Raw genomic sequence first — 138,509 nt, 5'->3', positions numbered from 1 at the left:
TGCGTTCCTTTCTTTGTGATCTCCACCAAACATGGGCCACCTGGGGACCCAGCAAGCTGCTGTTTTGCCGGCTGCCCCTGGACAAGCTCCAGATGGAACACCCCTTTTCTGTGGATGTTCACAACTCCACTGCTTAACCTCTACCTTTTACCAGAAGACAAGAGGGGAGCCCTAGGGCCTGCCCTGGACTGGAGGATGTGTTCTGTTTGCTTCCTGTTCCCTGGAGGGGTGCTTGGGCGTTCATCCAGTTTGGCCTTAGGAAGGAGCTGGCCAGGGCCTTGTCCCTCCTACCAGGCTGCCGCCTCTGGAAGCCATTTCTGACATGTCTGGGATTGTCCTGTGCCGTAGTGTGCTTTCCCCCTCACAAGGGCTGCTTCGTCAGGGCCCATTCTCCAGAGGCGAGAGGTGGCCCTGCTGATGCGTTCCAGCACCTTGCAGTCCGCGAAGTGAAGGGTCATACTTTTGGGACCTTCTCATGCAGCACTGTTCATCCGTTCCCTGGAGCCCGGTGGCCTGGCCAGCTGCCTCTCTAGAGGACAAAACCTTGAGGATCTGGGGGTGGCTCCTGGAGCCTGTACATTCCTGGTTCCCTCAGCAGGACACGCAGCGTTCGCTGCCCTGGTTCCTGGCCCCAGGGTTGTGCTGGCCAAGCTAATGACTCAGCCAGGCCGGTGGCCATTTCCCCTCCTGTATCGGGCAGGCCTGGGCCAGGCAGCTCTCCTCCTGGCTGAGGTGATGCTGGACTCTTTTGTCAGGCCTTGTCTTTGCTGATGAATATTAATGATGGGGCCCCACCATGGTGGCTCTTGAAAGGAGGGTCCTTTTTGTTTTGCAGATATCACTGGGGTCCCCTGCACTGATTGGATTCAAAAGGCTGGCCTGGAGGCTGGAGCCTGGGCTGCAGCCTTTGACCCTCAGTGGAGAGGGTGGCCCTTTGTGTTGGGATTTAGAGAAAGGGAGAGTTGGTCAGTCTCTTGGGCCAACACTTTTCCACCTGCTCTGGCCTGAGGTGAAGTGAAAGTCACCCTCACTGTCAAGGGACTAGGCTTTCGCCTCTTTCCTTTCCCCACCTTCCCTGTGCACATAACTTCTGGCCAAGTGACAGTTTCTAGGTACTTAGAGGCAGGATGCTTGGTGGTTTGGGGCATTTGCTTCTAAGTCCTGGCTGGGCCTGCGTCCTGGCTGGGTCACTTACTCTGTGGTCTTGGACCATGCCTCCCTGGGCTTCGGTTTCCCTATCCATTAAGAGCAATTATAAAGATTTGTAAAGACCAGACAATGATGCATTGTGCAGGCAGCTCAAGACTGAGTTCTTCCTGCCCCTCTTTTTTGGGAGAGGCAGCTGGGCCCCACAAGTCATCTCAGGAGTCTCAGCTGGCCCAAACACGAGCAATGTGACCCACAGCCAGCTGGGCCAGTTGGTTGGTGATGGATGCCAGCAGGTGCTGTGACAAAACTCACGGAATGCATTAGACAGCCAGTGAGGCCACTAGGCTGGCGGGGTGGACTTTCCTCCCGTCTGCACATTTGGGCCTATGCTGGCCACCCAAACTGGTCTGCTCAAAGGTAGAGGTCTTTGGTTAGGTCATGTCCTTGTTGGGGACATGAGGTACATCTGGTTGGGGCCTTGTGTTGGGTCCTCATCTGTCTGAAGCTTAGGCCATCACTGTCCTTGCTGCTTTAGGGGTACAAGGTGGGGATGTTGTGGGGCTCTGGGGTCCAGCATACAAGCCAGGTGCTGCTGGCTGCAGTGCCCTGTGAGGGGAGTCACTTTTCTGCCAAGTTTGGTGGCACCCAGTACTGTTTCAGACCAGGGGGGACAGAAGGTCTTTCCAGGTGCTGTAGCTTCTAGTAACTCTTCAGGCAGTAGTTTTAATAAGTGACCACTCAGCCACAGGCTCCACACCCCGCCAATCTGCGTGGGATGGCACTGACCCTGGGGCAGTTCTTATCGAGAAGTGTTTTTCAGAAAAGCAAACAAGGCAGCGTAGGGAGAACTGGTTTGGAGATGTGGCTTCCTGTTGTACCCGTGACGTTTTCTCAGATGGACTTCAGGGCCCTGTCCTGCTGCTACCTGTCTATATGTGTCCATAGCTCTTGGGATTCATTGATCCTTGAGCTGGAATTTGAGCTGTTTTTCTAGTCAGGGTTTGTTACAGTTGAGCATTTGGGATTTTTATTTTTTTTATTATTTTTTTTTTTCATTTTTCTTTTATTATTCATATGTGCATACAAGGCTTGGTTCATTTCTCCCCCTTGCCCCCACCCCCTCCCTTACCACCCACTCCACCCCCTCCCGCTCCCCCCCTCAATACCCCGCAGAAACTATTTTGCCCTTATCTCTAATTTTGTTGTAGAGAGAGTATAAGCAATAATAGGAAGGAACAAGGGGTTTTGCTGGTTGAGATAAGGATAGCTATACAGGGCATTGACTCACATTGATTTCCTGTGCATGTGTGTTACCTTCTAGGTTAATTCTTTTTGATCTAACCTTTTCTCTAGTTCCTGGTCCCCTTTTCCTATTGGCCTCAGTTGCTTTAAGGTATCTGCTTTAGTTTCTCTGCATTAAGGGCAACAAATGCTAGCTAGTTTTTTAGGTGTCTTACCTATCCTCACCCCTCCCTTGTGTGCTCTCGCTTTTATCATGTGCTCATAGTCCAATCCCCTTGTTGTGTTTGCCCTTAATCTAATGTCCACATATGAGGGAGAACATACGATTTTTGGTCTTTTGAGCCAGGCTAACCTCACTCAGAATGATGTTCTCCAATTCCATCCATTTACCAGCGAATGATAACATTTCGTTCTTCTTCATGGCTGCATAAAATTCCATTGTGTATAGATACCACATTTTCTTAATCCATTCGTCAGTGCTGGGGCATCTTGGCTGTTTCCATAACTTGGCTATTGTGAATAGTGCCGCAATAAACATGGATGTGCAGGTGCCTCTGGAGTAACAGTCTTTTGGGTATATCCCCAAGAGTGGTATTGCTGGATCAAATGGTAGATCGATGTCCAGCTTTTTAAGTAGCCTCCAAATTTTTTTCCAGAGTGGTTGTACTAGTCTACATTCCCACCAACAGTGTAAGAGGGTTCCTTTTTCCCCGCATCCTCGCCAACACCTGTTGTTGGTGGTGTTGCTGATGATGGCGCATTTGGGATTTTTAGAGTGAGTCTGTTTTAGAAGCATCTGTTTCAGTGCAGATGCTTCTGGCTGCCCGGTTCGAGAAACCACTGAGTGTGGCATGAGTGACGTCTCCTCTACTGTGGGCTCACACACGGGGTGGCCTTGCTGCCCACAGTCATGGCATGGGAGTAGCAGGAACTTGGCCTGTTGTGGGTGAGCCTGCTTCTGGTCCTCGGCTCAGGACTTTTTGTTTTGAGAAGTCTTCAAACATTGGGTGAAATTTTGAGACCCAAGTGGCAAACCCTTCTTTGTGCATCAGGACCAACCCCTGCCCATGCCTCTCTAGCTTCCTCTTTCCATGAGAGTGTTCTTGTAATTCCGAGATGGCCAGTGTAGAGCATGTCCCCTCAGCCCTTCGATGTGACCATGGTGCAGTGACCAACTTGGGAAGCAGCCCCACCGCCATAGCCCTGCCCACAGCAGTTCTTGTCTGCCCAGCCCTACCCTGTGCACCCCTCCCCCCATGTCTCCTGAGCCCTTCTTGGCTGGGCAGCCCTTCAGGTGGCTGTCCTGTGGGTCTAGCCTCTGACCTGGGCATTTTGGGGACTGTGAGTGGCATTTCTGGGCGGTATTTTGGGCAGCACTTGGCAGTCACAGCGTGCTGTGCTCTTGGAGCTTTTCCCCTTGGAGGTTAATAAGTAATCTATGGGGAGACTTTCAACCCTGCTGGCACCCTGTGCCGTGAACCCTCTGGTGGGTGCAAGGCCTCACGGTCCTGCCTGACCCAGTCACATTGACCCTGAGGTTAGAGCACACTCTTCCATTCCTGCAACCTTCCTGCTGACAGATGACGAGGGACCATGCCTTCTGGTCACTGCTATCATTTTGATGCTCATAGTCCTCCTCTGGCCCCCTCTGGTATTGTTCCCTGTCACATCCGTTTAGAGAAAAGCAAAACTTTTCTCAAAGTCCCCAGACATGCCCTGTGTCTGACTGCACTGTGTGGCTCACTCACTCCTCACTCGATGTCAGGGTGGTTCAGGCTCCCTGAGATTCGTCCCCAGATGTGGACACTGTCTCCTCCCTATGGAGAAGGGCTACCATATGTACTGTCTGGTCCAGGCAGTCAAGGGGACCTGCCATTGCATGGCTGGTAAAGCCCAGTTTATCTGACATATTCACAAGTTTCCCTTACCAAGTTGGGTTTGACTTTCTAGCAAAGTGAGCGGCAGTGTGAACCAGTGGCTCTCACCTATAATCCTAGCTGCTTGAGAGGCAGAGATCAGGAAGGTCATGGTTCAAAGACAGGCCAGGCAAATAGTTCTTGTTATCCTATCTGGAAGATAGATACCCAGTGCAAAAAAGGTCTGGTGGAGTGAGTGACTCAGGTGGCAGAGCATCTGCCTAGCAAGAGTGAGGCCCTGAGTTCAAGCGCCAGTACAAAACAAAACAAAACAGAACAGAACAAAATACCCAAATCCACATAGCTTCCTCCTTTCCCTATACTCCGTGCCTGCTCCTTGGCTCTGAGCAGCGCTGATAATGCTTGCTTCTCTGGCTTGGTCCCTGCTGTTCCTACGGTTGTTCCCATTGACATTTCACTCTCCCTGGGGGTGGCTGTGCCCGTGTGCTCAGTGGTGTGTGAGGATGCACACTCCTTTTTGCCCCCTTCCAGGGGCTGTGTTGGGGCTTTCATGCAGGTTTGTGTGGCTAGATCTGGGTGAGTGGATCCAGGAAGGAAAAAGAGCCCAAGGTGGAGCCTCCTTTAGATGCTGAGGATTTGAAAACTGTCCTTTTGTCTCTAGTTTTAAAACAAACTTCATTCCACTTGTAAGATTCTAGAAGTACTGTAAGATTAAAAAAAAAAAAAAAAAAGGTCAGTTTATCCTCAGCTACTCCAAGGAGGGTGGGAAAGTTGTGAGTGGAGTGGCTGTTGTCGTGAGATGAGGGCTTCTTGTCATAGCATGGCCTGACTGGGTCCTTGGGGCCCTGCAGGATGGTCTGGATTCCTGAGCAGGTGCCCTGTAGCCCTGGCAGCTGGGAAGCACCCCGTCTCTTGGTCCCATTGTGCACCACCTGTAGGTTTCTAAGGTGTTAGGGTTTTTTCGGCTTGCTGGGGGTTTTCATCTCTTTGAGGTCCTGAATGCTAAGTAATACCACAGCAATAAATAAACACAGATAGCCAGTGACTAGTACTTAAAGAGTAGACAGAATGGATCAGCCACCTCACGTGGCCAGCTTGTGACCAAGCCATGCTGACACCTACCTTGGGAGGCCACGGACACAGATGGCAGTGAGGACGCCTGCAGAGGCTTCACTGAGGGTTCAATGCTGATGGTCCGTGTACACCTTGTACTAAAGCACGCTCTCCAGAGCCCTTCCTGCTGCAGGAGAAGGTTCCATGTTGTAGACATCTTTCAGGAGGACGGGCCTCAGGCAGCATACCTGGCACCTTCCTGTGTGGGCGGCTCGCTCAGCTCTGGGGACTGCTTTGGTGGAGGAACCATCTAGGTGTGGGCAGCCATCTTGGTGTGGCTATGGCCTTATGCTTGTAGCAAGAGACCTTTGTGTGTGTGTGTATTTGTGTGTGCGAGCGCGCGCGTGTGCGTGCACACCACACACTGGAAGACGTGCGGCAGAGTCATGCTGAGGACGTGCTGTTGACACCTCCTGTGATGCGTGACTGTGGCCCTCTGCTTACGCACCTGTGGGTTCTGGAGTCAGGGTGGCTCTGGGTCTCTGAGGATGAAGACAAAACCAGGGTGGTACCTCCGTCCAAGCGTGTGGTTGCTGTGACAGATACTAAGAAAACTGTCCTAAGGAGGAAGGGATTCTTGGCTCAGGGTTTCAGTTCACGGATAGCTTGTGTAAAAGCAGAGACATCCTGACGTGTGCTGTGTTACAGCTCGAATCTGAGATGTCCTCTGAAGACTTCCTGTGAAAGGCTTAGTCTCTATCGGATGGGCTTTTGGAAGGTGTTTGATTGGATCATGAAGGCTCCAAACTCATCCTAGGCTTATCCTCATCATTGACCAGTGGATTAATCCATTGATGGAGTCATAGATTGATAACTTCATTGGGAGATAGTGTAAACTAGACTGGGAGGTGGGACGTGGTTGGAGGAAGGTCATTGGGTTGGGGTCTTGAAGGGATCCTTCCCCGCTCTGCTTCCCGGCTGCCGTGAGGTGAGCAGCTTTCCTCTTTCATGTCCTTCTGCCATGATTTTTTTTTTTTTTTTTTTTTTTGGTGGCTCTGGGGTTTGAACTTAGGGCCTCATGCTTGCTAGGCAGGCACTCTTCTACTTGCGCCACTTTGCCAGCCCTTTTTTTCGTGGGTTTTTTTGAGATAGGGTCTCACAAACTATTTGCTGGGGCTACTTCAAACCATGATCCACCTGAGTAGCTAGGATTACAGGCATGAGCCACCAGCGCCCAGCCCACCATGATGTTTCTGCCTTGTCATAGGCCTACAAGCAATGAGGAGCCAACCATGGACTGAAACCTGCGGCTGTGAGCAGAATAAACGTTTTTGTCCTTAAGTTGTTCTTCCTGGGTATTTTGTCACAGTGCTGCAAAGCTGACTGATGCACTGGATACGGTGGCTTTGTGTGATGGCAGCTTGGTGCTCAGTAGCTGTGTGGTACCCGGCATGGCCTGGCCCTGTGCCCTGCACGCCCAATTTGCCAGCACCTGGCACTTCCTTTTGTTGTTTTTCATGCCACCAGTTAGGTTTATCTTTTATCATTAGTTAAGGGATCTGTGACATGGCCTAGAGTCAAGTGTCAAAAGTCAGGTGATGACAGTATACGTCCCCATGCTGTCTACTCCCACTTGGCCACAGGAGCTACTTTCCATTTGTGCTGTGTGTTCTGAGTGAGGAGCACTGTTGCTTGACACCAGGCCCAGCTGTTCCAACCTCCAGCCGTGTGTTCTCATCACCTGCCGTACTCGTGCTGATCCACTGAGCTTCAGGCTTTCACAGACACGTGGTTGTTATGACCTGGTGGCGCCTTCTGACAATTCACTCACTTCCTATTGGTGTCACTGTGTGTCCTGATCTTATTTCTTCTCTGGGACGCTATATTTTGACCTCACTTCCTATCTGGACCACTCTGTTCTGATTTTACTTTCTGTCTGGAAAACTGTATTCTGAGCTCATTTCCTGTCTGGGATACAATGTCCTAATGTCATTTCCTATCTTGAATGCTCTGTTCTGATGTCATTTCTTATGTGGAAAACGGTCCTGACCTCACTTCATATCTGGAATATGTTTTGTCCTGGCCCCACTTCCTGTGTGGATCTCTCTGTGCCCTGGCCACACTTGTCTGGACCACTTTGCATGCTGACCTCATTTTCTGTCTGGATCACTTTCTGCCCTGAAATCGCATGTCTAACCTCATTTCCTTCACTTAGTGTGTTTCTGGAATCAGTCATGACTCCTTTTTCTGTTCACACCTGGTTTTCTCAGGCTCTCAGGCTATTCCATCCCTGCTCTAGTACTTCCTGCCTCTGGGTACAATTCTCTGTGTGTCTAGATGGCCTGCCGGCCCCCTCCATCTGCCCTCCTGCCAGTTGCTGTTCCTGGGTCTTTCTTCATCCTGGGTGACTCTGTGCCTCTTCCTGGCAAGTGGTCCTGGGATGCCCATCTGGGTATATTTTCTCCAATCTGTGACCATAGAGCATGCTACCTGAATGGAGCCTGGGAGGACAGTGCTCTTATTTCCCAGCCTGTGTTGGTGGGACTGGGCAAAGAGGGCTTTCCTGACTCTTCCCGGCCCTGTGCCTCCAGCGTCCCTGTGGAGAAAAGTCCGGTGCTACATGATCTGGGCTCTTCATGGGACCTCCTCTGCCCTGCAGGAGCTTTCTGGGCTTTCTCTTGAACTGGCTCGACATGGGTTGAGGAAAGTGTTTTGTCCTGTTGTAAAGGTTTAGGTGCCCTCCTTATCAGGAGGCTGGCACCCTGGTGTTAGAGCTTGCACTGTGGTGTTTCTATGCTGTCTCTCCCTTGCCTTTCCTGGTTGAGCATTGGTCCTCCTTCATGGCTGGTACTTTCTCTGTCTCTTACCGGTTCATGGAGATTTTCTCAGCCTTATCATCTAGCACTGTGTTTTTTCTTTATTCTTTTTGAAGGTACTAGGGTTTGAATTCAGGACCTCACACTTGCTAGGTAGGCACTCTACCTCTTGAGCCACTCTGCAAGCCCTATTTTGTGTTGGATTTTTTTTGAGCTAGGGTCTCAAGAACTACTGGTCTGGGCTGGCTTCCAGCTTCGATCCTCCTGATCTCTGCCTCCTGAGTAGCTAGGATTACAGGTGTGAGCCAGCACTTTCTTTTTAGCTGACTGGTTTCTGTGATTTCATTCCCATCTCTAAGATGTGTTTTGTTCTGTATTTCTTTGTAAGAGCTGTCACCTGTTTTGTTTCTGGATGCTGAATCTTGTCTTCTGTGACCATGGAGATTAGTGATGATTTTTTGTTGTTTGTTTTGAGTTTCTTTTGCAGCTTCCTCTGGATTTCTTTGTTCCATTTCGGACCTCAACTTTAAATGGGCAGCTCTCCCCATATTGGCAATTCTTGACCAGTTAGTCACATCAAGGCTGAAGTGCAGGGGACGGTGCCTGGGCACATAGCCCACTGTCCCTTCCTGCACCTTGTCACATGCTCTGTGTCGTCCTATGTGCCTCCAAGGCAGCTCTTCCTGCACTGGGATGCACAGCTGCTGGGGATATTTTGCTTATTTTTGTTTTTTTAGATAGGGTCTTGCTGTATATCTCAGGCTGGCCTTCAGCTTTCCATCCTCCTAAGTGCTGGGATTATAGGTGTTTACTACCATGCTTGGTGATTGTGGTAATTTTTGAGAGGAGAACGTAGTTGAAGCATTTTTGTTTTTCCTTCTTTTTTGGAAGAGGGGGTGGTACTGGGATTTGAACTCAGGGCAGGTGCTCTATCACTGTAGCCACACACCCAGCCCTTTTTTTGTTTCTCCATTTTGAAGCTGGGTTTTTTTTTTCTCTGTGATCCTCTTGAATTATTGTGTCTTTCAGACACGTTTCTTTGAATTTGCGAAAGTTCTTAGGTAAATATTGCCATTTTAAACATCTAGGCCGAACTGACTTCTTTTGCTAAGTGTATTTTTGAGATATTCCATGTCATGGCATGTGTGAGTAGTTTATTCTTGTTATTGCTGGATGCTGTCTGGTTGTACAGCTATGTCACAAGTAGTTTTTTAAGCTCCATTCACCTGTTGGGACATTGATTGTTTTCAGTGCTCCCCTCCTCTCCCATTCTTCAAGTCCCCTGTTCTTCCCTCTCCCTCTCTTCACGTTCTCCTCTCTTTCCAGGGTCTTGCTGTGTAGTGCAGGGATTCCAGCATGCACATCACACCTGGCTATTTAGTTTTGTAGGAACAGACACATTTTACTCCCATGGTGATAGATACCCAGATGTGGAATAGCTGGATCCTGTATTTGTGTCAACGTGTAACTTCTTGGAAACGTCTCAGCTCTCTTCCAGAGTGGTCATTTGGGTTCATATTCCTGCCACAGCGTAGCACAGTCCAGCTCTAACTGCAGTCATTCTGCAGGTGTGCATCTCATGTCCGCTGTTCAGCACCACTGGTTGTGGTGATCCTGCTCCCCTGGACTGTCTCTGTGCCTTTATCCAGACTCTGGTGTCTGCGTGTGTCCATTTCTGCTTGTCAACACCACGCTGTCTGGTTGTATAGCTTTTTAGTACTTCTTGAAACTAGGTGGCCTTGGCCACCTTGACCCCTCTCAGCTGTCTGGTGTCTCCTTAGGAAGGTGAGTATCAGTGGCCAGTTTCTGTGAAAGCGACCGTGCTCAGGTGTGGCTGGGGCCGGTCAGAGCACAACTCTCATTTCTTTGCATTAGGCTTCATTTCTCTCACCAGTGTTGTGTAGTTTTCTGTGCACAGGTGTTTTGTACCTTTCGTTGGATTTGTTTCCATTTTTTATTGTTTTGTAAATAGTATTGTTTTTAAAAATTCCATCCCTGTCTGTGAATTGCTAGTACAATAAATTTTTGTGTGTTTATCTTGTAGTCTGCAGCCTTTTTCACTCTGTTGTTCTAGTAGACTTTTATAGATTTTGTTGGGTATTCTGTACAGAGGACCAGGTCACCTGCATGGAGGCTGTGTGACTTCTTTCTTTCCAGTCTGGATGCCTCTGTTTGCCTTGCTTTATGGCACTACCTAAAGCCTGCAGTGCAGCGTGAGTAGCCTTTTGACGTTCAGTGGATGACAGTCATTGGGTTTTTGCTGATGCCCTTATTAAGCCAAGGAAGTGGCTGAAATCCTATTCCTAGTTTACCTTTTCTTGGGGGGGTACAGGGTACTCACTTGTAGCCCATGCTCAAGCTGTATAGTCCGTGTCTCAGCCTTGAGAATCCTGGGATTACAGGCTGAGGGTCACCACACCCACCTCCTGGTTTCCTTTTTACTGGGAGTGCTTTTTCTGTGTGGATTACGGAGATGATTCTGCAGTGAACCTTTCTGTTTTGGTTTTCTTAATGTGGTGAGTGAGTTGTCCTGACTGATTTTGAAGCTTCATACTCCAGGGGTGACCTGTCCCACCCCACGTAGTCTTGATATACTGCTCCTCTAGAAAGTTGTCACATTGGATTGGCTGAAATTTTGTTTAGGATTCAGAATTTATGTTCAGGAAGTGTGCTGGTCTGTAGTTGTCTTGTCTTGTAATGGCTTTGGTTTTGGTGACAGCAACGCTGGCCTCAGAGAGGGATTTGGGAAGTGTTCCCTCCTCCTAAGTGTCAAGAAATAATTGTTATTTTTTTTCTGAATGTTTGGCAGAATTAGCACGGAGCTGAGTTGGCCTGGAGTCTTGTGGGCAGGTTTTCAGCTGCTCAGGCTTGCGGGTTATCTGGTGCTGCTCAGTTTGTGTTACAGGCCGATTTGCTTGGGCAGCTGAGGATTGCTGGGCTTAGTGGCCTGCAGTGTCGTCTGTCTCCTGTCACCGTCGGTACCAGCGTGGAGCCCGGGCGCCCTCCCTCCGTCAGGACTGTCTGGAGGCCTCTTCATCTCCTCCAAGGACTGGCTTTTGATTTCATTGAACATTTTTCTCTCTTTGACTGATTCGTGTTCTCTTCTTTATGCTTCCGTTTCTTTGACTGACTTGTATTGAATTTACCTGGTTCTGGCTTCTGAGGTGCTTTTTTTGAGCAGCGTTAGTGCTCAGTCTTGTTGAGTTCCCCCCACCCCCGGGTCTCGACGTTTGCACTCACTTTGAAATGTTTTCTGATTACTTTGTGCGCTCATCTTTTCTGCACGGATTTCTTAGGAGTGTGCCGTTTAGTCTCCAGATATGTCTATACTGGTTTCTAATTAGTTGTGGCCAGATAACATAGGTTACGTGATGTTAGTGGTTTTGATTCTAGACGTTTTATGATTTAGAGTCTAGTGAGCTCAGCAGGTATTGCGTGTGCATGTGAGAATAATGAGCATTCTCTGCAAATGTTCATAGTGTTTTAAAATCGACTGTCTGCCGGTTTTCTGACAGAAGCGTGTTGAAATCTTTGATTATACTTGTAGACTTGTGTCCTTGCTGTTCGGTCAGTTGTGTTTTGTAGCCTTGTTGTTAGGTAAGGCAGTGTTCAGGACTGCTTGTTTTTGATGTCTCATCCTTTTATCATTCTGAGATGTTCCTTATTGTCCCTGGCTAAGGCTCTCTGCTCTGCCCCTACTTTGACGTTATCATGGCCATTCCAGCTTTCTTTGTAACACGCTGTCTGTCTCTCGCTGTCATTTTACTTTACCTGCATCTTTCAGGTGAGTTTCTGTAGGCCATGGAGGACTTTTTAAAATGTAGTCTAGCAGTCTTCTGTGATGGTTGATGAGAGTGGAGCCGAGTCTCCCCTCGGTACTTGTTCTGTCTGCTTCCTTTTTCTCTGGACTAATCAAGCACTTCATGGTCCCATCATACCTCCCTGTTGGCCTTGCTGACTCCATCATCCTCATGGTTCCTAAGGTTCACGTCTGTCACCATCCCCTTCCCGTGCTCTGCTTCCAGACATGTGTCACTTGGAGGTGGGGATTTGAGAGGACTGGTGTTTCCTCTCCTGGCTTCTTGGTTTTTGTACAGTTTACATTTACATATGTTATAAGCCTGTAATACAGTGTTACTGTGTATGAATAAACAACTGCAGTTTGAATTCGGGGCCCTGTGCTTGCTAGGCAGGCTCTCTACCACTTGAGCCTCTCTGCCAGCCTTGTTTTGGATGGGGTATTTAAGACTCTTCCGCCTTTGGCTCTGAGCATCCTTTTCTGCAGGTAGTGTGTGTTTGGGAGCTTTTTAGGTTTGTAGTTTGGTTAAGTTTGGAAAAGTTTTGGGCACTATTTCTAAAAGTGTTTTCTCTGCCCCTCCCCCTATGTCCTTTGGGTACCTCAGTTATCTATGTATTTAGCTGTTTTGAAAACAGGGATTTTTTATTCTTCTGGACTCTTTGTTCTGTTGGATGGTCTCCATTCAGCATCCCCCTGCTGCTAATCCCACTTCCAGAAGATTGATTCAGGACCTGTCATCTCTTAGGTGTCTGACTTCTGACCGGGAGGGATTTGGCTGTAAGAGTGATCTCAGAATCCTCATGTGTGTCTGTGCTGAGTTTGTTCTGGTCTGTTTCAGCTGACAGATGATTCTCCTGCTCTTTGGATGCATGATGATTTGAGGCCAGCATCTGCGGCTCACACCTATAATCCTAGCTACTCAGGAGGCAGAGACCAGGAAAACCGTAATTTGAAGCCAGCCCTGGGGAAATAGTTGATGAGACCCTATGTTGGAAAACCCAACACAAAACAGGGCTGACAGAGTGGCTCAAGTAGTAGCGTGCCTGCCTAGCAAGCATGAGACCCTGAGTTCAAACCCCAGTGTCACCCCAAAAAAGTTTTGATATTGACTTGTTTGGGTGCTGGTACTGAAAGCTTTTCATTCCTGTAAAGCTTGAGCTTTGCCTTGGGATGCCTTGGGATGCCTTGGGATGCCTTGGGATGCCTTGGGATGCCTTTAAGTTACTTGGAGTTAGTTTGATCCTTTGAGGACTTTGCTGTTCTGACTAGGTGCATCCACAGCAGGTTAGTTTGATCCTTTGAGGACTTTGCTGTTCTGACTAGGTGCATCCACAGCAGGTCTCAATCTATGGCTAGTTATTCCCCATTACTCTGGCAAACCCTTCCAGAGAAGCCAGTGCCTGTGGTTTTGGGGATTTTCCTGTTTCCTGGGTGGCCATGGCCTCTCCCAGCATGCATTAAGCCCCAGGCCTCTTCCCTCCCACGCTCTGGAGGTTCTTCCTAGCAGCATGGAGTTTCTGTACATATGCTGGTCTGTCCTGGCCTCTGCCTCATTTTCCAGGGTCCTGCAGACTCGGGGCCCCTCTGTGCCACACTCTTATCTCTGTCACTGTCCTGTGAACCCCAGCCCCATGTAGACTGGAGCAGTGGGAGGGCTCAGCCTGTTCTACCTCTCAGCACCCTCTGTGTCTCGTCTAGGGTTTGTTGTCTAGGTCAGAGATGACAACCCTGCAGTTCCACCCTGGCTGCAGGTGCTGTTGCCACAGCCTTTAGTGATGTCCAGCTAGGCAGCGTTAGAACAAGGTAAGAAATGAAGACATTGGCTGTTGTCTCACCCGGCTGGACATCTGCACCAGAGAGCCTTCCCTTTCAGCCCAGGCTTTTGCTGTGGGAGAAACTTGCCCAGTTGCTCTAGGACTGAAGGCTGCAAAAAGCAGAAGTAGCCTGAGATTTTGAAGTAAAGTCCTTGGGTGTCTCCACTTCATGGAGAAGGTGAGCAAGCCATGCTCTGCAGTAGCAGGTTCTTAGAAAATTTGCTGAATTGTGCTGACTGGCACATCCATTGTGAGTGATATGTTTTCCTTTTGCAGTGATTTTGGCTACATTAAATTCGTTTTGTTAACATCTTCATTACCGCCTTTTCAGTTTTAGTCGAGATTGATTATGAACAAAGTGCCATGATTTTGACTATTCAGACTAGCAACTGCATTGAGCCAGCGCTTTGCTGGTTTTATGACAAGCACGGGGTCCACATAGCTCTTAACAACATCTGCAGGAGCAGGCGATGCTCGCGGCAGAGGAGCCAGTGACCAGGAAAGGGGATCACCAAGTGCCACTCAAAATTCAGCTTGATTTTTTAGTTTGCTTGCAAAAATTTTCAGGGAGCCCAGTCCCTTTCAGGGTGAGGAAGGGGTCAGTCTCCAGCATGCCCAGAGTGGTGCAGCATGGTGGAAATGACCCGGTCCTGTTGTCTGAGATGGACCTTCACATTCAGATATCCCACTTATTTGGGAGTGAAAGGCAGGGCAGGTAGCTTTAGGAGCTGGCCAGGCCTAAGGGTGGTGCCTTACTCTCATGAGACCACACGGCCAGTTCTGTGCTCTTCTCTTGTGGGCATCTGGGCAGAGCTCGGAGCACCCAGAGAGCTTTGTTCTGAGGAAGGGTACCTAGCAATCTCAGACCTGCTTCCTGGGCCACAGCTGGCCTTGGGACTTCAGGGAACATCATGGCCCTAGTGTCCAGAGGTGTAGGGTTGACTCATGGGCTTTCTCTTTCCAGACTGTCCCAGGCACGGGCCATGGTGATGCTGTTTTTGAGTAGATTCTTGGAATGAGTATTGCCTATCCAGCAATACCTGCCAGAAGTCGCACCTTGATTTAATTTCACAGTTGAACCTTAGGCCACTCCATGGGAGTGCTAAAGCCATTGTGGTGGCCATTGCTGCTTGGGTCCTTGGCCCTCCCACTGCAGCCTGTGGCTGTCACTCACGTGAGAAGCTCTTGCCCATGGCCTGGGCTCAGGACCCTTCTGACATGTGCCCATGTCTTGGGGTGTGAATTGCTCACGAATTGAGCCAAGGTGCCTTCTGGGTGTGTGTTGTGTGGCAGGGCCCTAGTTCTGGGAAGTGGGTTGTCTGTCCTATCCTTGTGGCTGTATGCTGCAGTCTTGAGTGTCCAGCCCTCAGATTCCTCCTTGGAGTTCTCTGGATGGCCTCGAGCTGGGTGTTGAACGAAGGCTTGGGACTTCGCCAAACACACCTGAGCCTGGACTACAGTGCTGAATGTGTGATAGTCAACGCGGTGCTATGGTGGACAGGTCACTTCTGGAGCTGAAGTGTTCTTTGTCCTGCTGAGGCTCTGTTGTGCTTGTAGCCAGAGGCTTTGGGACGTGAGCCAAGGCCCTTCGGACGCCTTGGCTGCCTGGAAGGTGTCCTAATGCACAGGGTCTCCCTGGTTCCCTTGGGTTTCCTGAGGGCTGCAGAGGGAGAAGCCAGGGGTAGTGGTGCAGATGAGGGAGAGAGAGAGACCACACAGTTGGAGGAGTGGGATCCAGCTGCTGGTTTTTTTCTCTGCAGCCAGCCCTGGGAGGGCTGGAGGAGCCCAAAGAGTGAATGCCTGTTAGGGACAAGGACAATGGTTTTGCAGCAGTGTGTGCATGACTTTGATGGGGTGGCATGGGAAGGCTTCCATGGTGCTGACCAGGAATTTAGGCACACCTGTGGGGTGCACCTGCCCTCCAAGGTGGCTGTCCCCACCTGCCTATGGCATTTCTCTAAGTGAAGCTATGTCATGGTTTGAGGCTGTCACTCTGAGGGAAGGTTGTTCTTGGGTGTGACAATGAGCGTTGTTGCCTCAGAGAGTGGCCCTGGGTGGGTGGGTGGGTGGGGGAGGGGGCTCTGCTGATGGAGCACAAGCTCTGGGGCTCCCTGGAGGGTCTGTGACATCTCCCTCTCCCATTGTCTGTTGTGACTGAATTGGCCTTGGGCACTGGAGACGACTGTGACATGGCCATGCACTGAGCTTTGGTTGGTGGTCCCTGGGGTGCTGTATTCCCTGGCACAGACTTGCCTATGTCTCTGGATATCCCTCATAGGGGTGGCTGTGCCCTGGTCATCATTTTCTCTGTGGCCCGACAGTGAGGTCCAGTCAGCTGCTCACTGCTCGAGATGGGCAGAGAGGTTTCCCTGTGCAGGCAAGCTGGCTGGCCATACCAAAATCTGGGTTCAGCCATCTGTGGGCTGCCCAGGACTCCTCAGCTCCCTGTGAGTCTCCTGTGGGGGCCTGGGAGGTGCTGATTACACCCTCCTGATGCTAAGGGCTAGGACAGCCCTGGGCCACGCCATCTCCAACCAGCCCTAGTGACCTGGAGCATCTTCTGGTCCCTGGAGGGCTTGGGGGTGTGGCTGCAGTCCTAGGCTTTGTCCTATTTATGAGAGGTCAGGCGGCCACTTGGGGGATGGAGGCCTGTGGCCCCTTGGCTGCCATCTGGCCATTGTAAAAGGGCAATCCACATTTTTGGAGGGGGTGGTGGGGAACAAACTGCAGACAGTTGGGAGGGTCTCCCCCGCCCTCCACCTTCTGCCCTCCGCCTCCCAGGCAGACACCTCTGTGGCCTTTCTCTGGAAGTCTGTGCAGAAGGTGAAAAGTTCAGACTGTCCGTTTTCTAGAGGGGGCTGGAGGTGGAGTGGGCTGGAGAAGGAATCTGGCTTTGCCACTCCCCACACTTCTTCCTCCTGGTCCCCTGGACCAAGAAGGATGAGGCCGGTCCGATTGTTGTGAGCCACAGCTGGCACTTTGTGGGACCTTCCAACTGGGCCAACATAGGACATGCTTACAGCAGTGCTCCCTCCCAAAATGCTGCAGGGGTTCAACCTGTGAGTTTGTGGCTGTTGTTTGTTCATGCTTTTTTAGGAGAATTTGCTTATGCCATACATTGTGGTACAGCCTGTAATCCCAGCACTTGAGAGACTGATGCAGGACGATCCTGAGTTCCAGACGAGCTGGGCTGCACGGACTCTGCTCAGTTGAAAAGAGGATCTGTTTAAGGTCCTATTCAAACAGTTTCCAGTTTTAGGATGAAAGTAGCAGAGTAATGGCTCGCTGGAGTGTGTACTATGAGGCTTTGTGTTGGCTGCTTTGCCCCTCCCTGACCCCATACTTGCTTTCATGCCAAACTGTTCTCTCTCCATGAAAACCTTTGTCCTTTTGAGCCCACCAGCACCCAGGGCCCCTTGCCTGTCCCTACAGGTCCACTCCAGGATGAGATCACAGCACTTGGGCTTTGGGGGGCCCTTGGGGACCCCAGTTGCCTCTTTTTCCATGTCTAGGCCAGTTGCTGAGGGGTCAGGAGATTTCTGATAACATTTGTGCTGATGGCTCTAGAGGTCGGCACCCCAGGGAGGACCAGCTGGTGATCTTTCCAGACAGATGTTTTTTAAGAGGCACCTAGGCCCCCCCAAACAACAGGCAGTGTCCCTAGGACTGGGAGCGTTTGGAGGACATTATCTGTGGGGAGGAGGACTCACCCTGTGGGTAGGAAACAGGGGCATCTGAGCTATGGGGTTGGGGAGGAGGCTGAGACGTCCTCCTGTCCCAGCCAGCACTCTCCAGGCCTGCGCCCCACAAAGATGCTGGTTCAAGAGGTCACTGCCCTGGTTTTTATTGCTGCCAACTCGTTCTCACGACCCTTTGCCCTCTGCACAGACGGGTGGGCCTGCAGCTTTGACGGGGCCCAGCCTTGAGGGGATTAAAAACCTTCTGAAAGGTCTGAATCCCCATCCACCAAGGTGAAATGTTGATTCGGTAGCTTAAAAATGATGTGAAAAATCAGGCAAAAAATAAGTGCTTGCTTAACAAGTTCCCCACAAACAGAACCAGAGCCCCTCAAGGCTGTGCCACTTCCTAAAGCAGGAGGGGAAGTAGGAAGACAGGGAAGCAAGCCTGTCCCACTCACTCAGCTTTGGCTCCCTGAGGTGGTGGGTAGATGTAATTGTCCTGTGGCCTTTTAGTATCCATCCCCACTTGGCCTCACAAGGCCCTCTTTTCACTTGCGCATGGGGGACCCTTTGTGGCTTCTGTTTTAAGCAGCGAAGAGTGAGTTGTTTCAATTTTACCCCCCCCAAAAAACCCTTAAATAAATACAACGTCTTGCAACTACTGCCCTTGACAGAAATACTTATTTTATCATGACTACAGCTTTCCTGTCACCATTCCAGCCTCTTGTTAGAAGTGACGCTTGTGGAACCTCTTGCCCCGAGGCTCCCTGGTGCCTGTTGAATAGGGTGGGAGTGTGCAGTTTTCCCAAGTCTTAAATCAAGGAAAGTGTCCTGGCACTAGTAAAAATAAGCCGAGACAGCACCTGGAAACACAGGCTGTTTGCCTGCTCTGTAAAGACATTTGTTACGTTGCCATCAATTCAAAGTGCAGATGTCACAGTGCGCTTTCTTCCTGAGGTGACCCCTGAAGCCATTTGGCCCTTTATCTTGGAGAGTTGAAGAAGAGCTCTTCCGGCCACACCTGGGTGTCTGGCTTGGCCTCTGTCCGGTTGTGGAGTGGCTGGTGGGATCCTGACCTGTCCACCCTCAGTCTCCAGTGGGCGGAACCTTGGCAGAAGGCGGGGCCTTGCCGGGACTGGCCTGGGAGCCACCCTGCTGGGCTTGACAGAGAAGGTGGGAAGTAGCCCTTGATTCCTCTGCTCATTCTGCTGAGTGCACCAGAAATGCAGAGCCCGGCGCTGTCTCCTTCAGTGGACACATGCCGTTGGACATTTGTGGCTGATGGGCCTCCTCAGCCCTGTGACCTGGGATGAGAGAACTGGGTCCCCAAGCTGAATGACTGGTGGCTTGGCAGTAAGAATATCCAAAAGTGACAAGTCCCTGATAAGAGCCAGATCCCGTCAAGGACACTAGGCCCTTTCCTGGCTTTCTGCTAGAATGGGCTCTGAGTTCTGGGTCTGTTGGCTGGCGGGTGGGTCAGGCCTCTGGTGTGCCCAGTTATGTAGGGTCTTCGGGGTGTCATACAGACATCATGCCACTGCCTGACCCCTCTCGCCACACAGCCCTGGGAGGAGACTTGCCAGCCTCGTGGGGACCTGGCCCTGGCCCTGCTCAACCATGTCAGGTGCTACAGCAAGCACTTCTGCCCATTTGAAGGTCCAATTAGCTGCCTCCTGACCCAGCCTTGGGGCCAATGGAGCGCGTACAGGTGGACAGGCAGGGTGACTTTGAAAGGATGCCCCAGGCTGATAGATTAAAGAAGATAGCGCTCTCTTTCTGTCTCTATTTGGTGCTGAGGAGCGAACCCAGGACCTTGTACATGCTAAGCCTGCACTCAGCCTCTGAGCTGTACCCCAGCAGCAAGATAGTGCTCTCTAAGTCTTACTTTCCTTGTGTGGAACCTGGGCTTTTGTGCTTTGAGGAACTCTGTTCTCGTTCTTTGCTCCTTTTTCCCATTGCAGGTATTTGTTGACTCAACAGACTTTTTCAGTCTTTGTGCATTCTCAGCTCTTTCAGATCTTGGAGGTGCTCTTGGCACTCTATGGTTCCTGCCTTTGTATTGAAGCCAAGATCCTCCCCTCCCTGGGTGGTAGATCTTGGGGGGAACATGACAGCTGTGGGTGCTCAGATACAGGTCTTCCCCATTGGGCAGTGAGACATACCTCACTGTGCCCTCAGTGTGTCCGTCACCTGCCCTTTTCTTAGGCTTGATTCACTGAAGGAGAAGGCCAACCAGAAGTGAGGAAGGGGCTGGGCCAGACCCTGGTGTGCACTCTGGCAGCCCACCCTGGGTTCTCTATAGGCTCTGTGTCTCCTTTGGTCTCCAGCCCTGGTGCTTGCAGTGAGCGTCCAAGGGTGCAGCCTGCATCGGCGCAGGCTGAGCAGATGCCTTGACTCCATCTGCCACAGGGAGAGGCTGGTGGGCAGATTGAGCCCACGGGCGGGTGACGCCTGTGCTTGGCCCCACGGTGGCCTGAGGTTCCGTGTCAAAGTCGAGGCTATGCTGCTGTAGTGTGGTGACTAGTCCTCCCCAGGTCGTGTTTGTTCCTGTTCCACAGTGGGCAGGCCTTTTGAGATTCCAGGTTAGGCCCTGAGGGTGATGGTCATTGCCAGCCAGCCCCATGGTGCTCAGTTGTGGCACTTGAAGGAGACTCTGACAGCATGACTGCGTTGCCGGGCCCCGGAGGACAGGGCATGAGAGCGTGGGGCCAGGCAGCACTCTCAGAAATGGGGGCGGGAGGGGGGCTGCCTGTCCTTTGTGGGGCCGGCACAGGAACTTCAGTTGTTGGATGTCTTGGCTGTTCTTTGCTCTCTGTGATGGTCTTCTAGGTATCCTCTGGACTGTGTGTGTCACCCCACTAGGGTGGGGGCACCAAGGGTTTCTCCAGCTGAACAGTCTCGCTTGGGTGCCCCCTCCCTCACCCCAGCAGGACTGCTGCCCTATGAGAAGGGCCTTGAGAGATGGGTCCAGCCTGAGCTACAGAAGTTTCCTGGGGCTGAGGGCCATCTGCCCCAGCTCACTACTTTGAATATTCAGTAACCTGAAGTCCCTTTCAGGACAAACCAGGGACCAGGACATGGTCCCTACTCTGTGTCTTCTGCAGGCTCCTGTTAGTCACAGCTGTGTTCAGCACTGTAACTGGAGGTGGTCATAGCTCTGCCCTTTGACTCAGACCCTGAGTGCGGGAGAGTTGGGTTTATCCATAAGTGCTCCACTGGGTCTTTAAATGTCACAAGCCCTCGGCTCATGGGAGGGTCCTCCACAGGCTGCCCCCCCCCCCCCCCCACACACACCCCCAGAGCACCCTGGCTCTCAGCCATGCCCTTGCCTGTGCAGGAATTTTTACAAGCCTCAGTGCCTGGGGGGACTTGGGGCTGGGCCTAGGGGGAGGCAGGCCCTCCTCGCTTCTGTTGTTTTTTCAGGGCTGTTAAGAATTAAGCTTTGCTCTTTCAAGTTGCTCTTTTTGGTTCTTCCCTGAGCAGGGGGAGGTTGCTGGGCTGTGGAGAAGCCTCAGCCCCCCTCTTCAGGAGCTGGTGTGTGCTAATTTAGCTTACTCTGAGCTTCTCCCAGTTCTCTGCACACACTCTGGCAAGGCTCAGAGCCTGGTTCACCAAAGAAGGAAGTAGTCTTGCCCCTGCTCCACCTATACACCTGGCAGGTTAGCCATCCCCAGAAACACCCCATTCCACCCAGCTCTTCCATAGGTTCAGCAATCAAAGGTCATTTCCTTGGTGTAAGATATTTATCTCCAAAGAAGGGGCTGGGACCAGGTGATGAAGAAAGGAGAGCTGCCCTGGGCAGCCTGGACCCCCAAGATAGATCTGGGAGCCAGAATATTTGTCTTCTAATCTTCCTGGGGCCCTGTACCCTTGGGTGGGGCTGCCCTGTGCCCCAAGGGTCCCTCTGAACCTCCTCCCCAGAGTGTTCTCACACCTTACAAACACCCCTGTGAGAAGCCTGGAGCCTAACGTTTGTAAGTAGAAGCCAGGTCTTCTCTTGTGTGGGGAATTTTTGCCCTGAGCTGGGGTGACCTTGGACCTGCATGGATGCACTGTTACGGGGGACTGCTAGAGCACCTGAGGGTGGCTGCCTCTGCAGACTTGCTTTTCTTTTTTAAAGAATTCCAGATGAGCTGGGGGTGTGGCTCAGTGGCAGAGCTCTTGTCTAGTATGCACTCTGGGGTTCCATCCCCAGCACTACAAACAAAAACTCCTGTTGACACACTGGTCTCACCTGCAGGAGATCAGAAGCCTCTCTCCACAGCTTGTGTCTTAACACACTTGAATCTGTCCCCAGAGCATTTTCATTTTGGCTCTTGGGTCCCAGGGGTGCCTGAGCCCAGGAGCCTTAGCCTGGGGCTGCCTCCCTGCCAGATCTGGCTGCTGGGAGATTCCTAGCCCACAGGGCTCAGAGGCCTCATCTGCCTGTGCCGACAGATGCTTAGTTTTAAAAGGACTGTTTTAAATCTTCTAAACTTGAACTGGTTGGGACTTGTGGCCTCCTTTTGCTCCATGTCCACTCTCAAGATGTCCTGTGCTGTCAGTAGTCCAGCCTCCAGGACGATCTCCAGGAAAGGTGGTTGCAACCATGCACATGTGGTCACTTCTGTGAGCTGGGCACTTATTTCTCCCTTGGTAGTGAAGTCTGGAGGGAGACACTGGGGGGCTGACAGCAGTCCCGTCATCAGGGGCCCAGGTGTCTCCTGTCTCCTTGTATGACTTGCTCCCTGCCTCATGGCCCACAGTAGCTGCTCAAACTGAGTCTTCATGTCCTTGCACCAGTTGAGGCTGTGACCTGCCCTCCCCAACGAGGGGCAACTGCTTTGCCTGCTGTATGTCAGGCCCCGGGCTCTATCCCTAATCAAAGAGGAGGATACAACCAAGAGGAAGAAGGGGCTTTGTTTTCTGGGTAGGGCCAGGAAGGGGCCATGGCTATCTGTGACCTTCTTGCTGTTTATTGGTTCTTAAGTGTGTTACCTTCTTTCCCCAGATCACAAGCTCCATGAGGGCAGGATGTGGCTGGCTTGTTTGTTGCTGCTTGGGACTGAGTAGCCAGTGACCGGAGAGTCGCCCAGTGTGTGCCCACCTGGTTCCTCTATGTCCTGGAGAGGCCTTGACTGGCTGGGCTGCAGTGATCCCCCTGAAATCTTGTTGGGCTTTGTCTCTCCCCCACCCCACCCAAGCTGTCATGATGATATTCTTTGGAGACCCACAACCACCAGGCCTTGGAAGTGGAATCTGTCCTGCCTGCAGGGACCCTGGCCTGTGCTTTTCTCAGTTCCTTTGTACTCTTGCTGGGGTTGGCAGCCTTATGGGTACCTCGAGGGAGAGAAACCAAGGTGGCTAATGCCCTGGGAGGCAGCTTAGGCTGTGCCCACCAGAGATCACCTTCCATCTGTGACAGTGTCTCCTGTTGTCCTCTCTTCCTGACCCTTTTCCTTGCTGGCCCGGTTCTGTAGCCCCATGCATACAGGAGCTGCCTGGCTGCCTGCCTCCCTGCTCCCGCTGGTCCCTCTTTGGTTCTTGCCTTCCTTGTCTCTGGGCTTGCCAAGAATGTGGGGGAGTTAGGGGGAGGGGACACAGGAAATGCCTCCTTCCTCTGACACAGCTCCAGCTGTGGGGGAGGGGCAGGCGAGGGGGGTGGGAGATGGGGTGGCAGTCTCCCCAACTCCAGGCCCAGAGCACAGCTCAGCCCCACTGACAAAGGAGTCTTTCTCCCTAACTTTGGACCATGTGGATGACCTATAGGAAGGAACTGGGGACCTGTGACATTCTTTGACAAGCGGGACTGTGTAGCAAATCTTCTGGGAGGTTTACCGGTTTGTTAAAAGCAGAATAAATTGCCCCACCTCAGCTGTCAATCTTCCCAGCCATTTAGGAGAAACATTAACTCCCCAAACCAACTTTCCACCCCAAAATAGTGGCTTCTGGGAAAGACGACTCTCTCTTGCAGGCACTTACTCTCTACATCAAGGTTGGCTGTTGTGACCTTGGGAAAGGTGACTTGTATCCCAAACTGTCTCCCTGACACTAGCCCAGTGGCATTGACAAATCCATCTATAATCTGAGCCACCTCTGTCCTCGTGGGGAGAGGCCTGGGGCCCTAGTCAGGGTTCTGAGAAGCCACCTAGCCAGAGCGTCTGGTGCTGAGCTCCTGATCACTGGCTTTGGAGGCAGCAGGCAGAAGTGTCCCTGCTGGAATCCTTCACCCATCCCACAAACAACTGCTGGCTGCTCCTGGATCTCCCCAGCTCAGGCTTGCCCCTACCCCTCATCCCTCAGCCCACCCCATAGGGGCAGTGACTTGGAACCTCAAATGGGAGTGCTGGGTATCTGTGGACAGCAGTGGGTTTGTCAGTTTACTTGGGAGGATCTGTTGCTAGTCTTGCCTGGGACCTTGCCTTTGTGGGCATGCCAGAGCTGCCCCTCAAGGGTTTGTGGCTGCTTCCTTGATGCTGCAAGGTGGGCCAGGGGCTTCTCCTCTTGGGGTCTGCATTTTCAGGATACACTCCTGCTTTCATGTGCCTGGAAGTTTTGTGGCTCAGAACTGCACCAGTTCTGAGCTGCCCTGCAGGCCGGAAGGGCCATCCACAGGGTGTTGTGTCGGTTTCTATGGAGAGAAAACATGTGCGGGCAGGCAGCAGACAGGGAGGGAGGAGGGAACAGGCGGAGGAGTCTGAGGAAGCAGAGCCGACTGCTGGCTGGCCAGGAGTGGGTCTGGCTGTCCCTCCCCTTCCTGGTGTATCCCGTGAAGCTTCTCCAGAGCTGCCATCAACAAGGCCTGTTGCCCAGGTGAGGTCAGAGGCCATATGGACAGATGCTGTACCTTCACCACTTCCCCCAGCCTTGTCTCCTCAACCTTGTGTTCTGACGTCCCCTGTCACTGGAAAGACAGGCTTGGGTCTGTCCCCTTTCCACTTGCATGTCCTGGGGTCCAGATCCATAACTCCTGTTCCATCCCATCACCACTCCAGAGTGGATCTGACCGGGGGCTTTTGGAGTTAGGGGGAGCCTAAGTGTGAGGCTGTGGGGGCTTCAGAAGGTTTCTCTAGTGCCATGCTGCCCTACTCTTGGGACCTTGGTGGTCTGTGATATGTGACACGCTCATGGAAGCCATTTCACACCACTTAGTGCAGGGTGCCGGCCTCACACTGATCTCGTGTATGCCCTTCAGAAACCTGAGGCCTGGGACTGGTGGAGTAGCTCAAGTAGTAGACTGCCTGCCCAGCAAGCATGAGGGCCCTGAGTTCAAACTCCAGGGGTGCCAAAAAAAAGACAAACCCCCGCAGCCTGCCTGCGTTAACGCTTCTCCATGTAGGTTAGAGGCTCACAGGCTTGAGACTACCATCTGAGTGAGGCAGAGGTGGGAGGTGCTGGGGTGCTGGGACCCCTTGCCTTAGGCTTGGATGTTGGAGGACAGGCAGCCATCTACCTGGAGGACTCTGTTAAGACCTGGAAGAAGTGGGTGGGTGGCGCAGCTCTCTGTTCAGTGCTGGCCCTGAGGTCTGCTGCATGTCCTCAGCCTGCGAAACGGGGCGTTGGAACTGGTCCTTGGGTGGATAGGGCCGCAGGCAGAGAAGGGGCAGAGAGCAGAGAGAGGCACTTGGCCTTGCAGGTGGACTGGGCGGAGGCCCTGGTTGTGGGCCTGTGGAGGATAAACCAGACTGCCATTCTGTAATTTAGATTGGCAGAAGAGAAAGCCTTTTTGCTCCTTCTGAAACAAAGTTGCCACTTGGTGTTCAGGCCTCCTGGGTGTTCTCAGGCCAGGTAGTCAGTGGGACATTGGGGGCAGTTTGTACCGAAACCATCTTCCCAGTGTGACTGAGTGGCTGTGTCCCTCCCTGTCTGCCCAGTAAATTCCCATCTTCCCTGGCAACAGCTGGTCTTTGACATGCCTGTGGTAGGTGTTAACTAAAGCCTTAAGACATTTGCTTTGGAACTGCTTTGTTTTAAACAGACTAGAAAATTGTTCCAAAGTTCCTATAGCCAGTGTGAGTGACAGTGAATTCTGGTCCTCAGGCTGAGGCTTTGCATAGCCATGTCTCCTAGGAGCCCAGGGTGGTGGTCACCTGTGTGTTTGAAAAAGTTCTGAACCTGTGTTCTAGAGGGGCCCCTCTCATTAAGCTCTCGGCCTGAGTAACTGCAGGACGTGCGTTCTGGGGACTCAGGCAACTGTGACCCAGTGTCAGGACTTGGAGCTGCAGGACTAGGAGGGTCCATTGCTGAGGGCGCCCAGTCCCTGAACTGTGCAGATGCCTCCCTAGGACTGTGTGCTTGCTGGGAGGCAGGGCCATTTGTGTGACTGGAGGGCCCTCATCCAAATAGCAGAGAGGAGTGTAGCTCCTCCTCCTCCTCTGAGGCACTGGGTTTGAACTTAGCCATGTCCTAGCCACACACACATCCATCCTTCTGTTGTTGCAGTGCGGTCTTAAAGGCCGTGTAAGAGCACTCAGATCGTTGTGGAATCAGCAGGGTGACACAGTTTGTATTTTGTACCTCAGATATGCGTCTGTATTTTGTCCTTTCCACAGCAGTGGAAATGCTGCACAAAACAAGCTCAGCTGTTTTATTCCACTCGATGCCCACACTTGCTATACTCTCTTCCTCCGCTCACTGAGCGGTGAGGGGATGGTTGGGGTGCCATCCCCTCTCCTTCCCAGGCACCTTGCTCTCATTGCCTCCTGAGCTGTGGGGCTGTGAGCTCCTCCTGCTGGACTCAGCCCATCCTGCTCTGGGCCTCACTGGGCTCTGCATTGTGGACACTTGGCACACAAGTAGCCTGGGATGGTGGTCAGTATGCACACCGTGCATGCCGGCTGCTCCAAGAGGACAGCAGCAGAGGTTGAGCCAGTGGTGTGGTGCCTGCCACACAGCCAGCTCCCGGGTGTCTTGTCTTTGGTCTTGAAAAGTAAGTGCACAGAGGAGCTGTTTCCTTCTTAGACTCAGCAACCCAGCGTCTGAGACCCTGGGACGGGTCTCATATAGCCAGCTCTAGAGCAGGTGGCAGGATGGCCCCCTGTCCTGCTGTCCTGCTCTTGTGTCCCTGGAGATGCTTTGGGCACTGTGCACGGCTGTGTACTCAGAAGGCTCCAGCTGCTCCCCCCACGAAGAGCAGAGCCTCTTCCAGGCTGGAAGAGGCCTCTTCCAGGTAGAGGATGCTTGGGATGTTTTTATTCAGGTTTTGAAGATGGGCCGTATTGGCCCTGTCCAAGGAAATCTGGTCATGTATTCTCCCTGGGCTGGAAAGTCTGCAATTCGTAGAGAAGTGGAAACTTTCAAATGGATCTTCCATTCCAGGATGGAGCAGCAGTGTCAGCAGGAGGGCCTCTGCACAGGGCAGTGCCGGCACTGGGCTCCACCAGGAGGGGCTGTTGCCAGGGGTCTGCTCCGGTGTGGAGGGTCTGCCCCGGTGTGGAGGGTCTGCCCTGAGTGAGGGTCCGTCTGGCACGTGAACTCCAGGTGATCTTCCCTATACCACAGGGGTGTGTGTGCTTCCATCAGAGTGGGTTGGGCCCACCATGAACACACCGCCGTCCTAAGGCTGGCCTGCAAGGGTTTGGTTGCCAGCAGTCCGCTTCACTGCCCCCCCCAACCTTTGGTAACTTCTCAGGTGTCTTCCTCTTAACTGGAGAGCTGCCCTCACCTGAGGATAGGCCCACACCACCTTCTTGGGGGTCTTTGGCTGTTTTCCATCTTCCTAACAGCTGTCCCTCACTGAGCACAGGGAGCACTGTTCTCTGACCCTTGTTTTTTCCTTTAGCATACATTGGTAGTCCAAGGGGGTTCCTTGTGACAATTCCATATATGCATACAGTGGACTTGGAACAGGTTCACCCCTTCTGTTACATTTCTTTAGCCTCCCTCCTCCTACTCCTCTTTTTCAAACGGTGTTTGGTGGGTTCATTGTGCTTTCTCTCTCTCTCTCTCTCTCTCTGTGTGTGTGTGTGTGTGTTTGTTTTGCAGTACTGGGGTTAGATGATAGGATTCTTTCAAGATAGGGTCTTGAGAACTGTTTGCCCCCGGGCTGACTTTGAGCCATGATCCTCCTGATTTCTGCCTCCTGAGTAGCTGGAATTACAGGCGTGAGCCACCAGCGCCTGGCTTATATGTATGTATTTTTAATAAATATGTATATATATGTTGTGTACTTTGATCCTCTTCACCCCCAGCTGATGTCCACCCGAGACAGTCCCCCTCCACACTCATGGCCTGTGAGTAGCAGTATTGCCGCTATCATAATTTGCACGAGTGAGAACATACTTTCATTCTTTTCTTTTTCAGTACTGGGGTTGTAATCCCAGCTTCATTCTTGCCCTTTTTGAGTTGGTTATTTTTGAGATAGGGCCTTACTTCATTGTGCCTAGACCAGCTTGCACCGTGATACTATGGTTCGTGCTTCCTCATGTAGCTGGGATGGCAGGTATGGACTTTGTACCCAACCATTGGTTGAGATGCGGTCTCAAGAACTTTTTACCTGGGCTGGCCTCAAACCGCGATCTTCCCAATCTCTGCCTCCTAAGTAGCTGGGATTGTAGATGTGAGCTACCACACCTGGCCCAGAGCATTGCTGATAGTTGCTTTCTCCTGTGGGGCTAGCTGGCAGCTGCCCTGAACTTGGTCTTCGGTGTTCTTGTGCATGCCACACATTGATTTGTGCACGTGTGTGAGTGCGCACATGCGTGCTTGTCTCAGGTAAGGTGTGTGGAGTGACTTTGGACAGCATGGGGTGGCAGTAGCTCTTTTGCATCTTGTGGGTGTGTGAGCTAAACCTGGAGGTGGGACTTGCTGAGCCTGCAGTGAGGCTGTGACTGGTCTGGTCCTTCAGGGCTCAGGTGACTGCAGGGTGGTGGGGGGCCTTCTTCAGGCACCAAATCTTTCTCTTCTGACCCCTGACCAAAAAATTAAGGCAGGCAGCCACGCATGTGTGTGCACATGTTGCCCACGAGGTAGGTAGGTGGGGCCACTGGGAGGGCAGGGCCCCATCCATCCCCATCGCCTCCCTCCCATCCAACACCCACCCCCACCCCTGCCGCCAGGTGATAGAGCATGGATCCAGGCCATAGTCACCATTTGCCTCCTGTGGGCCCTGAGGTGTCGCTTGCCACCTCCTACAGGTCTCTGCAGCACATGTTGTTATCACTGAGCTGTGACCTAATTCCTCATGCGGTTGACCCAAGCCCTCGCGAGTGTGAAGACAGGAGAGTTGAGCAGACAGGCTGTTATACAAGGAAACTGGTGGGCTCAGGCTGCTCCTCCCTGGAGGAGTGAGAGTGCCCAGGGAGGGTAAAGCCCGGGTTGGGCGGCGTCCTGGGCAAACAGTGAGCAGGGAGGAATCCTTGATTGTGCTCTTCATTGGGACTCAGCCCAAGACCTTCCTGCACCATCAGATGCCGTGGTCCTCGACACACGCACTCGTCCTGGAAGATGGTGGGAGAGCCACAGAGGCCTGTGATGTGACTCCCAGAGCTCCACCTTCAGCACAGCCATGACCCCTGCAGCTGGGATCAGCTCCGTAGTGGCAGGGAAGTGGGTGTTGTCTTCTCCCTCCCCCCAGGAGCCAGCTGCTGTCCTCTCTGGCAGCTTCCTGGCCGGCTGCCCTCTGCAGAAGGGAGGCCTTGCTGGGCCTGGGAGCTGGGGCAGAGCTCATTGCTCCACAAGGCTCATAGCAGGAGGGAGACCTTCAAATCCAGCTGCATCCCCCACACCCCATCAGTGATTATCCTGGATGCCTTAGCCTTGTGGCAGATCGGATTGTGCTCCAACTGGAGGTTCCACCTGTCCCTGTCCTTGTCAGTCAACAGTGATGAGCTCATAAGAGGTAGACCCTGTGATTTTACAGAGAGTAGGTGAGGGTAGCCCAGGGCCACTGGCAGGCAACCGGGCCCCATGCCAGTCAGGGCAGTGGCTCCTGGAAGGAGGGTGGTTCTTAAGACCCCAGGGTCTGAGCTGGGACTAGCCGAATGAGTAGGGCTTGGAGGGTATGGTGGCATGGGGACACAGAATTGGTGGAGAGGGTAGCTGGTTTGGAGGTGAGGTCAGTATGACCCCCGACAACACATAGGATGTGAGTGGGTCTGGGCCCTATTGGGGAAGCAGGCCAGGGTGGAGCAGGAGCAGGAGCAGGAGTCGGGTCTCCTGCACATAGAGGCTATTGAGCTGGACTCAAGTGTACACCTGGGGGTCGGGAGAGCATGGGTTGCCCTGCTGCCCTTCCTCAGGTCAGAGCACCTCATGGTCGTGCATGTTTCTGGCTCCTGTGAGATGAGTAAGAACCAAAGACTGCAGTGTGTAGACACTAGAGAGGAAGGCTTCTTATCAGAAATGCCCTTGCCCTTGGCCTGTGTGAAGAGGGGCTATTTGGGGTGGGTTTGGGGCCAGGCCTGGGGCCTGTTCATCTCACTCTGGTATTGAGGGCTTGTCTTGGGATTGGGGAGTGCCTTCCTGAAAACCCACCTCTCTGCTCCTCATTCACAGCACTTGCTAAGTCCTATTCTTGGTGAATGAGCCTTCCAGGAACAGCAACCACAGAGCCTTGCGCCCTGCGCCCTGCGTCCCCTGCTCGCTGCAGCATTTCCTCCAGCCCTGGACTGGAGGGCCTGTTTGTCTTTATCCATCTCTGGTGAGGGGTGGCAGACAGCCAGGCGTCCATTACAGGCTGCCCCGCCTGCCAGCGAGTCATGGCGATGGAATGTCTGCTGGGAGCAGCCGAGGGGCTGGAAAGAGAAGGTCCCCTTGCCCAGACCCCTACCCAAGCCCAAGTGCCCAGGCTGTGGGTGCATGAGCTGCCTTGCTGTCCTTGGGACTCTGGCTGCTCTTTGTGTTTTCAGTCTTTTAACTGTTACTTTCCAAGGACTATAAGCAGAACACCTCCTGTTGTCCATCTAGGCACTTCCTGCTTTCTCGCTGTGTCTGAAAATGTTATTTGTGGAGCCTCTGTTCACCAGGGCAGTGCAAGGGTGAGCACCCGCTTGCCTTGTGTGGGTCATGTGGGTCTGGACACATGTCCAGTGTCCTCATGGAGCCCAGGCATTGACCGCGCCGTGGGGCACAGGACACCAGCCCAGTCTCCGCCGTACCTCCCTCCCAAAGGTGGACGTCCTGTGTTCTGACAGACCTAGCTCCACGCGCTGGAGCACAGCATGGTTCCCAATGCCTGGTGAGCTGAGTCCCTCACGTGGGGGAAAGAGCGCCAAGTAAGTCCTCCCAGAAGGGCAAGGGCAGGTTCTCGGTGACTCAGTTTCCTTGGAGAAGACTGTACAACAGCGTGGAAGTAACCACAGAGACGACCTACTTAAGTTGAAGCAAAATCAAAGTCAGCCTTCGAAACTGGCGTTTCTACCTCATTTGGGGGTTGGGACTGTCTTGCAAATTCAATCTGCTTCCTCTATAGCACAATAGTCAGAAAATAGGTTAACTCGGGCCTGATACGCAGCGTGAATTATCATGTGTAAAATATTAATGGTACTCACAAAAATAGCTTTGCACCTCCTAGAACTGTGGAGTCTTCAGAAAGAGCCTGTAGCTCAAAATGAGCCAATTCCTGAGTGAGAGGAATGTAGGGATTGCCTGAAGAAGACAGTGCAACAGGCCCTGTCCACAAAATACCTGATCCCTAAAAAGTACCCCCTCCAATACAAAGAAAAAATAAAAAAGAAGTAAAAACAAAACAACAAAAAGAGTGGCAGCCATCTCTGCTGGCCTTAGAGGTTGTGGAATAGCCCTGTGGGAAGGCACTTCCTCACCCAGGTATGCTGGTGGGGCTTGCCTGGGTCTTGGCGTGGTGGCTTTGCCCATGGCTGTGCTGTAAGGTGCATGGCTGCAGTGCTCTGCCCACCAGGCATTTCCTAGGGGCTTTCTGCAGCGGGCCACAGTCTGCTCAGTATTGACTGTGGTAGACACTGGCGACACCCTACTCCGGGAGCTGCTCCTGCCTTCCCTGGGTGGCAATTCTGGCACTGGAGTGGTAGCCAGTTGGGGGTGGTTTCTGGATGGAGATGCCTGGGACAGTCTGCAGAGGGTGCTTTGCAGATACTGGAGCCCATCTTGGCCAGTCCTGGAGCACCTGGGTGTGATCCACACCAGAGGAACAAAGAGGACCTTGGAGAAGGAGAGCTTCCCACAGGTGGAAAGGCCAGTTGCTGGGCACAGGCCCAGTGGTCTTCCAGCACCCTTTGGACATGCAGGAAGGGGTGGGCTGTGCACATCCTCCTTGGGAGACACTGAGTGACTCATTGTCTCCTGCCCCCACCCACTTACCGGGACTGTTGATCCTGTTTGGAGGCAGACAGCAGGAGCCTGGGGGCCTCGAAGCCTCCCTCACACCTCTGGTAGCAGTGACTGGAGCGTGAAGTTAGGGGCTCCACTCCTGTCGTGGAGCCAGGCGGGTTCTGGACTGGAGAGCAGATGTTGACGGGGCTGGCAAGGTGCTGTGGTAAAGCTGAATCTGGGGGCAAGTGTCAAGGCTCAGCAGAGTCAGTGTGTGCATCCACCAAGTGGAAGAAAGGCGCTGAACCCACAGTGCTTTTGCTTCCGTGCCTCACACAGATGAGAACCCACCTCAGGAGGCAGTGCTAGAGCTTTGTAGCAGGACCTGCCAGTAGTGGCCGCTGGCCATACCCCTACAAGCACTCAGGTGGTGAGGAGGCCGGTGATCTTGGCCAGCAGGGTCCCTGGAGGTCAGGATCTACTGTTCTAGTCAGGTGCCATGTGCAGGCCTGGGAGACTGCACTGCTGGAATCCTCCTGGAATTCTTTCCACATGGCCATCTCTCTCTGTCACTTGCGACCATTTCTGCTGGGTTCTCATCCCGTTTTCCTCTGTGTTGTGTTTGGATAATTTGCTGGAGGACTGTCCTGTTCTGCTCAACTGTCTCCCTTTGCCTGGTCTTGCTAGATGTCTCTTGCTCCTCCTCCTCCTCCTCCTCCTTCTCCTTGTCTCATCTCTCTCCTCTGTTTACTTATTTCAACCCTCCCAAGGACCTGACAGCCTGTGGAATTTGGCTATTGGGACAGTCTGTCTGCAGTCGATGTCTGTAAGGAGGGACTGTTTTGCAGATCTGATAACCTTCGATGTTAAGGCAACATCTGTGAAAGTTCTTATATGCTTGGCCCCTGAATACCCAGAAGTCACAAAGTTGACACTGTTAGTCTGGCTTTGTGAGCAGACTTCTATTGAGCCCCAGCAGGTGACAGAGGGTGAGGCCTGGCCCTTCTGTGTCACCTTGGTCTGTGGTCATTACACACACCTGGAAGTCATGTACTCATGTCCAGCTCTGAGCCTTAGTCCTCAGGGGCATGGAATCTCCGGATGGTGTGTCAAAAACTTTTCGAGTATATTTTTATTCTTCACCCAGAATTTTTATTATTCTGTCACCCAGGGTGATGTAAACATGGATCATATCCTAGTTCTAAACCTGTACCTACTTTCTAACTCAGAAACATTACTTAGTTGAATTCCGTGATAAATTGTGACTACTGCATAAAAAGGAAATATTTTTTAATTTAGCCCCTAAATTAGGAATAGATGTGTTTATTAAGATTCCTAAATGTGCCGGGTTCCTGTGGCTCACACTTGTAATCCTGGCTACTCAGGAGGCAGTCGAGGTTCGAAGCCAGCCTGGGCAAATAGTTCATGAGACCCTATCTCTAAAAAACCTATCACAAAAAAAAGGGCTGGTGGAGTGGCTCAAGGTGAAGGTCCTGAGTTCAAGACCCAGTACCTCCCCCCCCCCCCCCGACACACATAAAGATTCTTAAATGTTTGGGTACCTGTGGCTTACACCTATAATCCTAGCTACTTGGGAGGCTGAGATTGGGAGGATCAAGGTTCAAGGCCAGCCTGGACAAATAGTTGGATTCCATCTCCAAAATAACCAGAGCAAAATGGACTGGAGGTGTGGCTCACATTGTAGAGCACCTGTTTTGCAAGCACGACATCCTGAGTTCAAATCCGAGTGTCTCTCTCTTTCTCTCTCTCTCTGACACACACACACACACAATTCCTAGATATGTCAGGCGTGAAGGCAGACACCTGTAATTCTAGCATGAAGGAGGATCCTGAGTTTCATGCCTTCCTGGGCTACATGGTGAAACCCTGTCTCCAAAACAAAGAAAAGGGGTTGGTGGGGTGGCTCAAGTGGTAGAGCACCTGCCTAGCAAGTGTAAGAGGCCTTGAGTTCAAACCCCAGAGCTGCCAGGAAGAAGAAAAAAGAAATCCTAGATGTTTTCATACTGCATTTGTGTGTGCCTGCGTGTGTGCGTGTGGGTGGATGTTTTACTGGGGTTTGAACTCAGGGTCTTGTGCTGGCTAGGCAGGCTCTGCCACTTGAGTCATATCCCCAGCCCTTTTTCCTTTTGTTATTTTTCAAGTAGGGTCTTGCATTTTTTTTTTAACCCTATCCAGCCTGGACCACGATCCTATTTACGTTTCCCATGTAGGTGGGACCACAGGTAGGAACCACCACACCCAACTTACTTGTCGAGATGGGGTTTCAGCTAACTTTCTGCTTAGCACAGCGTTGAACTGCAATCCTCCCGATCTCTACCTCCTGCATTTGTGTGATTACAGATGTGAGCCACCATACCCAGCCATGTTTATAGTTCTTTTTGTACTTAGGCCTGTTTTCGCCGATGTGAGAACATAACCCCCAGCCTTTCATGGCCTTTCCAAGCCCCCCCACCCCCCCAGCCTGGCCCCAAGGCCTGGGTCTTGTTCTTGTGTTCATGAGGTGGTGCTGGGTGCAGTGGTGCTGGCATAGGCTCAGAGGCAGGTGGTGACCCTTGAGCTGCCAGCCTGCGTTTCTGGGTGGGGACAGCGTGGAGGGGGTGACGGGAAAGAGCTGATGGAGGAGGGCTAGAACGAACATACAGATGTGGTGGGGGGGTCACAGGTCACATGAAGGATTCTGGGGCACGGGTCTCTCGTGGGCTTAGGTGGTCTCTGGTGGCAGATTTTCTCCCAACCTGTGATAGTGGGGAGTGGGAAGAGTGAGCCTGGTTGGGGCTCCCCAAAGTGCCTGCCACCTGGAATGTGGGAGCAGGTGCCAAGGGCCTGTGGGAGCTGGGGGGGCCTCAGCTCCCACTACAGGACACCCCTACAGGAGGGTCCCTCCTCTGTAAGCCCCCAGTAGGTCTAATGAGTTGAGTGCCACCCCACCTTCTCCATCACACCATGGCCAGGGCTGGGCCACCTTGTTGCATGGTCTGGCTGTCGGGTAGAACTGGACAGAGGCAGGGACCCTTGGTGTCACCCAGGAGACGTGGAAGATGGTGATTGTCCCCTGCCTGGCACAGCCTCTAGGGTCCTGTTCCCCAGCATGCTTTTGTCTATGCCAGATGGGTGCCCCTACACCTCCTCAGTGTCAAAGGGAGTCCTGCCTGCCATTCACTTCACAGCTGACGCCAGAATGTTCCCATCCCGTGGGTTCCCGTGTTGAGAAGAGTTGCCCTGGTGGTGTGTGGTCCAGTGCCCTGAGCTGGAAGTCAGGTCACTTGCTCTGAAGGGCCTTCTCTTCCTAATAGTTTGTTTTTGTGCAAACCTTACTTTACAGAGGCCGGAGCCTGTTGTTAGCTTGATGTCGTGTTAAGAATCCTGTGTGGACAGCTCACATCTTTTTCCCAGCTACTTGGGACACAGAGATACAAAGACAACAGTCCTGTTGTAAAAAACTAACTAAAAAGCAAAAAGGGCAGAGCATAGCTCAAGTGGTAGAGATCTTCCCAGCCATCAGGAGGCCAAGTTCAAAGCCCAGCATGCCCCTCCCCCCACCCCAAAAAGAAACAGTCATGTAATGTGGACTTTGTAGGTGGGCACTTCCCCACTTGGCGCCTGGGATGTCCCTGGAGTCTTGCCGATGGCAGGTGTCACTCAGCTGACCATTGTGGCCACAGCACCTGCCTCCTGGATGCTCCCTCGGCTCCCGAGGCACGTCATGTTGTCCTATGCTGGGCTCTGGAGGGCTTAGAGTTTGTGAAAACCTCAGCCTTGGTGTTTGGTTTTCAACCAGGAACGTTTTTTGTTTTTTTAATAGTTTTAAAAAAATTGTTATTACCTCCCTTTAGAGTTGTGGTTTTCACTATATGTAACCATTGTCTAATTTGGGAACATTTTTATCACCCCAAGAAGAACTTGGTATCACTAGCTGTCAATCCCCACACGCCCACCCTGGCCCCCACTGGTGAGTGTCCTGTCTCCGTGGGGTTTCCTGTTGCAGGCATTTCATATAAATAACCACAGCATGTGTGACTTTCTGTGACTGGCTTTTGTCATTTAGCAGGATGCTTTCAGGGGCTCCACATTATAGCTGTGTCTGCTCCCTTCCTTATGGGGCCGAGTGACAAGTCACGATGTCTGCGTGCCACCCACCTGGACTTGCTTTCCATGGTGTTGACTGCATGCCTGTATGGTGTTGCTGGGTCACAGTGACTCTAGGCTTAACTTTTTGTTGGTGGTGGTTCTGGGGTTTGGACGCAGGGCTGAGCAGGTGCTCTGCCACTTGAGGCGCACCCCTAGTCCTTTTTTGCTGTAGCTGTTTTCACATACAGTCTTGTGTTTTGCCCAGGACTGGCCTCAAACTACCATCTTCCTGCACATGCCTTCTACATAGCTGGGACCACAGACACAGGCACATCACCACCTCACCAGGCTTATTTGTTAAGATGAGGTCTCAGTAACTTTGCCCAGGCTGGCCTTGAACTGTGATCCCCTGATCGGCCAGGATTATAAGCATGAGTCACCGTACCCAGCACCATGTTTAACTTACTGTACTCCACAGTATTTTACATCCCCACCAGCAGCACGAGTCCTTCAGTCATTGCTAACACCTGCACTTAGCATGCTCGCTGAATTTAAAACCGTGCCAGTGGGAGTCAGCACCTCCTTGTGGGTTTCCATCACAGTTTTTATCAAGGGTAACAGTGGACACAGGCAGGTGTAGAGTACTTGTGGTGCAGAGAGTCCCTGTATTTGCCTGGACTCCCCGTGGCAACGCCTTGCAGAATCATAGCACAATATTCACGTGGTTGGTTGTGAGACTTCTGGGTTTTCATCAGTGTGATTGCTGCATCATTTGGCAATTGGATTTTTGTTTTGTTTTGTTTTGTTTTATTTTTTTGATGCTGGGAATCAAACCCAGGGCTTTGCCACAAACTCCCACCAAGCCCCAGCAGCTGTTTAACTGTGCTCCCTGGCCACACCGTTCTGCATCCTGGCCAGCACCTGCTGCAGGACACCTGTTGTGGCTGTGCTCTGCATTTCCTACCAGGGATACTGGGCTCTGTTCGCGTGCTTCTTGGACACTGGTCCATGTTCTGTAGGGAACTGTTTATCAAGACCGCTATCCTTTCCCAGGCTGGCCTGGAACTCAAGATCCTTCTGCCTCAGCCTCCCAAGTGCACCACCATACCTGGCACGAAAGTTTTGAAGTAAAAGTTTTTTACTTTGAAGTCCCACTTTTCTATTTCTTTTGTTCCTTGTGCTTTGCTGTCATTTAAAGAGTTTGGGGGCCCAGGCCGTTTGGCCGGGTTCTTGCGCTGAAATCCATCATGCATGTTCGCAGCCTTGGATCTGCCATGTTTCGGCCTCTGTGGTCTCTGGGCAGTAGTTGAGGACTCTGTTGGTCCTGGAGACACTTCAGAGTGGCCAGGGTTTGGGGGGTGTACCTCACATCACTAGGTGGGCCATGGTCTCTGGCACAGATTAGGATGGCAAGGATCCCTGTAGAATCTTGGTATAGAGATAGGCCACCCCACTGGGAGATCCCACAGGTGCTGGGTCGCAGGCTCTGAGCAGCTGCAGTGACCATGGCCACGTGGAGGAGCACTGCTACTATGCTCCTCAGTGCCAGTGGATTGTCCACAGATGATGGCTCCTTGGAGGACAGCACGCACCACTGTTGTCCAAGCCTGACACACTCTGCTGCGTGAACGTTGGGTCCCTGGGCTGAGGTTGAGACTGATCCCATCCTTCCAAGTACACAGGCTGTAATGTCGCAAGAAAAGCACTTTTCTCCAGTTTGCTAAGTTCTTGGTTGGAGGAAGTATGGGGATGTCAGTTTGGGGGCTACTGCATCTCTCCTGTAAAAATAGCTCTGCCCTTGTCTCCTGGACTGGCCCTTCATTCACAGGGATGGGGCAGGCTATGGTTGTGTCCTATCCCCTGGCCAGGCAGCTCCTGAGGCTCACTGGCGCGGTCCTTTGATTCTCATGCCAGGTCCCTGTTAACAACCAGAGGGAAAGGCCCACTTATGGGAGGCCTCAACCTCGAAGCCAGGCCTGGGGACTTTCAGCACTTCAGGTGAGGTGCAGGCACTGGCTACTGCCCGCCACACGAGGCCCTTTCCGGCAAAGTCAGAAGCTGTAGCTGATGCCCCTGGTGTGTCAGCCGATGCCATCTTCCAGCCCTGTGGCGGTCTCCAGAAGCATCCAGTGCCTGGTGTGGGTGCTGCTCCCTGCTCCAGGAGCTGCCTTCTAATGCTGTCACCTGAGTGCTTCCTGCTGCTGGGTCCATGTTAGGCCTCCAGAGAGCTTCCCTCACCAAACCACTCCCAGGTGGAACTTCGATGCTCTGTCCTAGAGGCCCCGCTCCCAGCCCCTGCTCATCCTCCAGGCCCAGGAGACAGCACTGTCCACGCGACAGTGCTGGGGCAACCTCCCTTCTTCCTCTCTCGCCTGCATTTCCCTAAGGTCCTCCATGACAGATGGGGCCAGAGGATGAGGCCATGGGAACCCTGGGTGGGTCACATCAGTTCGCATCAGGCACATACGTGGCCATGTTTTGTTTTGATTTGGGTACAAGGACTACCTTGAACCCAGGCTCCGGAAGGTTCTCAGCACTGCTCTCAGGTCCAGATTCAACCCTTAGTAAGTGGCAACACCAAGTTAGACGAGGACACTGCTAGAGTACCAGTCATTGTGACCGTCCCTGCCTCAGGACCAAATAGTGAACAGAATGATGGGCTCGGCAGTGTCTTCCTGGGATATCAGCAGGCCTATGAAAGGAGCGAAGCCCTGCTCTGCCAATCTGGGGGTCACGGCCACTGAGAGGTCACTGATCTGGCCTCGGAGGGTCTTGGTGTCCCCACAGCAGTAGGCAAGCATGTTTGGGGGTTCACTCCCATACCTGTGGGTAGGCAGCCAGGCGCTGGCATTTTCAGGCACAGGCCACCTGTAACCTGCCAGGAGTTCTGGGGTTCAGTGACTCCTTAGATTTGGCTCTTAGGGGCTGAGAAGAAGCAACCAGGGCCTGACCCACTGTGAGCCAGGGGTCTTAGGAAGAAGGCCGCAGTTCTGTGACTTTGAATTCCCTTTCCTGGACCCTGAGGAACTGAGAGTTCAGCATTCAGCCTCTGACCATTTGCTTGTGTCAGGCAGAAAAGGGCCTTTGGGGTCTTCCTGATGGGTTTTTTCTGACCCTGGCATCTTGTAGGCCTGTGACTCCCAGCATGTCCCTCTGCTCCCCTGGGATGCTAGCCCTGTTGAGACCTGTCCTCCTCTATACTCCTGCATTCTCGGACTGTGGGTGGCTCCTCCTGGGGAGGAGTTCCCACTCCTCCACCTCAGCTGCCAGGCTGCACTGACCCTCACCTAGCTGTAAGCTCCTTACTTGGTCTCAAGGTGGTTGGATTCCTGTCCTTTACAGCTGGGGGCCTGGCTTTGGGCCCAGCCATCAGGGACTGTGTTTCCTTCATGTGGACAAATCAAGTCTGTGGCCAGGGTTGACAGGCTCGGGCAGGTGGGTGCCTGGGCACTTGGGCCGTAGCTGGCTACTATGTGCGGAAGCTGATCTGTGCTCCTCAGCCTGCACCCAGGGCATTGCCAGAGGAGTTCCAGCCTGGTTTCAACCATGTGATGCCCATGGTTGGGCCAGACGGTACCAGGTGACTGTCCACATTGATGTCAGCTCCACTCAGCAGTGCCCAGAGCAGTGTGTGTCTATGGGCCTTTAGTGTGGGTGACACCTAGTGTGACTAGGAAACTAAAAAGACAGTTGTTATCTGCTCCGGGGTCACCACCAGCTTTGTTGACAAGCTCTGAGCACCTACCCAGCTCCAGGGTCCACCTCACTTTGATCCAAGGCTTCTTGGATTCTCCTAGAAGCCTGGTCTGGCTGAGGCTCCTGCTAGCTCTGTGCACCTGGCTGGATGCTCAGACAGAGGTAGAGCAGCCTACACCCTGAACTGAGCAGTGAGAGCCACACCTCTGGGTGAAGGGGCCGTAAAGGGTCCTTGCCGGGGCTGCTGCTACACAGTGGGTCACTTCTGTTGGCCACACATTCTCCAGCGAGGATGGGATGAGCTTGAGTGTGGAAAACGGCTTTGTTCCCACAGACCTAGCAGAGCACTCCGCTCTTCAGGGGCATCTCGGCCTGCTCATGCCGTCCTCTGGGTAGTGCAGGGAGCAGTGCCCAGCTTCCCTTTTTGATGGTGGTGACCTGAGTGCTGCTATTCCTTTGTAAACTGGCCTGTCACATTTTGTGCATTTACACCAGTCCTAAGTCTGACAAGGGGCCCTTGGTGCTAGTAGTCAAGAGCGCACTGGAGCCAGGCCAGCCTCACCTTCTGAAATTCCTTCCTTTTGCCTTTCCTTCCTCTGTCCCTTAGAAATGTAGCTCTTGGCCGTGCCAGGCCCCTTCTGCTCTCCCCATGTGCTTCTTGGTGGTCACTTAAGGATGGCCAGTGTTTCATATTGACCAGAGCACCATGGGAACTTAGGCAGCACCCTGGTTCCTACTGTGATGACCTCAGCCAACATCTGGAGTGTTTCTTTTCTCTCCTCTCCTGCTCCATGTGCGCTAAGGTCAGGGCACTAGGTGTGGCTGGGAAGGATGGCCAGACAGGCTCTGGAGATGGGTCCAGGGCCACACTGAGTGAAGAAGTTTGCAAGACATTTTGGGGCAGCCCTGGGAAGCCAAACAGCAGTGAGTTTATTCCCCCCAAGTAATATGGGGTGGGGACAGCCAGGGCTGTCAGCAGCCCATGGGAGGGGCAGGCACCATCTGGTGTGGGTGTCCTCTGGAGGTTCTGCCCACTCGTCTCTGCCCTGGGCTGGAGAGTAGAGCTTGGCCACAGCAGCCTCTTACCCCATTTGCGCCCCACCCCTTGAATGCCAGGCTCTGCCTGCATCCCATGAGCCCTGTGTTGCTGCCTCTGGCTCTGCCCTTGGGCCACGCTCCCTGAGGCTGTACGTCAGGCCCTAGGTAAATGCACGCCTGCAGTCTGCACGGTGTCCACGGGCTTCGATTGGGGGCTGCCCCCACTGATGAGGACGCACACAGTCTTGCATCTGGTCGTCTTGCACCTGGGCACAAGTTCACAGTCGCTCGTGGTGGCGCCTGCTCTCGTGGTGGCGCCTGCTCTCGTGGTGGCGCCTGTTCTCGTGGTGGCGCCTGTTCTCGTGGTGGTGCCTGTTCTCGGGGTGGTGCCTGTTCTCGGGGTGGGTCTTTGTCCTCAGAGTGTGGGGAGGACAAGTGTCCACTGTCTGCAGCACCAGAGGGGAAGTGGCCATGGACAGCGCTGAGGCCGGCCTAGTCAGCCCTCCCCACTGTGCGGCTGGCAGTGGCCTCTTGGCAGGCTCTGGGGGGCAGGACTGCCCCTGTCACATGGGCAGAACCAGAGCCCAGAGCCCTTCTGCTGTGGTCTGTAGGCTTTGAACTGACTCTGAGGCCCTGAGAAGGGTCGGAAACCAGAGGTGACTAGTCTTAACTGGCCCTTGTAGAAGGGGGACACAGTGGTCACACTGAGTCTGCCAACTCTGGGGCTCCAGTAACCCCAGTGTGGTTGATGACATCCTAGGGCAGATGAAGGAAGTCCTTTTTTTGTGGCCTTGACATGTCTCCTTTCTTGCTTTGTGCTCACTTTTAACTTGGTGTTAAAGGGCAAGTCCTTGTCATTGCCTGGTTTTGAGGATGAGTCCTGCTCTGCTAAGTAAGAGGTACAGTTTGCCATTGGGCTTTCTCTCTAGAGAATCTCAGGGGAGTTATCCCAGCTATTTGAAGGTGCCTCCACTAACCCCAGGGGACCCCTATCCCAGGAATGAAACAGCGGGGGCGTCCCAGGAGGTTTTGGCCCCAGCAGACCAGTGTAGCCTCCCTTCCTTGCACATGGCTGCTGTGAGCAGGAAGTCGCCCTGCCTGTGGGTGCCTCTTCCACCACCCCCACCAGGCTCACTCCTGCAGCCACTTCCACAGGGTGGCTGTTTGGTATCCACTGGGCAGAGCCGTGTCTGCCGCAGCCTGGCTTGTAGGGGCAGCCTGGGTGGGTGCACCCCATAGTCCAAGCAACTCAGCAGAGGTGTCTGGCACTTGCCCCAGGTCTCTGAGGTTTCTCGGCAGCTTCAGATGGCGCCGAGTCTTGTGGCTTTTCTTTGGGCAAGACGGAGCCCACTTGCCACACCTGCTCCTGTGTCTGCTCAGACAGGAAGCCCCACCCTGGGAGGGGTCTGTGCAGTTCCGGAAGGGGGCTCTACTGCCCCAGCCAGTGTCCCACCTGTTCCCACAGGGCACATGTGGCTTCTGCGGACAGGACCTCTGCCAGATGACGCTGGCCTAGTTTCCCCTAGAAAGCGGCAACCAGCAGGGGATTTTTAGTGTCTTTCCTGCATGGTTACTTTTTGTATGTTTGAGGAGCCGGCTCCCTGTCTCGAGCTAGTATGCATACTGACACATGCATATGGGTGGTCCTGCCCCTGGGTGGCTGCTGTGGGCACACACAGGCCAGGGCAGAGCTGTTGGTAGTCCTTTCCTTTCTTCCTGGCCCAGGTGGTTAGAGATGCTGGCTGTGGCCCTACTCTGCTTGTTCCTGGAAGGGGCTGAAGGGACTGAAGGCCTCGGGTCGGGGTAGTAGGGAAACCAGCAAGCACACCTCCCACACCACTTGCACCTGTGCACCTGTGTTCCTGTGGAGCCCACGGGCCCTCAGTCAGTATTGCCCTCTCCATAGGACTCCACGTGTCCCTTGTGTCTGAGTTTCAGGGTGACAACCCTATCATGGGGACACCTGACTGACTCTCCCCCTCCCTGACTCCTCCTCTCCACAGAAACAGGTTTGCTGTCCTACTCACATAGGGCAGTTCTGTGAAGGGGCACTTCCCCGCGTGCTCCTGGGAGGCGGGAGGAGACCCTTCTGCTCGCTGTCTGGCTGCCCCTCCTGCTCTCTGGGCCCTTCACCCCAAAGGGTTCTACATGTACGTGGTGTAAGCATGGCTGCCCAGGGGCTCTCGCCAGGGGCCTTGGGGTCCAAGCCCTTCATTTTCTGCTTAGGCCCCAGGCTGGGGGACTGATGGCCTGTTCTCCAAAACCGTTCTGCCTTTTTTTGTGCTCTGGGAGACACCCCACATCATAATTGTCTTGCAAATGGAATATCCCTGTGTGGGGTGACATTTGGGTGGAGGATCACTGGGCCACAGAGTTTGTGCTGCCTAATGCTGGGTGGTGGTGGGGTTTGAACTCAGGGCCTGAGCTTTCTAGGCAGGTGCTCTACCACTTGAGCCACACCCTAGCCCATGCTGCTTGGTTCTGAGGGGACATGTCAGGCACCTGGGTGGCCCAGAACCAGTGCCTGGGATGAGTTTGGGGTCAGGGATGGCTTCTCCACGTGGGGATGTCTCGTAAAGCCGGGAGCATGTGGGATGACGGGGTCCTTAGTGTCGAGAATGTTTCCTTCCTCAGGGGAGAGGCCCCTAAAATGCCTCCGTCCACAGCAGCGATAAGACCCAGGGCCGCCCACCAGCAGTGCTGTATTGGGCTCACACTTGGCCTGGAGCCTGCCACCCTGCTGCCCCCTCCCAGATCCCTTCCGAGCCTGAACACAAACTTGCTTGGTGTCTCACAAGCTGGGCCCTGGCCCCTGCCAGCTGGTTCAAGCCCATTCCTGATGTTCCTCAGGACCCCTCAGGGAAGAGGTGCATACTTCTGAGGGCAGGTTTTTAAGGTTCAGCAGAGCCTCTGTGGAGGCCAGAGTGGATCTTTGCTTCATCCAGAACCTGCACAGCTGTGGGGTGAGGTCACCTTGTGGCAGGCAGCCCCACAACGCCTGCTCTGTTCTCAGGGAACCTGCTCCTCAGTGCAGCAGGTCTACCTTTTTGCATGTGGCCCAGCAGCTGGCTTGGCCTCAGTGCAAAACAAGCTGACCTTGTGGTAGGTGCATCTTTTGCCTCCCAGGACTCTCTTGTGGCTGTGGAGCTCTGATGTCCCAGTGGGGGGTTTACTCAAGTTGGGGTGGTAGAGAGACCCCATCCCTGGGCCAGTGGTACGAGCTGGACCTTTTGTGTTGATCGCAGGTCTCCTCCGAGCCCTCGGCCTCCATAAGACCCAAAACTGACGACTCTTCCCAGTCTCCTGCATCTTCTGAGAAGGACAAGCAGTCCAGTTGGCTGCGGACTTTGGCCGGTTCCTCCAATAAGGTGCTACACAGGAACCTGTTTGGGGTCCTCTGGGAGGTGGGTCACCTGCTCTGCCCATGGTCCAGGGCTTGGCACTTAACACCGATGACTCTCTTGACAGAGTCTTGGCTGTGCTCACCCTCGCCAGCGCCTTTCTGCTTTTCGACCCTGGTCCCCTGCAGTTTCAGCAAGTGAGAAAGAGATATCCCCCCACCTCCCAGCCCTGGTTCGTGACAGGTGAGTGCACTCAGGAGCCCTTCCCCACCGTGCTGGCAGTCGCAGTGCTCAGCCATCTAGAACTTGAGTCTGTCTGTTCAGTGTGGCCTCCCTGTGGACATGGCAGTTGGTCCATCTGTGCCGCTCATGACCCTGGCTGTGGGAAAACATTTGCAGGTCTCAGTCTTGGAAGCCTGCTGTTAACAGTTAGAGGAGGAGAAAGTATTACCTTCTGCCATGGCCAGGGGAGTGACTCCTACCAGGTGCCTTTGTAGGGCTGGTGCTGCGTGGTGGACAGGCCACAGGTGGAGGCTTTTGCAAGGCTCAACACCTGTGCATTTCCTGCAGCTTTTACTCCTACAAGAGCTTCGAGACAGCCGTGGCCCCCAATGTGGCCCTCGCACCACCAGCCCAGCAAAAGGTTGTGAATAGTCCGCCATGTGCCACTGTCGTCTCCCGGGCCCCCGAGCCTCTTACCACTTGTATCCAGCCACGGAAGCGGAAGCTGACTGTGGACACCCCAGGAGCCCCAGAGGCCTTGGCACCTGCAGCTGCCCCAGAGGAGGACAAGGACTCAGAGGCCGAGGTTGAGGTTGAGAGCAGAGAGGAATGTAAGTGAATCTCCCGTGGGTTCAGGCAGGGGGCGAGCTGTGTGGCGGGGCCTGGTGCACCCACCCCCCCACCAGGCCCTTCCTCCAGATTGCCTGCTGACTTTGGCGTGTCTGTCTATCCTCAGTCACCTCCTCCCTGTCCTCGCTGTCCTCTCCATCCTTCACCTCGTCCAGCTCTGCCAAGGACCTGAGCTCCCCAGGCGTACATGCCCCACCCACGGCTGCCCCGGACGCCGTAGCCCATGCCGACACTCCAAGTGGACTGGAGGCCGAGCTGGAGCACCTGCGGCAGGCCCTGGAGAGTGGCCTGGACACTAAGGAAGCCAAAGAGAAGTTCCTGCATGAAGTGGTCAAGATGCGTGTGAAGCAAGAGGAGAAGCTGAACGCTGCCCTGCAGGCTAAGCGCAGCCTGCACCAGGTGAGGCCACGGGGTGAGGCTGGGCACTTGCAGGCTGCCCAGCACTCCCTTAGGTGCCTTAGCAGGCCCAGGGCCTCGGGTAGTTCTCATAAGGGCCCAGCTGCAGGTGGTGTGATCATCTTGTGCTGAGGTGGAGCCCAGGGTCTCAATAGCTAATAGATAGGCCCTATGTCACCAAGCTACACACCCAGCCCTTTTTTACATCTTTATTTTGAGATAGGATCTCACTGAGTTGCACAGACTGTCCTCAAACTCTCAATCCTGCCTCACCTCCCAAGGAACTGAGATTATAGATGTGGTCTCCATGCGTGGTCAGATGCGACCACTGTGCCCATCTGGTTGTGACCATCTTGATGTCCAGAAATTCCTCTGTGCTTGCAGGAAGGTCCCCACGGTGGGCTTTGCTGCACCACTCTCCTCAGGACCCACACGAGCCACACACCTGCGAGGTGGCCCCAGTCACAAAACTGACTTGTTCTTTGGCATTGTGAAGGTGGGCTGCTTTTAGTGGCGAGTGAGGAGCAGCTGTGCTGAGACAGTCCCTTGCTCTGTGCCAGGGTGGGTGCTCTCACTCCCCGAGCAAGGCTGTGATCTGCAGGCCTCTGGCGCAGAGCAGAAGGGCTCTGGGAGTGATGCTCCTGGAGACACGTCCACACCCCGCGTGCTCATTGCCTGCCTGGTCCATCTTGCTGTTCCCTACGCCACAGCTGCATCTCCTGTGCCTCCTTTTCACATCGTCTTGTTTTCTCTCGTACGATGGAGGGAGGCCCAGTTTGCACACAGCTGCCTGGGGAGAGCGGGGAGTGCAGGCTACCTGGTCTTCACTGGGTCTTAGCGCTGGCTCCATGGTGCCCAGCTGCACCGCAGGCCCAGCGGGCTGAATTCGCACCTCTCAGCCTTCGTCTGGCAGCTTCCAGGCTGCCTCACATGCGTGGGCTTTAGCACAGTACAACCCTGTCAGTCCTCAGGGCTGCGGGATTTCAGATGCTCTCCGTGTGTCTTAGTCACTCACCCCAGCCACCATTGTCCTGGTTCTGGGTGGGGGTGTGATTCCCACACGTGTATTCAGAGGAGTAGGGAGAGCGAGGGCGTGAGTCGTGGTGTTCTAACAAGTTGCAGAGGTGGGCAGATGGCTCCATCTGGCTAAGGGGCAATCTGCCCTGCAGTGGCCGTCCCCCAGGGCAACTGCCAAAGCCCTGCTGCAGCCTTGATGTGGCTGACGCAGCCGCCTGCTGGTGACAAGCACTCTGTTGGTGACAAGTGCTCTGTGATGCAGGCTGTGGGAGGGGAGGCCCTGGGGTACCCATCAGGAGAGGAGGAAGGAGGCTGTGGCAGGTGGGAGCAGGAAGGAAACCAGATGCAGGGTTGACAGAGTGGGCTGACAGTGACCTTGAGCCTACGTGCTACCTCCCTCCTAGGAGCTGGAGTTCCTGCGTGTGGCCAAAAAGGAGAAGCTGCGGGAAGCCACGGAGGCCAAGCGAAGCCTGAGGAAGGAGATCGAGCGCCTCCGAGCCGAGAATGAGAAGAAGATGAAAGAGGCCAATGAGTCGCGAGTGCGCCTGAAACGGGAGCTGGAGCAGGCGCGGCAGGTCCGAGTGTGTGACAAGGGCTGCGAGGCTGGCCGCCTGCGCGCCAAGTACTCAGCCCAGGTACTGGGGTGGGCAGGGCGCAGTGTTGGGCTGGAAGACTGAGAAGCACAGGGCACAGCGGCTGCTGCAGAGCCCAGGCCAGGCTGGATCCCTCACCATGGTGGTGGTGGTGGTGGTGGTGGTTGGCTGAGCTACTGTGCCACACCTGGAAGGCCATGTATGGAGTGGGTCCAGCAGATCTGGACCCAAGTATGCTGGGGATCATCCTCCAGAGGCCATAGGTGGTAGCCCAGGCACCCTTCCACCCCACCAGGATCACTGTGGCCCCAGGATTCCCCTCCCAGCTATAACCTTCCCCCTGCTTATCTAGAAAGCCTGAGCCAGGCCAGGGATGCAGGGGAACCCCAGAAAAGGCTGGGGTTTGCCCAACCAGGGTCGGAGAGATGGGCAGTGGTGGCTGTAGCACTGGGTACACAAGTGTGCATGCTGGTGGACCCAGGCCCCTGTCCTGGTGCCACCTATGAGGCTCTGCCATGCCCTAGCTATTGTACCCTTCCTCCCTCATGAGCCCAAAGATGGAGGGAGACAAGTGTGTGACACCAGGGCAAAGGAGGAGCTAGTGCAGAAAGATGGGGTCTCCAGCAGGAGGTGCTGGCAAGGTGGGCACTGCTGATTGCTTGTGTCCCTTTTCAGATTGAGGACCTGCAGGCAAAGCTGCAGCATGCAGAGGCTGACCGTGAGCAGCTGCGGGCTGACCTACTGCGGGAGCGCGAGGCCCGTGAGCACCTGGAGAAGGTGGTGAAGGAGCTTCAGGAACAGCTGTGGCCCCGGCCCCGGCCTGAGAACATAGGCAGTGAGGGCAGTGCCGAGCTGGAGCCCTAGCCGGTCGCCACCTGCCATGGCAGCATGGACCCCAGCTTGGCGCAGTAGGCAGTGGTGCGGGGCTCTGCAGGCCCGGCCCGCTCCTCTGCGGCCACACAGCACAACGTCCCTACTGTGCCTATTACCAAGCAAGTGTTTGTAACCACAGACTTTCGGAATCCACTGCAAAATTTTCTACTGGCCAAGTTCGAGTGAGCAAGCTGTGTCCCCAGCTGCAGCCAGAGTCAAGGCTGGCTTGGCGGCTTGTGGCTGGTCCTCTGCTTGCTAGAACATTCTAACATTTACACTTTTGTTATAAGCTATTTAAAACCAATAAGGAGACTTGATATTCAGAAAATCAACACGTTTTTTAATGACTTAACTTTTAAAGGCCCTGACACGCGACGCCATCTGGACGCCGCCCTGGCGGGCCTGGGAAGCCATCACTGCTCATCTGTGCCCGCGGCTGCAAGAGGGCAGCAAGGGTTTTCTTCAGAGTCTTATTTTTTCAGCGACAAGAGCCCGGGTCTTCCTGCTCTGCCAGGAAGAGCAGGGAGAGTGCCGCGTGCGAGATGAGCCCAAACACTGCCCGCCTTACCGATGCCCGCTCCGCCCGCCAACACCGCTGCCACCCTGCGGGCACCAGGAGGGCCAAGCCGCACAGGAGCTGTGGGGAGAAGATGGAGACCGTCCTGGGCTGCTCTGTGCTCCAGGTGCCACCTGCTCACCTTCACCGCAAGGGCTGACCTGTGTCAGGCGGCTGTGTCCGGATGGGCACGCCCTCCCCCCACCCCCACCCCCAGGAACACATGCTGCTTGATGGCCATCCAGTTGCAGCTCGGCAGACAGCGCTTGTCATTTGGGGGCTGGGGCTGCAGCATTGGAACAAAACACAGCATTACATCACTTTTTGTTGTTGTTTGTCATTTAAACGTATATTTAGAACTGCACTTTGTCAAAAAAAATCCCCCCTTCTCTTTTTACTCCCCAGTTAACTGAGGTTTTTACTGATTTCTAGAGCAGTTCAAACCCTAAGTGCTCCAGCGCTTAGAAATCCCCTCTGGTGCTTGGTTGAACAAGGGAATCACAAGAAAATGAAAATGCAGAAACTGAACTTGGGGGTCGTTCTGTGCCTTCCAGCATCTTGTACAGCAAACCCTGACTCCTGTCTTTTTACCCCCAAAATATCGTCTTCAGTAGCGATTGAATCTGCCACTGTCAAAATACGTTACTTGCATTTATTCCAAATAGTTCGTTATTCCTCACTGTTTATGCAAATTGTATGAGGTTTCTTATGCCCAAGCTTGAAAATGATTTCCCAGTAGACAAGAGGCCGCCACCCATCCTACAGTTGTGGTATTTATTTACGTGAGAAAGATCACAAGGAATTCTTTGCTTGAGTCTTGTCACCCTGGCAGCCGCGAGTGGAGGGAGCTGGAGCGCTTGTGCAGGTACAAACGGCCCCAAGGGCCCCGGACCGCGGCAGTGACCAGCAAAGGCCAGAGACTGCTGAGCCCTCACATCCATCCGGGTGCCGAGGTCGTCTGCAGGGTTTCGCCCTTGGTTTACTGAGGGGGCTCAGTTGCTGCTGGGATCCCCCCTCCTTCTGAAGTGCAATGCAAAAGGGACGTCATGTATATGCAGCGTTTGTTTGGAGTTTTCCTTTTGCTTCTTTTCTTTTGCAGTTATGAAACCTGTATGCATGGGATTTCACACCTTTCCTTAGGTACACCCATCCGTGGGCATTATTACCGTGTCTTGTAAAGGGTCGGTTTTGTTACACAACATGCAAAATGCTGTTTTCGGCCTTGTTTTTCTAGAGTTGTGTTTTTTCAGTCATTTCTTTAAGGGAAACTAAATGGTTTAGTTGGAGCAAAGTTTAAATGTGTTGGTGTGCTTCTGTGTGGCTGTCCTTGTCGCCAAGTCCAGAGGTGGCAGTGAGTCAGGCCCTGCTTGAGTCCTTAGCTCCAGAGGGACATGCTTTTTCTCAGCTGTGTTGGGCAGTCTCTCCTTGCCCCACCCCTGTCACCATCATGTCCCGGCCTCCTTGGCCCAGCACCGTCCCCAGCATCAGAAGTGCTGTGTCTGCAGTGGGGATTCTTCCCCCGCCATGTGCCAGCTAGACCTGAGCCCCTAAAGGTCCTGTCATCTCACGAGTTGTGCCACGTGGGCCCCTGAGGCAGTGGCAACTTCACCAGCAGCTCACGCTCACTCTGGGCCTTCCGGGCAGTTCCGTGGCTTCTGCCCTGCTCCTTGGGTCCCTGCCCAGGTGAAGCTGCCTGACCACAGGGTTCTCCACCACAGGGCCACTGGACTGAGGGCACAGGGGCCACACGTGCCTGGCTCCCCTGTTAGTGAGGCTGCAGGTTAGTTTCTTTCGTAAAAGGGAGAAGAGGTTTCCACCGTGCTGGCTGTCGACTCCCTGTGTGTAGAGCCCATTATCGAGATGGTTGTATCAGTTGAATCGCTCATTATTTCTGTTCTGAAAGGTTTTTAACGAAGGGAAAACCAACAGCAATAACACTCATATCCGTGAGCAGCTAACTCGTACACGATCCCTGCTTTTCGTACAGAACTAGCCAATGTAAAAACAACTTTTTCATGTCACACCGCTGTATTACACGTGTATGTGGTGGTTCCTTTTTCAGAAACTTTTCTTACCTGTAGTTTTGTTGTTTTCTGGGTTGTTTTTAACTGAGGAACAGAAGCTCATCAGCCAGAGAGGATGGAGCCGCCTCGGGGCAGTTTCCCACTTGGCGTCCTCCTCCGTGGCCCTGCCCGCTGGCCCCATCTCCGGCCCAGGCTGGTCCTCTGCACTCCCTCCCCTCCTGCCCGCAGCCCAGGGCCAGGGGAGACGCATCTTTCTCTTCCTGCTTTAAGTCGTTTTTTTTCAGTTAAGGATGGAAGCCCCACCTCTACCTTTATAACCAGCCGGAGCCCCTGCATCCTCTGTGTCCTGCGCTGCTGCTAATGACAATTTGATGGCTTACTCTGCTATTGGAAAACTATTTTTATGTCATTAATGTATGCTTTCTTGTTTATAAATGCCTGATTTAAAAAAGGAAAAAAAGAAAAAGCTTGGCATATTTATCTATTTCTCTGTGTACCTGTTAGTCCTTTTGCCGCACCCCCCCCCAAAAACAAAAAACAGAAACAAAAAACAAATGCCCTCGTACAGTAAAGGGTTTTGAAACAAGGGCCGCCGGGCAGCCATGCTCAGGGTCCCCAACCCCTCCTCAGGGCCAGGTCCTGCAGGAGAGGGAAGGAGGGCATCTGAGAAGGTCAGACTGCGGACCTAGGGGCCACACGTCCCTCAGAGCTGTGGGTGTCAGCTGGAGCCCTGGCCTTGGGGCCCGGGTGGCCTTGGCCAGGGCTGTGGCAGGGCCCTTCCTGTCTGGGCCTCCACAAGGCCCTGCAGGAGCAAAACCCTCTGAGAAGTCTGAGGTGGCAAAGGGCACAGCTCCCCAGAGGCAGGGCAGTACCCCAGAAGGCCACCTGTGTCATCTGATAGGGAAGGCAGTAGCACAGCACCCTGGACCCGGCACACTGCCCAAGGAGGAAGCAGGGTCTCTGGTGACCCCACCCTTATGGAGCCAACCCCAAGTTCTGCCTGGGTGTGGAGGGGTTGTTGCCTGCTGTGCCCCACGTGGCTAGCCCCTGGCCTGTAGCTGCCACCTTTCCATTTTCTTCAACCACTTGGGTCCAACCCCTACCCACCCGGCTTCCTGCTCAGGCTAGGCCAGGGTGGGGGACAGTGGGGTGCAGAAGAGCACAGCTGGGGCCAGCCAACTGGGACACAGGGTGCCCTGAAACCCAGGTACGAGAGAGGCATCAGGCTGAAGCCATGAGTGCCAGAGCTGGTTGGTCACTCCTTCCAGGGGCTGTGAATGAGTTCTGTGACCGCATGACCGCCCCACGGAGCACAGAGCCAAAGGAAGGATCAGGCCGGGGAGGGGCAGCCCTGGGGTCAAGCGCAGCAGGGCCTAAAGGCAGCAGTGGGTAGGGGACGGACAAGTGGCCATCACTGTGACCAGTCCTGAAGGGAGGGGAGGTCAGAGTGGGGGCAAGCAGACGGCCCTGGGCTCAGGACTCCCCTCGTCTACACCAGTGGAGGCCTCTGCAGAGGTTGGCAGGCTGCCCGTCTCACCTCTGCTTCAGGCCCCTGTGCCAGCAGCTTTCAGCACCCCGCTTTCTGGCTGGTGCCAATTTGCAGTCTCCCATCTCGGGGGGGGGGGGGCAAGGGTGAGCCTGTTGGCGAGGCAGGGGTTCCCAGCGATCTCTAGTTCCTGCCTTGGGGCCTCAACCCATTTTCATTCCTGCCTCACCAACAGCCCTGCCCTGCCCTGCGCTGCCCCACCCACCCTCAGACTCAGCTGTGCCTGTCCGTCTCCCCTCCTGGAGCCACAGCCTGGCCTCCAGCCCCCACCTACCACCCTGTGGTTAAGGGGGCTGACCGCACCGAGATGAGGGCCCTTATCAGGGGAGGCGGATGCCGCCCTTCGTGGAAAGCGGAAGCTGCCTGCCTGGTTGCTGTAACAGCTGGTGCAGCCTGTCCTTCCCCCTGCCTGAGCCCAGCGGGGGCGGGGTAGGTGGGGGCTGCCAGGAAGCCTGTGTCCCAGCCTAGGCCCAGCTGTGGTCAGCAGCACTCCCCCCGCTCGGTAGGTACAGTCTAGAGGGAGCTTTGAGTTGCCCTTGGAACCAGGAAGTCTACCCACTCACACCCAGGCCCAAGCCTGCCACTGTCCCCCACCCCTGTACCTGCTTTGCAGCACCCCTCGCACACACACCAGTCCTAGGATCCCCAACTTCTCTCTGCCGCGATAAGGCAGGGCCAGACCTCATATGAGTGATAGGAACCCTCAACCCCTCTGGGAGAAGGAGAGTCCTGCTTTGGGTAGTGTGGGTCTAGGACCCCATGGGGTCCATCACCTGGAAGCAGGAGGGAACCCCAAAGGAAAAGGAGCCTGGACAATGTGTGTCCTGAGGAAAAGGCCGGGTTGTGGCCCAATAGTGTTGGCCCTGAGAAGATACGAGACTGGGGTTTTCAGGAGCCCCCAGTCGTCCCCACAGTCACCACCCACCCACAGCCAAAACTCAGTCCACCTGCCAAGATGCCCTGGAGAGGGGCTGAGGACAGGATATTTGGGGACTGGATGCCCGCCCACCCCCACTACCCCATGGCCTCAGTGACGCACATGACCATCTGCGACCAGGCCCATGCCAGGTGGGTGAGAGCCTCGGTGTTGGGGGCACCTAGCCCTGGAGCAGGTGGCCCACTGCAGGTGGGGACAGGCAGGGGAGCCGGCCAGCCTGGCTTGTCTTTGCGGTGTCCTAAGCTGGGCCAGGTGTCCGGCCAGGCTGGGATGGACCTTCCTGCTCCCGGACCTGAGCCTAGCGGCCTTCACTGACAGGAAGCTGGGCCCATGTCACTCCTGCTGCAGAAAGACCTGTTCTGGAATCCCAGGGATAGGGCAGTCAGGGAACGAGGGAGCCCAGTGTGGGGACTCCTGTCATGAAACCCTAGCAGAGGATCCCTGCTGGATCTGGATGAGTAACATGGTCCCTGAGCCTCCTGCAGCCACTCCAGCACCACACACAGACATGGCCACTGCTCAGCTCCAGCTTGGAAGAGCAGCTTCTTTCTGGATTCCCAGCTTGGGCTGCCTGACCCAGTCCCAGAGCTCAGGGCTGTAGGGGGTCAAAGGGCTCTGGCATGCCAGGCCTCCCTAGGGTCCATGCTGGCCCATCCCAGCCAGTCATTGGCTAGTCTGCAGTTGGCCCAGCTCTGGACTGTAAAGGGTCCTGGGTGACCATGACCAGCTGGTAGCCTGTCCCCTGCCTGGCACTTCAGACTTCCTGACTCCCCTCCCTGTGCCCCAGACCCCTTCCCTGAAGTGCTGACTTGACCTCTCTGGCAAGCTGGGCCAACAGCTCCTCAAAGGGCACAGTTCCATGTGGGCTCTAAACGCCCACTCCCTGCCCAGTGACCAAGGAGCTGCTCTGAGGAACCAGATGGTTGCCATAGGGAAGGAACAGGTGTCGTGTACCCCCCACCCCACCCCCCCGGTCCTTCTCCTGGGGTCTCCTGCTCCTGGGGACCAGGAGAGTGGGAGGGCCAGGAACAGGGCATGGGGGGTGGGCATCCAGGCCTGGGCACCTCCTCTGAGGTGGGGACAGAGGTCTCCTGGCTTTGGGAGAGCTATGTCTGCTCCAGCAGTGCATGTGTGAGCATGTATACATGTACATGTGTGCACATGTGTGTGTCAGTGCAGGGCTGCACACTAGGAGGGGGGAGAAAGGTCCGAGGGCAGTAGTGGGCCCTGGAGCCACATAGAGCCGCCCTCTGGTGGTCTCTGGGCCCTGTGTACTGCCTCATGGAGACACCCACTGAACCAGGTGACCCCAGTGCTGGGGACTGTGCCAGCAGGGCAGCAGGGCCTGGCAGCCCTGGCAAGACCAGTCGACTCCCCTCAGATGAATGAACTATGTGCTGTACCCCGCTGGGGCTTTGCACACTTGGGGTTCCTGTCTGAGCCAGTTCTGATGGAGCAGGACAAGGCCTCAAGACTCCTAGGATCTGATCCAACCCTGCTTGGTCCTTGACCTGGTGGAGGTGCAGCTCCTGCCCCAATTTTCCATTTGTAAGGAGAAATCCCAGAAAAGTCACGGGGGGTTAGTGAGGAGTCACCAAGCCATGGGGGGAGAAGTTGGGCCAGTCAACTTTTTCCTCCCCTTCTCCCAGTTTGGCAACCTGTGTAGAACCCCCCATCATGGTGCTTGGTGGCCTCCTGGTGATGTTCCAGAACATGACACGGCCGGGCACAGCTGTGCCACGGTCTTGAGTTGGCAGCTGAGGGTCTGCGTCGGCAACAAAGCACGGTCCCCATCCTGCACAGGCAGGAGCGGCCAGGACACGCGTCCTCATGAGGTGCTGGGCCCCCCAACTCTGCTTTACCCCGGCTTTCTTCTTGCCCCAGAGCGCCCCGGGGAAGGGTGCGTGCGGCGCGACGGCCGCCCGAGAACCACAGGCCTCCAGACACCCCAAATTCCTGCGGGCCGGGCCGGGCTCCCGCGGGCACAGGGTGCGCAAGTCCTGGGGGACCGGGTCAGCGGGGTCACTTTCCTGGGCGGACACCGGACGATCCCGGCACCCTGCGGGTGGGGGTGCGGGGGGGTCCTCCTAAATGGCAGCCTGGGCCACATGCCGGTGACCTAGGCCGTCACCGCAGACGGGGCACAGGGACCCTCCCGGGAGCTCCGCCCTCCCAAACCGGCCCCGCCCCACAAACCCGCCCCGCCGCGCAAACGGCCCCGCCCCCAGCCCCGCCGCGCAAACGGCCCCGCCCCCAGCCCCACCCCTGAGCAAAATGGCCACGCCCCCCACCCCCTGAGCAAAATGGCCACGCCCCCAGCCGCACAAAAGCGGCCTCGTCCCCTCCTTCCCCGCCCCCCCCACGCCATTCGCTTCCCTTCCCCCACCCGGCGTCGGGCCGCGGGGGGCGGGGCGGAGCCCCCTCCAGCTCAACGCCGCCCGCCCCGAATTCCGACGGGCTGGGGGCCCGGGGCTTCCGGCCTCAGGGGAGGGGGCGCGGGCGGGCGCGGCCAGCGTGGGGGAGGGGGAGAGGGAAGGGGAGGGGAGAGGCAGCCGCCCAGCTGGACCCGGCCCAGCGCTGCCCCCAGCGCAGCCCAGCTTCCTGCCGCGTTGGGCCCGGCCGGGGGTGGGGGGGGACCCGGCCCAGGCGGGTACAGCTCGCGGGGGTCCCGGGACCGTACGCGCGGAACAGTCCCCTCCGCCCACGCCGGACAAGCGCTGGGCAGTGGACAGGAAGCGCCCTCTCGACGGGAGGGGTGGCGGGCTGCGGGCGCTAAGGGCAGGCGGGAGCCCGGGGCCCGCGGCCGGACGTCGACGAGTCCGCGCTCTGAGGTGGGCGCTCGGCGCGACCCCCGGCGGCGGAGTCCGGAACTGCAGCTCCTGCTGCCCGTGGGGGATCTGGGTCGGGATCGATCCTGGTGAGAGGGTCCTGCCCTCTGCAGGTTTTTTAGGTCTGTTGGGGTGCATCTTCTCTTCTGTGCTAGCATGGGGTCCACTCTTAAGGCCCCTGCAGCCCCCTGTGGTCTTCGAAGATTTTGTGCCGCGATCCCTAGCCAGGGACCCCCTTCCAGGCCACACCTGCGCCTACCCATTGCTGGGAAGGGGCGGCCCCAGCAACTCCGAAACCCCCCTCTTCCAGGAGGGGTCTGGCTGGAGGTGGGAGACGGTGGGTCCCAACACAAGCGGTCACAGAGCTGCACAACGACCACCCCAGAACTGTTCCTCCTCCCTCCCAGGCCCCCCTGCCCGCCCCTCAGTGCTATCGGGGTGATGGCTCCTAACCCACTACTGCAGTCTGCCCGGACCCCCTACGCCCCACACTGGGACCCTTGCAGCCTCCCACTTGGAGGGACTGCAAAGGGACTGGGTGTCCTCGGCCCACCAGCTGCCTCAGCTCCTCTCCCCCACCTGGTGCCCAGCCTCCACCCAGGACAGGGTGAGCTTGCTGGTGCAGTGGACATTTTTTCTCGCCAGTGCCAGACTGACCCCATGTAAAAGGAAGCTGCTGAGGTCCTCATCAGGGGCTTTGAGCTGGTGCCCACTGGGTACCTAGGGCAGTGTGGTGGGGGTTCTGGGCTGGCCCTGGACCCTCTGGCCAACTGGGAGCTTTTCTGTTCTGGAGGAAGTGGGGGCACTGATTCCTCTGGGGTTTCCCAGGAGCAGCCAGGGCCCTGGTGACTGGGAGAAGGATGCCCAGCCAGAGCTGGGTCCTGACCCCTGTCATTGGCAGGAAGGCAGTGGACACGTGGGTCTGTAGGCAGAGGTTCCAGGATACTGTGTAGGGTCATCTCTAGTGTAGTTGACCCAGGAGGCAATGGCTAGGGGGCCCTCCTGTGCCCTCCGGGACCTACCACTTGCCCAGGTCACCCCTGTATGGAGGCCCCTCAGACTCAGCCTGCCCAACTTGGGCTCTGGAGCTGCATTCCTGTGGGGGTCCTGTCCTGGCCCCTGTCTGGTTATTGAGCAGCAGGGGATAAAGGTACCTGGACAAGGAGGTGTCCCAATTTTTCAAGAGTGCATCATCCCTGGGCCAAGGGGAGGGGTGAAGAGGGCATCTGGGCCTGCCAGCAGCTGGCCTTGGGACTGAAACCTGGCACATCTGGCCAGGGCTGCCAAGCCGGCCATGGACAGCCTATTTATAGGCTTCATGTCCCTGGCCTTAGCGACAGGGTGGCCCGCCACTCCTCAGAGACCTGAGGCCTCATGCCAAGAAGAGCAGGACAGCTCACTGCCTGGCCCACCCTCCTGCTGTCCTCAGCCCCTCAGGGAGCCTCAAGACTTGCACAAGGCCAGCATGGGCCTGGGGCCTCAGCCTCAACTGCCCAGTGCCTCTTCCATAGGGCTCCATGCCAGCCCCACCCAGGATATCTTCCTTCTGGTTGTGAATGGGTTTTGCCTGCCCTGGGAGCCAGGAGCAGGAAGGGGAAGCCTGCCAGTCTCCACTGAGTGCTGTTTGCTGGGCAGTGGTCTTGCTGAAACAGGCCTGGTAGCTGCCTGTAACATCGCCCCAGGACTGAGGGCTCCCAGGGCAGGCTATGAGCTGGCAGGGGCCGGCCAGTCTGCACAGGAACCAGTCTGGCAGGCTGGGCACCAGGCACTTGCAGGAAGCCCTGCCAGGGAGGGGCCCGGCTCTGCACAGCTGGCTTCACACCCGCCTGGCACCAAGACCAGGCAGCCTGCCCAGGATATGGATAGGGCTTGGGGAGGCCTTCCTCAGGAGTGTCCTGGGTGCCCGGCCTAGCCAGCAGAGGAGGCTGGGAGGAGCCACCTGTGCCTGGCAGGCCCAGGGAAAAGGCAGCGCAGACTACACAGGCAGTCCAGCTCCAGGCTGTGCCCTGGTCACACTGTCCTCTGCTGACTCGTGTCCTGGAGGGTGTGCTGGTTGAGGCCCTGGTTGGGAAGGAGGGATAGACAACTCTCTGCCTCTGGGTCTTTCTCCCTTTCTCCTGTCTGTGTCTCTTTCAGTCCCTCGGTTTTCTGAACCGAGGCTCCATTTTTCATGGCAGTGCCTGCTGGGTGCTCGGTTTGCCCACCATTGCTCAGTAAATATCTGTTCTCTCCTCCCTGGGAGCTCAGGACAGGAGCGGTCACAGGGAGGAGAAAGCCTTTGGCTTCAGACCCCTCCTTGGGACAGGAGCCCCCTGGTGCTGAGGTGGAGGGTGGTTCATGCCCCCTCTGTTAACCTTACGTCCTTGGTTGCCCCTGCCTGTCCCCCAGGGCAGGGAGAGCTTGTTGAGCTATGGCTCTGGGGTCCCAGGCTCCTACCTGGCCTTTGAGCTACTGATTCACAAGGTATCCAGAGGTCCTGCCCTCCTGAGTCTCCAGCCCAGAGGCAGGAATGGTCCTGCTGTGCCCATCAGTGCCAGTCTGGGGAGGATGCCAACTTGGCATGGCTCCTGTCCAGCTGTGCTGGGAGTCAGAAGGTCACAGGGCCTGGCCACCTGGTTCTCCTTGGGGTGTCTGCAGCTGCCCTTTTCTGGACAGAAGGACCTCCCCCTCCCCAGGTGGGACAAGGGGCATGTGACCCCTGGACAGCAGTGAAGCCGCCAGCAGCCTCAGCCTGATCTGGTTCCCTAGTGGTTAGTGCCCAGACCAAGACAGAGGGGCTGAGATGGAGGGCAGCTGGGGCAAGGCCACTCCCTAATGAGATCCCCCCTATCTGGCCCCCAGCCCAGACTCAGCACTTGATCACTAGTTCTGGCTGATGTGGAATGCATGACAGGTGAGAGGCTCCCTGGGGGGACAGGAGGACCCTGGACAGGGCTCACTGGCTGGCAGGCCTGAGCAGTGGGACTGCACCCTCCTTTACCCTTAGAAGGAGCCCCCTTGGGGTTACCAGGACAGTGAGGGGCCCTCGGTATTGGTCCTCAGGCTTCTGCACTACCTCCAGAGGCTTTGGGGCCTGCCTTGCCATGCTCGGTGGGCTGATACATGGACTGGCAGTTGGACACTGTCCCCGTAGACCTTGCTGCCCCCTGGGGTAGTGGAGATGTGGAGCTGTGGGGCCATACATGGCCCTTCTGCTCTATGGCCCTCTTGGGCCTAGTCCTTTGCTTGTAACTTGCCATGGGCCAGTGTCTGTGCCCTGGAGGCAGCTCTACTCAACTCACCGTCTTGTGAGAATTCAGTTTGTGATTGGACTGTGTGGCATGAATGGTGGGCCGGGTAGAAGTGTCTTCTGGCCCCTGTTCTTATGGAGAGCCAGGCCAGTCCTACAGGCTGCAGCCCCCAGAAGGCTGGTGTCCACTGGTGCAGATCCACATGGTCAGGAGAGACGCTGTCTATCCTGGGGGCCCCAGGGCAGGAGCAGGGTGCTGGCATGGCATCTCCAACCCTCAAAGGCCCCACCAAAGAGATGAGACCCCACGGCCTGGTTTCCCGCCCTGGCTGCCAGACACTTGACAGCTCTGAGTGGGAGGAGGCCTTGGTGTCTGTGTGCAGAGGTTTTGCCTTTGGGAAGGCTGCCTGGACTGGACCCCTGCAGAACGAGCCCATTGTCCATGGAAGAGCTGCGAGACCCCGCCCGCCTCATCCTGCATGGAGTGACGACTGCCATTTTCTTGCCGTGGGTTTTGTGACTTTAAAAACCATGCATGCTTTGGGGGACTTAAATACCAAAGGATGCCTGGAGACGGGCTGGAAGCAGCAGCTGCTGCCGTCGTCCTTTCCCAGCAACTTTTCCTTCCTAAATTGAAACATCATCTTCTTTGTTTTTCTTTTGACAGAAATGTGGTTTCGTCTTGAAGCGGAAAAAAAGAGTTGCAAAGCATTTCTGTATCCGAATGCGTACTGCACAGAGATGCCCAGAGGCAGTTGCCTGGGGTTAGGCCGCCTGCGACCCCACACGGCCCCCCAGCCAGTATTGGCCCAGCCCTGTGAGGCAGATGACCAGGCTGGGGGAGCCCGTGATGCTCCAGGTGGGTGGAAGGTAGGGGGCCATGAGCCTCTCTGTGACCAGGGTGAAGAGGCCAGAGGCCCACCCCAGGGGCATGGGACAGAGTTAGAACTGGGAGCACCCACAGGGCACCAGGCTCTGGCTGGGAGCTATGGTGACCACCTGGAGGCTGAGAGCTGCTGGTGCCACTCCAGATGGGCTTCATGCCAGGTGGGTGGGGGCAGGTGTGTGGGGGGGGCGGGGACCCATGGGGCAGCAGCCATCCTGCATGTGCAGGGAGCAGTCACTGGTGGGACCTGAAGCGGGGCTGTGACTGGGGACACAGACCAGGGTAGCTGCCGGGGTTTGGACGCCCCTCCTGTGGCTTCATTTCTGTGAGATGGAAGATGAGGGAGGCCAGCAGAGTGGTGGACTGTGTGAGCAGACGGGTAAGTAGCAGGTGTATACGCTAGGAGAGCCCAGAGAAGATGCACCAGGGCCAAAGCAGCTCCATGTCCTTCACTGTCCCAACCAGGTCCATGCACACACTGGGGGGACGGCGCCATGGCCAACCCAGGGGCTGGGGCTGAACACTGGAGCCAGGAAGTGGTGTCACAAACAGACGAGCCCTCTGATAGCACCTTCCAAATGGACAAATGGCCAACTGCCTTGGGTCTCCTTGGCAGCCAGGCAACTGTGAGACACCCCCCTACCAGGTGCCTCTTCCTTACCAGGTTGCCCCAGACAGGAAGCCCCTGTGCCTTCCCACTGCTGTCCGAGCCTGACCCACAGGCAGGACTGTGCGAGGAGGACAGTGTCAGGCAGAGGCAGCTGGGCCACTCTATTCCCAGCCCCACCGCCTAGAGAATTCCAGTGCACCCTTCTCTGGGCCTGGGGACGTCATGGGTATGGCAGACATGTGGGCCTTGAAGGGCAGCAACCAGAGGCTTGGGTCATGGGGTGCTGAGATGGGGCCCCACCCATGTCCCTCAGGATCCCTGAGACACCCAGTTCAGCGCTAACCAAGAACATGGTCCAGGTCCTCCCCGACCTCCACATGCATGTGGAGGTGGGGGAGGGGCCCCACGTGGTGCCAGTCAGAGCTGGTGCCGAACATTTTATTGAAGTCACTGGCCGTGGGGCTTGTGTGCTGGTTCCCACTTCAGGCTGTTTGGGGACACAGAGGATAGACCCCTGGGGGAGGCAGCACGTCCATTCAAGACAAGGGTAGCCTCCGAGAGCCCTCGCTGCTCTTGGGTGCATCGGGGCAGCTGGCCGGCCCCTTGGCCAAGACCCGAAGATGCTTGAAGGCGGTGGGGAGTGTGCGGCCCAGGAATGGAGGGGTGGTCACGTCAGAGATCATGACCACATACTCCCCTGCAAAACAAGGGCTGGGGCTGGTCCTCTGGCTCCTGGCGGCCCTGTCTCCCAGTCCGGGCCCTGCTGTGGGGCCTGCCTGAGGCTCCAGGCCTCCCTCCTCTGCACTGGGAACCCAGGGCCAGGCTGCCATCCTCCTGGAGCTGCGTGCCCGGGCAGTGAGGTAAAGACATAGACTCGGGGTGAAGGAAGCCGCCTCTGGAGACTCAGGGCTCTCCAGGCCCCAGGCTGCTGCAGACCCGGCCCCCACCTGCTGATCAGGCCCCATGGCTGAGAGGTTCTTTTTGGAAATAGTTTCCTACGCTTTTTGGAGAAAGAGACTTCATTCCATCTAAATGTTTAAGAAATGGCCAGACCTCTGAAGGCACTCTGCGCCCGGGCTGGTGCTGAAGCCCCCGCCGAAGCCCGGGTGTGGGGAAGGGGCCGGCTTGGGCTCTGCTGGGGGTTTGGGAGAAGGAAAAATACTTTTCCTTTCTGCAGTCTGAGAACTGTCTGGAGAGCTTCAAAGTTGGAGAAACCATAAAAAAGAAAATAAGAAACAACAAAAAGGGGGTTGCCATAGCAACGGTCCTCTCCCCCTCCCCTGAGCCCGCAGGGCTGGCACCGGAGTGTGGAAAAAGCTCTCTAGGCTGGCCCAGGCTCACACCGGGAATGTGGCCACAGCTGAAATGGGGGCAGGAGTCGGCTCACACCGCAGAGCAGAGCGACATTCCAGACGCCCGGCCTGGAAAACGCGCGTGCGGTTACCCTCAGCCTGGCCGGCCCAGGGCTGTGCATTCCTGGGGCAAGACGAATGGGCCTCAGGGGCCGGAGGAATTTGCTCAGCCCCCTGAGTCAGTTCCTTCAGAAAAACCACGGTTCTGGGGTGGGGGAGGCCGCCAGCCAGGGCTGGTGTACCTGGGGAGGGGACCTGTGCTTCGCAACCTGGGGGCCAGAGGCAGCCAAGCCTTGTGGGGGGCGGGGGGCGCTGCAGGGAGAGCCATGCATAGCGACGCCATGGTGTTCCCAAGCAGCCTCGTCTCTAGGCGTTCCCAAGAACACAGCTGCACAGCAGCAGCCAAGGGCGCTGGCCAGGGAAGCCGGCGTGAGCTCAGCGGGCAGCAGCCATGGACGCGGGCTGCAGGCCTGATCTGACCCCGTTCCCGAGGTCCACCACTGTTAGATGGCAACAGCTGCGCAGGAGGCCCTGACACTACCTCGTCCAGGCGTGGGCCCTGGCCTAGTGTCCCCTCTGGCCAGCTCTTGCCCAGGGGCTTGGCCAGCACCTGGCTTCACCCCCAAGTCTGAATACCCAGCGCCTTCACTGCCTCGAGCTGTAACAGCCCTGGAAATAAGCTCCTAGCCAGCGACCCTTCCTCTGGGGCCCGCAGACTCCTCTCGATGCCCAAAAGGGAGGTGAGGCCCCTCCCAAGAGCAGGGTGCTCCTCCCCGGCGGCTTCTCCTCCAGAGCCACACACCAGGGCTTCTGTGGCGCCAGCCTGTTGGCTCCGCAGTGGGCATCATGAGGGCTGCTATTGGGATAGTCCAGAGGCTGCCCAGAGCTCTGGCTCTTCCCTCTGCACGGACCTTTCCAGAGCAGACAGCCAGCAGGGGCTGCAGGCCCAGGACGGTGGTGGCCTGGCTAACCCTCGCCTCAGGGCCCTGCCAGCTCTCCTAGCTGTGGAAGGGGGTCAACTTCTTCACTGCCCAAGACCCCATTAGAGGTAGTCCTGGATCTCAAAGCCTGCTGGTCTTCCATGAGGACCCGGGAGATGGCAGGACAAGGGTCATTTTTTGTTGGCCAAGCAGACAGAGAGACACCTATTCTCTCATGTGGTCACATGTCAGCCTCCCAGCATCCAGGCAGTTCTAAGGGTCAGCACCTTGTCTGTTGAAGATGTTACTGTCCTGTGTCCTGATGAAGCGGCAGGCCTTTGCCCCTCAGGTTTTCTAAGTCTTGTGGACCCTTGGGCACAGAGGGTGGGACCCCAGCCCAGGCTCCTGGCTGAGCCCCAGGACTGAAAGCAACTTTGCAGGAGGGGTTCCTTGGCCTAAGAGTCTCTAGCCAACCCCTGCTCCGGCTCTGCACTGTCCCTGGAGTCAGGCGGGCAAACAGGCAGGAACTTGGTGCTGGGGGGCAGAAGAGTATCTTCAGGGGCCTGAGACTGGCCCTCTTCTTCCCAGACCTCCCAGGCCCTACTGCTGCTAGCCTTGCTATAGTCTCAATCTTTGCCAGTTTGGCCACCAAAGGCTTTGGCAGCTGCTCCACCTCAGCCACCCAAGGACCCTGCTCAGGCTGTCACTCCCTCACACCACCCAGCTCCCTCCTTTCTGGAGTACTCTCCTCATCAAGTGCTGTGACCCACTCACCTCTAACTCTTCCTGGACGCTAAGCTCCCCATACCCCAAACCCTCAACCCGCGTGCCTACGAGTTGACGGCCCTCCAATTGTCTCTGTGGAGCCGGGGTGGTGTGCTCTTCTCCCATACCCTCCTTTGCAGGGAACAATGCCTGTCACCCCAGAAGGTGTCTGCCTCTCCAGATGTGAACACAGTGGTGCTGGGTTCTGACTGTGGGCACAGCTGTCTGCCTACCTGGGTACGCAGCTGGCACTGGCTCTGCCGTGGTCCCATCAGGCCTATGGGGAGAAGAAGAGAGGCCCCTGAGTATTCTGCCTGGGTCCCTTGGTATATTACGTCTCCCCCAAAGCAGGTTGAACAGCTCCAGGGCTCTAGGACGGCAGAGACCTGCAACCTCTAGCTGTGTGTGCCAAAGGTTCTGAGGGCCCCTCCTTCGCCTTCGGAGGCAGCAGGTTCACACCCCTCCAGCTTTGGCTGTGGGTCCACACCTGGAGAGTCTATCTACTCTCTTCTCCTCTGACCCCCAGCCTCACTGAACCCTTTGTCTAATTCCTGGTGAGCCCAGGGCGCCTCACTGCTTCTCTTTGAACATTGGAGGCTCCTGGGGCAGAGGACCGTGTTTGGCACTTGTCAGAAAATAGCTGAGTCCCAAAACCTGTTTGGAAGCTACCAAAAAGTGCCATTATCCAGCAAGAAGTGACCTGGGGAAACTGGTGTGGGCAGGGCAGTGAGGCACCAAAGTGCCGTCTTGAGGAAAAAAAGGCCAGTGTTATCTGGGAGCCTCCTGAGTGGAGAATGGGGAGGGGACCAGGAAAGATGGGAAGGTGGGTGGTCCCTCCCTGGACCTCCCTGTCTGGAGATGGCTTCCATATTTGAGGGATGGAGACCCTCACTTCTGACCACTGCTTCCATGGCAGACCCTACACCGTCTCCCGAGGTGGGCACAGCCCCTGAGGCAGGCTTCAGGCCTGAGGTCCCATGAAGGCGGCACCGGGGCCCATTCACACAATCTTTGATCTGCAGCAAGTAATGGGCTAGTACAGCCTGTTCAGACACACCTTGCAGGTGTCCAGGGCAGGTCACCTGTGGGGAGGACTTGGCCAGGCTCCCACTGAGGAAGTGTGGCTGGCCACATGTGACAAAGTGGAACCCTCTGGCACACACCATCCATCTGTGCTCCTGAATGGAGCTCTCATCCTCTCCTGCCTCCCAGTACCAGTACTGAAGGGGCTGGCTTGGTGTGGACACCCAGTCTGAATCCCTAGTGTTGGGCTGGACTGGCCTGGATGATCAGTCTAAATGGATCTGGGAAGCCCTGAAGGCTGGTGCTGTTAGGGGCTTCCTTTCCCAGGCCCTCTGTCATTCCTGGTCTTAGGTGGCCAAGAGCCAGCACAAAGCTGGGGCAGAGAGCCGAGGGCCCCCTGGTGCAGGCAGGGCTCAGACACTGGCCAGATTCTGACCCCTTGACAAACTGAAATACCACGTGCATGGTTTGTGTGTTAAAAAATTAAAGATAGCCAGGCACTGGTGGCTCATGCCTGTAATCCTACCTATTCAGGGGGCAGAGATCAGGAGGATCGCAGTTTGAAGCCAGCATGGGCAAATAGTTCCACATGACCATATTGCAACAAAATCCTTCGCAGAAAAGGGCTCGTGGAGTGGCTCAAGGTGTAGGCCCTGAGTTCAAGCCCCAGTACCGTAAAAAATAAAAAATAAATAGAAACGAGAGATTTTGAAATTACTTCCTGGTGGGGAGGCGGGCCTGGGCTGGGGCCTCAGGAGTCGAATTAAGGACTGTGAAGTGGGGGTAAGTAGGGAAAGTGAGATAAATAATTTAGCACCAAGAATAACTGGAGTCTGCCAGGCTGGCAGCTTTAAGAGAAATAAACGGGATTACAAGAATCCTGGGAGTTTTTAGAGACCCCCCCCCCCAGGGCTTTGAGGACAGAGGCAGAGCCAGGAAGGAGTGGGCCTCTCGGGTGAGGAGCTCCTGGGGCCAGTGATCAATGGAGCAGCAGTGGGCAGACATGTGGTTAGGCCTGAGCCTCAGACCTGAGCACGGACCCAGCTGAGAGGGGACCAGCACGCTGAAGCACCCAGAAGCCATGTGAGAAAGGGGCTCCTGTTACCCCAGAGACATACAATGGGCACCAACTGTGTGCACAGCACCGGCTCAGCAGGAGAGATGAAGGCAGGTCTGCTGACGGCCACCTCTCAGAGCCCAGCTGAACAGAAAGCAGTCTAGAACTGGGCAGGGAGGGGCTGAAGCTGGGCTGGTGTCTAGGGTAAGCTCAGAGCTCCTCATCCTGCATGTCCCCTCCCCGCCCTTTTTTTTTGGGGGGGTGGGGCAGTACAAGAGTTCGAACACAGGGCTTCATGCTTGCTAGGCAGGTGGGTGCTCTACCACTTGAGCCACTCTGCCAGCTTTTTTTTGTGTTGGTATTTTCAAGATAGGATCTCACAAAGTATTTGACCAGGCTGGCTTTGAACTATGATCCTTCTGATCTCTGCCTCCAGAATATCTAGGATTACAGGTGTGAGCCACCAGTGCTCAGCACTTAAGACTCCTTCCTTCCTTCCTTCCCTCCCTCCCTTCTGGGGTTTAAACTCAGGGCCTTATAATTTCTAGACAGCCGCTCCACCATAGTGGAGTTTATAGGATAAATTTTTATTTTTCATCAAATTTTTTTTAAATGCCCTAATGAAAAGGCTTGGCTATCATTGTGTGTGTGTGTGTTTTGTTGTTGTTGAGACAGGTATTACTATGTAGCCCTGGTGGGCCTTGAACTCTAAATCTTCCTGCCTCAGCCTCCTGAGTGCTGGGACTACAGGTGTGGCTACCACACCCGACTCTGTCTCTTCAAGTCTTTTCTCTGCCTCTCCTCTGCCTGTTTGGGGTCTCCAGCTTCAGGTGTGTTCAGCTGCTTGGGTGGTGTCACCGACAGTAACACACTCATCCTGCCTTTCCATAGGCTGTGTCCCCAGCTCTACCCACTGTCCCTTCTTCCCAAAGTTTTCACCTTGGAGATGGCAGTTTTTCATTCTTGCAAGCTGTTTTGTTTGGTTGTTTTTTTTGTGGGGCTGAGGATGGACCCAGGGCTCCATGATGCCAGGCATGCACTCCTCACTGACCTGACACCAGCCTGAACCTGCGGGGTCGACTTCTTAATACTTCCCAGGGCTCTGCCTGCCATGTCCAGTTGCAGCTGTCCTGTGCCCTTACCTGTTGATTCTCCTTCCTGCTGTGTCATTGCAGGGTTGGTTCGGAGGGGTTTTCCTTTTCCTTGTGGGTTGGATTTCCCTGAATTCTTCTGGCTTGGTGATGTCCTTTCTTTTTGTAGTGCTGGGGATGGCACCCAGGGCTTTCTTCTTGTAGGTGCTGGGTGAGCACTTTGCCACTGAGCCACACCCACGCCCTTGGCGATCTTTGATTGGATGCCAGACTTTGCTGACTTTACCTTCTTAGGGTACCTTCGTGCTCCTGTGGGTAGTTTTGACGTTGTTTAGTTATTTACAGACAGTTCGATCTTCTCGGTCTTGCTGTCAAAGTTTGTTGGGTGGTATTTAATATAGGGTTAATTATTCCAAACTACTGAGAAGGACCTTCTGAGTGCCCTGCTGGCGCTCTGCACACTCAGGAGTTCCCCGCGTGGCACTTCCGCCTTGGATGGGCTCTGCAGTCTCCCCCTCGTCCTGAGGGTGGTTCTCTCCTGGTCTCTCAGGATGATCTGGGCTCAGCTGACCACAGGGCTCATCCTGCACCCCGGCTTCCCCAGGAGAGACCCACGAACTCACCTGGGTCCCTCTCTCGGCAACACAGCCTGGAGATTCTTTTGTTTTGGTGGTGGTGCTGGGGTTTGAACTCAGGGTTGTTTCACTCCTGCAAAGTGGGCACTCTACCACTTGGCTCACACCTCCAGTCCATTTTGCTCTGGTGATTTTGTAGATGGGTCTTGTGAACCATGGGGCTGGCCTTGAACTTCAATCCTCCCGATCTCAGCCTCCCAAGTAGCTAGGGTTTCAGGGCAGCTCTCAGAGAAGCTGGCTGAACCCTTCCGGTCTGCTTGCAGGGGCTTCTGCAGCCCCAGCAGGGCCCATGCCAAAGTTCCAGACTTAGAATTAGTCAGCCAGTCATGGCGGCCCCAGTTCAGGGCCAAGTTGGAAACAGCCCCAGGAGAGGACCAGAGGCCATGGTGGCCTGAGCTCTAGGTGAGTGACAGCAGTCCCACAGCCTTGCAGGGGCTGACATCAGCCTTCTGCTCCTCCTCCAGAGGATGGCCTGTGCACTGGCACTCAGGCTGGGCAGGGCACGGGGGTCATGGTGCCACATGACCCCTCCCATAAGCCCGCCCCCCACTCCCAATGCAGGGTTCAGCACAGTCCTAACACAGCTGCAGCTGTCTCAGGCAAAGAGAGTCGAAGCTTAGTGACCTCTTAGCCCTGGGCCTGGGGAGAAGAACCCTGTCCCCAGTGGGCAGGCAGTCACCCTGGTCACTCTCTGGGACCCTCGGCAGTGGGTGTGTGAGGGTTAAGTCTGCCCAGTGCCCTGCATCACCTCCATCTGCCCTGGGTTGTTAAGTCTGCCCAGTGCCCTGCATCACCTCCATCTGCCCTGGGTTGTTAAGTCTGCCCAGTGCCCTGCATCACCTCCATCTGCCCTGGGTTGTTAAGTCTGCCCAGTGCCCTGCATCACCTCCATCTGCCCTGGGTTGTTATTCCAATGCTGTGCCAGGCAGGAAACATCTCTGGTGCCTGGGGATTAGGCACCAGGCGTCGGCTCATCCGGGGGCCCAGCTTCTCCTGCCTGGCCCTCACACCTGCTTAGGTTTATTATTTCTGCTTGGACAAGACAGGGCTCAAAGTTTCTAAACGGGTAAGAACCCAGGCAACCCTTCTTTGGTTTTCCCTGAGCTCCCACTCACAGGAGCCACCCACAGGGTGAGGGTGCTCACTCTGGGAGGGTCAGCAAGGTGGGGGACAGCAGCCATGAGGCAGCAGGGGCCCTAGGCGGCCTTGGGGCCTTATGGCCGTACCCCACAAGACATCTTGTCATTCCCTTCCGGTACTTGACTGAGGGTCCCGACACTCTCAAGTCCCTCAGCATCCCAGGAGGGCCTGGCCCCCAGCCCTGCCAGAGACAAACCCACCCCTCCCCTAGGCTAGGCCTGGCCTCAGACCCCCCCCAGTGCCTTGCAGCCAACCTCGTGGGAGCCTCGGCTGGGACAGAGTAAGACCCACTGCCCACACGCATGTGCCCCTCAGGACTTTGCTTGGTGACAGAAGGCAGGATGTGTGCACTCAGGGTGGGGCCACCCTCTTTCAGGAGGCCTGTGGGCGTATGTAGGATAGTTAGGGACAGTCCTCCAGCAGGAGGCTCAGGAAGGCTAGGGGCCTGGCCAGGGCCTGGGGGTATCAATTCAAAAGAATTTGCCCAGTCCTGGTGGCTAGCACCTGTGGTCCTAGCTATTCAGAAGGAAGAGATCAGGAGGATTGTGGTTCGAGGACAGTCGGGCCAAAAAAACCCAAACAAACAAAAGCCCTGAGACCCTATCTCAAAAATACCCAACACAAAAAGGACTGGTGGACCAGGGTGCCAGTGGCTCATGCCTGTAGTTCTAGATAGTTGGGAAGCTCAGATTGGGAGGATCAAGGTTTGAAGTCAGTCTAGGCAAACAGTTCAAGAGACTGTATCTCCAAAATAACCAGAGCAAAATGGACTTGAGGCTGGCCGGACACGTGACCTAGTGGCAAGTCGGGGCAGTTCAACGGCTGGTTGCATTAGTTGGAGGTTGTGAGTTCTGGTGCAGTGGGAGTGCCCGGGAAGGCTGCCCATTTCCATGTCCACTGCGTTTGCTGGGGCGGGGTGAGGACGTTGTTCACGAGCCCAGAAAGGAGCCGTGAAGCTGTTTCTGGATGCCACACCTCCACCCCACACCTGGGGGCCTCTTCATGGGGACTTGCACACCTTGGCTGTGCTCTGTGGGGCGCTGTGCATCTTCCATGACTCCAGCTGCATGGCTACTTTACAGGCTGTGATCACAGCCTACTGATCAGGGCGCATGATCAAAGAAAGGGCTTGGTGCCACCCCTGCTATGTCCTCTTCAGGGTCCCAGAGCCTGATGGGCTGGGTGCTTGACTGGATTTCTACCCAAAGCATCTCCAGGCATTGGTGGGGCCTGTGGCCAGCTGGAGACCTCTCTCAGGCTGTTCTTGTGACATGGTCTCTTCTGGCACACGAGTCATTGGCCAATCCCCAGGCTTGGCGTGAGGGGAGCTCAGCGTCCTGTATCTCCCCACCAGGAGGGCGCTCAGTGCTGGTGCTGCCCGCTGCCTTTCAAGGGGACAAAAGGCTCCTGTCAGGTGCACAGTGGTCACCCGAGGCTGGCCTGGAGGGGCTGTGCAGGCTGCTGAACATCAAGTGTCTTTTCAAGTAAAAAAAAAAAAATTAATTGACTCCATCTGTGTTGGCCTAATGACTGATTAAATGACTAATCATGGAAGTCTTAATTAAACCCATTTTTCTCTGAGCCAAAGAGGGAGGAGGGGCTCTGATGGCCCCCAGTGTGTGTCAGGCACCGGGTGAGCAGGACCTTTTGCTGAGAGTCGCCAGTGAGCAGTTACGCTCAAGGCTGTCTGCTGTCAACTTCCCCAAAACATCATGGGGCATTTGGATCCCTTCTCTGGGCCACAGGGTGGCAAGCAATTACATTTTTTTGATCACAAAGCACACAATTAGGATTTCTGGGGGAACACGACCAGAGCTGCCCCCCCATTCTATGGAATGCTGTGACGTGGCTGGACAAATCCACAGCCACATTTTTAAATCAAGTCTATCTTTTGCAGCTGACACAAGGTCACATCACTCAGGGGCTGACAGGGCCTTTGTCGTGTTGTGAGATTCCGTGACAGGCCTGGAATGGCTCCGAAGGAAACGCGTTCTTGCTTGGGGAAGCAGGCAGTGGAGGGCCATCACTCCACTTGCCTGAGAGGGCAACCCTCTCACACTGCATTTCCCTTCACACTCGCGTCGGGCGTCCACGTGGCACATGGGGAGACAACTCAGGGACCAGACTTTAAGAGTGTGAACCAGCCACTTACGTAACAAAAGCAAAAACTTTCCAAGCCCCAGAACTCCTCTCCTTGTCCTGTGGCCATGACAGTATAGGTTCCAGGCTTGAGCCCACAGGGTATGGCCTGCTGCCAGCAAATCCCTGACCCCAACACCTCATCAGAAGCAGGGCCAGGCCTGGACCACTTATCGATGCTTGCAGGGTCCTCAAATAGGCTCCCTCCTTTTTGGCTGCCCAGTACAGGGGTGACCGGCCAGCCTCTGTGCACAGGGCCAGCACATAGCTGGCCCTATGTGCTAGGGGCAGCTAGCACCAGCCTCTGTGCTCACAAAACCCATGCTCACGTGGGGTCCTTTGCCTCCCATTCCTCTACACGAGTGACTGTTTTTATGAAGCATAAAGGTAATTTTTCTTAGACAAAGGAGACAGTTCCTAAGAGCCGGAGGAGTTGCTTAACTGGTAGAGCACCTGCCTAGTAAGCAAGCATGAGGCCCTGAGTTCAATCTCCAGTACCATACACACACACACACAAAAGGTGTTCCAGAATCATGCCTGAAAGCTGTGGCAGAGAGCAGATTCTGGAAGGTCCTGACCTTTATGTGCAAATCAGACCCCCATGTGCCCCTGTGCTCCTTTCTCCCTCTTTCTGTTGCTTAAGTCCCCTGCTGACAATGCTAGCTAATGTGGGCAAAGATGGGTTCAGATAGAGCTAACAAATGAGGTTTGCTCACTTTCAGGGCTCACCAGAAGGTGACCAGGTACAGAAGGCCAATTGGGGCCTGACCCTCCCCAGGGCACCCACTGGTCCCTGGTGGACACTAAGGGGGGGTTCTTGTTTGCAGGACCACCAGGGGGTGTGTGGACCCTGTTGTTTGAGGACAGAAGAGTCCTCAGAGCAGTAATCTTGGCATGTCCCTATTCCCCAGCCCCATGGCCTGGCTACCCTTCACCACAGATCACAGGCAGCAGCAGCAGAGGGAATGCAACCTGCCTTCGGGTCACCCGAGGTGGGAGGGTAGCCACTTGAACTCAGTGGCTTCTCCCACTCTCCCCAGCCCTTGGGCCTGGGGCTGGACACCTAGAGGCCTAGAAGGCCAGCTCCTTCATGTCAGCTGGGATTCAACGTCTCATGGAGGACAGGGCTCTTTGTCCAGACACTGAACACTTCTCAGCCCAGGACTGGCCCTGATGACTAGCCCTTGCTGGCCACTAGTGGATCTCAGCTGCCCTGGGGCGAGAGGGTCTGACAGCTCGGCTCAGGCCACTGGCAGCAGGGTTTTTAAGGGAGGAAGAATTCTCAGCACTCTGAAGCCCCTTAGTGGGAATGCCCTCTGCCTTTGCTGAACTGAGATGTCTCCACGTCACTCTCAGCTGTGGCGCTGCCACTGCTCCGGGATGAGCGGAAGCAAGGCCTGGGGCCTTGGGGTGCACACTGATATGACCTCAGCATGCTCAGCTGTCTGCGCTCACATCCGCTCTCCAGAGGAAACACTGGGCGGGTGGGGTTCTCCACGTTGGCCGGAACTCGGCTGTTTTTTAAGTCTGCCTCGGCTGTGGTATAAACGAGCTTCATCTTGATTCACAAGCTGTGACTCAGAACAGCACGGGATGGCACCTCCCTCGGGAAGCAGCTCCTGTCCTAGCGCCGCCTCGAAAGGGGCATCAAAGGCTTGTCAGCTTGCCAACACCTCGACAGCCTCCAGTTCCCAGCTCATCCCACGCCCGCCTCATCACCGGCAGGCAATCGAACTGCAGCAGCTTCAGCAGGCAGCAGGCGCTTAGGCCACAGCCACTGGCTCTCCTTCCAGTCCTGCCAAATGCCATCTTCTCCTGGAGTTTCACTGTTGCGTCTGGGCCCTGGGCCTCCGCTCTGGGCATGGTTATTTCAACTGGAGCCCTAAGCTGGCTACGGAGGCATTTGAGCTCCTGTTTGCTGGATGGGTCAGAAGGCTGATAGAGTCCTGCAGGTCAGAGACCTGGCGCTGGTAACGCACAACATCTGGGAACACCTCTCTCCATCTCTGCTCCCCACCCCCAGCTCTTCTCTGGACACTCCGGGCGATGCACTCCTTCCCACCCACTGCCGACCAATGGCTCACTGTGTCCTGTCTGGGGAGGGAGGGCTTGTGTCTCTCAAGAGAGGGTGATTTGAGGGCTGGAGGTACGGCTCGGAGGTGGAGTGTTTGTCTGACATGTGCGAGGCCCTGGGTTCGATCCTTAGCACCACAACACAACAGAGTGGGTGATTTTTCCCTTGGGGTCATGCACTGTGTTGCCAGGATATCCTGCTCCAATTATATCCCAAACTTCACAGCTTCCACTCTCTAAGGGACCCCCAACCTCCTCCACTGTTTGTGGATCAGTTTGCAGGTGCTGGGGGTGGAGGGGCCCAACCTGCCTGAGCCGCCTGAGCTGTCTGTCCCAGCAGGATGGATGAGACCAGCCACGATGTCTTCCTGAGGCTGCATAGGGGTATCTCCATGGTGTGACAAGCCCCTCTCTGATTTTTCAGACTTGGTTTGGGAAAGTAATGGCTGTCCTTCCAGCTCCCATTCCTCAGTTTCTTCTCCTCCTTTGAACTGAGGCTGGTTATAGCACCTGGCATTGATGTGCCCTCCCCCAACCGATTTAGAATGTCAAGAAAATGTGACCCTTCTGTGAGCCCCCCATGGACACCCCCACCCTCACATTGGGCCTCTCCAGCCTGACCGTGGTTGGCTGCCACCTTGCTCTGAGGCACCTGTGGCCTCTCTCCTGCTGCTACCTCCATAAGCTTCCCTGGGCTCCAACTGGAGCTGGGTACAGAGTTTGTGGTAATGGGCCGCAGGAGGTAGACCATTCCCTGCTGCCCACCTCAGGCCCAGCTGGGTGGGCTGCCGAGGGGACAACCACCAGGCATAGGAACATAGGTGGGGGCTGTGCTCTGCTGCCTCATCCTCTGAAGAGAGACCCCTCTGAGCGGTGTGACGTCTCCTAGACCAGGCCTGTGGGCTCCTCCCCATCATTGTCTGTGGTACCCTCTGTCTTGCAGGCCTGGGGGAAACTGAGGCATGTGTGTCCAAAGGGGCCGTGCCCAGGGGTGGTCAAAGCCCAAGGCCCCCACCCAGGACCAGAGTCAATCTCATGAAACGCTATGAAAGGGTCCACCTCTCCTACCTGCTGCCTCCTGGGGGCTCCTGGGCATTCGGCCTTCTTCTCACGGGGCACAGGCCCTCCCTGGGTCTGCTGCAGGCCTTCTGGAGAGTCAGGTGCAGGGAAAAAGGAGTCAGCTCAGGAATCTGGCTGGAGATCTGGCCAGAAGCTGGTGGAGGCAGTGGGGGCTGAGCAACTGGGGGGGCCTCCCATGACCTCAGGGCCTACCTCGGGGTCACTGGGCAGGAACAGGAAGGGCTGGAGCCTGGGTGGAGGGGGCCCAAGGAAGACATCCACAAACTCAGCATGGCCGTACTCCACTCGCTGACAGGCCTCAGGATTACTGGACTCACATCCCCTGGCTGAGGAGAGATTTTCCCCAGAAAAATGAAGGAAAGAAGAAAAGAAAGACCCTTTGAGCCTTGAGGCAGAGGTGGGAAAGACCCTTTCCTGTGTCTCTGGGGCTTGGGCAGCCACATGGGCAGGGAGCCAGCTCCAGGGCACTGGCCACACACCACTTCCAGGTGAGTGGACAGTGGGCACGAGGTGGAGCCTGGTTAGGGATGGAAGACCAGCCCAAATGGAGACAGGGCAGTGTGGACAGCATAGCACAGACAGGGCCATGTGGACAGGGCAGGACTGACAGGGCAGTGTGAACAGTGCAGGCATGGTAGTGGGTGGACTAGGGGATCCACCCATCAAAGCTTCCTGCTCCTCCTCTGGGGCCAGCATGGATCCCTGGGATTGGGAAGGTCTCCCACCCCAAACCCCCAGCAGCTGAGATGCCTACCCAGGGCTGGGCAGGGATGCTCGGCCCCACAAGGCTGAGTGGCCGGCCTTTTCTCAACACAGCGTGAGGAGAGAAACTTCTCATGAGCCCCAACCACAGCAAGCGTGGGGTGCAGAAACCGCTGGTAGTCACAAGCCCTGCTTGGGCAACAGCCCTGAGATCCCAAGAATGGCAGAGGGCTTGTCTTCCATACAGACCTTGCTTCTGGCTCTCAGCCCTTCCTCTCACAGACTCCCAAGGCATGGGGGACAGGGGCATTTGCCCCTGGTTCCACCCTACCATGGATGGAGCTGCACCCCCAACCTTCCCATCTCTTTTACATAGAAAGTCAGTGAATGACCCCAAAGGTTACTGCAGGGTCTCCTGGGACCCCCCAAACACACACACACACACACACGCACGCACACGCACACACACACCAGTACCCACTTTCCTACATAGGATGGGCTCCAGGGTCCTCCTGATGGCCCCACTAGGGTCTCCTGCCACCTTGTACACACCATCGGGGAGGAGGCTCATGCAGGGGCCAATGGGGCTCAGTGGGGCTGGGGTGAGTGAAGGGACACTGGTGCGCTGGGTGGACCATGGGGCTGCAGGCATTAATTCCCCTTCCCTAGAGCCCAACTTCTGTAGGGAGCTGGGCCGCAGAAGTATTTCCAAATCACAGGTGGAGAATTATCTCCCTCAGAGGTGTCTTAACTTCGTCTACGGTGCATCATAAAATGTCTTTGCTTCTGCAAGGACATTTCTTAGCTAATACCTTACCCCCCTCATCTCTGCTGTCCCTGCCCGGCTGACATCCTGGGCAATGACTGGGAACCGTGCTGCTGATGGCAGGATTTCCACCTCTTAACGCACCGACAGCAGTGAGTGCTAACTCCACTCCCTCCTTTATGGACAACTGGCGGCAAAGAAGCCAGTTTCTTAATGAGCCTGCAGCAGGGTGACCACTTGGTGGCCCCGGATTGGGAGCACTAAGGACACATGGCTCACCACAGCAGCAGTTGAGGCCTTGACCTGCCATGTGTCATTTGATTGGAAGGTGCCCTTAAAAACCCCGCAGGCAATCCTGGTGGACAAATAAATATGCATCCAGGCTAAGCCCAAAGAGTGTCCACCTCCCTTGGGCTGGAAGGTTCTGACCACACGGTTAAAGAGGAGTCTTTTCCTGAAAATCACAGCAGCTGGTGTCTATGGGGCGCCAACTTGGTGCCAAGCTTTTGGCAGATCTCATGAAGTCGTGGACTTGAGGCTGTCACTATTGTCACATGGCTGCTGAGACAGGTTTGTGTTAGCTACTGACAGCACGCACATTAGCAGGGTCAGCTCGGCAGGACCAGGGCACAGAGGGTCAGGGCCACAGGAAGTCTCGTTCTTCCAGCCCACATGGGTTTGACACTTGAGGCCACTAACTGGACAAGCGGTAGACGATCCCCCCGCCCATGACCCGTGTGAGGGTAAGAGAAAAAGGCTTTTTGGACTGGTCACAGCCCTTTTCACTGCAAATGAGGGAAACCCAACAAGAAATGGCTTAAATAAAGACAGGATCCCGTCGTAGGTGGGAACCTCTAGCTCCAGGCACATTTGGGTCCAGGAGTCCCTGCTATATCCCCTCTTTGAACTATCACTTCTTCCCTCAGACTCTGACTGAGGCCACCTGACCACATGGACCTGGCAGGTGGTGCCATTCTGCTGTCTGACGGATGGCTAGAGCAGTGGAGGTGTCAGCTGAGCTGCTGGGATTGTCCGGATATGAGGGACAAGGCTGCTTCCAGATCACTTGCCGAGATACCCATTTTCCAAGTCGACCACGCTGACCTTGCCAGGCTCATGCTCCAGCTGTTTTCCCCACCTCTGCCGTCCCCACTTGCTAGTCTCACGTGCATCTCAGATGCAACTGGCACCCCGCCCCAGGCACCGAAGCCAGAAGCTGAAAGTCAGCCCCAGGCGTCCCTGCCCTGCCCCTAGGACCCTCACAATTTTTGCTGCTGCCATAGCAGTAAGGACACCAATTAGACTTCCAGATACTTCTGCATTGGAGTCCACCAAGGTTATATCCTTGGCCAGGCCACCCTTGCTGGGCCCAGATGCATCATCTCAGCTAGACTACACCCCTGGCCCTCGTCCCCTCTGTCCACACCCACAGGGCAGCCAGGCCAACCTTTCTCTGCTGAGAGCTCCTCTTATTGCCCCTGAAGAGTGGCCCCCACACCCTGTCCATCTGCTGGACACCGCATGACTTGCCAAGCTCATCTGACCTCTCTTGGCACATGCTGACCCCATCCTTGGACACCCCCTCCTGCTCACCTCCTTCATCTCTTCCATTGCTGGACAGCTGGTTGGTCCCTTGGCAGACCTTTGCTCTACAGAGTGCTTTCCAGACAGGCTCAGCTTGCTGTCCCGGCTACCCCCTCCTACCACAGCCCTGTAAGTCATTCGGTGGACAGCACCTGTGGAGGAGAGGCTCAAGACCTGTGGTGCAAGGTGAGCAGCATCCAGAAACCTGGACCAGGTATAGGCCCCTTTAAAGGAAATGGGGACACATGGAGGGCTCGGCCAGCGGAGGTGGCCCTGCGGACACTGCTCACCTGAGTGAGGTGAAACGCATTCGAAGGTGTTCTCTGCTGAGAGCTGGAACATGCTCCCCAGTCAGGCTTCTCCACCTTCTCTATCCAGGTTTTGTGAGAACCTGGGCCATGTCCTCACTGTCGGCTACTAAGGCACTGCCCCCCCATGGCCTCTGTGCTGCTGACACCCTTTCTTGGCTGGGCACCTCACTTCCCACAGAGGTAAGTACCACATTCACCCAGAAGAGCCCCCAACTCCTGCCTCCTGGGGGCTGGATCTCTGCCCAGCTTCCTGCAGATAGAAACCTGCACACTGTCCCCAAGACGTCCATTCACTGCTGCATGGGAACCTGGTCTCCCAATCCCCTCCTCTACCTGGTTGCTCAGTTCTTTCCCTCCCTTCACAAATGTTCCTCTTCCCTCCCAGTTCTCCCCAAACCTCTCCCCACCCTTCTCCTAGTGGGCAGCTCCACAGCTGCATCCTGGGGTTCAGGCCACCACTATTTGCAGCTGGGGTGACTGCAATGGTCTCACTTGTTCTCTCAGCCCCCACTCTGTCCTGTAACCCATTTTTAACCCCAGCACACTAGTGGCTCAGGCTATCGGTGAGACCCTGGGCTCACCTGACTGACACCTGCCTGGTGGGCACAAGTGAAACCTTCTTCTGGCTGCAGACCCGATGGACCTCTCCCTCCCAGTTATCTGTGTCCTCCCACCCACAGTTTTGCAGTGGCACACCCCAAAACCTCCATGCCTGTGGCCCTAGGATTGAAATCCTTCCCTTCTGCACACTGGGTCTTCTCATTCTTTTGTCTGTGGTAGAGGCCCTGGGGTTTCAGGTAACCCCAGGGCCTCTCTTTTATTCCCTACTGGGCCTCTTCCTCCCCTTCTGTCAGGCAATGTGCACATCCTGTCTCTTCACTGAGGCACACCGCGGGCATCTGGGGATGCTGCTGGTAGTGTCACGGCCAGGTGTCCCTGCTACAACACCCTTGCACTGCCCGTCTGAAGACTTGGCCATATTAAGCCAAACTACAGAAAAGAAAATGCTAATGAAGTAAGTGCCCCCAAAGGCATTAAAACCTGGCTTCAGAGGAAAGATCAGCTGCAGACAGCACTGCATGTACTCTGTGGATGAGGGAAGAGGGAAATGTCAATAGGATTTTCTCCATCTTTTAGTCACCACCAGCCTGGGGCCCCATCCAAATGCTGGAGGTTGCCTACTTAAGCCAGCGTGAAGCCTTGAGTTCAAACTCCAGTACCGCCAAAACAAAATAAAAACAAGGCTGGAGGGGACACATTTGGGTAAATCATTCCAACTCTGCCCTGTATAGGCCCCCAGGGAGCAAGCCAAGACAGAGGGGTGACCCCCTTCCCCAGTGTTCCTGGGGACAGGTTTTGTGGCTCATGTTTCTGCTGGCTGCCAGGTGCCTTGTGGCACTCCTGGAGCATTTTGGGGTTCTCTTGCCTTGGTGACCATGCTTGACACCTCCCCAACCCCTGAGGCAGGGCTCCAGCTCTGGGAGTGACTTCTGAAGCCTTTCTGTCGATTCTAATTACAACAATTATGGCTTCATCAGCAAGATAAAGGTCATTGTGCCACCTGGAGGGAGGGGGACTCTGGGAGGCTGTGCAGGGATCAGAGCGGGCAGCCTGACCTCCCTAAGAAGGAAATGTCAATTAATTATCTTTTTACAGCCAAGTCAATTAGACTCCCTAATCACCTGTGTAGGACGCTGAGGTGGAATGTGGAGAAACTGCTGGAATAAACAAGGCTTTGAGGGCTGGCCAGCACCATAAAACGACTGCCCCGGGCCCAAGACTCACCAGGAGGAGCACGAGCTGCAGATCAAAATGTTTTCTTCATTTAAGTGAATTCAAAAAATAAAACATTACTGGCCCTGAGGGGACAGGAATGCCCTCATTTGGAGGTGACCAGACACACTGCATTAGTCTTTAGGGTAGACTCCATTAGCCAAGGAACTGTGCTCGTTAGAGAGCTGGGTGGCAGCCGTGCCCAGAAGTACCAGCGAGGCAGAGCCGTCCACGTCTGGAGGACATGAAGGCAAGGAGTCTCAGCGATCCTGAGGGCCGTGCAGGCCCCTAGGACCCCCTCTGTGCTGCCTGCCCACCCACCTGCCCTGTGTATACAGAGCCTCTGCTGCTGGCCTCCCTGCACAGGCCTCCTCAACACATGGACCCCAAGATCTTGGATTCCTTATTGGCCAGCCCTACAGAGCCAGCAGCAATGTGGTCCAGCATGTGCGGATCCCTGGGGACTTCTGGGTCAGAGCCTTTCAATGTGACTCACAACCCTTGCTTCTCCTTCACTTTACAGGTGAGGAAAATGAGACACAGCCAGCTCCGGCCAAGATGTCACACTGCTCTGCAGGTGCTCTGGCCCATAGGGCCACCTCGTTTCTGGTTGGGCCATCTCCCTGCATCATCCCTGTATCAGTCTCCTCTCCGGAGGGCCAGTAGGGCTGTGCCTATGTGCTCTGCCACCCTGCCCCATCCCAGGGCCATACCATCAACCTGGGCCAGGGAAGCAGCTGAGAATCGGCCACCAGACAGTTGCTGTGTGGAAAAACATAACACTCATCTCTAACTGCACGCTGGGCTAGGTTTGACTTATTCTTTTACCAAAAGATTTTAAAGCCAGGCACCAGTGGCTCACACCTGTAATCCTAGCTACTCAGGAGGCAGAGATCAGGAGGATCACAGTTTGAAACGAGGCTGGGCAAATAGTTTGAGAGATCCCATCTCGAAAATACCCAACACGATACCAGTACTGCCAAAAAGAAAAATAATAAAAAAATTAAAAAAAATAAGAGAGAGCAGGGGACAGAGATTTTAAAATTCCAATTTCCAAAGGTGTGGGAACAGGAGGAACTGCGTGGCCTGAATGGAACTATGGACATGAGAGACATTTGTTCATGATTTTCCAAGTCAGGCTCTTTGATGGGCAGTGGTGTGTGCAGGGGCCCCATCCGGCCAATGAGCAGATCCTGCCCCCTAACCCCCCAGCTATGGGGCAATGAAGGCCCTGGCTGTCTAGAGTCCGCCCCTAGGCTGCACCGCACCCCTGTTTACCAGGAGGAACCCAGTGGGCCTCCCCTGCTTTCCTGAAGCACAGAAAATGGATTTGATCCAGGGCCACTGCCTTTTCCCACATCCTCTCTGAATGTTCAACAACAGAGAACGTCCCAGCAAGCATCAAGACCATGGCTGTCCTCTTTCCATGCAGGCTCTTTCTTCGGAAGGGCTCGTGCTTGGTGCCACACCTAGGCAGGCTGGAAACCCCTTTTCTGAAACACTGCACCAGGTTTCCACAGCCTGAGGCACACGGCTGTTCCACGCCTGCCTTCTGCATCTCAGTGTCGGAACCGCATCGGAACGTGGAAGCCAGTGTTTCTGCTGGCAAACCTCCAAGACCCGGCTAATTTGGGGTTCTTTCTAAGCCTGTTTCTGACGCCCCCGCCCACTCCTCGCCTCCAGGAGGCTCCCCAGCCAAGCCATGTGTACACAGTGCGGCAGAGCAAGGCTGGGCCATGGGGGGAAGGCTTTGGGGAACCAGCCCAGAGGGCCGGGTGCACTGCCCAGATGCCTGCTTGCCTGGGTTCCCCTTCCCTTCTCGTCTTCTGGAGGAGGCTCTCATCAGAAGCAGCAGTCTGTCTTGGGGGGCTGGTGGGGGGAGGGGGAGGGGCTATGGAAGGAGGGGGAGAAGCAGAGAGTGGAGTGGGGTGTGGGAGGAGGTGGGGGAGAGAGAACGAGGAGAAACAGCTCCAGTGGGTGGGGGCCAGTACAGATCTAGGCTTGGGTGCCCACTTTGCCTCCAGCCCTCTGGAGTCTCTCTGCCCTACCCCAAGTAGCCATTACCTGGAGACCCCAGTGCCCCTGCCTGCTGAGCTATGGATGCTGTGACCAGTAACCCCAGCACCCACCCACTGGTCTCTGGACAGAGGTCACAGGCAGCATGTTGGCTGATGGAGAGACAGAGGCCAAAGACACACAGGTGCATAGGTGACCACATGCAGGCTTCATGTGGTACCTCAAAGGAGCAGAAAAATGTGCCTAGAAGGCACTGTGCAAGGTCACAGAGGAACAGAGCTCTGACCACAGATGACCATGAATGACCAGAGGTGCCACACTGGCCAAGCCCACGTCAGCAGTCCCAGAGAGAGTAGAAAGCCTGACAAAAGGACAGGCTATGCAGGGACAGCAAGTGAGGCAAGAGCTCCTAGATCTGAAGCCTGAAGCTGCGGGTACCTGCTGAACTGGTCTCCCTGTCTGGTGGCCTGTTCTGCCATCAGAGGCCAGTTAGTATGCAAATGAAGCCACTGCCTGTCCAGTGGAAGGCCTAGACTCTCTGGTCACAGGGGAGGGTGAGGCATGCCCCCATCCAACATGTCCAGTCCAGGGTGTCCTCAACACACATGTGAGCAGGGAGGACATTGCCTGTAGGCTCCAGGTCTTGACCACCTCCCCTTGGTGCCCTATGCAGACAGACAGACCCTGGCCTTATCTGCCAGTCCCTACTGGCTTTCTCTGCTAGGGTCCTCCATGAAGGGTCTAGGCCCTGCTGCTTCTTCAGACTCTGTGCTCGAACTGGCCTCTGCATCATCACTTGGGTAGAGGGGTGAACAGAGTGGTGGGCAGAGTCACCAAGGCAATGCCAGTGGGTAACAGGAGACAACCAAGGGCTGGGCATGGCGGCACACATCTGTGAGAATCCCAGCTGCTCAGGAGATAATGATCAAGGATTGTGGTCTGAGGCCAGCCCAGGCAAAAAGTGCAAGACCCTATCTGAAAATGAACTCAAGCAAAAAGGGCTGAGGGTGTGGTTCAGCGCCTGCCTAGAAAGCACAAGGCCCTGAGGAGACAGCCAAGCCTGTCACACAGCACACGTGGCCATCTGCTGTCTGAGGAGCCTCAGGCAGTCAGTGCAGCTGCAGCACCCTGAAATGGCCCTCGACTGCCCATGTATTGGTCTCCACTTGCTGTCCAGGGGCCTGCACTTCAATACTCAGGAAAACACCCAGCAGCAAACCCAAGCTGTGGAACTCCATGGCTGCACCTCCCTTTTTTCTCTCCAGAATCCTAGGGCTGCTCCATCCGACAGGCTTCTGCCCAATGGCCACCAAAGATCTGCAAGTGTGTGAGTGTTGGAGGTCCTGGGATGCACCTGGCTGAAGAACCTGGGTTCCATCCCTAGCACTGCAGAGTTTAATTAATCAATAATAATAAAATCAAATAAAACCAATCTCAAATTCACAGAGCCAAGGAATGTGTGCTCATGGGTGCCCACACATGTACATAGACAGGCATGCACATATCTGTGGTCTACTTGTACATCTGCCTATAATGCAGACCCCTCACTCACAACACCCAGAGATTCTAGCCCAAGCAACGTCCAGTCCCTGCTTTCCATTTTTTGCACCTCTTGCTCTATCGCCCTTAAATGCACAGCCTTATTTGATCCATCCCCAGGGCACCTGCTCTCCATCAACACTGTGGTCCACACAGAGCCACCCTTTACCCCTCAGGCTCTGACCATTCCCTGTCGGGTGCCTTCCTTGCCCTGCTTGAACTCTGACACCTGGAGCAGAGCTCCAAGGTCCCTTGCCCCCATTGTGTCTCCCACCCCACCAGGCCCCCAGATGCCCCCTCACTGGCAGACTTGATAGCTTTAAGACTGAATCATTCAGGACTGAAAGGGAAGAAAGAACAAGAGCGGGCCTTAGAGAGGGGAGATGGCCCAAGAAGGGAGACAGTGAGAGAGTAAACTTTGACTGTAAAGAGCAGTTACTCCAAAGACAGGCCGGATCCTGAGGGAGGTGCTACTCCTCGGCCAGTCCAGGGTTCCTTTCTTTTCCGCACCTCTAGTGCCATTGTGTGGGGACTGTGTCTGCTACACACACCCACCTCCTGGCCTCGGAGAAACACCCTAAGGTTGGGTGACTTCCACCGTTCTCCACTGTTTGGGCATTGGAAGCAATGTGCCACCTTTTTATACTGTTTTCCTGAGACATTCCCTCTATATGATATGATTCCTAGAAAAAGAATTTGTAGCATAAAGTTCCCTTTAGAAATATGGCTCTCTTGTGCTACCCTGCCATAATTAACCATAGACAATTAGTACTAAAACGTGGTGCCACCCACAAGACGAAGAAATTTCCAGAAATTCTCTGCTACACATTCCACTACTTTATTGGCAAGATTGAATTAGCAGCAGAGGGCACCTTGATTTTTAAAATCGTCATACAATAACGGTTGATTCTTCATAGATCCCATGTGATGAACACTCAAAACCATTTGTCCAACACAAGAAGAAGAGAAATCACCCAGGCCAATTGAGAACAGTCGCTGGAGTGGTTTGTGCATTAAATAAAGAAAAGAAAAGCAACCCGACCTTCTCTCTTTGCCATGGTGCCTCTAGGTTCCTAAAGCCAATTTACTGGGGATTGTTTGAGCCTCGGGCCTGGCGTGCACAGTGTCCACCCTGCCATCATCCACACCTGCTGTATGAGTCAATGGACCCAAATTACTGAGTGAGCAGACACCCCACTGAGAACAAGGAACACAAAAGGGCTCTGTGCTTCAAGCTGTGGGTGGGAATTACAAAAGGTTAAGAGACTAAATATAAAAACCCTTTGAATATAAAATCAATGTGCTTTGTTGCTAAAATCTGGGTGCTGTAATTTATCCAAAATAGGGTTTGCAATATCTGGCAATAGTCCACGTCTAGCAAACCATCTTTTCTGCTCATCGAAATGCAAATAGTCTATTGGAAACTTAAGAATGATTAAACAACTGAAATATTTCCTATCAACACAATAATGAAATCCTGCATTTTGCAATTACATATTACTGACATTAGGCCTCTGGAAGGAGAAAGCATTTTCTCTCTTCGTTTTCTTGTAAGTGAAAACCAATTTTTTTTTTTTTGCGGGGGGAAGGTTTTTTCCCTTAATTGCCGGGATCCGGGAGGGTGCCTGAGACCCTGAGAGAGTGGGTGGGTGTGGACGGCCCGCGACTATGCTCGCCGTGCGGGAGTCCAGAGCAGCCTCAGCCCGCCTGGAGGCTGGTAGGCTTGGGTAAGCCTCAAGGGGGCTGCAGTGGGGGTGCGGGAGGTGGACAGCCCTGTGGGGCAGGGCTGCATGTACCATGGGGGACCCGCTGGCCTCCACCCAGCAGAAAGGTGCCTCCCGCAGCCCCTACTGCGTCGAGGTGTCTAGCCTCCCGCAAGGTCACGCCCAAGGCCGAAACGGGGGCTAAGGAATGCACGTGGCCACGGTCTTTCTGTCCAGGGAAATAGAGGGTGGGCATGGGGCGCAGGACGTCCACAGGGGCAGGGCTGCTCCTCCACCTGCCCTGGCTGTCGGCACTCGCGCTTCAGGAACACGATGAACAGCGGTAATTGCTGTCAAACGCACGCCGCCCGCTCGGCTTTAATTTTAGGTCTGACTCACACCCAGCTTCTCCCCAGGGCGGCTCGGCGCCCTCCTTCCCGCCTCCGCTGCCGGGGCAGCCCGACCTCCGGCCGCCGGGCTGCAGCTGAGAATGGAACCCCCAAGCGCCCACGGGCAGCGGAGCCGGGAGGTGTGCAGTACCTTCCGTCGGACCGGTGCAGGCCGCTCCCGGGGGCGGGGGGGCCCCGCCCCCGCCCCCGCCCCGCGAACAAACCCGCAGCGCAACACACCGCGGCCCCGCCCCCGGAAGGCCCCGCCCCCGAGCAACCCCCCTCGTAACACACCGCGGCCCCGCCCCCGACACGGGCCCGCCACCCGCAACACACCGCGGCCCCGCCCCCGAGCAGCCCCCTCGTAACACACCGAGGCCCCGCCCCCGGAGGGCCCCGCCCCTCTCGGCAACCAGGCCCCGCCCCGCAGCACGTTGAGGCCGCGTCCCAGGCCTCAGCACCTGGGACCAGAGCAGAGACTCCACAGCGAAGTCCAACTGGAACCGTTGCGGGGCCAAGGTCCGCGTTCGTGGAACCGCGCTCCGGACGATCGCAGCCCTCCTCAAGCCCTCTCCACGTGTCCCTTTGGTCTAACAGAAGCAGCTTGCTCGCCACCAGCCTGGTTTTAATCGCAAAGTCAGCAAGCCCATCAATCATGGCTCCATGGTCCTTCCATCCTAGAAGCTGGAGTCGTGGGCCATGCGCGGGTCACACAGGGAGCAATTTTGGCACAGGTGCAGCGTGGGGGCGCAGCCTTGACTCCCCAGGTACATCCTTAGGGCGGCTGGAGACCCTCCAACATCTGTCTACAACAGCAGGGGCCAAGAGGTGTGACTTGATAGGGAATTTCTATTTTGGTGAAGTGGCCAGTGCCCATTCTTCACTTCTTTTCTGATAACAGATCATTATATTTGTCTGTATATTGTATTTCTTATCTCCGTGTAGCTGTATACTTGAGTTCTGTCCCTTATGTTTCCTCCTTCCTGCCAGATGGAATAGGGGCTTGATGGCTGGAACTTGTGCAGCCATCTAGGGCTGTAAGATGGTACATGAAGATGAAATAGAACAAGATGAGGAACAGGAGTCCCCAGTGATTGGGGAGGTACCTCATCTCTCTATCTGGGCTTGTATATGAGAGAGAAGCAAACATCAATAGAGTTGAAGCCATTATTGTGTTGTTTGTTAAAAGCAGCCATACCTCATCCTAAGCACATAGCCTACCTAGGTGATGCCAGATTTAGCAGGCACTAAAGTCAGACCTGCACCACACCTGTCTCCTGTCTCTGTTGGAGTGGGATGAGAGCCATTAGTCTCCACTCTGCTTGGTGCCTGGGGTGCAGGGACCCCGCATGCAAAGCTCCTGCACATCTTTTAGATTCCCCTATCCAGGAGTGCCGAGCTCCATAGAGGTTCTGGTCTCGTTCGTATCAGGCCTTAGGTTAAATTATCTTTCAATCCGAAGCTGTCCTGCTGTTGAGTGACCTGTCTGGGTGGCAAATCCTGTCTGGTAGCTGGTGAGATGAGTGGCCATTTCCCAAAACATTCAAATGTGCGTGGTAAGCACCTCCTGTCCAGGCTCCAGAGGCACTCGGCCCTTTCCTGGATAGGCAGAGGCAGGTGCTCGAGGCTGGAACCAGCACAGCTGCCCCTGTGCCTCTCGCTCTCAGCATTTAAAACCACAGGGCTTAACAAGGACTTGAAGGCCCTTGGTGAAGGTCTGGCTAACGGGGGAGACGTGGAACCAGTGACCATGCTGGGGACAAGCACAGGAGGGACAGGGTTTCTGTGTGGTTTTTTGAGAGTACAAAAGTTCAGGCTGGTGGGGCGGGACCCTGGTTTATTTTCCCTGAGTGTAGGGAGTGCTTCAGAATTCCACACGTTGATTTCTTTCAGGATAACAGGAAACTAAACCTGCTGTACTGTCCCCTCCTCCCCACTGGCTGTCTTCAGGGTGTTGCTGGTACTGGGTCTCTGGCATGACTGGGTACCTGTGCCCTTGGTGGCCCTGCCATATTGCTCCCTTCCACCTGGATGGAGCCATGAGGGCTCAGCCTCCCCAGCTACCTCCTACCTGCCTGGCCGAGGGAGGGGCTCCAGAAGCTGCCTGGGACACTGCAGAAGGCTTAGCTGGGTCCCTGACACAGGCTCAGTCATCTCCAGGCCACTGCTCTTGGCTGAAGTGTGTCCATTCAGAACTTGCTCTCCCTTTTGGTGGGTGCTGTCCTCCCCAGGACAGAGCTGAATTTTTGCAATGACTTCACTGACTCTTTGCAGAATGCCTGCGAGGACAGACATGTGGGTGGAGTGTCCCCTCCTCATCCAAATGGCACAGGTGGGGAGCTGGAGGTGCTGAGTGGGACCCCTGTCAGCACCCTGCCAATGCCGGGCAGGCGGGGGATGGACAGGCCTCTCCTTAACACTGGGGAGTCAGACTCAGCAGGAGAAAGGAATGGAAGGGAAAGTGCATTTGAAAGCCAGTGCACTTAGGTCATGATGTGAAAGCGGTAACCCAAAAATCTGCCCATGGGGTTATGTGAAGAAAAGAAGGTAAAGACTGAAGAAAAGGGATCAGGCAGTTCCTGAACGAGTGAGGTGCCTTCCTGGCTTACTGCCCCACAGGCCTGGTCCTGCACTTTCCCGCCGGGGATCTGGGCATTGGAGAGGCACTTAAGCTGGAAGTGTTTCTGAGGTGTGTGCACCTGGGAGGGAGGTGAAGGACTCTGAGGAGGATGGTGGGAGCTGGTGCTACCCATGGGAGGGACTGTGGCCCTCAGAGTCCATGTGGCTCAGCAGCTCAGCTCCTATGGGACCTGAGGCCTTGGAACCACCTGCCCAGGGGACCCTTCTGAGCCCTCCATCCCACCAACCTCAACAGAGAGACAGGCAAAACAAAGGTGCCTGTCCCAAGGGACAGCTGTGGACAGAGTCTTGTGGAGGGGGAGAGTGAATTCTGCCTGACCAACCCTTTCCCATGAGAGAAATACTCAGTTTTAAGAAAAGTGAAACAGGCCAATGAGCCCTCTGTGAGCCCAAAGCCTCCTCTTTGGCTTGATTTGGATTTAACTGGGGAGAGAGCCTTGATTCCAGCCTGCCCCTGCTCAGGCCTGGGGCAGGGTGGGCAGGGGGTGTCAGCATTCCTCAGCAAATCCTGAGAGGTGGAGGCTGCTAGCCTCATTTTACAGAAGAGGAAACTGAGGCAAGGAGCATTCAGCTAGAAATAGTGGGGGAGAGCAGCTGGGTTCACGTATGCCCGGCTAGGCACCAACAGGGAACCTAGACTCCATGAGGGCCAGAGCCAGACCCAGATGTCAGGTGGAGCTGTGCGGGTCTTCTGGAAACAGACGATGCTTGTGCAGCTTTCCCCAGGGGACTTGTCTGCAAATCCTGCAGTGGATGTGCACCTTGAGGGGTCCTGGAATGAATCTGGGCACTCGGGAGCCCCAGTCTGTCGCACACAGGCTCAAATGTCAACATGACAAGGACCAGAGGCTGAGCCTCATGGAGGAGCAGCCCCATGCGGGAGGCAGGGCAGGCACAAATTAGTGGGCGGGCCTTGAGGGAGCCCCACATTCCGGAGCCTGGTTTCCATCGAGACCTTGGTACTTGGCTCTGAAAATCTCTCCAAGTGGAAAGCATAGCATCCAATGAGTTTTATGCAGAAATATGAGAACCATTCCACCGATGCAGCGTGAAATTGCTTCTATTAGTGAGGTGCAGGCAAACAAAGGGGGATCTGGGCCAGGCCCCACCCCCTGCTCTCCTGGAGTTGCAGCTCCCCAGACCTGACCAACTTGGGTTCCCAGCAGGAACACGGATCCAGTGGCCCCTGGGGCCTTCCTCACAAGGAAAGAACTGAGGCCTGAGGCCTGTCCTTCCTTCCCTGTGCAGGTCGGGCTCGTGTTCTGGGTGAAAAGCAATCTGCTGTCTTTTGCTGTTATTTGGACAAATTCTTACTTATCAGAGAAGGGTTGCCACCCTGCATCTCCTGTGGAGGGGAGGCTAATAAGGGGGCCCTGGTGCTGCATGTGGAGGACAGGAGGAGGGACCGTATCAGGACCCAGTTCCATAACCAGGCACAGTGGAGCCCAGAGGCAGGTGGGATGGGGTTGAGAACAAGGTCAGGAACTTCAGCTGCCTTGCTCTATGACCTGTAATCTGTGGTGCAATCCCACTGTGGGGTCCAGGGACCTTAGCTGTCAGTCCAGGCCAGACAGCATGACAAAGGCCCCCAAACACAGGTAGGTGAATTTGCCTAGGGAGGGGACCCCACTCTGTTTATTGAGATTCTCATTCTGGTCAGAGTCCAGAAGGATCAGGGTTAAAAGGCCATGGCAAGGATATGAGAAGCCATGTGTGACCACTTGGGTCCCAGGGATATCTGCCCTGCCTTCCTGGCCTTCAGAACTCAGCTTGGATCAGAAGCCTCCATTAATGCACATGCCCAGTCGAGCAAGGGTGGCTCACAGGTGTAATCCTAGCTACTTGGGAATCTGAGATTGGGAGGATCATGGTTTGAGGCCAGCCCAGGCAAATAGTTCAAAAACACCCCCATATCCAAAATAACCAGAGCAAAATGGGCTGGAAGTGTGACCCAAGTGATAGAGCACCTGCTTTGCAAGCGTGAAGCCCCGAGTCCAAACCCGGTTCCAAGCCAGGCACTGATGGCTCACACCTGTAACCAGCTACTCGGGAGGCAGAGATCAGGAGGATCGCGGTTTGAAGCCAGCCTGGGCAGATAGTTCACAAAACCGTATCTTGAAAAAACCCTTCACAAAAAAGGGCTGATGGAGTGGCTCGAGTTGTAGGCCCTGAGTTCAAACCCCAGTACCTGCCCTCCCCAAAAAAACCCCCCACATACCCACACCCAACAAGGCTGCTTCCTTGCCTCCCCAAGATGTAAGTCAGTATTTACAACGTACTGAGTTATGGGAGGCTATGATATCGATGTCAGTGAAGGAGAGTGATGAGCCTTTGTTCCACTCCCAGCTTCTTACCCACTTTCATGAGTCACTGGAGAGACGGAGGTTACCAGGGGCTCCACTCTGCAGAGTGGGACAGAGGTCTGAAGAACCGGGGGTCAAACATGCAGGGATGGAACCAGCTGGAAAGCCAGGCAGCATGAGTGCTAGACAGGGCCATGAGCTCCCTTCAGAACCCAGGGTGGCCTGGGTGGGGCACAGTGACAGGAGCCATCAGGTGTCCTGTCCTATTGACTACAGGCCTCATGGCCTTTCTGCACTTTGCCACCCCCAGGCTCAGCCCTCGCTGGACAGGCCTGGAAACAGCCTGAGAAGGCCCCGCCGAACATTGCACCCCTGCCCTGCTCACTGGAACCAAGAAGCCAAACTGTACCCCCAAGTTCATGTCATACAAACTTGGCTGGCCCCAACTGTTTGTCACCCATGGCTGTTCGCTTTGCAGGGTCTGGATGTGGCCACTAGGCCGCCGAGTATGGGCAGTCCCATCTGCCCGTTAGCTCTGGGAATGAGCCTCGTTGACATGCAGAGGCCTACCAGGCCTGGGCTCCTGCTCTTTCCCAGATCCACTGTGCCTGGTTCTCAGGAACAGCTCTGTCTCTCTCCTGCCCAGGTTCTGGGGGGGCATCCTGCACACTGCTGGTGCTGCCTATCACCAGCTGCTTTATTAATTCCACTCACCAGGCAGGAAACTGGGGGTGTCCTCTGGGCCACCGGCGGCTCCTGAATCTAGCACTGGCTCCAAGTCTCCCATGGAGAGTGGTGAGATGGCCCCGGTGCTCTCTGTGAGTACCCTGGGCTCCAGCCCCCAGGATAAAGCAGTGCACAGAGGATAGGAGATGCACTGGAAGCCACTGGGGAGGAGACAACTACAATTAGGACTGGGGGTTGGGCCAAGGGGTCAGAGTAGGGAGGAGTCAGGGCTGAGGCGGGGCCAGGGTTGGGGAGGGGCGGGGCCAGGGACTAGAACAGGGAGGAGTCAGGGCTGAGGTTGCCCAAGCCGGGGATGGTATCCTGGGCTCTAACCCTGGGACTTGGCCTAAGTAAGGTGTCCAGGGAGCACTGCTCAGTCACTCTTGGGGAGCTGTGTGTGTATCCTGAGATGCCTGCAGGGTTGGGACTAATTGAGGCCCAAAGGTAAGGAGCAGTCACAGTCAGTCCAGCCTGCCCCCTTCCCCAGGGGACCACCAGGCCCATCACTTCAGCCAGCCCTCCTCTCCCTGTCACTCTGTCTGCCTGCCCTTGCCCTCTCTGTGGCTCAGGGTCTGTCAGTGCTTGTATCTCCACCTTCTCGAGTCTGGCTGGTTAGCTCTGAGTCCCCAGTCCTGCATCAGTCCTGGTGGGTAGGGGGTGGTGGTGGGGGCTCCCCCTCCAGCCCATTCCTCCTCACAGTTGAGGAGAGACCTCTGCCTCCCCCAGCCCTGGAGAAGCATCTCCTGTACTCACAGTGGGGTCTGGATGGGCGTCTCTTGGTGGTCTTTGTCCATCTTGAAAAAGCTGACCTTAGAGAAGGCTGAGAGTTGCACATATCTGACACCCCCTGAGATCTTCAGGGCTCGGCCACTCTCGCCTTCCAGGAAGAGAGAAATCCAGAAACAAGCCCCACTGATTGCGTGCAGAATGGCACCTGAACCCCGCCCTGGACCTAGGGCTCAGGGTGGGGTGCCTGTGCTATCCTATTCATAATTCAATGTGACCACACCTAATTTTGGCTGGTCACTTGGAGGGATACTGCTTGCCTTCCCCAGGTCTGTGCCCTTGCAGCAGTCTCCTGGCCCTGGGATCCCTGAGGCCTTCTCTGTTACCTGGTACCTCTATATGTCCCTCCTCAAACCTTGACCCTGAATCTCCAGCTCTGGACTCAAGGTCGCCTTGGTCCATCTTGCATTGGCCAGTCACCTGTACCCTCTGGGAGGGCCTTTCCTTGATGACCATCTCATGGGTTCACCACACCTGATAGCGCTGCCTGCGATGGTCAGTGGCATGGGGAAGGGAGTGTGCACCTATGGCAAGGCCTACGTACGATGCAGTCTTCATCAACCTGGGCAGACGTAACTACTCTCCCCTCCTCTCTACTACCTTGACCCTGGGGGACGGGCTCAATCTCACTCATCTAAGCCCCAGACCAATAGCGGGCCTGGCCCACAATTGGTGCCCACATGTCTCAGGGCCTGTGGCTCCAGCCTATTGTCCCTGGTTCTGAGAAACCTCAGGCTGCAAGCAGCTCTAGAGGATAGGGCCTGAGGAGTGGACACTACTGTCCCTCTGAGCATGGAGATCCACTGGGCCTTGCTAAGGCAGGCAGAGCCGGTAGGGCCGGACATCTGGCCTCATCTTAGGACCCAACAGAGAGGAGTGCTGGGGAGCACATGGGAAACAGCGTGGGTGCCAGGGTAGAGACAGAATTGCTATACCCACAATGCAAGGGCGGGTTATGGTTCCAAGCTCCTAGGTGCTTCTGGCATGAGCCTCGAGACTCACAGAGGAATTGGGGAACAACCGGGTTTCTGAAACTTAGGGTAACTTAGACAAAGTGGCAGGCCCTGGGTAGGATTCCAGTTGAGGCAGCAGTTCAGAGGGTGAGCTCAGATCCCAGTGGCCGCCCAGCCAACAGCTTCAGTTGATGAAAAGAACTGAGAATATGGGCAACAGGGAGCTTTAGAGTCAAAGGACAGAGGAGAAGAGGAGAAAAGAGAGCCTGGAGCTGGGCAGGGCCTTGAGGCTCAGCAGAGCACAGGTTAGTACATGCATTCGAGGAGACTCCATGAGATCAGGGCAAGAGCCACCTGGAAGAATTGGAGGGGACAGGGGCTGGGGCTCACAGGGCCACAGGTTTCATGTCCTCACCGGCCCAGTTGGGAAGACTCACAAGTCAGTTCTAAGAGGGCCTGAAGGGGAATAATTGGTCATAGATAGAGCTTTTCCCCAGACCCAGCTAATAACTCATAACAGCAGAACTAAAAGGATGAAACTGTCTCCAAGAGACTTAAGAATATCTTTGGGAATACAGCATCCAACAAGGTGAAATTTACAATGTCTGGCATTCAATAAAAGAGTAACAGGCATGCAGAGAATGCAGGAAAGTATGGCCCATAATGAGGAGAAAAGTAAATGACCCAAAACTGACCCAGGTGCTAGAATTAAGTAGCCAAGAACACTGGGAAAATTATAACTGTGTTGTGTGTGCTCATCAGGGAAGAAGAGACCCAGAAGATATAAAAAAGAACAAAGTCAAATCTCTAGAGACAAAAACTACAATGCATGAGATGAAAAGATCCTTGATGCGACTGAAGCAGAACAGATTAAATGCTGCAGAGAAGCTGGGCGTGGTGGTGCATGCTGTAATTCTAGCACGTGGGAGCCTGAGGCAGGAGGAACATGAGGCCAGCCTGGGCTACTTAGCATGCCCTTGCCTCAGAAAGCCAGAACAAACAAATAAACAAAAACCCAGATCGAAACAAACAAAAATTGCTGTAGAAGAAAATACTTGTGAACTTGAAAATACAGCTGTGGAAATCATGGGAAATGACACACCGAGAGAAAAAGGAAAGAAAGAAAGAAAAAGAAGGGTGGGAGAGACAGTCAGCAAACCGTGGGACAAGTTCAAGCAATCCAATGTGGATCATCGTGGAGAAGCAATGACAGAAAACTACTGGGAGAAATAATGGCTGAAAATTTCCAAATCTGAAGACCCCCCAAATGCAAGAAGCTCAATGAACCCCAAAGAAAATGATCCAGGGCTCATTGTGACCACGCTGCTCAAACCAATGACAAAGAGAAACTCCTGAAAACAGCCAACGTAAAAGGACATGTTTGTACAGACCTCAGCAGGGTCTGTCCTCCAGGACAACAGCTTCTCATCAGACAATGCAAGCAGGCAGACAGTGGGGCAACCCTCCAAAACACTGATAAGCTAGTGTACTGTATCTGGAAGAAATGTCTATCAAAAAGGAAAGGAAGCCTGGGCGGCAGTGGCTCACGCCTGCAATCCTTGCTACTTGGGAGGCTAAGATCTGGAGGATGGCAGTTTGAGGCCAGTCCTGGCAAATAGTTTGAAACACCTCCATTTCCAAAAACAACCAGAGCAGCCCAGCCCTGGTGGCCACGCCTCCTTGTTAGTACCACAGGAAGTAGATGTCAGAGAAAGACCATTACCAGGAATAAGGAAGGTATTGCACAATGACAAGGGTCAATTGATTAGGTGACATAAAGCCACAAATGTTAGCTAGACACTGGTGGCTTGCCTGTAGCCTTAGCTACTTGGGAGGATCAGGATTTAAGACCAGCCAGGACAAATAGTTCACAAGACCCCATGTCCAAAATAACCAGAGCAAAGTGGACTGGAGGTGTGGCTCAAGGAGTAGAGTGCCTGTTTTGCAAGTGTAAAGCTCTGAGTTCAATCCCCAGTCCCACCAAAATAAAAAAAAAAAAGTGCTCTGAAATGCAAAACTCTGAAAAGTTTCAGATTTCAGATTTTCGGATTAGGGATGCTCCATCTGTAGCAACAGCCTGGGTCTGGTTCACAGAGTATTCCACCCAGCAGCTGAATTTACATTCATCGCAAGTGCACGCAGAACAGCTACACAACAGACCACGAAATGAGACTCGATAACTTCCCAAGGACTCAGTGCACACAAACTATCCAATCACATGGAATGAAGTTAGAATTCAGTAACAGAGATTTCTAGACAACCTTCAAATGTTTGGAAATGAAGCAGCATTCTAAGTGACTCATGAGCAGAAAAGAAATCAACAGGGAGTCAAAAGCGCTTTGGAGTGACTGAAGATGAAGATGCAGAGTGCAGCTGCAGCAGGGCTCAGAGGGAAACTCGGAGCAGGCAACTTCATGTTCAGACAGAAAGGTCTGACGAGAATAACCATGAACAAATTCAGAAGCTAGGGAAGGAGAACAAATTCAATCTAAAGGAAGCAGAAGCAAGGAAAAAGTAAGGTCAAACGAAAAATTAGTAGAAAACAGAAAAATAAAACAGAAATCAATGAAACTCAAAGGAACTGGTAAACTTTAATCAGAGCAATCAGGAAAAAGACAGAACACCAATACCACACATCCAGAGTGAGAAAGGGAGAGCAGGGGACTATTAAAGCTCAGGCCAAAAAATTCAACCACTTAGATGAAATGGATAAAAATTCCTTGAAAGATATAAATGCCAAATCTCCCTTAAGAGAGACATAACCTGATAACCCAGTCCATTTCTGTCAAGAAATGGACTCAGCCAGGCGCTGGTGGCTCACACCTGTAATCCTAGCTACTCAAGAGGCAGAGCTCAGGAGGACCGAGGTTCAAAGCCAACCTGGGCAAATAGTTCACAAGACCCTATCTCGAAAAACCCTTCACAAAAATAGGGCTGGTGGAATGGCTCAAGGTGAAGGCCCTGAGTTCAAGCCCAAGTACTGCAAAGAAAAAACAATTGAAAAAAAAATGGACTCGGTAGATAGCAGTCTTCCCATTAGGAACACTCCAGGCCCAGGTGGGCTTTGAGCTGAATTCTGCCCAACACTTTAAAAAGAAATCACACTGCACTGGTGGAGTGGCTAAAGCACCTGCCTAGCGAGTGCGAGGCTCTGAGTTCAAATCCCAGTGCTGCCCAAAAAAAGGAAAAAGAAAAGAAAAACCGGCATTAATTCAGCACAAACTCTCCCAGAAAATTGATGTGCAAATTCTCTCCACCTCTCTCTATGAGGTAAGTGTTGCCCTGATAACAAGTCCAGACAGAGACGTTATAAGCAAAGGAAATGTGCAAGCAAGGTGGCACACCTGTAACCCCACACTCGGGAGGCAGAAGCAGGACTGTGAGCTCAGGGGCCACAAAGTGAGACTCTGTTTCAACAAAACAAAACAACAAAAGCAAACAAACAGAACAATATTCTTCATGAACAGAGAAGAAAAAATTCTAAACGAAATTTAGCAAATCAAATGCCAAGATAATTCATTGGGGAAATTTTTTTTTTTTTTGGTAGTGGCCCTGGGGTTTGAACTCAGGGTCTTGCGATTGCTAGGCAGGTGTTCTATCACTTGTACCTCTGTGGCAGCCCTTTTTGCACTGGTTATTTTTGAGACATGGTCTTGCTTTATAGCCAGGCCAGCCTGGGCCAGGAGCCTCCTATGTGAGCCTCACTGTGTAGCTAGGATGACAGGCGTGCACCACTGTGTCCAGCCACTGGTTGAGGTGATAGCTCACAAACTTTTTTGCCCCAGCTGGCCTGGACCTCCCCTCTCTGCCTTCCAAGTAGCTAGGATTATAGGTGTGAGCCATCACACCTGGCTAAAACAGGTTTTTTTGTTTTTACAAATGCTGTTGGGACATCTGGGTGTTCACATGCAGAACACTGTAGTTGGATCCCTCCTTACTCCACATTTGAATTATGATCCACATGGATAGTAGTTGTAAATATAAGAGCTAAAACTATACAATTCTTAAAAGAAAACATACGAGTGAAGCTTCTTAGCCCTGGATTAGGCAAAGTCCTTGTAACTATGACAACAAAAGTGCCTTCCTGTTGGTGCTTCTGGGCTTTGGGTAAATTGGGCTTCATCAGCAAGGATGCTTGTTGTGTTCTAATGGATGCCATCGGGAAACCACAAGAGCCAAGAGCAGAAGCCACACCTGTAATCTCAGCTATTTGGGAGCCAGGGGCAGTAGGATCTTGAGCTCAAGGTGAGCCCAGGCAAAGTTAGGAAGACATGGTTGCAAAAAGCCAATAAAAGCAAAGGTCTGGAGGCATAACTCAAGTGGTAGATCTTTAGGCCCTGGGTTCAACGCCTAGCACCACAAAAAAAGAAAAAAAGAAGATGAAACTGCAAGACAGCCTACAAAATGCAAAAAAATTTTGCAAATCAGAGCAGAGTCTAGAATATTTAAAGAACTCTTAATGACTCATCATAAAAAGATTAGGTAACTTGATTTTAAAAATAGTCGGAGGATCTGAACAGATTTATCTCTACAGAAGACACACAGATAGTGAGCAGCACCTGAAAGGATGTTCAATGTTACTGACTGTCAGGGAGATATGCACACCAGAGCCACGAAAGACCGTCTTTGCTCTTGAAGAGCAGCTGTCTCCACAGAGAGCTGTGGAGCAACTGGAACTCACTTGTTGCTCATGTGAACGTGGAATAGAGCCGCCGAGGGAAAGACAGCGCACTCACACTAGAAGGGAGGAGGACACAGGTCTACTTATTTGCAGACATGACCCCATGTAAACAGGAAGTACTAAGCAATCCTAGGAAAAGCGATCAGAACCAAGAAATGACTTGGCCAAGTGAAGAAGATGAGACCAATACATAAACGTCAATTGCTGCCAGATGCCGTGGCTCATGGCTGTCATCCCAGCTACTCAGGAGGCAGAAAGCATGAGGACCTCGGTTCGAAGCCAGCCTGGGCAAACAGTTCTCAAGACCTTATCTCGAAAAACCCATCGCAAAAAAGGGCTGGTGGATGGCTTAAGGTGAAGGTCCTGGGTTCAAACCCCAGTACCACAAAAAAAAAAAAAAGTCAATTGCAGTCTAGCAATTTGGAAATGAAGAAAATTCCAGTTATAATAGTACAAAAAGAATACAATAAATTCACCAGTAATTAACAATATATTAATAAAATTATTATAACCAAATATCTAGTAATAAATACTAACTTATTAATGTTAATGAATAGATTTAACAAGAGGTGTGAGAAGACTTGTACATGGAAAGTAAGGAACACTGGTGAGAGAAAGTAGAACTCTAGCTAAATGGAGAAGTCTTTCCTGTCCATGAACTGAAGGACTAGGTACGGAAGATGACCATCCCCATGGGATTTGCTACGATCCCCAATAAAATCCCAGAAAGCTTTTTGCCAAACCAGTCCTAAAATTTATACAGAAATGGGAAGGTCTGAGAAGACTCAAAAAATTTTGAAAAAGAACAAGGTTGGAGGTCTCTTCAATTTCAAAGTATATTAAAAGCTAGGATAATAAAGATGGTGTGGTATGACAGACAGGATTTTCCCTATAAGGATAGACCCATAGATCGTTGGAACAGAAAATTTAGGCTTATCTGATCTCTGACCAAAGTGCCAAGGCAATTCAGTGGGGACACAGGACAGTCTCTTCTCTCCCCCTTCTCTCTCTTTCTCTCAGAGGGTCTCACTATGTAGCCCAGTTTGGTTTCAGTGTTGGAAAATGGATTCAGACTCTCACTCACAAAATTCAGCTAAAAATGGATCACAGGAGTAAATGTAAAAGCTAAAACTTCAATACTTCTAGAAGCAAAAAGGAGGAAGTGTTTGTGAACTTGAGTTAGGCAGAGAATTCTAGAGACAGGACCCAAACTATGATCCATAAAAGAAAGAGTTGTGTCATTCTTGTTCTCTTTCTAGAGATGACCTGCTTTCAGTCCAGGAGAGTATATTCCTTTCCTGATAAACTTCATGATCATTTTTACTACAAGAAGAAGGAGGAGGAGGAGGAGGAGAAGTAGTAGACGTTGGCAAGTTGGGCTTTATCAAAATGGAAACCTCCGCTGTGAAAACAGCAGTATTAAGATAGTGAGAAATTGGCGCTCGTGGCCCAAGCCTGTAATCCCAGTTGGAAGATCGAGGTTCCAGGCCAGCCCTGGCAAATACAAGACTCCATCTCCAAAATAACTGGGCCAAAAATGGATTGGAGGTGTGGCTCAAGTGGTAGAGTGCCTGCTTTCAAGTGCAAAGTCCTGAGTTCAAATCCCAGCCCACCAAAAAAAGTGAATTAAATTAAACGAATAGTGAAAAGAAGCTACATACTGCAACATTTGCCCAAAAAATAAAATACAATCTGATAAAGGACTTGTATCCAGAGCACACACAGAACTCTTTTTTTTTGGTGGGCCTGGGTTTTGAATTCAAGGCTTTACACTTGCAAAGCAGGTGCTCTATCACTCAAGCCACACCTCCAGTCCATTTTGCTCTGGTTATTTTGGAGAAGGGGGGGGTCCCTCAAATTATTTCTCCTGACTGGCCTTGAACTGCAATCCTCCCGATCTCAGTCTCCCAAGTAGCAAGGATTACAGGCATGGGCCACTGGCATCTGGTCAAAAAGAACTCTTGCAACTGAAAAATAAGAAGATAAATAGTCCAATTTTTTTAAAGATAGGTAAAATATTTGGATAAACATTTCTCTAAAGTCCCATTTAAGTGACCGACAAGCACATGCAAAGTGCCCAACACCATTACATTAGTCTTTAGGGAAATGCAAAACGTCCATGATCCCAGCTAGTCAGGAGCAGCCCGGGCAGAAGCAGAGAAACCCTAGCTGAAAAACGAACTAAAAAGAAAAGGACTTGGGTGTGGCCAAGTGGTAGAGCTCTTGCCTAGCAAGAACAAGGCTCTGAGTTCACTTCCTAGAACCAACACAAACAAAGAAACTCCATAGGGAGCTGCCACTTCACTCACAAGAGGGCTACTGCTACACAGAGAGCCTCGAGTGCCTGTGAGGAGGTGGAGAACCCACACATGAGGCTGGTGGGGTGTGAAAGGGTGTCACCATTTTGGAAAACAGTTGGCAGCTTCTTTAAAAGTTTAACAATACGCCAACCGTGTTATCCAGCAACTTTGCGCGTAGGAATGTACCAAGAAGAAACGAAAGCATGTGTTTACACTAAAACTTGCACAGTTCACAATAACATTACTTGTAACAGCTCAAGGTACAAACAACTCCAATGTCCATCAGCTGATAGACAGGTGAACAGATGCGGCCAACATCTGTAGGACGGATTGCTCAACAAGAATGAAAGGGCACAAATACACGCTGTAGTGTGGCTGAGCTCACAAAACATTATGCCAGTGAGAGAGGCCAGCAAAATCCCAACATGGTGTGATTTCACTTGTATCAATGTCCAGAAAAGGTAGATCTACATAGTCAGAGACTCAATTAGCAGCTGCCAGGGGCTGAGGACAGGGCCATACGTGGAACGAGTGATCTTCCTAGAGAAAGACATTTCTTGGAAGCTTTCTGAAAAGGAATTGAGGCATGGCGGTGGATGCCCACACTTGCAAGCTTATTCATTTTGTAGTAAATAATACCTCAGTAAAGTTGTTAAAATAAAACAATGCAACTTAATGTGTTTGACGTGTGCTATACACCATGGCTTCCTTACTCAAGAATGTTGAACTAAGGTGAGCTCATGTGTCTTGAGAATTGTGGGCATGGTGGGAAGAGCTCTGGGAATTCAGGAATTCATCCCTTGCCATGGCAGGAGGCTCCATAACCTAAAAAGACATCTGGAAATCTGTTCTTCCTTGGTTACCCAGAGGAGATAATGAAATGATGAGAAATTGCCCTCAGCTCGGCTGAGTCATGGCCTTGCTCATCCAAGCTGACAGTATCTTTTCCATCTTCCACACTCTGAGAGACACATTAGCTCAAGTGAGAGCTTGCATGTGCCAAAGATACACTGCACATACATGTTTACACACTCACACATGTGTGCTGCCCCCACCAGCTGAAGGGCTTACATGCCTCCTGACCCTTTTGCCAGACTCTAGGCAACAGGGACTTATGCACAAAGTCACTCCAGGCGTCACCAAGGCATCTTGTCTGAGCTTTCTCTGCTTAAGAGCCTGATGCCTGCTTGTCTTTTGGAAAAGTTGGGTTGCCACCCTAGAGACACTTACTCTTGGCAACTCTCCCATTGTCCTGTTGCAGCTGAATGTTCAAAGTGAAGGAAGAGCCCTGGACCACTTCCAGCACCTCCGGACCCAGAACCACAATCCTGCTGGCTTGTGCTAGGAAAGGATAGAGCAGGGCTTCAGTGGCTGGGACAGTTCAAACCTCTCCCCTCCAGTCAGAGGAGACCCCAGGGAGAATGTGCGTGTGACAGTGCAAACGTGAACACATGAACCCAGGTGGTCGTGCGCAAGGTTGTCTGGCTGAGGCCTCCCAGTACCTGTGGGGCACATCCAGAGTTGGCTCAAAAGAGTATCTGTACATCCATCGGGACCGGGCACCAAGGTTCAGACAAGTGACTTATATCCCTGGCCAGGCCCACGCCTGGGACAGCGCTCCTATTGTAAACCTAAGGAGAGGCCACTCAGATGCCACCAGGGGCAACACAGGAAGTAAGGAGTGCCCGGGGGAGGTGTTCCCCAGCACAGACCCACCTGGCCAGCATTTCTGTGGGCCACAGGCCACCTTGTGGTCACGTCAGGGTATAGGGATCTTAGGGTAGCCAGATGGAGGGCACTTGGAGTGGAGCAGCACGGCATGACCAGGTACCTCAGATACTTAAGCCCCTATGGCTGGGGTCCTGGGGCTAGGAGGGGCTGTGGCTGGGTGGTCCTGTGACTGGGAGGTGCCTGTGGCTGGAGGGCAAAAGGCTGGGAGGTCCTGTTTGCAGCAAGACCACTTGGGTCTAAGGTCTGCATGTCCACAAGCCTTTTTGAAATCAAACTAGAATATGCTTTTTCAAAAAGGGAACTGTGTTTTAGATCCATTCCAGCCCAGCCCTGCCCAATGTGGTCATGGTCCAACACCTCTAACCTGGCTTCCCAGGACCATCTGAGAGACAAGGCCAGCCCAGATGAAACCCCACAGTGAACCTCCCAAGGCCAAGGTGGGATATTCCTACCTGCTGGGTGACCATTGATCCACATCCCACAGTAGGTGACTCCTGAGCAGTGGGTCAAGCTGCCCAGGCCACTGAAGACGTCACTGTGCCATTGTCCCTGTAGAGAGGACAGGGTAGCTTCAGAGGGTGGCTCCAATGTGCCCCAGGACCAATGGCTGCTAGGAAACCTGTGGTCCTGATTTGGGGGAAAACAAACATTTTTTGCTAGGAGGATCCAATTTGCTTTGCTAAGTATTCCCCCCTTTGAATTGTAACGATGCCAGGCAGTGCAGGAACAAAGGCTCAGAATGCACCACACAAACAAGACACTGCTCACACAGGCTCAAGTTTACCACAAGAACCCTCTAACACAAAGACATGGCATCTGTGGGTCCCATCATAAAGAGACCTGAATCTGCCAACTACAATGGTTCAGGACCAAGGTGAGGTTGTCCTGTAGCCCCACACTTCTAAGAAGAGGCCAATCAAAACACGTCTGAACATGAACACACGAACCCTGGGCGGGGGTGGGGCAGGGGAGGGGAGCGATGCTCACTACATGCCCCGCTCTGCCTCCTCCACCACACACCTCCATTTCCAAATCACACACATACAGAATAGGACAATAAGGGAATAGGAGGATTACTTCTGTGGGAAATTTCAGGATTGGAACAGTCTTTTATCTGACTTTGAATTACTTCTCTGAGGGGAAATTGGCCAAAGGCAGCTCTGGAGCTCATAGGCTGCCCAACCTGTACAGTGTGGCTCCAGGAGCTTTGCTCTTCTGCTGAAGTTAACTGGGCTCTGGCCTCTCTGCCCCGCTCCCTAGGGACTCCCAGCACTGTGGTGGCTGAGCCATCTGCATGCATCCTGTGCCCCATGATCACTGAGGGAGGGCAGCTGAGGGCCAGGGTCTGAGGAACGGCAACAGAATGAGGGAATGGGCACACAGACCTGGAGACAGCTGCAGTCCTGGAGGGTTCAGACACCCCAAAACCTGAGAAAGAGAGCTTTCCATAGGTTCTGGGAACACAGTCACCTCGGGGAAGCTAGATTCCATTAACAGAAGAGTCTAGAGAGGACCCTCAGGCCAAGGCATGCCAGAGGGGAGGTAGACCACAGCCAATGGGCCACACAGCTTACACCTTAAGCTATCATCCCCAGACAAGTGGCAGCCTCAGGGGTGCCTGTCAGCTCAGGAGAGGCTGGTGCCAGTTGTGGAGCATGTAGCTGCCTACTCTGACCCAAGCCCCTCTGGGATCTGGATGGGGCCTTCCTCTTGGGAGTCACCAACTCATTGCTGAGGGAGTCCCCAAGAGTCCTCAGGAGTGGCCTTGTCCCTCTAGCACCCAGACCCTGGGGAATTTGTACAGCCCAAGGGCCACACACTGGCTGTGTTCCTGGAAGAGCCAGGGTTGACTGTTTGGCTGACGTCATACCATCCCTGGACCCCCAGACCCACAGTCCTCAGATAAGACAAGTCACCATGCCTGCTCCTTGCTCTGCACAGGCCACCACACGCACAGACGGTAACAGTCGTCTCATCTGTGCAGATGTGGACATGAGGCCCCAGAGTCAGTGTGTGGGGTTAGGTAAGAGGGATATGAGGTTCAGATCCAGGAGCAGCTCTGGAGTTCACAGTCTGCCCAACCTGTACAGTGTGGCCTCAGGAGTTTTGCTTGGAGGCCAAAGGTGCCCCTGCCTGTATAAGGGACCTCACCTGGCCTGGCTTTCTCCGCCATCTGACTCTATACTTGCCACCAAGCGAGACCACAGTCCTGTGGCTTCTCTCTAGTGACCTTCCCATCTCCTTCCTGGGACTGCTGTCTCTAATCTCCTTCCTCTGGTTCCAGTTCTCCCCAGGGTGACACAGTGTATGCATAGCTTGTGATAAACACTGTGTCAGCTTGAGGCTGAAGGACTCTAAGAAAGTGTCCCAGTCAGAAGCCAAGTTCCAGTAACGTATGGGAACACTGATCTTTCATCTCTTTGCCTATTGCACCAGCTCTGGCCTCCAGAAAGCGCCATCTTGGGCTTTCATGGGGAGAAAACAGAGGCGGAAACTCTGCAGGTCTGGGCAAGGTGGCCTGTCTGCAGGGTGGGGTGGGTGTTACAGGGGGATGTGGCTGGGAAGGACACCCCAGGCTCTGGCACTGTAACACACACAGCACTGCTGCAGAGGGCGGATGGCCCCAGCAGAGGTGGGTAAAGAGCTGTGGTGCTAGTCTGTGCTGGGAGCTTCTCAGCCACTACACTGCCTGGCATCGGCTCCCTGTGGCTGACAGTGCACCATCCACAGCGTTTACCACAGCCACTGAGGTGGCCAGCTTGCCAGCTGAGTCCATACGACAGTTCTGGGACTGGTGCTCATGGCTTCAGGACAGGACTTGGTTGGTACAAATGTGTGCAAGGGTAATCCTATCTGATTGATATCATAAATGCTACATCTGAATATCTTGCCATTTCTCAGTTAGTTGATGTGAACCTAAATGAGGAACAAACACATATTAGTTGTGTCTTAACACCCGAGGATGACACCCTTGCACGGTGGCCCCATGGTCACCTTGAAGCAGACTGAGGTGGCAGCTGGGCAAGAGCCAGACAGGACTTGAGAGCCAAAATCCCTGAAGCTGCCATATCCTGCCTGGCCTTCTGGCTCCTTGGGTGTCAGGGAGGCCAGGGACCACCCAGACATGGCATGATCCAGGGCAATGCCCATGGCAGGTCCGGCCTGTGGAAGTCATAGCCACAGAAAGGCCAGGACCAGCACCATGCTGCTGACACAAGTCACCAGGGCTGGCACTACCTGCTGTCCTGCTGGGATGTTGCCTAGCACAAAGATGAGGACAGGTGTGTGTGTGTGTAGAGACATGAGAGTGGTGACTATGACAGTCAGCAAGGGAAGGGCCACATGGTCCCACACTTGCACCCAAAACAAAGCAAGACTGAAGCAAACAGGGATCCAACATCAGGAAACAGGTGCACGGGATGAGAGTGAAAAGCAGTGGGTCCTCAGTCACTACAGAGCCAGCAGGACAGAGCTCAGCCTTGTCACTGCCATGTGCTGCTGTCGCTGCAGACCACACTCTCTCAAGTGTGAGCAGACTGAGTTTAATGAACTGTGAGAAACAAGGATGTGAATCCTCTCTCACTCAGGAAGTGAAGCACTCCCTGTTGCTTTTTGTTTTTTTGTTTTGGCAGTGCTAGAGTTTGAACTCAGGGCCTCATGCTTGCTAGGCAGGTGCTCTACCACTTGAGCCACTCCACCAGCCCCGATCACACTCTATTGCTTTTTGTTTGAAGCACTCCCTAGCTACTGGCGGCTCTTTTCCTTCCTACACTTTCATTATGTGACTCTCTGGAGCCCACATCCCTTCCTTTTCAGGTGTGGTCCATCCTGGTCAGGAGTCCACATCTTTACGCTCTTCCCTACCTTGACCCTCCCTGGGGTGCCAGGGTCTGTCTAACCATACCAGGAAGGGCACCAAGGTGAGCAATAGGGCTCTAGACCTTCCCACAGCATAGCCTCAATGGTTATTGTCTGGATGAACTGTCCCTAACCACTGTCAAGCCTTGGACTTAAAGCAGGTGAGGCCTCTTGCTGGGGTCAGGGACTCACAGACCCCTTGGGTGATGGCACATGTGAGAAGCCAGCTGGCCCCTCCTCCTGGGGCCTTATGACTGTAGGGGCTGAGATTTCTGGCTTGCAGGAACGGCCTGTCTGGGGCCGGCTCCTCAGGGTGCTGGCACCTCTCTTTCCAACTAACAGGGGCCGTGGGGTGTTGCACTTGACCTGGTCTGGTTGTCATTCCTATGAGATTTGCTGCCTCGACATCATCAATGCCTGGACTCTGCAGGGATGTTGAGCCTGGCACCAGTGCAGGCCTAACAGCTCCCATGGTGGCTCCAGTGAGGCAGGAAGGTCAACATGGACAGGCGTCTGGGTTCCCTGAATGGTCATGCCTGGGCGCAGAGGCTCCAATGTCCCAAGCTCTTTTTTTGGATCATCTGCCTTAGATACAACTCTGGGGTCACTGGCCTCTTTCCTGGACTAGAACCTCCTGGCCTGAGGACGGTGGGCACAGGATATGGGGGATGGTGTCAGGGTCATGTTTCCATTTGCCCCATGATACTCAGGACCCTCGGTCTCTCTGGACTGGCATTTCTGCATATGCCAGGTAAGAAGAGGGGAGTCTGGAGACTGTGGCAGGAGAAGGCACCCATAAGGCCAGTCACCTGCTCCATGTGTAAGCAGGTGTGTCAAACAGAGGGCCTTCCTTTGGGAAAGTCAACATAGGGAAAGCGACCAACGTGTGTGGAGTCTCTGCCCTGGGAAGTACTGGAAACCAGCAGCTACAGGCAGGCACACACCACAGCTGACACAGAGAGATACTCTCATGGACAGACCAACACTCTGCCTCATTAAATGACAAGCAGGGGCCTCCACTCCCCTGATGACCTCCTCAGTGTATGACTCTGGGCTCCTACTAAGCACACCCAATGGTGTTGCACCCAAGGGGCTGCCCTGTGCTCTGGGTATCACCAAGTCTTCATGCCAGTTGTCCTGACACAAAAAATGTGTACCGTGGGGGGGGTCTCTGCCAGCTGAGCACTCACAGATTTCTCCTGGAACTTCTCATGGTCTGGGTCTGGATTTTTTCTACAAGTTGGGAAATCTGGCTGATGTAAGTGGTGGCTGGGGCCAAACTCTGATGGGAATAAAAGGCTGAGACCAGACAGGAACACTAAGAAAGGATTTGCTACCCTCCAGTCTTTCCAGAATACAAAACTGCTCCTGAAGTAAGTGAAAGGAAAATGCTGGTGGCTCTGGGGGCTTCTTGGAGACAGTGTTGAAGAAGGGCTGAGCACCTGCCCATGGCCTGAGCGCCTGAAAGTCAAAATCAAGGTGTGCCTGTGTGAGGACTTCCACACAGCCTTGTAGTGAACGTGTTAATAAGCAAGCCTCAGAGGTGTGGCTCAAGCAGTAGTGTGCCTACTTTGCAAGTGCAAAACCATGAGTTCAAACCCCAGTCCCACAAACAAAAGGAAATGAAACAAAACAAAACAAAAACCAGACAGGCCTCTGTGTGAGAGGGTATTTGATATACATGCTGGTGGCCCAGCCAGCAGAGATGGAACGTGAGAGCCACTGCAGAAGCATCAGGCGAAGAGGGTAAAGCCACCTCCATGTAGTTATAGCGATGAGGATGGGGGCATGGCTCGCCTCAGCTGTCTGTTGCTAGTGGGCTCACACTCATTAGGCAACTTTACAAGTACCAGAGGTAAGTGTGAGCAGGGATGTGCAGAGATTGGAACCCTTCTGCACCACTGCTGGAGACTTGACATGGTGCAGCTGCTGTGGAAAAAGCTTAGGAGGAACGCAGTTTAAGGCCAGTCCAGGCAAAAAGTGAGCCCCCACCTCAATAAAAAAGCCAATTATTCTGATGTACCCATTCCACTTCTGGGTCTATACTCAAAGACTGAAAACAGGCTCTCTAAGAGGAATTTGCACACTCATGTTCATAGCAGTGTTATTTACCACAGCCAAGAGGTGGAAGAAACCCAAGTGCCCAATGACAGATGAATGGACAAAGAAAATGTGGTACGTACATACAATGGAATAGCACTCAGCCTTAAAAAGGAAGGAAATTCTAACATACGCTGCAATGTGGATGGGGACATGATGCTTGGTGAAATAAACTAGTCACAAAAGGAAAGTCCTCTAGGGTTCCACTTGTATGAGGTCCCTAGAGGAATCAGATTTCCTGAGAAAGGAGAATATGGGTTCCTAGAGGTTGGGGACATGAGAAAGTGCTGTAGATGGAACAGCAGTGAAGGTTACACAACTATGTGGACTAAATGTTTAACTGATAACATAAGGAAGAGTGATACCCGAGTGATAGACAAGTCCTCTCCCCTCCTGGCTGCCTGTGCCTTTCCTGGCTGATGCCTCTCCTTACCAATCTGAGAAAGAGGCGTCCCCATGCCTCAGACGGCCAAGTGTAGAGACAGTCATCAGAAGACCCAGTGAGCAGCTCTTGAGATCTCTGCCTCTCCCAATAGTGAGGGCCAAGTGACAGATTTGACATTATTTTTTCTTGCACAAATGGCTGTGCGAAACCTCTTGCTGCCCCAGAAGCAAGGGCTGGCAGTCTTGGGCTGGCGGTCATGGGTGTTGGCAGTGTCTGAGTCCTGTACCCGAGATGGTCCAGAGCCTCAGCCTGTCCCCGTGGTCCAGAAAAGGGGTGCTTTCATTCAACCTCACTGAGGCCACTGTTAAAGGTAAAAGGTGCCTGGAGGGACCTGTGTGTGTCCAGATGCGGGTCCTTGGGTCACTCCGAGTCCCTGACTGTGGCTACTTCAGTACATGCTGTCAGTTCTTGATGCAGTCTGAATGTCTCAGCCAAAGGCCAACATGATATAGACCAAGGCTGGGGGCCTGTCCTCTCCTGTTCCGCAAACACTGTCCAGGGCTCCTGCCCCAGCTGGTCAGTAACAGGGTGCTGTGTCCAGATGGCATGCCAGGCCACAGGACTGTGGAATTTGGTTTGCAGACATGTCCTGAGAGGTTGAGCAAGGGTGTGAACCTTTCCCAGTCTCTGGGGGTGGAAACCACTAACCAACATGACATACAGGTCACACAGGGTATAAAGCCTTTGTGGAATGTGTTGTGGAATTCAAGACTCCAGCCCCAGAGAAAAAGCAGGCTGATCTGAAAGGTCCCAGTAGATCATGCCCAGTGTCTCAGCTGGGTGCCTCAAGCATGTGAAGGCCAGCACTCATTTCCCCTGCCTGCACAGGCTGGAGTCTGGAGTCTAGTCCAAACTCTGACTGAGGGCCCAAGGCTGGGCACAGTGACCGTATGCAGAGCTGGGCTGCCCCCTGGTGGAGATGCCTGGGCCCAGGAGGTGAAGATGCTGTGTTAGCCCTAGTCCGGGGTGTCCCCTCTTGGCTGTGCCACAATTTTCAGGCTTCAAAAGGAGTAGGCCTGCGCAGGATCCAACAGAGCCCCATCCACTGGGGCCAGTGGGCAGCTATGGCCAGAAGTGAAGCTGTGGCAGTTGCCAGGGGACTCCTGGGACAGATCCACCTGTAGCGGCAGGGCTGGGGCAAGGGTGGGTGTGAGTCTTCCCTAACCCAAGGTTGTTAGGGGTTCTTCCTGGCCACAAGGGGGCACTGTTCCTAGGCAGTGGGCTGGACCCTGGAGGAACACAGTGGGGCAAAGCCTTCCCAAAATCTCAGGACAATCAAGAGTCAGGTGAGTGGACTAGGCCAGACGCTGAGACCAAGGGCTGCTCTGCCACTTCCTGGTTTGGGAGAGCATATCTGAGCCTCAGTTTCCCAGGCTTTGCAGAGCCTCTTCCTCAGATAAGTATGGTGAAGTTACGAGTCAATACACAAGAGGGACTTAGAACAATGACGGTACATAGGAAGTGAAGCCAAACACCAAAACCTGGTAGCTCTGGCCTTATACATTAAAAAGCAGCTTTGTGAGGTGTGGTCATGGTCCTGGGGCAATCCCCGAGTATTGGGGAGGGGGACAGGTGAGGAAGGAGGCAAATCCTTCCAGATCTCTCTTTGTCCAGGCACTGGTGGCTCACACCTGTAATCCTAGCTATTCAGGAGGCAGAGATAAGGAGATTAGAAGCCAGGCCAGGCAAATATATAGTTTGCGAGACCCTATCTCAAAAAAATCCATCACAAAAAAGGGCTGGTGGAGTGGCTCAACGTGTAGTCCCTGAGTTCAAATCCCAGTACTGCAAAAAAAAAAAAGTGGATCCCATGAGGATGGACACACCCCGTCTCTAACGGGAAGGGTAGGCCTGTGCCTAGTCACAGCAAAATGTGCAGATGGACAGACTGGTTCAGGTGTAGACCAATGGCACCGCCAGGCCAGCAGCAGTGTCCACACAGACTCTTCCAGGAGCAATGAGCGCACTGGCCCATGGCCAACTGCCTTCACCATTGCAGGAGCAGCCTGGCTGGCAGTTCTATCCAAGCAGAACTCTGTTGTATAAACAGGGAAAGCAGCCACATGGGGCTTTCTGTGGTCCCATCTGACTGCCTACGAAGCACGGCTAAGGTAGCTGCACCCCACCCTTGCTCTGCTGGCTCCTAATACAGTATGGTCCTGTGCTCTCAGCCCTCAGTCCACCCTTCCTGCCTGGTCTGGCCACAGGCAGCAGGCCATGAATGTGTCTCTATGGCCAGCAGAAGCAGTGCTGGGTCTGTCAACAGAGGGTGCTGCAGGGCCCATAGGACAGAGGGACTTCCTTCAGATTCTTATCTATCCTGGACCTGGGGCCTGCAGACTCCTCCCACCCTGCAGCTGTAGCTGTCCAGGTCTGAATCTCAGAGGGGGCGTGGGCTCTTCCTGCTCCATGCGCCAATTTACTAACTGTTCTCTAACTGCCACATGAGGAAGAAACTTGGTGAGGGTTCGACTCCAACCACCATGGTTGCTCTGCGCAGATGTGATGTTTTCTCAGTGGCATCAGCCTGCACTGCAGGACACCAGGAGCGCCTGCAGGGTGGATGAGGCAGTTCTGACTTTTGGTCAGAACTGAGGCCCAGTCTCAAGGCCTAAACCTGTCCTTTCTTCCTGTTGGAGCTGCGATGCCCTGGGGAACCCCCATGGCCTTTGCAGTCACGGTTGCTGCTGTCACATAGGATGCTGGGTGCTTCATGACCAGGGTGGGCGACAGCTGGAGTGGCCAAGAAGCCCTGACATTTTGAGTTCCCTGTTCATGCTTCCTGCTGGAAGAGCTCACCCTGCAGTCAGGCCCAGGACCACCAAGACCACCCCAGTCACCAGGACCAGCCCTGCATCGTGATTTCCATATTTCTTCTTTTGCCCCTTCTAGTAGTTTGCCAGTTTTATTGTGGCTCTCTGGTGGGAGTACTGATGTAGCTTCTGTCTCCCTGCCATGGTATCCACTCATCTGTGACGAATTCCATGTGTGCAAGAGCATGCATGCTGATGGAAATTGGTTTTCCTTATTAACCTGACTTTCTGGTACAGGGCTCGTCCCACCTGAGGGAAATGTACCCCAGGGTACAGGGGGCTGTATGTGGAGGAGCTGTGCCCATGTCCATCACCTGCAGGGCACTGCCAGGCAAAGCTTGCTCAAATGCCCTGGAGCCCAGCCCCACCATGGGCCTCACACCTCCTCCCCGGTTGTGGCAGTTGAGATACCTCATATGTGGAGCCATCGGCACAGCACAGCACCCCGTGTCCCTGACGCTGGTCCTGAATCCAGTCGCCTTCGTACTTGTCACCGTTCCTGAGGGCATAGCACAGTACCCTCAGCCAGAGCCAGGTGGCTATGGTGACTCAGACTGGCTCCTCCGACTGGGCTCAGCATGCACCACCGGGGCCAAGGCAAAAATAGGTCCTGAACAGATGGCCTGTGAGCTCCTGCCTTGCCAGGGCTGGCTTGGGAGGGCCAGTGACAGGCGGGGACATGTCTGCCCACCCCCATGGCAGGACCCACTTTCCAGGGCATGCTGGGCCCTGTGTAGGACAAGCTCAACTTGTGCAACCAGGAACAGGAAATGACAGAGGGGAAGAAATGGAAGAAGTGACTTTGTCCATTTCAAGGGCTGGTGTTGGCCGAGAATCTGCCAGGGAAATCTGAACATAGGCATAGGCTTAAGGCACCTAACCCTCTGCCTGGAGCAGGACGGCTCTGCTGGTCAGGTGTTCTTGCTCCTTGTTCAAATGGGGGAGGGGGAATAGTCCCCTGGGGTCCCTCTTCCCATTGGGATGGGATTTTTAAAAATTAAATATATAATCAATTTAAACAAGAGGGATGGGTACAGCTCAATGGCAAAGGGCATGTCTAGCAAGTGCATGATCCTGGGTTTGGCCCCTTGAGAGAGAGAGAGAGAGAGAGAGAGAGAGAGAGAGAGAGAGAGAGAGAGGAGGAGTTACGGACAGGACTGCTTCCTGCTGTGTGCCCATTTGCCTGTCCTTACCTCCAAGATTCATACTCACTTAAATCTCATCTGTCCATGGCCATGCCTCTTGTTGTCATGGAAGGATCCCTGGTACACCTGTCCATCCACGTCCACCAGAACCCCCTGTCCTGGTGAAGGAACCAAGACATGAACTCTGCTTTATGCCTCCTGCTGGGGATGACCCTGCTCCAGGCTCCCTCGCCTCCCAGAAAGGATTTTGCCTATAACTCTTTGGCCTTGTCAGGGGGGTGAGCAGGAGGTGGTGAGCTTAGAAGGCTGGGGTCCAGCGATGCCTCTAGAAGCCAGGCAGTCCTTCCAGGCTGGCTTTAGGAGGCCATGGGCACTGACCAGCACTGCCCAGACAGGAATGGCAGATGTGATTTGGGGCAGTGATGGCTGCCACTGTCTGGGTTAGAAGGGCTAATAAAAGTGCCCCAGTTCAGCTCTCAGAGACTCTGAAGGGGGATCCCTTGAAGGACCCAACATCTGAGATGTAAAATGCCCTGCTATTTGGTGGGCACTACTGTGGTGCACTCAAGGTCTGCTTGCATGTTTGTTCTTAACAGTGAGCAGACCAATGCTCTGCCCAAGGTATCCATGCAAGGCACTCTGACCTAAAGGGTCTTCCTAAAGGAAAAACAACTGAGAACGTGGCCTTGTTAAACTGCTGGTACATTAGGACTCTGGGCCATTCAGAAACTTGAGTGCAGTTCTACTCCCCAACACAAGCAAACCTGGAGAAAGAAAAGTTGCCTCTGTGGTCAGAGGTATCAGAATCCACTAGGCTGGTTTCCAGGGTTTCAGCCAATGGCTGACCTTAAGGGACAAGCACTGCTCGAATCTGCCTTAGACTGGCTTTGGCCAACATGCTGTTGAGGAAATGACTGACTAAAGCCCCAGGCAGACCTGCATGCTCTCTGTGAGAGTCCTAAGACCTCTAGGACCTTGGGGAGTGTCAGGCCTGACCAAGTTATGTCAGGAACACCTGTGTGAGAATGAAGAACTTTCCCAGTGGGCCCACTTGTTGGCTCAGAATCTTAAGCAAGTAAAATGGTAGCTGTTTTAACCTCTACATGGTGGGAGCAGCAGATAGCTGAGGTGTGATATGTGTCACAGGATAGGGTGGACAGGGCAGGCTCCTTAGGTGTGGCACTGACATAGTGAACTGCACCGCCCATTGTCAAGGAGGAGAAGATGGCACAAGCCCTTGCCTCCTTTTCCAAATTCTAAAGTCAGACAAGCCAGGCCGGAGGTTCCCACCCGAGTGAACCTCAGGCTCCCAAGCTCCCCACAGCACCCTGCCCCTGAGCCCCTGGGATGCCAGACCTTCCCTCAGGCCATGGGAGAGCTCGCCTTCATAGTGACCCCCGGCTTTGTACTTCATGGTGCCGTGTCCTTGAGGTTCTCCTAGGACAAAGTGTCCACAGTAGGTGTTGCCTGGGTGTGGAGAAGGAGGACTCAGCGCGGTTTCCTGCATCCCCTGTGCCACCAGTGGTGGTGACAGGTGCTGTTTCACAATGGACATCTCTGTCTCTTTATCATACTTCTTAGTGTGGCTAGTAAGGGAGACACATGGCTCTGCTTGAATGGCATGCTGACCTAGGTGACCCTCCCTTGGACACCTACGGGGCTCAGTATGAGATGAGCCTTCTCCTCAGGCTCTTTAAAAGCAACTGACAGCTGAGCCTGAGAGAAAAGCTTCACTGAGCACCAACCACCTGCTGCCATGTGGCCTGAGGATCCTGGTTACGCCCCTGGCCACCAGCACAGAAGTCACTGAGCAGCTTTTCCATCTAAGGGCATGACCTGGGTGAGTTATCTCTAAAGGAAAGGAACCTGTAACTTTGAGATGATAAGGAAGCTGGAATTGCCTGGAGAGGTGAGTGCAGAACCCTACCCAGAGGTCCCTAGGGCATCCCTCATTCTGGGTCAGGTTCTCCACGGGCATAAAGGCATTTAAGCTGTGGGGCCCTGTGCTGCCTCACCCCAGCTGTATGCAGCTGCTACGCTGTTGTCCCTCACATTAAGGGGACCTGAAGCTATGCAGCACCTTCTGTGTCCAGAAGCAGGGGAACAACTTGTACTGGAGGGTTTGTGAGAAGAGTGCTAACCTGACCAGGCCCAGTGCCGGCAGCCTTGCCCTGTGATCTCTCCATCTACAAACTCGCCTTCGTAATAACTTCCATCTTTAAACAGCAACTTCCCATGACCTGGCAAGAGAAATCAGTGTGAAGTCAGATGGCCAGTGGGGCTGACTGCTGACCAGGCCACACCTTGTTGGGCCTCTTTTTCAGAATGAAGACTTCTGTGGGACATGCCTGTAATCCCAGCTACTCAGGAGGCTGAAGCTGGAGGATATCAACTTCAAGCCCAGCCTGGGCAACATGGGGAGACCTGTCTCAAAACAAAAAACAAAACCAAACCTCAAAAACAAATGAAACATTCCTGAGTGGTCTGCCTGATTCTGGGCCAGAACAACCACAGAGGTATGGACAGTGTTGACAAGATCTCGACTCCAACCTCCCTGGAGGGACATGGATCACTTTGCCTCTGTTCACATGAGGACAGGGAGGCAGAGTCTGCAGGACACATTGTGAAAAGCAGCAACTCTCCAAGCAGCTCTGGCAAGAATTAGGTATGAGCCTTCATGCCTGCCAGAGAAGGAGACTGCTCAATGTTGGCACAAAAATAAGAAGCATCTGTGTAGCAAAAACTCTAAATAAAAGCTAAAAGGTAAAAAATATAGATGATATTGGTAGCCAACAGATAGGAAAAGCTAACTGTCTAGTGGAAAATGAGCAAGCAAAGTCCACAAATGGAAATAAAGTCAGTGAGTACAGATCCTGGCAAGTCTAGGCCCTTAGACATTCAGTGCTTGCTGGTATAATTCTTGCTTGCTGGGCTTATAATTCTTTCTTCTATCGCTTGGATTTTCTACAAAAGCAGGCCATGCTGGGGAAGGGAATGTTACTCTAGACTGGCTGCCCCTGCTCAGTCTTGCCACTGACAGCTGGGGTGGCACCAGGGTGCGGTGACCTCTAAAACTACAGTTGGCCTTATGTGTGCATCAGCATGAGCAGGGTGGCACTGGTGTGCATGGGTAGTGCTCAGTCATGCTTGGCGCAGGAAACAGGCTCTGTGAGCTGCAAGGAGGCAGCTTCTGGGAGAGACCTCGGAGGCTCCTTACCATGTTTTTTCCCTCCTTTCCATTCTCCTTCATATCGAAAGAAAGAATTTGGGTATTCGTAGACACCATAACCTGAATATTGAAAAGACAACACAGTGATCACTTGAAATCATGACTTCGCTAACATCAACAGACACTCAGAGGTGGGGGAGGCTTGGGGTTCTGCAGTAGCTCCTGAGATCCCTTGGGACCTCTCAATATGTCTGTGGCCTTCACCTTGGCTAATTGCCCAAAGGCTGTGGGGTTGAGTTCTTGTTTACTGCTGGTCTATCCATTTCTTCATTTATATTTGTGACTGGGACACATGGAGGAGCACCTAGTTGGTGCAGAAAAAGGCAGGCTCTGTGAAAAAGAGGGCTAGGACCAAAGGAGTGCAGGTCCTCAAGAATGAGTTTCTGGCTGGGCGCTGGTGGCTCACACCTGTAATCCTAGCTACTCAGGAGGCAGAGATCAGGAGGATTACGGTTTTTTGTGTTTGTAGAGGATCGCGGTTTGAAGCCAGCCCGGGAAAATAGTTCCGCAAAACCCTATCTGGAAAAGCCCTTCACAAAAATAGGGCTGGCGGAGTGGTTCAAGATGAAGGTCCTCAGCACCTCCTAGTTCCCCACCACCAAAAAAAAAAAAAAAAAAAAAAGGATGAGTTTCTGAAAGGAGACGGTTAGGGCAGGTCAGGAAGGACCAGTCAGGTGAAGCCGGGGAGGCACACTCTGTTAGGACCTTCCTTCAGTGGCCTCCTGTCCCCTCGGGACAAAATGCACACTTACATCCAAAGAGGCTCGAGTCGAATCTAGGGCACCACTCCCACCTCTCGGTTCTGGGAATGGACAGGCAGGCCTCAGTTTCCCTGCCTGCAAGGTGCAGCCTGGGGAAGGCGGTGGGTGGGAAGACGGGACCATGGGCTCCGTTTCTCTGGTTTTTGGGTCACCTTCTTTCAGATGCATGACATTTCCAGGGCACGGGCCGGGAGCTGGAGGTTGGGAGTTTTGCAAGCCGGCCCTGGTCAGCCTGGCCTCGGCTCCTACCAGGATGCCCGGTGCAGGCACCACCAGCCGTGAGCCCGCGGCCTCGACCCCAGCGGTAGGGGCAAGACGCCGCCTGGGAGCCAGGAAGCGGGTTCTGGCCCTGGCATGGCCGCGGGCCCCCGGCCTCTCCCTCTGAGAGCAACTGAGCTCCCGGCAGAGCACGCATCCCGTACCGTCCTTCGGTGGCCTCCTGGGCGGGTCCTGGCGTCGCGGGAGTGAGCCCGAGCTCCCCTTGCCGGCACCTGCCATCTTGCAGCCAAGGCTTCCCTAACAACCACAAAATCCTCTGCCATTGGCCTCCGGTCGCCAGGGGGCGTGGCCAGGCCCGTTCCGGGCCTCCACAATCACCGGAGCCCGTGGACGCCACGGCGCCTGTGCGGCGTTGTACATTTCCGCCAGCCCGCCCCTTCCGCCGGAAGGTCCTCTCTCCAACGGCGGCGGCAAAGATACCGGAAGCGGAAATGGTTGGAGCTCCAGGCCCCGCCCCGCAGCCATCTTGGAGGCCGGAGGCGGCACCGCAAGACGGAGCGGAAGTGTCCGTGCAGCTTCCCGAAGCCCGAGCCGAGCGCTGGCGGCCGCCTTGCCCGCCGTCCTTCTCCCGCGGTCGTGAGGGAGACCGCGGCTCGGCCGCAGCGGAGCTGCGAGGTGCTGGAGGCGGGCTGATGGTGCGGGGCTGGGCGGGCGGCGCCGCCCCCGCCTCCCTTTGGGCTGTCAAGGCCGCGGGTGGGCTGGGCGGGGCTGGGCCGGCGGGGCCCGGGAGGGTCAGCCGGGGCAGCGAGGGCACCGGCCGAGCCCCCGGGTGGGGGCTGGGGGGGCCTCGCGAGGGGGCAGGCTGAGCGCCTGCCGGCCCTGGCCACTTCCCACCCGCACTCGCGAGGCGGGTTGCTGCCCGCCCAGCTCTGGGAGTCGGAGTGGGCATGTGCAAGGCGGCCGCTTGCCACCCCATCTCCGCGCTCGCCCGCAGGGCTCGTTCATGTGTAGGACTTAGTACTCATCCCGAGGATGAAGACGTTGTTGAACGGGCCGAGTGGAGCCGCTTAAACTTCTCGAGAGTGCCCGGTGTCCAACTTCACTGTTCCAATGGAGGCAGTGAAGTTATCAGCCCTCTAGGCTGGCTGTGCCGCCGGCACCTCTCGGGTGAAGTCCGCTCTGGCTTCCTCGCCAGGGCAGCTCAGGGCTGCCTTCACACAAAGATTAGGGTGAACGCTGGCTGTCCTGGAACTGCTTTGTTCTTTGTTAGGTTGACTTTTTCGCCTCCTAGTAAGGTGGGATTCCCCCATAAGTGAGTAAAGGGTTCTGATGTGTGTGGGGTGACTGCGGTGGAGGAGGAGCGTGCAAAGGCCAGGTGGAAATCTTTGATGGTCATGCCCAGGCGAGGGAGGCGTCCAGGCTGGAATGTAGCTTTGAGAAGAGCCAATTGGTGGAGTCTGGAAGGAGGTGTGTGGTGTGTGGCCTGTGTGGTCTGTGTGTCTGTGTGTCTGTGTGTCTGTGTGTGTGGCGGGGGGAAGCGGGGGGGGGGGGCGCGGGGGGGGGAGAAACAGCTCCAGCTGTGCCCTGACCCGGAGGCATTGGCGCAAGAGGCCTTCCTTCTTTGTGCTGTGTTCCTAGGGTAGGAGTGATGGCCAACTAATGGGGTCTAGATCAAGGCACAGGAGAGTGTTTTGTATACTTTCCGATGTGATACTTGTCTGGAAAGGGTTTTACCTTCTTTGTGAGGGAGCATAAAGTGATTATATGCAACAGATAATTGACGGACTGCCTGGCATGTAACAAGCACTTTGGGCAGTTAGGCCCATCCAAGAACCAGTCAAGGGTCCCCTTAAGGAGCTTACATTCTAGTAGGAGGAAATTGAGAAGTAACTCAAAGAAGTATCAGAAAACAGCTGTTACACAAAATGAAAACGGAGTGACATAGGAAACTCGTGGTTAGTTTGCACAGCAATGGAGGACCTCCCAGGAGGTGACCTTTACTTGGAGCAGAAGAGTGTTGCAGATAGAACAGCTGGTGTGAGGGCTACCCTACTCCAGGAACAAGTCTGACGTGTTTGAGGGCCCAGCACATGCCAGGCGCCAGGTTCTGAGTGCTCAGCACCTGCTGTCACCATCTCCTCAGAAGAACCCTTTGGAGGAGGCTTCATTATCCCATTGCACAGATCAGAACCCCAGGCATTCCGAAATAGCTCACCATGCAGCCAGGAAGTGCCAGACCAGGCAGCTGGACTCCAAAGTTCACATCCTTAACCATGCCCTGCCTCTCAGACGGTACTGGCAGTAAGTGTAATCAAGATGTAGAACAGTGTTTGTCAGATAATCAGAATGTGGCTAATGGATTTTTAGTAGGTTTTTCACACATCAGTATAAAGAGTAAGATGTTTTAAGTAGTCAGCTCAACTTACAGAGTACATACTTTAAAGGGAAAGCCAGGTATTTTCTTTTTGATACTACTCTTATTGCCTCTATTCAAGCAAAAGTGTTTTAATGATAAACACTTTGGTAATACTAAAATAAGGGAACATTTTCAAGTAAGATGAAGAATTACTGAAGCAGCTTTCTACAGTCTGGGCTTTGGTTTTAATAGAGTGGCCATTCTAGGTAATATATTCTAATGTGGTCTCTATTATATGTAGACCTCTATCCCCAAATGTAAAAATGTACTTCCTGAAAGCAGTGGGGAGGACCTTGGAGCCATACTGGCTCTTTAGTTATGTTCTGTGTCTTTAGTTTACTTGGCTCACCTGAGACCAAAGAGCATTTCTTGGTCTCCTGGACAGCTCTGGGCACTGTGCTTGATGGATCCAGGAAATGGTGCTGTGGTGTTACATATCCACACTTCTTACCAAAGACTTCAGGCTGTGGCCTATGGAACTGTCCAGAAAACTACATTGTAGTTGAGACTGGCAGGTTATCCATTTTCCGTTCAGCATCACATTATTCGGCCTGCTGATGTCTACCTTGAAAGGAGGATTTTTCCAATATTCACAGTTACAAGATGCTAGACTTGGGCTGGGGGACGTGGCTCAAGTGGTAGAGTGCCTGCCTATCAGGTGGGAGGCCCTGAGTTCAAACCCCAGTACCACCAGAAATTAAAAAAAAGAAGGTGTTCTAGTCCCGCTGCAAACTGGCTGACTACTGGAAGCGCCTTTATGAAGCTCAGTTTTCTCATCCAAGAGGGGACACTAAGACGAAGCTCAAAGGTTTGCTGTGGAATGAAATCTATGTCTGGATGGGTTTAAAAGAGCTTCATTTTTCGAATGTGGAGACAGGCAGATTGTGTGGTCTGAGGGTCTGCTGAAGGTCTCAGCTGCTCAGCCCGGGTGTGAGGGACTTAACTCTGCTGCTCACAGATTTGAGGGGACAGTGAGCTTTGCCCCTGGAAGCTTTCCTAACTTAGGGGCCCTCACGTGCCTCATCTTTAAAGCAGAGTGGATGATGAGGCCCCACTTACTCAGCAGTGCTTTCCTGAAGAATGGAGAGACCTCCAAATACTCAGTGGAAGGTTGAGTGTCACGCTGGGCTCTGGGCCTGTTGAGGAGCAGAGCTGTTTTATGACCTTGGTCTATTTGAGACTTGTTCCTCTGTGAGTTGAGGGTAATGATGCCCCTTGTCTTGGCCATCTGGGAATTAAGTGGGACAGTGTGTGTGACCTTTGACACCTGGGTTCTCACAGGTGATTCTGCCTGGGATTCCAGCAGCATGCTGAAATAGTCTGGAACAGATAGGATTACCTCCAATTGCCAGATAAGAAACCAGGACACGGATAGATGAGTTTTCTGCAAGCCCTGGATGACATCTTCCTGTTGATGGAGGAGAGGACCTGGCTCTGGGAGGACTGAGAAATGGGGTGCTTACCAGGAGCCTGGAGTCCCAAAGGAAGAGATACACAGGGGGACGGTGTGTAGGCTACATGCATGGACCGCCAGGGGATTCCAGGGTTAGCAAGGTCAGCTCTTGTGGCCACAGTGTGGGCAGCCTGACCATGTGTGTGGGGCTGGGGTGCTGTCAGTAGAAGAGAGGTTCATCCCATGCTGTCAGCTGCCACCTTATTTTGTCCTTTCCCTTTACCAAAGCCTGTTTCTTTTTCTGAACAATTCAAAGGCCTGGAAATGGTTTAAATGAAATACTGAGTATTAAAAAGACCTGCGTGACATATCGGTCATTGTAAGACAAAATTTTCACATCCTTGAGTGCTTTTCACTTAACTTAGGAGGATCTTGTGTTTTTCTCAGTTACAGAATGTCTGAAGGGGACAGTGTTGGAGATTCTGTCCATGGGAAACCGTCAGTGGTGTACAGATTTTTCACAAGACTTGGACAGGTTAGTGGATTTGTAGACCATTAGTATAAATATTTGGACAAGAAGTGTGGACTCGCAACATGTCTTTCTGAAGGGTGAGTTTGCTGCATTGCCAAAAAGAGGTTAAGCCACAGCTTGTCCTAATCTGATGCTCATGCTCTCAGGGTCTAGTCTTCTCCACCATGAATGCCTGTGCTGTGTGTTCTGGAAGGACCAGGTGGAGCAGAGTCTAGGTAGGAACCTTTAAAAATGGAAAAATCCTTCTTATCGCTCAATGATGCAGACAGGGCAGTAGTCCTTGCTCTACAGTTGCCTCCACTCTTTATCCCACTGTCCACTTCCACTCCTGGCTGGCCTCATCCTGCCTTTGCCATATATATGGCTGCTGCTGGGCTCTGCTCCCTGAGTGAGGCTTTTGATTTGGCCCAGGTAGATGTAGGTCACCATGCTGGTGACTGCATCTGAGGCTGCTTGTCAGAGTGATGAGGCCTGACATTTATTCAAACAAGGTGAGCTTGAACTCCAGTCTAGAAGTCTAATTTAAGAAACATTTGCAAGTGTTGATATTTTGGTTCAATTAAAAACGGATAAACTTTTTAATTAAAAAGTAGCATATGGTGCTGGGCACCAGTGGCTCACACTTGTAATCCTACCTACTTGGGAGGCAGAGATCCGGAGGATCAGCCTGGAAAATTAGTTTGTGAGACTCCATCTCCAAAATAACCAGAGCAAAGTGAGTTGGAGGTATGGCTCAAGCCGTAGTGCACCTGTTTAACAAGCTCAAAGCCCTGAGTTCAAGCCTCAGGACTCCCTTTCTCCCAAAAAAGTAGCATATGGCAAACTTGATTGTTGAAGCTGGGTGATGGGTACGTGTGGGCTCATTTTATGAATGTTTGAAAATGTTCATAATGAAAGGTTTTAAATTTCTAGAATTAAACTTTAAAACATACATATGTCAGGTCAGCACAGAGCTGATGAAAGGCTCCAGGGTCTTGGAAGAAGCACAGCCTTAGGGTATGGGGAGGAGGCCCCAGGGGAGAAGTGTGTTGTGGGGTGGGACATGGGTGACAAATCCTGTTGTGTGGGGATGGTGACTTTAAGATGCGTGTCTTCTCCTTTTGAAGTCCTTTCTTTGGGATGAAGTTGGTCTCCCCGTAATGATTCCTTTGGGCTAGGGCAGTAGTACCATCTTCTGTGACCAATTTTTTTGTAAAATTTTTGCTTAAGAGATGACCTGCTTCAGGAATTACTGTGAATAAATTTTGGGTTAATGATGCTGTACTGTGCTAGTTTTAGGTAGCTCTTTTTGAAACTGAAAACCGCATTTGCAGCTGACGTTGTGTCTTTGAACTTGTGTCTCGTAGATTTATCAGTCCTGGCTGGACAAGTCCACTCCTTACACAGCTGTGCGGTGGGTTGTGACTCTGGGCCTGAGCTTTGTCTACATGATTAGAGTTTACCTGTTACAGGTAGGTGTGGGCTATAATGACAAAACTCAGCTGTGTTCACATCATCTGAATGTGCTGGTCAGAGGGATGTTGTTGATTTAATTTGTTTTGAAGGACATCTACAATAAGCAATTTTTTTTTCCTTTGGTATTGGGGTTTGAATTCAGGACTTCGTGCTTGTGAGGCAGGTGCTCTACAACTTGAGCCACACCTGGAGCTCTGTAATAATCATTTTTCAGGTCAGCGCCAAAATTGAAGAAAAATTTCAGTGACTCTTGTTTTAGAGAAGATTATTTACGATTCATCCTAACTTTGTCATATTTCCAGTGTGCACAGGACCATCTTGACCTTGCCATGTGTCTTATCTCCCTTACAGTGTTCTGCTCTGGATGTATGCTTTTGGTTTCCCTCTAACCCAGCTGTGTGCCTCCTGGGGCAGAGCCTCTGGCACAAGATACATTCTGTAGCAGATTCCTACCTTCTTGGACTTTGGACACCATGAGTAACTCTGGTGTTCCCAAGAGTGTAGCTGTTTCTGAGCTAAACTCAGATCATGAGGGAGAGTGAGGTTGAAATGTCAGGTGGAGCAGGAGAAAGAGCAACCTGAGGCAGCCCCACAGCCCCTCAGTGGTCTGTGGACCCATGTGGACGCCTGTGGACGCCTGTGGCAGGTGGCACAGGCTTTCCTTCTGGAGCTTGCTGACTCCTAGGAAACACCTGCTTTCCAGGGGCTTTTTGCAAACCTGGGGAGGAGGCTGCTTGCTGTTTGTAGATCCAGAGGAGGGTCCTTTAGACGACTCCTCCAGAGTATTTTCTCCTCTGAAGCTGTGATACTTCCTCATTTTCCTTTGGTGGTATTGGGGTTCAAACTCAGGGCCTCATGCTTACTAGGTGGGTACTCACCACTTGAGCCACTCTCCAGCTTTCCTCACTTAAAGCATACACCCTTCCTTCCTGGTATCTTCCAAGATTTTGGAGGGCATCAGTCCTTGAATCAACAGATATATTTACTGAGCTCATTGATTCCTCCAGTGCTTAAACTGAATGTAGAATTTATTCTTTGTTGTTTTCGTGTATTAATTTATTCCTGTGAGTTGACCCAACATTGGTTTGTGTAAAGGTGCTGGGCCATTATCTATTTTATTGTGGTAGGACTGGATCTGTATAGGACAATTTAAACTAATTTAAAATTAGTTTTGATTTAAAAAAAATTGTTCACTAATGGAAAGACTGGACTAGCAGCCTTGGCGTAGGGGTGTGGGTGGGGTGGGGCACAGCACGCACAGGTTAGTTTCACTCTGTTCTGAACCAGGTGAGTGACTGACTTGGTTTCCATTAAAGCTGGCTGTGTGACTTGATGGCATGTATGCACTCAGTTAACTTTTCACATCTAGTTTAGAGTTGTCTGGCTTGAAAAATTCTTAGGCAGAAAGATTTCCTCTTATTTGTATGAAAAAGTACAGGCTTTTAAGGTTGGTGATGTGTTTCTGATATCTAGTGGGATAAACTTGATGCTTTTAGTGTGCTGCAAGTGGCACCCACAAAGGTTTCCCAGTTCTTTGTGTCTCCTCAGGAAGCTGTTTTGTAGTGGCTGGAGGCATGGCTCAAGCGTCAGAGCACTTGCCTCTCAAGCATGAAGCCCTGAGTTCCAACCCAGGTATTGCCAGAAAAAAACCCATTTTTTTGTAAATCTCATTCTTGATGCTCTGATTTTTTTGGTTCTGAATTTTTTCTGGTCAAGGTGAACATTTTAGGTAAAGTGTTTTTGCTGACAGATGTGCACTGTCCACCACAGGGATCTCAGTTGTCACATCTTTAGCAATAGCTGAGGTTCTAGATTCCACTTGACTGTTTGCTTGCAGCAGGTTTCTGGGCCTGGAGTACACGTGAGTGTCACCCAAGTGGCCAGCCATTTCCCAGCCCTATGGCACAAGTTGGGCCTATGTCTTGGGAAAAGCCTCCTTTACTCTGCACTCCTGATTGGGAGTCCATGGTTCTGGGAATCTCATGCGTTTGACTGGACCTTTGAAGAAGTTTGTTGTTTGGGCCCTATTGTCACTTTAGTATTGAGACCCACTAAGAACTTTGAAATAAATGGTTACCGTGGTCACTGTGGACATTCACGGAAATCCTTTGTCCCTTAAGCTACAGTCTCCTTACCTTGAGTAACCGGTTGCTTCTCAGTGTGGTGGGGCGTTATGGGTGCTGGTTGCCATGGTAACTGGTTCTGGCTGAGTGGCGGGCTGCTCTGACCTGTGCATCCTTCTCTTACAGGGCTGGTACATCGTGACTTACGCCTTGGGGATCTACCACCTAAACCTCTTCATTGCGTTCCTTTCTCCCAAAGTGGATCCTTCCTTAATGGAAGACTCAGGTAGAGTAGAGGCTGTTCGAGGGACTTTCTGGGCAGTGCTATGTCTCTGTGTCCCTCTCAGGATGGTCCCACATGCCAAGACACTCAGGCTAAGGTTCATGATGTTCACATGCGCTTGTGATGTCAGATCAGGGTGCATTTGTGTGTGTAACCACTCACTAAGCCCTCATGCAACTATGAGGTGTCACTCTGTTATCCTCCTTTTGCAGATGAGGAAACAGGCACACAGAAGTACGTCCAAGGTCGCCTTGCAGAGTGTGGAAAAGATAGCAGGGATTTCCACCTCCTGTGCACATAGCACATCTTGATGGCTCAGGGCTTTCCATTAGGCTCCCTTCTTTTGGGACCAGAGGTTTGCATAAACTGTCCACTGCGTCCAGGTTGACCACCAGAGCAGGGTCAGGTGTCCTGCTACGTGTATGTATATATGGGCATATGCCCAATGATTGCTGAGGAGTTGAAATATTCTTGGCATGTCTGTGTGCCCTGCTGTGGCACTCATGCTGCCCCTGGCTGTACCTGTTCCAGACAGGTTAGCACAGACCGTCCTAGCCAGGATGGGTGGCCCAGGTAATGAGTTGGTCTGTCCAGGCACACTTGAAGGTGTCCTGGTGTCCTGGTGTCCTGCTGTGGAGTCTGCTTTGTTGTGGGAGGTTTCCAAACTGGATGGCAGAAGTTGTGATTTTCCTCTGTATAATAATGAAAACACCAAAAGGAAATATGGCACCTTTCATTTAATGTCACTGTTTGGAGGAGATTACAAGATAATTAAGACCCTTTTCTGTAGACCTTGAATTTGTTATCTGAAAATGGGGTGCAGTTCAGTGAGCAGAAGCCTGGCGCTTGGCAGTTGCTGGTGCGTGAGTCCACCTGCCATGGTTCTATGTGTTCTTCTGAACAAGGACTCAGCCCTGCCTGAGTTCTTTCCCTTTTCGTTTTTGTTGTTTTTTTTGAGATAGGAGTCTCCTAGGCTGGCGTTGAACTTGTGATCCTCCTGCCTCAGCCTCCTGAGTGCTGAGATTACAGGTGTACATCACCACAGCCAGCTTGTGCCACCATGCCCTGCTTGCATTTTTTCCTTTACTGCTTGTTTTGTGTAAATTGCAGTGCCCTTGTTTTCTTTGCACACTTTCTTTCTGTTTTTCTCCTAGAGGTACAGGGGTTTGAACTCAGGGCTTTACACTTGCAAGGGAGGCGCTCTACCTCTTCAGCCACTCTACCAGTCCTTTTTTTTTTAAAGCAGTACTGGGGCTTAAACTCTGGGCTTTGTGCTTGCTAGGCAGGCGCTCTACCACATGAACCACGCCTCCAGCCCCGGAAAACTTGTGAATGTGGTGATAAAAGATAAAAAGGTAACGAGGCAGATGCTTTATGCTTTGTCTCTGCTTGGTATTCTGTCTTTCAGATGACGGCCCCTCCTTACCAACCAAACAGAACGAGGAATTTCGTCCCTTCATTCGAAGGCTTCCAGAGTTCAAATTTTGGTGAGTTAATTTTTTTCCTAGTAAACTTCTTTAAATTATGTTTTTAATTTTTGACATAGTAATTGCACGTGTATGAGGCACAGTGTGATATTTCAGTACATGTGCGTAGTGTGTGGTGATTAGTTCAGGTAGCTGGTGTAGCCATCACCACAGACATTTGTCATTTCTTTGTATTGGGAATGTTAGCTATTTTGAAATATGCAGTGACTTGTCCACCATAGTCGCCCTCCTGTGCCGTAAAACATTAGAAGTCACAACGTTAATTCTTAAGGTGTTTGAAAAAGATGCTTGTGCTCAGGTGTGGCTAAGGAGACTGAGAATATACTCATTTTTTCTTTTTTTTTTGGTCAGCCAGCTACTTAGGCTTTTTAAAGAAATGAGAGTTTTGTTGTGCTTAGTTTGCTTGTGATGTTCATTCATCTGAAAGGTGATGGCTGGGGATGGGGTTTGGTCACTGGGACTCTGGAGGGGAGAACTGACTCCAAGTGTTCTCTGGGCTTCTAGGCACAGTGGTTTGGAGCTAGTAGATGAGAGGCTGGTTGCTGGATAGAGGGTGTTGGCATCTTGCAGACTCAGGAGGAGTGTTGAGCACCTTCCCTTCAGGCCTGGCCAAAAGAGGTGGACTAGCTTTCTGCTGGAGTATTTTTTTTTTTTTTTTGGACAGTACTGGGGTTTGAACTCAGGGCCTTATGATTGATAGGCAGGTGTTTTCCTGACTAGTTCTTGAGAGGGTCATGAGAGGAGATATCTGATGTTGGGGCAGGACCTTGGTCAGGACCCACTCTTGGGGTTGGACCTTCTGCAGACCAGGCCTCCTGCTGGTGGTGAGAATGATGCGAACACCAGTAGGTATAGGTGGGTGCAGCTTATGTGACCTTCTGTCAGAGCAGAGGATCAGGAGCTGTGTGACTTTGTCTCCTGTCCTTTCTGTGGTACTCCCTGCCCCAGGGGCACAGGAGGAGCCAGTTTTTATTCAGTAAATTCAGTGAGCAAACTGGGCTCCTCTAGTTGTATGCCTTTACTCAGCAGTGTTGGTGCTCTGTGTGGGACATGATGTGTGAGATGCTGGAGTGTGGGGGCTGGGCAGGGGATCAAGCGGAAAGTGGGCAAGATCTGGGGCCCTGGAAGCCCCTGAGAAATCTGGACTTGTTCTGTAGGGAGAGCAATGGGGGAATTTCAGTAGGGGATATGGAGCCTGGTTAGAGGGTGTGATGATGGCAGGAGGGCTATGCCCTTGTGTGGGAGGGCACTGCTTTGTGCTCAGATTCCTGATGGTAAGCCCAGTGCCTGAGGTGTCCTCCTAAATGGCAGGTGCAGGCAGCAAACATGCGGTGTATCTGGCTTCAGCATGGATGTTTCATGCTTTGTGTGAGAAGACTTTTAGTTTTCAGGGGACTAAGAGAAGGACGCAGCTATGGTTAAATGCAGCACACACAGAAAATACATGCAGAGACTGTGCCGCTCCCTAGCAGGGATCTGCCTCCCTGTAGCTGTGTCTTTGTGAGTGGAGGTAGAGGCCAGAGGTGGCGGGCAGGTACCTGGGGCTGACTGCAGATGGCGCTAACTTCTGTCCTTGTTTTAAGGCATGCGGCTACAAAGGGCATCCTTGTGGCTATGGTGTGTACCTTCTTTGAAGCTTTCAATGTACCAGTGTTCTGGCCGATCCTGGTGATGTACTTCATCATGCTTTTCTGTATCACAATGAAGAGGCAAATAAAGGTAAAGATGTCAGCACCTTGCTGTGCTGAGATGAATTACTGTCCTGTTACTGCAGTAACCCGGGGAAAGACATGCCCAGGTCTGTGCTTAGAGCAGGGGTGGCACTGCCTTGTGTGTGATGAGGACCCAGGCTCGGTTTCCAACCAAGGCCAGAGTGTGATTGTGGGAGCCAGTGGGCTCTCAGGGTAGGTTGCTGGATGCTGGGGGGGGCAGGGTGGGGGGGGAGCGGAAGTCCTGGGTGCTGCTGGGTCAACCCCAGTACTGTGGTTGTCCTACCTGCTCTTCCTAGTCAAGAGCTTAGGGCCCAGTGGCAGCCTGCACAAGGAGGAATGTTTTTGGGGATGTGGTACACCCTCACTTCCCCAGCTCTTCCTACAGGAAGGGCTCATGAAATGCTTCCTGAATCTTGGGATTTCAGATAGGACTCTTGGTGGGTCATTTGGGCCCTGGAAGGTTCTGCTGTGTTAGTGGGGAGACAAGCATGAATGACATCTTGATTGCGTTTGCAACAGAACGGCTGTGCCCCAGGGAGCTCTAGGAAAATGTCTGCTCAGGAGACTGTTGTGAAGTGACTCGAGCTTGTTTGTTTGTCTCTCCAGCACATGATCAAATACCGGTACCTACCTTTCACACACGGGAAGAGGAGATACAAGGGGAAGGAGGACGCAGGCAAGGCGTTTGCTAGTTAGAAGCTGGACTGAATCTCACACGTACTCAACAACGGTTTTGAGCCATTGTAACAATGCCTTTCTCTTCACATAAACTAGTTGATTACGAGGGAGTCGGATTTTCTTTTTAAAAAGGAGCCTCAATGATTTGTATCTGAAATACCAGGTTCTTGAAGAAACCGGCATTTAAACCAAATACATTGATTTCTTTTTCAGTGATAGTCACGTTTCAAATGGACAGAACTGTGATAAACCACAGGCTTGGAAAGCCAGGTGGGTGGCAGCCTTGGGAGTGGGACAGGGATGGGAGGGAGGCTCTTTTGAGTGAGCTGCCCTCCTGACTATGGTGAGGCCGCTCTTCTGGGCCACTGGGACACACAAGTGTGATTTCTCTGTGTGGGAAAGAATGTAACACTTTTAAGGATGACTTTCAAATAACTCTGTGGGTTCTGACGCCAGTTTCTGAATTTCATCTCACTAGAGATGTTTCCAGTTGACCTATCATGACTCAAAACTTTGTTCTTAACTACCATGATTGCTTTTGAGGGCCTGGAATTATAAATATATATATATTATATTTTAACTGTTTGAGATTATTTTGACACATTCTTTTGGTACGTAATTTGTTTTGACTAGTTTAAATTTGTCCTAATGCAGCAACCCCTTTAAAGAAACATCAAGAGGCCAGAGCAAACCAGTTTTGTGGGTTTGACACATGGTTTTCCACTTTCTATGGGGAAACCTACAGCATGCCAACTTTTTGATGTGATTTTAAAAAAAAAAAAAAAACCTCTTACAAATTTTACGAGTGACTTTTTAATTCCAGCTTTCTTAAAGACAGCATCCCCTTGCTTGTGTAGTCTTCATCTAAACCATTTGTCACTACATGTAAACCCAGCTTGCTTTCTGCAGCTGTAGGAGGCAGGCCATTTTTGTCAGCAGCAATGGGACAGAGGGGACACGCGGGTGTGGTTGCATACAGGCTCCGAGGTACAAGCCCACTCACATGCCCCACCTGGTGTGGGTGGTATTCCTATCTGTAGCAGTGTTAGACTGTTTGCCCTCCTGTCTCCAGGACAGTGGCCGCCCTAGTTCCTTGAGTTATCAATTTCAGGGGTTTCTCTTGTTGACTTTTGCATATGTGAAACTGAGCTGCTCCTTTTAAGAGGCTAAAGTCCTTTTGTATTCCAGACCTATCTTCTTAAAATGTTCCAACTTGGTACTTTTGTTACCGCGTCACACTTGGGATTTTTAAGTCCTGGACCTTTTGTTTTCATTTCCCATTGTTTTCCTAGTCAGTGCTCAGGTCTAAGATAGGACAGCAAACTGCACTTGGCCAGAGCAGTGTAAATGAAGGGCTGGATGGAGACAGCTGTGTAGAGCTGTGCTCGGGGTTCTCCCACAGACTTTGTTTTCCTGTGGGGTCTATCGAGGTGCCTCATGCTCCCCCAGGGCTCCTCCCCATCTAGAGAAGGCATGGCCACCTGCTCCTGACAGGCTGGGCTTGACTACCAGAAATAGAGGACTCAGATATCAAAGCTGGTGCTGCTGGCTGGGCAGCACAGAGGTCCTGGCAGGGGCATCTCCACACCATGTTTTATGAAGTCCTTCAGGTCAGTCTTCTGTTCTTAAAGTGCCAACATGTCTGTGGAATTTGCTTCTTGCAGATGCCGAGCTGTTCCCAGCATGAGTTAGTTTTTAAAACCTGGAAGTTGACCAGAGGCAAGAAGCAGGGTGGGGACAAGTGAGAGGGGGTTGGACATCCAGTGATTTTGGGTAAGCAGACTGCCTGCCCTCCTGTCTCCAGGACAGTGGCTGCCCTAGTTCCCTTGGAGGACTGGGCACTGAGAGCACTTTAAAGTCAGGTGTTTGTTAGAAAACTTAAGCAAGCTGCCTCAGCTGCCAGGGCGGGTGCTCATCACCTGCCTTTAGATCAAGCTGAAAACCAGAAGAGTATTAAATGTGCCAAATGTCTTAAGACAGAGGTACTGACCCTTGGTGTGTGATCTTAACGCCAAGTCCTGAAGACAGCTTGTTTACCTCAGGGTACAGGGCCTTTGTGACCATGCTTCTCCACTGCACCCGCCGCCCCCACTGTGACACTTAGCCCTGCCTCTGCCAGTCTAATGGGGCATACTCTTCTCTACAGACACGAATAAAACTCTTTCTGGCCAACTTCTGAATTAGTTCTTGGGTGTGTGGCTTGGGGAAGGGAAGGGAAAATGTAAGACTGTCTAAAAAAGAGACTTCTGAAAAAGTTGTATGGTGCACCAAGGTACAGACCGTCCCTGCCCATGCAGCCTTAAAGGTGCCTGGGGTAGTAGCTTATGTGACAAAACAAAGTGAGACTTTATGATTTTCTGTGCCACTGCAGAATCCTGATAAGAGACTTTCCTCCTTGAGGTTTTGTCACCTCCTGGAGCCATCTGGTGTCACATCAGCGGTAGTGACGTAGGTAGACCAGCTTCTGGGGAGGAAACTTCTCCCTGCAGAGTGGACATTCCGTCTGTGGGGGAGGGGAGGGGAAGGTCACGTCACACTGGCTGTGCACCTCCCCACCCGATCTCCTGCAGTTCAATCAGAAAACATCATTTCCTAGGGGTCTGAGTCCTGCTGGACTAGTGCTAGCTCAGGACAGCTGTGCTCTCATATATCCAGGGGCCCCCACAAAGGGTGTCTCACCCATCCTAAATGTCTGTGAGCCTGGGCACCTGGGACCTCCTCTTGGGCTTTCCTTGGCAACTGTGAGCACATCTGCCCAGCATGCCTGGACCAGCAGCTGTGGAAGGCTTCAGGCTCAATCAGTGCTGTTTAATCCCTGGATAAACCTTGGTACTGCCTCTCCGTGGACAAGACTTGCTCTGTGTCTTCTGTGTTGAGCACACACACTTCACATTCATGTCCACTGGGCACTCAGGAAATGCCCACCCAGACCACCACACTGCCGAGTCTCAGGAGGATGGATGTGTGTCTTCCATCCTGCTAAACCCCTGAGAGTGCCACTCCTCAGAGTGGCCAGGCTGCAGCTGCATCAAGGCTTCCTCCCTCACGCTTGCTGCTCAGTTTCCTGGCCAGGGCAATGGCTCACCAGGCTAAGCATTTCCACTGACGCCCAGCTTGTGAAGGGAGGCAGGGTTTCCTGCTCTGCCTCCCTGGGTACCTAACCTGCTGGAAACAGGCCAACAGTTGTACAAGGCCAGCCTGGCACATACGAGTGCACCGAGGTCCCCAGTGTACTGAGGAGTCCAGGAGGCAGGATGGGCCTGTGAACAGGACCAGGATGGCCTGGTCTATGCACCCATGATACAAGCAAGCCTCAACAGGCACGGACTTGGGAACATTTGGAAAGATGCCCGCCTCTCCACCCCCAAATCGGGGCGGTTTTGGAGATGGGCTGAGTGTGCCTCTGCCTTACGGTCTGCACTACCACCATGTCAACCAGCCCTGGGCTGCACGCACCTTGGTATTACACCACTCGGTGATGCACTCCCAGCAGAAGAGGTGGCCACAGGGCGTGGCTGTTGAGTGCCTGCGCTCCTCAAGGCACAGGGTGCACAGTGGGGTTTTGGGAACAGTTCGCTCTTCCAGGGAACCCCTGGGGAGGGTGGACACATTCAGGTGAGAGTGCCTTCCACAGTCCTTGTGCTGTGCTGAGGCCCCTCAGGCTCCTTGTGTACCTGTGGTAGGACAGGTTGCGGTGCAGCCTCCACTCCTTTCTGGCACGCTGCCTCTGCCTGAAGCCATACAGCTGCAGCCCCATGGAGAGTGCCAGGTGCAACAGGGAGACAAGACCCAGCAGCTGGTAGCCTGCACGAGCCCTTTGGTCTTCTCCAGGCCAGTGGCGGGTGCGGAGCTGTCAAGGCAGGTGACCTGGCCTCAGTGTCTGCTACAGGTCCTGTGTTCAGGTGGACCCACCCAGGTCTCTCCCTGGCAGTGCAAGGCCAGGGAGATGGGTTTGGGGAGTCCTAGCTACAAGCTGATCTTTAGGTTGTCAGCATAGGTCTGAGCCACAAAACTGGATTGGCCAGGGGGGTGGGTGAGGATTCTGGGGTCACCTAGGGACCACCTCTCAGAAAAGAACCAGCAAAGGGGCTGAGAAAGAGCAGGGGTGTGTGTGGTGATAGCAGGGTTGGGGGGGAGGCATGGGCAGATGTGCAGACACTGCTCACCTAGGGTGCCCTACCCTAGGGATGGATGCTTTCCTACTTTAGCAAGGCACATGGCCCCCCTGAGGACAATGGCCCCCAGGGACACTGTCCCAGTCTCTCCTGGTCACATCACTGAAGAGAAAGCCTGCTGTCCTCCACTTCCGATGTCCCTTCCCACTGGCTGGGAAATGAAGACTGTCAGGTCACACAGGCCTCAGGCTGGAGTGGGAGCGTATATGGAGGTGGCAGGTCCCACTGTCAGCCTGGCTCTGCTTCCTTATGGAAAGGAGCCCTGTGCCCGCCCTGGGAGCCCAGTACACAGACACTCAGCAAACTCCTGCTGGGCGCAAGGACTCTGTTGGATATCTCTGGAATCTGCGTGCACTGAGATGAGGACTGAGACCCAGCCACAGCTCCATGACAAGGCTCCTGGTGACCTGTTATATATGGAGGCAGGGCAGCCTGGCTGCAGAAGGGCCAGAGGGAAGGGGTGGGGTCCTTTCTGAAAGGAGCTTTGTGCAGCACAGTGGCTCTGGTGGGCTGGGGGCCAGGGCAGGGAGCCAGGGCAGGGAACATGGTAGTGGGACCACAGGGGAGGCTTTGTGGGCAAACTGGGAAGCAAGGGCATCAGTGGAGAGCCAGGGTGAGAAGAGGTGGGGAGGCTGCCTCCAGAGTGTCTAGCCAGGCAAGCACAGACTCAAGGAGGCCCGGCGGGCCGGTGGTGCCAAAGTTACGTGGTCACCATAGATTACTGCCAGGAACGTTCCCTGGAGGAGAGCCCTGCCTCTCTGTCAGGGCTGCTGGATGGTGGGCAGGGGCCTCAAGGGGATAGGAGGTGAGAAGAGGGGAAGGAGCTGGGTTGGAGACCATGCTTGCCATCATCTGAGATCAGATGCTTATTCCCCAAAGCAGTGAAATGGACACAGCTCCAGGCCTTTTGTAAAGAACTGCCATGAGGTTATGCCCTGCCCAACCTCCCACGAGCCACCCCATCTCCCACCCCCGCACTCTCCTTCATGCTGGCTACAAGAGGAAAGACTTGCTCTACCCCCAGGGTTTGTGGAAACTGGACTTCCTGGGTCTTATGCAAAATGTAACTGAACAAAACCTGCCATTTTCCAAGAAGAGAGTTGGGGGTTCCAGCTTTGAAACAGAGCATTCAGCTACGACTGTCATTAGCATGGGCCCAAAGTAAGGCACTGTTACTTACATAAGTGACGCCCACGAGCCTCTTGGCCAGGTGGTAGAAGGCACCATGGATGTAAAACCAGGCGACGTGGAGCCGATGGAGGCAGGCGAGGCCCTGTCTGAGGACAAAGACTGCCCGCTGGAGTATCCTCCTCTGCTGTTCAGTCAGGGTGGCTGTATGGCGATGCACCCAGTGCCGTGCCCCTGACCGGCTGCGCCCACTGGTCACCAGGCTGCCCTGGGAGGGCCGTGCGCTGTCACCATCGGCCTGCAGCTCCTGCTCCAGGGGCAGTAGGGCCTTGTCCAGCAGGTAAGGTAGGACTGCATGCAGTGTGACCAGCACACTGCGGCGAAGCCTGGAGGGCACACGCTGCTGGGACGGGTCCACCTGCACAATGCCAACATACTCCTCTCCTAGTGTCTGGTAGCCTGAGAGGACAAGAACAGTGCGCACTGGTGGGGCCTGCTGCAGGAATGGGCTTGCAGGCCAGTTTGCTGTGTCAGCCTCTGCCCACATGCCAGCTCTCCCAGCCCCACCTGTCACTCTCAAACTCTCCAGGCTGTCATTAAGTAGATGTTTTATTGTTCTTTAAAAAGGGTTCAGGGTTTGTTTAATTCAGGCTGCACAAACTTTCCTCAGTCTGACATCTCCCACCACGTCAAACTGGCTTCAGCTCAATACTTCATTAAATCCCAAAGAAAAAATTGCTTTGGGCTCATGGTGCAGTTCAAGTGGTAGAATGCCTGCCCAGCTAGTGCAAGGCCCCCCGTTAAAAACCCAGCAAAACAAAACAAAAAACAACAAAAAAAAGTTTTAATTTTGAGGAAAAAAAATATCTAGTCTGAGAACAATTAATATTAGCCTATAATTTAAATATTAGCCTCATTTTGTTACAAGAAATGAGGGTTAATATTTTATATGCTTTACACACCCTTCTCCTCACACAGAACCAGGAATGTAATTCTCCTAAGTTAGGCAGGCAGTGATGTCATTATAAGCACACACTCCCACAAACAACAAAATTTAGTGCATGTCAAATGGAAAAGCGTGTGGATGGCACTGATCAAAGCCTTTGGAGTCAACAGGCTACCTAACTTTATGAGGATAAGATGTTCTGATCTTGAGTCTATTTTAAAAGAATATTGTCATGTTCAAAAATAAAAAATTTTGGATAGTACCATCATTTTTAACTTTAAAACTCTAGAAACAATGTGAAAAGCATTATTTTTCATTTTCTGGGAGGAGGAAGGAGAGAATCTACAGATTTGCATTTAATTAAAAAACCAAGCAGGCACTGTTGGCTCACTTCTGTAATCCTAGCTACTGAGAGGCAGAGATCAGGACGATCCCAGTTGGAAGACAGCTGAGGCAAGTAGTTTACGAGACCCTATCTCAAAAAAATACCCAACATAAAACAGGGCTGGTAGAATGGTTCAAGTGGCAGAGCACCTGCTTAGCAAGCATGAGGCCCTGAGTTAAAACCCTACTACCACCAAAGAAAAAAAAAAAAAAATTTAAAACAACTTCCAGGTATTGTCGTCAGTGTGAGTTGAGGTTCCAGTCCATTCTTATTGGCCTTGGGGATGCTAATGAAATGAGAAGCTATGGCTCTGCACAGTGAATTCCAGCAGGACAAGATGACTCTAAGCCTGTACTCATCTTTAGAAAAGGGGTACTGTTAACAATGTAATGCTGAGGTGAAAAGAGTTCAAGAGCCCAGGATGACCAGGCTGTCACCCTTGAACCCTCGCCAAGGCCAACATGACCTTCCTTGCTAACCCCACTGTAGCCCTGCCATGATCTCAGACAGTATGTGACATAACCTGCCACTCTGGCTGCCATGGGTTCCTGGGCTCTGGCCAGGATCCTCCATTTTGGTACCTGCTCTTCTTTGGAGTCTGTGCTGTTTACTCCCCTGCTGCCTCTCCTACATCCTGCCCAAGCAATGGGATTTAGTCCTGTGGTTCCCACCTTCCATATGCACTGATGTAGCCTCAATTTATGGCCCAGCCTGGACTTGACTCACTCCTTTGTACCAGGCTTCCAGGTCAGCTGCCAACCTGATAACACCATGTGGCATCAGATAAATATCCCTAAAGTCACCCCTGCCAAGAGAGTCCCAGCCCCCACCTAGGAAAGCCTGATTTCCCATTTCCTGACTCTGCTGGAAATGATGCTGTCCGTCTGTTCCTGAGGCCAAGCCTGCAGAGCACCCTGGACTCTTGTACCCCATGTGTCTTACCATAACCCAGATGCAGGCTGGGACAGACTCTGCAGATCTCCCACCCCTGTGTTTTGGTCACAGCCAGCAGTCAGCCTCTCCCCTCTCACACCTTTTAGAGGGAAAGTCCAGTCTGCTGAAGCCACCTCCTTCTCAGGGCCATGGCTCCAGTTGCTGTCTTGAAAATGCTTTCCCCAGACCTGGTCTTTAATCCTGAAAAGCTCCTTACCTCTCAGGATGTAACATAATGCAGTCATTTGGTGCTTATTGTCCATCTCCTACTAACCAGAATGCACTCTGTGGTTGCAGGATGCCCTTGGGTGACCCTCTCCTGTAGGACTGGCTGCCAAGCCTGAGGCTCTCCCTGCAGTGCTTCTCTCTAAAGGATGACCATCAGCCTTGACACTACCACCCCACCAGGGCTCACTGCCAGCACCAATTGATGGGTGAGCACTGTGACCTGCTCATGTCACCAAGGCCAGCCACTGAGAAACAGGTCTCAATGTCACCCTTGGAAAAGTTCTGATGAAGGTTCTCGGGGACATAAAAAGCAGAGGAGATGCCACTGGATGAGGGTTGGGCCCTGCCCTCCAGACGGGGGCTCAGTCTGGCCTAGGGACCACTTCTTCCTTGAGGCTGCGTATAGGCCATTTCCAGGAGCTTCTCACTCTGCCTGGCAGCCCTGACCCCCTCCGCCCCCTGCACTGTCCTCTGACTTAGGTGAGTTGTGGGTCCCTTAGTTCTTAGCAGAACTGCTACCTGCAACTGTGGTGAGGCCAAAGTAGGCTATATCTGAGAGCAGCTCGATCTCTTTCCTCCACTCCAGCCACTTCCTTGCACCTGAGAGGACAAAGAGAGGTTATTCCCGGGACGATGGTGAGGATTCTCTAGAATTAGGGACAGCAATCCTCTCCCAAGTGCTAAGGTCCAGGTCAAGCGTCACCCTTCCACAGAAGCAGAGCCCAGTCTCAACCACTCCTCTCTACACAGCGTCCACTCAGCAGGCCCCACCCAGGTTCTCTCTCTACCACAGACCCGTCTCCTGGGCACGTCCCACCTGCATCAGGTCTGGGATCCGCCTGGGCAATCATTCTAGACCATAGAAGGCCCCAGGAAAAACGGTCTAGCTAGCGCTAAAAGCAGAGGCCAGAGACCACCCATCTAACGGCAAATTTCAGCTCTCAACTGCATCTTTCTGGAACTGCCATTTGCTGACCTGTACGAAGACGAAGCGACAGGTCCTACCTGGAGACGTTTGAGGAGTAAGTGGGAGACTGCCTGGCACAGAGTAAGGGCAAGGTGTTTGTAAAATAAACACAGCCTGGAAGAAAATCTGTTCTAATCGTCACTTTCCCAAGGGCCTCCGGAGCAGGGAGCCTGGCTGTGGTCCGGGGCCGGGACCGCCCCTACCTGGGACGCGGGGCCGAGCCCGCCCGGGGGTCGCAGTAGACCCGCCTCCCGTCTCCGGGTCGCTCACCCGCCAGGCTGTGCAGGGCGCCGCCCGCCGCGCTCCGCAGGCCGCCGCGGTAGTACTCGTCCTTCTGGGCCGCACGGATCACCTCCGGCGGACAGGCCCGCGCCATGGCCGCAGAGTTCGCGGCTTCAGCCCGCCCCGGCGCGCCATGATGACGTACGACGTAGCGCGGCGTGCGGTGGAGTTCTCCCACGTCACGAGGCAGGGGGCGGGGCCTGAGGAAAGCGTGACGAGGCTAAGTGGCGCGCGGCGGGGGCGGAGCCGGAGGGCGGAGCCGGAGGGGCGGAGCCGGAGGGGGCGGAGCTGGAGGGGCGGAGCTGGAGGGGGCGGAGCTGGAGGGGGCGGGGCCGGAGCTGGGAGGTGGAAGGCGGGGCCGGCGACTAGGGAAGGCAGCGTGGGACTATGGGATGGGCAGCGGCGTCTATCGCTGTTCGGGGTCTCCTGCCGTCCGACGTTGGACTCGCAGAAGGAGCCTGGGGCCCCAGGAGATCCCCGGGACGATGGTGACGGGACAGCCGCTTGTGCTTGCCTGAACCCCAGACCTCTCCCAGCCACTCTGCTCCCGGAGAGGGACAGAGTTCTGGGGCGTGTGCCAAGGTCACACGCGATCGGAGGCCAGAGCCCTGTGGTCGTCACAGGCCAGCTACAGCTGGACCTGGTGTCCTGGCGGCCGACCGGCCCGGGAAGGGGGCGGTGGCGAGGAGCTGCCAGGGGAAAGGGGTGGGGCTAAGGTAGAAGAGGGAGGGGAGGAACCAGGAGAGGGGCGGGGCCTAGCGGGCTGCGCTGGATATCCGCGGCCGGTCTCCGCTGGGGTCGTCGTATGTGGGGTGCGGCAAGGGCACCCGACAGCCTTGAGCTTCCCGTCCTGTTGGTAGGTCGAGGAGCCCCGCGGGACTGCAGGAGGAAGGCGCGGCGCAGGCAAGGGGTGAAGGCGTCCGAGTCCCGCTGACCGCAGCCAAGCCTTGGGGCAGTCCAGGCTGCAGTTCCTTGTCTCACCTCTGGTCTCACCTCTGGTCTCACCTGCGGGGTCTCAGTCGTGCGAACGTCCCGGGATAGGCTCAGCCCAATGGCCGAGCTGGGGAAGACTTGGGCGGAGCGCGTAGCCCCAACGCTGCAGGCATGACCCTCTAAGAGGAACGGGTCATGACCGGAGTGGTCCTGAAGTCTCTCCCTGCTCTTTAAGTCCTCAGTGCCCCTTTGAGGCTCCTAACCCTGCTGGAGAGAACAGGTTAGGTAGTTAAATGAAATCAGGCAGGTGCAGGATCAGGGGCCCCCAGGAAACTTCCATTATAACCTGAGCTGCTGACAAACGGGAGAGATGACACCATCTCTCTTAACACCAGTCCCTCACAGCGCTTCCTTTCCCCCACCAATTCAGATCGGTGGGAAATGAGACCAGGTTAGACCACGGTCTGATCGGAAGGTTGTGAGCATGACCAATAAGAGTGCTGCTTTCCACGCGCCTGATTATCGGAGAAAATGGTTAAAACACACCCCCCCCACCCAAAGTTCACTGGCATCCTGCTCGGGACCCCTCCCCGCCTCAGGTGGGAGCTATGTCCTTTCCTTTAATAAACCTCTCATCTGTGTACGTTCACCCTCCATTGTCCATGAATTGCATTCATGGCACTCAAGAGACAAAGAACTCTGTGTGAATCAAGAACTCTCTGCCACTGAGATAATAGAGCTACTGGCCCCAATCTCACAAGAAGATTCCGTCTTCACTGGTTCACCCATCTCTTGAACAGGGAGGCTTTCGTCTACTTGGGTTGGGCAGCCCTGGATGAACTGTTTGGCAAGGGCCAGGCGGCAGGCATGGCCCAGCTGGAGATATCAAGGCACTGACAAGCTTCTCAACAAGTTTATGCAACAGTTTGAAATGCAAGTTCCTTGCTGGCCTGGCCCAAGGCTGTTCTGGCCTGTGTGACCACAGAGAAGCTTTCTTTCCTTGAGATTCATGAGCTCAGTTCTAGGATGAGCCCATGAGGCAGGGCCTGTTCAGGGCAACCTTCACTGCATTTTCCTGATACTCTTCTCATTTATACAATGGGTAAAAATCCCAGCAGGGGGAGTGGGGAGACCTGAGGCAATAGCCAGGTGTCTGTTGTTCCTGGGGGGATGGAGCTTGGGTCCCCATGAATTCAAATCTCAGCCCCAGATCTTGGTGGAGCTGTTGAAAGGGGCCTCTGATCCTCACTCAGCTTCCTGGATTGTTTGCCTGCCCTGGGAATAGTGCATCCCAGGCCTCTGGCTACCCTCGAGGTCCTTCTTAAAGGGCAGAAGCAAATGGCCAGCAGATGGCGCCATTGGTCCATTTGCGCTACAATCTCCAATGGTAAAATTTTCGCTGGCTAGGCAGTATTAATCCCAAATAATGATGCTGGGTCAGAATCCTCCACCTCAGTGCAAAGATGGGGAAGCAGGAAGAGGAAAGGGCAGAACCCCTTATGGGGCTTTCAGAGGGAAGAGATAGTGTAAGGCAGAATGGGCACGAGGCTTCTTTGTAAATCAGTCCTCCAGGTCCGCTGGCAAGCCTATCTCCTACAGTGTTCTGGGTTCCCGGATGT

The 138,509-nt window shown here is 53.8% G+C and overlaps 4 protein-coding genes across 10 annotated transcripts in view; 2 read left to right on the top strand and 2 right to left on the bottom strand.

The window, feature by feature from the left end:
• Ski (SKI proto-oncogene) overlaps positions 1 to 50,590 on the top strand; it is a 65,504-nt gene extending 14,914 nt beyond the window's left edge. Inside the window, exons 2-7 of one of the 2 annotated variants that reach the window (XM_020171443.2) lie at positions 43,704 to 43,826; positions 43,927 to 44,042; positions 44,370 to 44,632; positions 44,758 to 45,050; positions 46,469 to 46,639; positions 47,333 to 50,590. In XM_020171443.2, coding sequence (XP_020027032.1) covers positions 43,704 to 43,826; positions 43,927 to 44,042; positions 44,370 to 44,632; positions 44,758 to 45,050; positions 46,469 to 46,639; positions 47,333 to 47,521 — 1,155 coding nt within the window. In that variant the 3' untranslated portion in view covers positions 47,522 to 50,590. Of the gene's footprint in view, positions 1 to 43,703; positions 43,827 to 43,926; positions 44,043 to 44,369; positions 44,633 to 44,757; positions 45,051 to 46,468; positions 46,700 to 47,332 lie in introns of both variants that reach the window. The other variant, XM_020171442.2, reaches the window with a different exon arrangement.
• Positions 50,591 to 60,326: 9,736 nt separating this feature from the next.
• Morn1 (MORN repeat containing 1) lies at positions 60,327 to 115,404 on the bottom strand. Its single transcript, XM_074081562.1, has 14 exons — positions 115,098 to 115,404; positions 113,903 to 113,974; positions 112,827 to 112,925; positions 112,042 to 112,152; positions 110,753 to 110,843; positions 109,952 to 110,039; positions 100,777 to 100,873; positions 99,824 to 99,934; positions 90,627 to 90,750; positions 89,862 to 90,034; positions 73,614 to 73,747; positions 73,410 to 73,489; positions 63,417 to 63,460; positions 60,327 to 60,843 (listed from the first exon to the last, which is right to left on the bottom strand). The coding sequence occupies exons 1-14, from the start codon at positions 115,171 to 115,173 to the stop codon at positions 60,683 to 60,685; spliced, it is 1,461 nt and encodes a 486-aa protein (XP_073937663.1). The 5' UTR covers positions 115,174 to 115,404; the 3' UTR covers positions 60,327 to 60,682.
• Positions 115,405 to 115,414: 10 nt separating this feature from the next.
• Rer1 (retention in endoplasmic reticulum sorting receptor 1) lies at positions 115,415 to 127,019 on the top strand. Of its 3 annotated transcripts, none has more exons than XM_020171446.2 (7): positions 115,415 to 115,569; positions 119,151 to 119,238; positions 120,582 to 120,686; positions 122,940 to 123,039; positions 124,445 to 124,523; positions 126,107 to 126,242; positions 126,842 to 127,019. In XM_020171446.2, exons 2-7 carry the CDS (start codon positions 119,158 to 119,160, stop codon positions 126,929 to 126,931), a joined length of 591 nt encoding a protein of 196 aa, XP_020027035.1. In that variant the 5' UTR covers positions 115,415 to 115,569; positions 119,151 to 119,157; the 3' UTR covers positions 126,932 to 127,019. The 3 variants fall into 3 exon arrangements, with proteins under 3 accessions (XP_020027035.1, XP_020027040.1, XP_020027036.1); XM_020171451.2 differs by having other exon boundaries at positions 115,427 to 115,569; positions 119,157 to 119,238; XM_020171447.2 differs by having other exon boundaries at positions 115,428 to 115,589.
• Positions 127,020 to 127,703: 684 nt separating this feature from the next.
• Positions 127,704 to 136,111, bottom strand: Pex10 (peroxisomal biogenesis factor 10). 4 transcript variants are annotated; one of them, XM_020171445.2, is made up of 6 exons: positions 135,946 to 136,111; positions 135,228 to 135,308; positions 132,269 to 132,675; positions 130,588 to 130,763; positions 130,370 to 130,505; positions 127,704 to 129,416 (listed from the first exon to the last, which is right to left on the bottom strand). In XM_020171445.2, exons 1-6 carry the CDS (start codon positions 136,049 to 136,051, stop codon positions 129,348 to 129,350), a joined length of 975 nt encoding a protein of 324 aa, XP_020027034.1. In that variant the 5' UTR covers positions 136,052 to 136,111; the 3' UTR covers positions 127,704 to 129,347. The 4 variants fall into 4 exon arrangements, with proteins under 4 accessions (XP_020027034.1, XP_073937667.1, XP_073937664.1 ...); XM_074081566.1 differs by lacking the exon at positions 135,946 to 136,111 and adding an exon at positions 134,698 to 134,847 and having other exon boundaries at positions 135,228 to 135,307; XM_074081563.1 differs by lacking the exon at positions 130,370 to 130,505.
• Between the last annotated feature and the right edge of the window lie 2,398 nt (positions 136,112 to 138,509).

This window comes from Castor canadensis, chromosome 7 (genome assembly GCF_047511655.1).
Source record: "Castor canadensis chromosome 7, mCasCan1.hap1v2, whole genome shotgun sequence".
NCBI lineage: Eukaryota > Metazoa > Chordata > Mammalia > Rodentia > Castoridae > Castor > Castor canadensis.
Note: the sequence above shows the minus strand (reverse complement) of the source record. Positions and strands in the feature narration are given on the sequence as shown.

Bases quoted from the DNA above. Each gene is read 5' to 3' on its own strand.
- Rer1 (XM_020171446.2), top strand. From the start codon at position 119,158: ATGTCTGAAGGGGACAGTGTTGGAGATTCTGTCCATGGGAAACCGTCA. The intron at 120,687-122,939 runs GTAGGTGTGGGC...CTTCTCTTACAG, and splicing joins TTAGAGTTTACCTGTTACAG to GGCTGGTACATCGTGACTTA. The intron at 126,243-126,841 runs GTAAAGATGTCA...TTGTCTCTCCAG, and splicing joins CAATGAAGAGGCAAATAAAG to CACATGATCAAATACCGGTA.
- Pex10 (XM_020171445.2), bottom strand. From the start codon at position 136,051: ATGGCGCGGGCCTGTCCGCCGGAGGTGATCCGTGCGGCCCAGAAGGAC. The intron at 132,676-135,227 runs GTAGCAGTTCTG...TTGTCCTCTCAG, and splicing joins TGGCCTCACCACAGTTGCAG to GCTACCAGACACTAGGAGAG. The intron at 130,764-132,268 runs GTAAGTAACAGT...CTGCCTTGACAG, and splicing joins GGCTCGTGGGCGTCACTTAT to CTCCGCACCCGCCACTGGCC.
- Morn1 (XM_074081562.1), bottom strand. From the start codon at position 115,173: ATGGCAGGTGCCGGCAAGGGGAGCTCGGGCTCACTCCCGCGACGCCAG. The intron at 73,490-73,613 runs GTAGGCCCTGAG...CTGACTCTCCAG, and splicing joins TCCTGCCCAGTGACCCCGAG to AAGGCCTGCAGCAGACCCAG. The intron at 63,461-73,409 runs GTAGGAGAGGTG...TTCTCCCCATAG, and splicing joins GAGCCCCCAGGAGGCAGCAG to GCCTGATGGGACCACGGCAG.